The sequence below is a fragment of the Eulemur rufifrons genome, chromosome 3 (genome assembly GCF_041146395.1).
Source record: "Eulemur rufifrons isolate Redbay chromosome 3, OSU_ERuf_1, whole genome shotgun sequence".
NCBI classification, from domain to species: Eukaryota; Metazoa; Chordata; class Mammalia; order Primates; family Lemuridae; genus Eulemur; species Eulemur rufifrons.
In genome coordinates this window covers 82781871-82926049 of record NC_090985.1, presented here as the reverse complement: position 1 = coordinate 82926049, position 144179 = coordinate 82781871, and the positions used below count along the sequence as shown (strand labels likewise).

The 144179-nt window shown below is 38.1% G+C and overlaps 1 protein-coding gene across 1 annotated transcript; it reads right to left on the bottom strand.

The window, feature by feature from the left end:
- Positions 1–40622: 40622 nt before the first annotated feature.
- TRPA1 (transient receptor potential cation channel subfamily A member 1) lies at positions 40623–102462 on the bottom strand. Its single transcript, XM_069465613.1, has 30 exons — positions 102352–102462; positions 97996–98155; positions 96158–96333; positions 92471–92578; positions 90474–90582; positions 90140–90285; positions 89022–89158; positions 86108–86156; positions 84429–84528; positions 83319–83419; positions 82201–82370; positions 81950–82114; positions 80258–80372; positions 79166–79332; positions 77696–77789; positions 74377–74436; positions 73737–73835; positions 69962–70032; positions 68889–69051; positions 68017–68106; positions 66210–66379; positions 64507–64636; positions 63895–64077; positions 60623–60691; positions 56671–56784; positions 54908–55005; positions 53990–54200; positions 50376–50511; positions 43211–43305; positions 40623–41003 (listed from the first exon to the last, which is right to left on the bottom strand). The coding sequence occupies exons 1-30, from the start codon at positions 102460–102462 to the stop codon at positions 40623–40625; spliced, it is 3978 nt and encodes a 1325-aa protein (XP_069321714.1).
- Positions 102463–144179: the final 41717 nt, after the last annotated feature.

Here is a 144179-nt window from a genome sequence, read left to right as displayed (position 1 = left end):
TTACAGATGTGATGGTTTGGGCATTTGCCCATAGAGACTGCAGCGTTGGCTAATTTATTGCTAAGTTGTATAGGTGCTCTGCAGAGGGATAACTAGAAACTGAAGGCCATTAACAAGGAGTTATAGGCTGACAAAAAGGTCCTTCTCTCCTGCACAGGAGGAGCAGAGGTAGCTGGGCAGTAGACTGATGATCCAATAAAGTCAAGGAGCCCCAGACATGTTTGAATGCTCAGCCAAGGCAGGTCTGCCATATAAAGGTCAGAGCCCTGGTTAAGAAAATGTGGGACCCTGAAACATGGGTTGGAAACAGGACATCTATTTATTTTATAGTGTATCGTATCATATCAACGAAGTCTTGCTATGTTGCTTCATCCTTCCGCCTCAGCTTCCTGAGTAGCTAGGACTACAGACACATGCCATCACACCCAGCTGGGGGACAGGACCTCTATATGATTGAATCTGAGGACTTGGCTCTGCAGAACCCCTGAACCCCTAGAGCTTGTGACAGTGGCCCGCCCTCCCCCAGGACAAGCGAGCACTCCCAATGCTGGAAGACACCGCAGAAGCCACTCTTCAGAGGCAACAGGTGCCCCTCAGGAGCTGCCCCACCTGTTCTTCTGGCTGCCAAGTGATAACCAGGCAGTTACTGAGTTCACAGTATTTTCTATCTGGTAGGAAAGACAGAATATAGCGGTAACACAGGAAGCTGCTAGAAGACAAAGGAGATGAATTTAATCAAGCCTTGATTAAAGGAGGGACAGACAATAGACTACTCAGAAAAGGTCAGGCATAGAGTGGGGGTGTGAACCTCGGTGGAAGAGGAAGATTCACATGGGAGAGAAGGGGAGGGAGATGGGGAATTCTACCTAGAACGCACGGTGTGTGCAGGGGCACAGAAGCCCTGGGAAACACAGCATTTGGGGGAGCTGAAAGCAGTTCGGTCTATCTGAAGCATAGGAGATATGGAGGAATATTGAGAGATGACATGGAGGTTGTGGCAAGTGTCTTGCACTTTATAATAGAAGGTTTAGCTTTTATGAGGAAGAGTATGAGTAAGCCCAGGAAGAATTCAGCTGTGAAGGAAGGGTGAATTATGTGATTATATTTGTATTTATCAATGATTACTCACAGAGTCATAAAATTATATATGCACTAAGGCAGTTATCCTTCTTTTATTTTAGTTGACAACAGAAATGAAGTTGTTAATTTTGGATACAAATACAACATAAACTTTCGTTTTGTGATTAGATGGAATTAGAACTATAAGTAGACCTGGGTTTGCCTCCTTAAAATGTTTGTGGAGATTGTTTAGATGGTTTAGAAGATCAGTCAGTTGAATTCATTAGATTTCCATTATGAATCCTGGTCTTTAGGCAGACTTTTTCTTTTTCTTTCTTTTTCTTTTTAGTAAGAATGCCAACCTTTATCATCTGTTTTGTGGAGGCTCAGAAGCCAAAGGGAAATAAAAAGATTTGAAAATTGTCATAAAATTTAAGGTTGTGGAAGGAGGACAGCTATGTAATACAGGTACAAGATTTTTAAGGGCTTAACCGACTGAGGGTTGCCCTTGGATACATACATCTCTTCCGGGAGACTTGACATTATGAGGATCCAGGCTGATGGAAGACAATGCCACTTACGTCATCTCTGTGTGATTTCTTTTTCCTTACAAAGTGGAATCTCTAAATGTTGTTTTGTTTTTCTTAGTGAGATAACAAATAGTTGGAAAGTTGGTTCCATTAAGTACCTGCATAAAAAAATTGGAATTTATTTTAAATATCATTACAACCATTATTGGATGTTTCAAACTTGGAGATCCAAAGCGATACAACAAGAGAAAAAGATTTTGTCTAGCAAACATGGATTTGGGTTTATTTGTGGTATAGAGGGATGGATCAAATCCCTTCCTTGCCCCTAGGATTTAAGTGTGGGGTTCAATATTATTTTTATATCTGTATTTTTATTTGTTGACAGGACATTAAAAACGGACTTGATAAGAGCTGAAAATGCCATTTTGTGATTGGGCAGGTTTTGCTTGATCAATGAAAAGCAGTTTTGTCGTGGTTCCAAATGCATTCCCTATGAATGCTACTAGCATGTCCAATTCCAGATGCTTCATAAAAGTCATGAGTATAATGAATTAGACAGAAATATGAATCCTTCATCTGGTGTATTTTGACCCCAGCTGGTAATATGACTGTGATCCGAGGCAAGAATTTCCAAAAGTACTGAACACAATTGGAATAGCAGCAACAGATATTAGTTTCAGCTATCATGATATCAGATTTTCCTTCTCTTGCAGCCTGGTGCAACATGAAGAATCCAAGCAGTCCTGTGAGATACTTCTCAAGTCTGAAGCTTTTATGTCCGGATCCCCAGAATCTAAATCCCTACTTGCACAACAGAAAGAGAACCTGGAAAATATGTTGGGAAATGAGAGTCGGGATAACAAACCTAAAGTTCGTTAGGAATTTGGCCAACATGGCTCACAATGTAGTGAGCTGACAATAAAGCCGGACCAGCCCCCGGGGTCACAGAGGAAGAGTTAAAAGACGCCCAGCAGCTGTTCCCCTTTCTCCTGAGGCCAGAAGAGGAAATGGGTTTACATTGGAGCAGGGGGGATTTAGACTGGTATATGAAAGGATTTCTGCCTCAAGGTAATGCGTTCTCACGAGCAGCGCAATCACGTCGCCTGCTTCTGCCATTTAAAATCACACAATCTAGTGTCTTCTGACGGCAGGTTGCAGAACAGTGGTCCCTGGAGTCGCATAGGCACAAAGGATGGCTCTTTTTAATATTTCAAAAGCCTAATAACATGGATTAAACATTCAAACACTGTAATTCTGTTCATTGGATAGACTACTAAGAATACCTTTTTGAAAACCCTTTGACTGAAATTATATCAGCCCAGTCTCCTCTCACGTTGGGCAGATAGATGTTCTCACGTTAATAAATATTTTCTGTGAGTATGCATGGGGAATTAGTTGTGACTTAATTTTTATCAGTTGTTGGCTGGTTAAAATTCTGCCAAAACTTGGGTCCAGTGAGAGAGAAATAAAAAATTAAAAAGAAATTCTTTGTGGTCAAAAGACAGGATGGTTTCTTTAGAAGGGGAGAGAGTATGTAATAAACTAAACTTAGCGTTGGATACCTCCGGGTTAGAGGTCTAACTCTTTATATTCTATCCTCGGGCACATTTCCTAGCCTCCCTGAGCCTTTACTTTGCTCATTAAAAAATAATATTCAACGTGTAGACTGTGTATATCACAGGAGAAAATATAAGCAAAACTAGACTTCAAGGTCTCTGGTTCTGAGGAAGATGGAAGCAAAGAAATACATTTTCCAGGAAGGAAATCAACGAATACATGGGGTCATGCAATTAAAAAGGAGAAATTTTGTCAAGTGAGCTTTAAAATGACAGAGTCATGTCACCATTGCATCTCAAATGTATATGCTTATCTGTTTGTTTGTCTTCACTACATAAATGGAAAGGACCCATTGCAAAAAATATAACCAATAAGAATGAAGAACTTTTACTAGGGATACTGATTTTTTTATTTACTTTTTGCTGTCTCTGTCTTCTTGGTTATTGGAAATTTTATTAATGCAGTTTTAACACAGTTGGTTGTATATCCAGCTCATTTATTATTTATAGGATCTATATGTCATTATTCAGTCATTGATTTCTCAAGGCTTAAACATTCTTTAACCTATTAGAAAAGAAATGTGATGTAGTTCTTAGGCGCTGCTTTCCGTGTTTTCTGTTTTCTTTCAGCATTTTGCTAAGGCCTCACTCTTACACAGGAGGTAGCCAGGAACCCAATTCTGCATTGGACTGAATCCTGTGATTGCCCTCGGGTTGGATGTGCTGTCCTGCCTCCCTTACTCAAGGATAGGTAATAGTTCGCTTTGTCCACTCTGAAGGTTATCCAGGTGTTTTTTAGGCAAGTCTGAATTAGAGCAGAGCCCCAGCTCCTACTTGAAAGGGCCCACGGGAGCCGCCTTTGTATGGCAACATTTTGGAGGCAGAGAACAATTCATTGTAGACACCTTTGTGGCTCTTCTGTGGATAGTGTCAGCCTGATTTCCTAAGAGTATCTCACTTGGAACTACTCCTCCTGCTTTCCCTCTGGCAGTTCACCACCAAAGCTATCAGCCACATATTTAACCTCTTTTTGAGGTTTCTAAACAGGAATAATTCAGAAATAGACCCAGATGGTTTAAGTGAGACACATGGATCTGATGAATTTCAGTCCATGGCAAGATTGATTTATATTCTTTTTTTGTAAGTAACAAGAAAACATCTCTAATTTTTTGAAGTTACAGTAAGGAAATCTCTAATCTGGAAGGTTGAATGCCTTTATTTTTATTATTTATTAAAGCAAATCAGAAAATTGAGTGGCTGCATAGAGTGATAAATTTTGGCTAGGATAATCTTTTGAGGCAAAATTATCTCAAAGGTAAGAGCATTTCTTTTAAAAGAAAGAGTTGTGCAGAAATTTATGAAATACATTATGTTCTTGTATTAGACAAGAATTCCAGAGAGGCGGACAAGCTCATCCTCAGAAGTTTATACTTGAAAGATAAACTGGAGCTGTGTGTTTCCCCTAGAGGCTGGCTCAGCCATTAGAAGGCCAACCGTGGACTCAAAGGCCAAGACTGTCAGCCTATCCAAAGTTCATCTTCCTAGCTGGCCCTGCCTCGAAATGCAATTAGTAGGAAGTTTGTAGGAATCTTTTCGGTGTAGAGTTACAGAGACTGTGAGGTCCACTTGGCTTGGAGGATGGAAGCAAGAAGATCCTCTCCTATTCATTTCTAGAAAGAGCAAAGATCAGTTGCTTGGATCACACTGTATTTAACATTTAAATGTACATGGAACTTCTAAATGCCCTAAATGCCCCATCCTACCACATTCAGAAAATGCCTCCCAAGATGTCACACTGCCATGGCACAAACGCCATCCCAGCTTCCTCACCCCTGATCTGGAAAGCCTCTGTCATAGTTTTTTGCACTCTGTTTTTTCTCACTTCTGATGGGGATTAAAGTCTGTACTCACAGCTCTCTCCAATGGTTTAAGGATATTTGATCCTTCAGTATTTATCCATTATTGGCTCTGTTTACCCAAGGGAAAATTAAGTGCAGGGCCTTAGAACAGTGAGCGCTTTAATACACGGATGCATATGCTGATCTCTGACAGATGTTGGTCTTTGGGAACAACAGAAAGGGGAGGTACGTCATTCACTTGGGAAGCTGCTTGTGCAAACTGACTGATCCTGCAGGTGCCCGGGCAGTGTGGCCATGAGCAGCCGGCAATGCTGAGAAAAATGTCTGGTTCAGGGACAACTCCCGAAATATTATGGTCTTTCACACGCACACCCAGCCAGCTGGCAGTGGTTTCTGAGCAGTGCCTTATAGGAAAAATAGTGGTTTTAAAAGGTTTTGATTTTAATTATGTATTACTGGGCTTTAAGGTTTAACTTTGTGTTTTCTATACAAAGAAAAATCTTAATTTGAACTTGTCACCAGGTAGTTTTATTTCTAAATCTATCCACGTATGGTCCTTTTCTCAGGCTAAGATGCATATTAGGCAAGGTGGCTTTTGTGCTTGTAGAGATTGTGTGTGTGTGTATGTGTGTTCATGCACACGTGTGTATGTGGTCTCATATATATTTGAGGAAGAAGAAAGCACTTCAGGCAGGTTTTGGTAAAGATTTTCTTTTTTTCTAATTTAACATTTAAAGTAGAAAATTTTGGAGCTCTAGGAGCCTCTTAGGAATGAGGCATCATTTTTGTGCAATTGCCCTGGTCGTATGTGTGAAGGGGGCAAATGTATCACTGCCCAAAGCACCTTGAGGGTGGGGCTGTGCCTTATTCACCTGGGTGTCCCCTGTGCCTCCAGTGGTACCTGTTGCACGTGGGTGCTTGTGTGCTCAATGCAGGCATACTCCTAAGCCAGACAGGCGTCCCAAGCTCCCTATGTCATGATCTCTGTGTATGTTATTCCAAAAAGGGAAGAAACCCTGCAAGGATAGTCAAGGCCATGGGACTTGGGAACTTTAGAAAAACTTGATTTTCATTGTGTGTAGAAACTCCTTGTTTTCTCAACCACTACCCATTATTGTGACATCATTGGCCTAAATCTCCCTACATTTTGTCTGATTCCGGCACACTCTTAGGACTCTGTGGATAGATGCCATTGCCTTCCTGAGACCTTGTCATTAATGAAGAGCTGCAGCCCTGGAGCCAGTCTGCTGAGGTTCAAATCCAGGCTCTGCCATTGCCAGGGCAACCTTGACGGCTTAGCCTCTCTCTAGATCAGTTGCTGGTGTGAGGCTTAAATGAGCCCATCTATGTAAGTGCTTAAATTAGAGCCTGGCATGCACTATGTGCCCAATACATATTACCATATTTTATTACTGAGTTCTCTGAAAATCTCTTTTCCTTCTATTCGTACCCAAGGAAGGAGATGAAATCCAGAGGGAATTGTTGAACTTTTCCTTTCTTCCAGTAATTTGGCACATGGTAATGTCACAGGTATCTGGGCTTTCTGAGACCTCAGGTCTCCCCCTCCCCCCACTCACACCCCAGCCTGGCTCCGACCCTCCACCTCAGCTCCACACTGCTGCTGTCCCAGCCTTGTCACTTGTCCTCCTCTCAGTCTGGGCTGTCCTCAACACCAAACAACATGCAGCTCAGACTCACCGTGGTGCCAATCACCCTTGCTACCCTCGGTGTTGTAACTTTAAGTAGCTGAAAAGCTTTAAGATTTTAGCCTAAAGGACTTGAATCAAGTCTCCCTTCTCTCACGGAGGTCAGGGATTCACTTTTCCAGAATACTGACTCAGTGGAAGGCACTGTTCACAGTGCCTGGGATGCAGCAGTGAACAAAGCAAAATCTCTGTGCTCATGAAGCCCGTGTTCTAGTGAGGGAGACAGACAATACGCAAACAGACATTTGGTTGAATGCCAGGTTTCCAGTGCACTCAGATTTTCTTAGGGGTTGCAATGTAGCCACCACAATAATCTCCATCTGAGGCATACTTTTCCCTCTGGGGCAAATCTGGGGCAATGTCCTCCATCTCTGACCATCAGGCTATGCAGGGACTCCAGTGCAAGTGAGCACAGGGCTGTCTCGGTTCTTTCCGAGCTTCATTAAGCCAGCAAGAGTCAGCACAGTGGTTTATGTTTTTCTTTCCAGGGAAATGTCTGCAGCGCGTGCAGCACATTAGGGTTGAATTGGGGCTGCCATAGGCCAACCCCTTCGCCCAGAGTGCTTCCCAGGCTGAGAGCCTCCCAACATCACTAGAAATCATTGGCCATAGGGAGGCAGGTTAAGTACCATGGTTATAGGTTCAGCTTTGGAGTCAGACAATTGCTTCAACTTTTAGGTTCCCTGTCACTTACCAGTAGAGTAATCATGGACAAGTTAGTGAACCTCTGTCTTGGTCTTCTAGGGTTGCTATAAGACTGGGTGGCTTAAACACTTATTTGCCACAGTTCTGGATGCTGGGAAGTCTGAGATCAGGGTGCCATCATGGTTGGGTTTTGGTGAGGGCTGTCTCTCTGGTTTGCAGATGGCAACCTTCTCACTATGTCCTCACATGAGGGGGAAAGCAGGCTCTAGTCTTTCTTATAAGGACACTAATCCCATCATGGTGACTCAGCCCTCATGGCCGCATCTAAACCTAATTACCTTCCAAATCTCCTCTCCCCACCCCGCCCGGCTCCAAATACCATCACATTGAGGGTTAAAGCTTCCACATAGGACTTTGGGAGTGGAGGACAGATGCCTGCAGCCCATAACGCTCTCTAAGCCTCGGTTTTCTCATCTTCATAATGCAGACATATGTATATTTAGGTCACACAGTTTTGTGAAGATTAGATAAGATTGTACACACAAAATTTGACATAGTACAAAATAAACCATAGCTAATGTTTAAAATCAAGCTCATTCTGGCCCCAGCAAGTCAGTAAGCCAATTTAGAGTGTTCATGAGAGCACAGCTAATGTTTGTCTTATCTGGGCTGCCACAGGTGGGGTGGGGGTTTTCTGGGAAGCAGTAATATTTTGTTAGGCTAGAGGCAGCCTCTTGGTTGCCTGGGGAAACCACAGATCTTAGACATCATCTGTGAACAAGGTGCAAGGTCAGTCTTTAGGGAGAAGGCACTGCTAGGAAGCAGGTGGGGGTTAAATTGGGTGGCTCAGAGCAGGTCTTCAGTGATGGGGAGGAGCAAGCACGAAAGGGAGATCAGACTGACACGAAAGCTGCCCAAGTTCACCCAAGGCCAACAGGGCCCCAGGTTTATGTTAGCAGATGAGTCCCAGTGTTCAGCACCAGGATGACTAAGGCACTTCCTGGCTTGGAGTCATTGGCGCCAGGGTTGGGGGTGGGGGTGGGATATGCTTACAGGTATAACAGGATTATAAATGTACTCACGTAGCGCTCAGCTGTGCAGTGACATGCTGCATATTTATTTTTCTCAGCTGATCCAATCTCCGTGGGCCCCACCTGCTGGATTGTGGGGTGATCAGGGACTTAGAATTACATTCTAAGCTCACTCTCTACCACGGTAATGGTTTCTTCTGAATGACTCAGTCTCTATCAGATAAATATTTAGCTTAGGGAGCTGTGTTAGTTTGTCTTCTGAATGTGAGAAAGGGCCTGGAGGAAGAACTTGTATTCCTCCTCACAGAATATTGCCATTCCTTCTCACGGATAATATGGAACAAAATATTTAATTGGGATGTCTCTACAAATATAGATTTTTCATGGCTTCATTGAAGGCTTCCTTTCTTCCTCTCTTTCCGCCCCCCCCCTCTGGTGCCCACATCCTCCTTCCCAGCGGGTCCCAGTGTTTGCATTTTTCATATAGGAGTATGGTCTGGTGCACGAATCCTCTGTACATGGTAGGCACTCCTCCAAGGAAGACATGCAAAAGAGGGGAACCTATGCAGATATATGTTACAGGGTAGAATTTTATGCCCCAAAATTCAAAAGTGAAGAGGATTTTTTTTTCCTGTGTACTTCAAATGTCACTACTAACTAGTCTTATAGACACAAAATAAGCTTTAGTTATCAGCCATGCTTATTTTTAAATATCGATAGACTGTACTGTGTGTCCTAAGCACTGTTATCCCAGTTGTTTAAAATACATAGTCACATATAATTACCAAGTTCTGCCTGTCTGTATTAGGTTTATTATAGCTGCTCAATAGTTACATAAATAAGCTAAATGTGGTTTGAATTATTGAATCCTTTTAAATTTTTAGGTGTAAATAATTTGGCTAATGTAAAAGTTTTAAAATACATATATAACAATTAAATATCATATACCTGAACTTTGAACACAGTAAAAGTGTCACCCATTCTACAGAAAAATAGACTGAGGTGCAGAGGTCTAATGGCCTAATATGTTACCATTGTCCAAGTCAAAATTAAACTACTATTTAATTTTTTTTTTTTAAGAAAGACTTATCCTGGGAGAGTTAAACATGGAAGAAAGCTTGCTTATTTAAGAACTATTGCCCAAGATTAGTGGCAGAGCACATAGAAAAAGAAGAGATAGGGCCTAGGTTTGAGATAATTAAGGAAAATTGATTGATGACTTAGAAGAATAGTCTGGAGAAGTATTTTTAGTTCAGCAGAGGTAGTCTGACTTCAGTGTACTCAGGGCATTGTTTACATGGGGCAGAGGGCTAAGGAGGAAAGTTAATCTTGAGGGTTTTCTGTTTGAGAGTCCAGATCACCCTCCATGAGCCCCACCAGGGTATATATTCCACTACCATGAAGCCTCCATCTGAATGTGTCTCCATTCAGTATGGCATTGCCTTTCAACTAAGAGCCAACTCAGCCTAACAGATTTGAAAAACCTACTAGTAAGTCCTTACTCATGCACAAGTTCCAATACAATAATTATAACTTCTCCCTGGCCTATTCCATCCAAGAAAGCATCTCAGAGTCCTGCTCTCCCCATTTCACTACTTTGCTTCTACTGTTAATGCAAACAAATGCCAAAGAAGCTGCCACTCTAGTATTTCTCTTCTGTTGTCAGAATCTTAAAAGTTGCGACTGTCCCCTCATGCCAGGGATCATTCTATCTATTTCTGATCCAAAAACCTGAGTCTCTACTTTGGATACAACATTGGAGCTGAAAATAATGCTAACATTTCAACCTAATTTCAGAATTTCTATGCCCCAGAAATAGTTAATTGTGGAAATACCTAGAACATACTAGAAATAAATGCATACTTGAAATACATGTGAGAAGGCATATTATTCTTTCCCTGGGACCTACAGATGTGGTCACACACCATTCTACAGAGAGGGGAGTCTTTCCTCTCGGTGAAAGGACTTGGCCCTGATAAGCCCATTCTACTGTGTAGAATCAATTAGCCTCGTCAGTAGCCTCATCAATTCCCTTCTCCCCGGTACCGTTACAGCAACTGGGCCAACAGTCTCCTTGTCTTCAGACGACAACACTTCTACCACCTAACCCCATCACCATCAAATTGTTCCTTTGAAAACATAAATACAGTCATGTCTCATATCTTAAACCCTTTCTGTAGAATACTGTTGCCTACAGAATGAAAAATGATGTTTTGATTTTTGAACATAGCATCAAGACCCTTCACTCTCTGGCTTCTACATATATCTCCAAAATTATTTCCTGTCACTCTCCCATGTCTCTTCCTGTCTCCCAGAATTCCTACCCTCTTATTCTGCTGTGGTCCATGGTTCGCCAGGGCTCATGCCTATGCTGTCCTGGAGCCCTTCCTCCAACCGATGCACCCGGGAAGTCTCACTCATCCTCCCTCCATCTACCTGGTTGCACCGTCACCTCTACACACAGTTCACTTCTTCCCTCCCTCTGTTTTCATACGAGTCTGTGTGCTGTTGAAACATTCAGCATTCCTTTGAACCTGTTAATTAATATGCCTAGCTCCTCATCAACCTTGGAAACTTAAGGACAGAGATTTTTTTCTCTCTCCCTCTCTCTGATTTTTGTGTGTTCTCAGGGGCAGGAGAGAAGGGGTGTTAATATTTGTCACATTAATGTTAATCATTAAAAGTGTTGCATCCCAAACTTCTTTAATCCCTACTTGATCCAAATCTACTGAAATTGTAAAATTCTTATGAAACAGGAATAATCTTAAAGGGATGGACCTGGATATCTGTCATTCAGCAAAGATCTCATTCTAAATACTCAAAGCCAAAAGATTTTTGGTTGGGGAAAGCATTTGGGTGGTCAGTTCAGAAGAACCCTGGACAAGATTCTTCTGCCAGGACCCTGGCAACAATGGGAAAAAACAAAAGTCCCAAATAATTATCCTATCGTATAACATATGTAATGTTATATATATTTGTAAGTGTGAATATAAAATATTTATTATCATGTTTGAGATCTATTTTTTTTTTTTTTTTGCTTGTTTGTGTTCCTCGACTCCTCAGATAGTGAACTTGATTTAGGAACTGATTTTGAACCATTAATTAGAATCAGTCAGGTGGATGGAGGGTAAATGCCCTGTAGGGGAGTAACTCACCAGGAAAGGAGACAGAAGAGAGGACAGCAAGTCCAGGGAAGGGCTGGGGGCTGCCCTTGTCTGCAGCCCAGGGGGTTGTGGGAGTTGACGAGGAAAGGCTGGCTGGGGCGGGGGAGGAGTCCAGGGCAGATCATGGAGGGTGGTACGAGCCTCACTAAATTCCAAAGACCATGGGAAGTCTCAGAAACATTTATCCAGGGGAGGGATGTTATCAAACTTTCAAAAAAGTAGGCTTGAAAATCATTCTAAAGGTAGCACAGATGCCGAAAAAAAAAAAAGGTAATCATTGACCCTTCCAGTGTCCTTGTTCTGTGCCTGGTATGGTTCTGGGCACATTCCAAATGTTAACTGCGTTTCATTTTCCCAGCAACCTAAGAGGTAAGTACCAGCATTTCTTCCTTTACTAAGCCATGCACACATTGAGTATCGATGCTGAAATCTGAACCAGCATAACCAGGCAGGAGAGTCCGTGCACCTAACCTTGCTCTAGGGCCTCCCCAGAGTCAGGAGGAACTGGAGACTGGAGGTGGACGGCTTAGTTAAAAAGCAAAAGCAACAGTATAGGAAAGAAATAATCTAGGGCAGTGGTAAGGCAAGTCGAATAAGAAATGTAAGAGATATTTAGGAGGTACAATTAACGAGGTTTGGTAACCCCTGGGAAATCAGGTAGAGGGTAATGTTCAGTATCTGCCTTGGGCGGGGGGAGGTGCTATTTGCAAGGATAAGGAATAGGAGAAGAATAGTGGGTTTTGAGTGGAGAGGGCACTTTCAGCATTGAGTGGGATTCAACATGCAAAGCTAGTAATAAAAAACAGTATGGCAAAGCTATGTATTCCGAGTTATGAATGCACAGACGAGGAAGTGATTCATTCTGCTTGAAGATGACTCAGATAAGTCACGTGGACTTAGAAGGATGTGTGCATTTTCCCCCGTTGCAAATGGAAAGAAGGGGTATTACAAGCATAGGGAACAAAACATGTGAGTGAAAGCATCATAGGAAAGCAGGGTGAGTCCCAGGGTGCAGCGAGGATCCAGGCAGGCTGCACAGGTGTAGCGGGAGTGAGAGGGGACGCAGCTGGAGGTGAGCAGGAGCAGGACCAGTGAGGGTCTTCGCAGGTTCAGAAGCCATTCATCTCTGCATGTGAGCAAAACTTATCCTCCTGGGTCCCGGGATCAGTCAGTACCTGCCTGTGGTTGTACCTTTGGAAGGTTATGCCCAAGGGGACATGTGAAAGCTACTGGCCAGCTTGAGGGCGTCACAAGGAATTGATGGCTAAAGCTGACAGGCCAGCCTGCCCCAGAGGGACTTCTCTTCCCAGCTGAAGATTCTTCTTTCCACTCTCACCCTAGAATATGCAACGATGGCAGCTGTCACCAGGATGGCATCTTGCACGGCAGTGTGCTCCCTGGCCAGGAAGATATGCCCTTCGAGAGATTGGTGAAACATGGTGGGCAGTGCTTCCAAGCCCCACTCCAGGTCTCTGCGTCTCTCACACAGGGGGCTGTTACTAAGGACAAATCTAGTTTACTGAGCAGCCTGTTATCCCCTGCAAGCCACCTTGTACGTTACATGGCACACTTTCCTCCCTTTGCTGGCTCATGCCCTAGGCCCTCAAGGCTCAGTTATGTTGTCTTTATGTTTTCAAATTTCATGGCAAATGCCCTACCAGCATCCCAGCATTTAGCACACTTGGTTTAATTATCTGTTTAATTCTTTGTCTCCTCCCCTGGCCTGTGATTTTCTGGCTCCCAACCCCCAACCCCTTATTTTTCTGTTACTATGCCCAGAACAGTGCCTGGCACACAGCAGGCACTCGCTGGGGGCTCTTGTTGAAAGTCATTGCATGATGTGTAAGAAAAAAGGAAGCTTAGTTACTTATTTACCACATACATTTCTTCTGGTGAGTTTATTAAGCAAACTTTTCTTCTTTTCTGCTTTTTCTCCCCATCGTCAGAACCCGCTCACTGCAGGGTTCGGAAATACAATCCCGCTGGAGCACCATGCTTGGCCACCTTCACAGGGGATCGGGACTGGACTCCTATTCCCATATTTCAAATGATAATTTTTCATGATTATGTGTGAAATACGCTTATCTGTGGAGGAATCGATCAGTTCTGACTATTCACGCAGTTCACATCTGCAGGAGGAAACTCTTTCACAAGTAAGACGCAGCGAAGTCCGGAATCTGTGAAATCATCTTAGCCCAAATGAGACTTTTGCATCTTTTGTTCATGGAGAGTGTGTGAAACAAGGCACACATGTTTCAATAGGAACTGTAGCCCCGCTGAGAAAAGGGATTTTTGAGTTATGTCTTTAAAAGTCATTCTTGCATATGGAAGGGTAAGACAGAGTGCAATCGCTTAACAGGTCTGAAGGGAAAACTCGGTTCTATTAAAGAGTGGAGTGCAACTGTCCAGCTTTAATGCAGCCTCAAATAGCAGTTGTATGCAGTTTGCTTCCAATCCTGGTGTTCTCAGTGAAAAAGAGAAACTGACCATGGGTTTACTCCAGGGCATTCATGCCTGATCTGCCACCTGTTATGAACAGAAACCTTGTAGGTTCTTTGCCCTCATGTAGAGACACAGGGGAAGACAATATTGACTAGTTAATCCTGGCAGTTAATTATTAGAAGATGCACATTTTGTTTGTTTTGAATGTCTAAGTCATCCCAGAAGGAGGGAAATGGTAGGGTTCCTGAAGGGGCTGGCATCTGAGATGGATTCTGAAGCACGAAGAGGAGTGAGCAGGCAAAGATTGTGGGGGTGGGTGCTCTAAGCTTAGGGTGCACATGTGCAAATGCAGGGCAACGAGACCAAGAAGTAGTATTCAGAAAAGTAGTTCTGAAACACTGAAATGCTGAAAGTAGCTCAACAGGACTAGAGTCGAGGATAAGGAGTTGAGGGCAAACCTGGAAAGGGGGGTGGCAGCCCAGTGAGGAGGGACCTTACAAAACATTCCAAAGACTGTGCAATTTATTTCAAAGCCAATGAGGAGCCAGTTGAAGATTTTAGGCAGGAAAGCCACATGGCTAGGGTTTTATTACATTGCAGGAAGATAAGTTTGCCAGTGGAACGGGCGATGCATCTAACGGAAGGCAAGTCTGTAGGCAGGGGGAAGACCCAGCAATTCCACATCCAGTCCAGTATGGATACCTGAGAAAACTTCCCCTGTGCCTAAGACACACATACACAGAGATTCATTTCAGCCTTCTTTGCAAGAGCGAAGAACTGGAAACAGTCTAAATACTCACTATTAAAGGACTGAATATCTAAAATGTGGCAGGGTCACAGAGTAAATGTGTCACCACAATTCAACGGCATAAATTTGATTTTTATATATCAGTGTAAATTGAACTTAAAATGATAATGTTGAATGAAAAAAGCAAGAAAAGTAAATTTTTTGGTATGGTGTCATCTGTAACTTTACAGAGCACATACAGAACCATATAACATATAACTACATATGTGTGTAAGTAAAAGTTAAAAATGAACTGGAAGGTGATACACCAATCTCATGCTAATGCCTGAGGAGAGGGCAGGGAGGAAATAGGGCTTAGCGGTGTGGTGAATAAAAGTCACTTTAGCTTTATCTGAAGTGTAATTTTTCTTTTTATGTTGTTAAAGGAGAATATAAGATTATATTACTTATGTAATTTTCCTAAAGGTATAATTATGGAAAAATTAATAACAAGATGTAATATTAATGGGTATTAATTCTGGGTTGCAGGTGAATGTGTTTGTTAGATCATGCTTTGTATTGTTTTATACTTGAAAAATAATTCCCCTCTCTCATAAGTAAAAAAGGGAGAATGTGTGTGTCTGCACGCACACATGTACGGTGGCCAGGTAGGTGTGAGCACTAGCAGAGTCTGGCAACTATAAAACCGGGTGATACGAAAGTTTAAGATAAATTCAACAGGGTTAGGACAAGGACCAAAGAGAACCGAATCAGTCTGTGATTTAGCAGGTCATTGGTGGCCTTGACGTGGATGATTTCAGCAGAGTGGCATGGGTGGAGGTCAGGTTGCGGTGGATTGAGAGAATGAGTGCAAGACGAAGAAGAGGGGACAAGTGTCATCTCTGTCCAGAAGTTTAGCTATAAAGGGGAAGAAATAGATGGATTAGTGTGGGGGCTGGGGGAGGTATAGGTTTAAGGAAGGTGGTTGTTTTTTTTTTAAAAATAGGGAAATGATATTGCTTCTCTGAAACAGGAAATATATAATCAAGAGGAGAGACCAAAGACACATCTGTGAGAGGAGATAACCGATGGGGTTAGAGCAGCAGAAGGCAGGAAAGAAGAGAATCCACTATGTGAAGGTGGGAGGCTCCCTGAGGAGTGAAAGGCAAGAGATGTTAGCAGAAACTCAGGGCTGCAGAGAGGGAGGTGTGGAATGAATTTGAGGAAGTTCAGGTCAGCAGCTTCAATTTTTTAATTAAAATGCAAACTGTATAATCCTACCTTTACTGAATATTCTCACTTGAATGGAAGAAATATAAAAATGTGTAGTTTCTTGTGCATAAATAACTGTAACTGTTTATCTTCTTGTCACTATAGGAAACGATCAAAAGTAGTAATATTCTTCTGGCAATGAGATCAATTTCGGTTTCAACACGTATAATAAATATTAGAAAGGAAAGCAAATTATCAAGTAACATAAATAGGGATATGCTTTTAAATGATAGCATCTGCCCTTATACCAGGAGGTTAGGTCTATTCTACACAGTACATTATGTAGGAAATTAAATCAAACATATTATGTTCTACCATGTGCTAATTACATGAAATACTTCAGAGAACTACATTGATGCAAGACCCTTAACCAATCTCTTTCCCTCCTTTTCCATTTCTGTCCCACTTAATTTATTTTCTATTTTACCTAATTAACTGGATTGATGGATTTTTTCAGTGATACCTTGTTAAATAATGCAAACACACTTGCAATTACTGTCTATTGACTTAATGGAGCGCCAAACATCAAGATTTCTTATAACTTGATTTTCATAGCAGCAGAGCATTCCAAAATTAGAGAAAAAAATATTAATGGCTTCTACTCCTGTAGTTCAGCTTCCAATCCATAGGATGAACTCTCATGTCTAATGAAAACCTGAAGGACATTAGAACCTTCTGAAAAGTTAAGGGACAAGCAACATTTTCCTCTTTCTCTAGCTGAGGCAATCATATATGACTTTTTGCCCATTGATGAATATGCTAAGAGCAGCAGTAAGCATTTATTTCTATTCATTTGATCGATAGTGGCTGGGCATATGTTTATTGAATAAATGCGTAGTTACATAGGAAGTGGTCACCTCCTCTGCCAACCAGGAGCTTCCAGTCAAATAGGAAAGACAAGACATCAGATACCCAATAAGACACACAGATTCCCTAGTGGTCAAGTATAGCACAACTTGTTTTATAGTCACGCACCGGTTATTTGTTTGCAAGATACAGCATTCTTGGAAAGCTATTAAATCAGCTTCCATGTGCAGAAAGCTACATGAATGCTGATTATAACATGTAGTTGAATGTCAGCACTGCTAAGGAATGGTTGAATGCCTAACAGTTTCAAAGAGTGTTCTTGAAAAGGGGGAAGGTGAATAGAACTTTGAGAGCAGCAAAATGCTCATTTATAGGATGTTTTAATAGTAGCCCAACATTGCTCAAAATAATTGAAGTTTGAGTGCAAAAAGGAAGAGTAAATCAGTCAAATTTTCAGTTAAGAAGTTGCTTTGTGAGGTTGGAACCTGTGACTCTTTATTTACATATAAAGAACTAAACATTTAATATAGTAATTAATTTCAGCCAAGACTCTTACTAAGTTGTGCGTTTTTTGCAAGTTGCACTGTTTTTAGTAGATGATCTGTTGATTCAGAGGAGCATAAGTTGATGTCAAATTACTCCTTTTTTTCTGAGTTTTCATACTATGTTACCAAAAAAGTCTAGGTAGATCTCATAGATAGATATTTAATTTTTTTCTGATTGCTTTGAAATATTTAATACAAACATATTTTATATTTTTTCCTGGAAACTAAAGTTATAATTTTTGTAAAAAACATGTAATTAGTTACAAGGATGGAGGTATATCTTGAATTTCCAATATACAAAAAGGAGGGAAAGAGAAACTGTTGCAAAGCCAAGACCCAGTGTGCACAAAAGCACCATCTAGTGACTAGAATGAGTAACTGCATGCACACAAGCCATAAGAATTTTTTTTTTTTTTTTTTTTAATTTTAGAATATTCTGGGGGTACAAATGTTTTGGTTACATAAATTGCTTTTGTACCATTTGAGTCAAAGTTATAAGTGTGCCCATCCCCCAGGTAGTGTATAAGAATTTAGACACATGAAGAATCCATGAAGTAGCAGGCAGGGGACCCGCTCCCATTTGCTTACTTTTCTCCCATCCTCAGTGTCACTATCCAATGGGAATGAAAAGTAACTTGTCAGTAATTAGTTTCAAGCCCTACTCTCATCTACTTTCAGTAAACCCTTAGGGTTTTATGTTTTCATGCAGTTTCCCCCTTTTCAGCATTGGCTATGGTTTCAAATGACCTAATAATTATATTAAGTTGTAAATGACTGTTAATTGACTTAATGTGTTCTCCTCCCAGGGCATATTTAAATTTTGAAAGACATAACTTTACTAATCAATACAGGGATTTCATGGATTAGAAGGATGGTAGCTATTAATATTTTTGATAAAGAACAGCTTCTTAATCCTTCAAAATAATTGGCCAACTATTTATAGTATTTCCCTTGATTGGATGATGTGATCATAACCACTTTGAAACATCAGCCAGGCATTGAAATTTCTGACTTTTAGTACATTTCTGTTCTTAGGAGGGCAGTACATGCAAACCAATAAACTACAAAGTTAGGTTGATATATGTTGACATCATGTGTTATTTTGTATGTAATACCAACCACAAATTTTTGTTGTTGCTTTATAACCAAAATACAGCTTACTAAAAGCTAAAAGATGGCTGATGCCTCTTCCGAAGAAAAAACAGATTCTTAAGAGTACATCAGACAAGTGTATTATAATTTTTTTCAGGCCTAGATTTTCAACCTGCTGTCCAGCCTGCCCATTCAGCATGTGCCTACCTGCTCCATGGCTCAGAGAAATATCTTTTCATCATCAGGGGCATCCTGACTACTGGTTAAGAAAATAGTGTTCACAAACTAAATGTCTAAGAGTAGTGGAGTGGTTAAATAAAATACAGCACATCTCTATGCTGGACTAACAGCAGAAACCAATTGTCTGAGAGTATTAAATGACATAGAAAAATGCTTCCAATATACTTTATGGGTTTTCTAAACCCCATAATTGTATTTCTAGTATGATCTTAAGTTTGAAAAAAAAAATTTTTATATCCCTAGAAAAAATATTGGAACAATATAGCGGTCATCTGTGGATGGTAGGATTAGGGGATAAGTTTTAATTTCCTATTTAACCTCATATGTCTCTTCCAAAATTTCAGCTACTATTTTTTTTCAGATTATATTCATGTCCCCAATTGTTCATCCATTTCTGTGTTCAAGCACTTCACCATGTGATTTTGTAGCTCTCTCAGTAAAGAGGTGGGACATTTTCCCTACACCTTATAGTTGGTTTTACCCTGGTGAGATGCTTTGGTCATTGGAATGTTAGTGGGAACATTCGCTAGCAAAGGCCTGGAAAGCACTTTTGTTGTGCTTGCCCTCTTGCACCTCTGCCGCCTCCATGAGAAGACTGGGCTAAACTAGCCTGCATGTCCCAGGAGGAGGATGGAACACACACAGGATGGAGCCAAGCCCCAGCCAGGCCCTGTCTACCTGCACATCTTTGTCTGCTACAGGTCCTTTTAGAATTTTTGAACTTGTTTGTTGCATACCATTATTACAGAAACAGCTATCCAATTCATTGTTATTACAAAGAAAAAGCTATACGTGTGATTCAAAGAAGTAGCATCCAGTATAATTGTGGAGTAGCAAGAGAGGCCCAAGGGTGAACCAGATGTCTCTTCATTGCAGAGCAAGTGAAATGTTGCTCATTCTCGGGGCTTCCTCCCCATTCTCTTTTCCAGATATCTTCTTAAACACTGAGTTCAAACACACTTTGAAATCCATGGTACAGATGTGCAGAGATTGCTAGGATCCTGGATCAACTCAGTTCACTTACGTGCTTTTCCTGGCATTTTATCTTTGCTTTTCCTGAGATTAGTTGTACGAGAGGAAATTTATCAATAATGTATTCCTTGTCACAGTTACTATATTATTTTTTGATTTTCGATGCTCTAATTTCTGCTGTCACCCTTCTTTCTCTCCCTGCCTTCCCTTCCTTTCCTCCCTCTGTGGTTTTCTTTATTATAACAGTGGAACAACACACAGGGCCAGCACTTGCAGAGGGTTCTTTGCAACGACCACTCCTCGGGAGTAACTTGATTTACTACAGGACTATTTCACTCCATTTTTTTCCCTGAAGGGTTAATCTTATGTGTCATCCTTTGGCTTATGGACACTCTGGTCAGTGCATGTACAGAAGATATTTGACTACACTGACCACCCAAGTTGAATGCAGCAAATCCAATCACCATTCTGTTTGCCTCATACCAGAGCAAGCGGAGTTTTAGTGGAGGGTGTGTTCTCAGAACTAAGTCAGTCTATCCAGAGTGGCCTTTGAGGACTACATCTCTCGGAGACCTAGGGTGTTAGTACTGGCCCTGGATCATCAGCGATGCTGAGGAACCAGCAGTGTACCCCTCCCTGAGCTGGCTGACGTGGGACACTTGGCCCGCAGAGAGGGCTGTGAGCCACTCAGGGCTGCACAGGAAGCTGTGACAAAGGACAGAAAAAGAGGCACCCTCTTCATGGGCCTTCAAGCCGGCTGATACTCTCTGGTCTCCTCTGTCTTCCTCCCACCCAAGTGCACAGGCACAGGGATAAGGAAGAAGGAGTCCCATCCCACCTCCACTCTAGGCCTCTCCAGTCTGTGCTGATTTGAGAACTAGAAAAGCCTGAAATGAATATGAGATTCAAGTTTAAAAACAAAAACAATGGGGGTATACTTTAAGAACTAAAGATAGTTTTAATAAATGGAAGTGACTTGAAAAGATGGACTCAGGCAAATATCATTAAGGAAAACTGACAGCCAGCCAGAATGGAGAGTTTGACAAGAAGAGTTGAAAGTAAATACTGAGAAACTAAAACTGTGTCATGTGCAGACTCCTAGCCAGTGGGGACTGCTCACTAAACCAGCTTCCTCCACGGACTACACAAGGGATTTGGGGTGAGGAGGAAGAAGAAGAAAATAGATGATGGATCTTTCTTTCCTTCAGCTGCTCCTGGAAGATGGCGCCCCTGCATTTCCCTGCCCTGGCAGCTCTTTCTGGCCCCTTCCTGCATGTAGGGGCTCTGCTGGTTTTGTGACCAGTTACTCTCAGACGAGAGAGACAGTTTCCAGTCAGGCACCGTTCAGTCTTGTAGGAAGAGGGGCCAGCTAGCCAATTCAATCTGGGGAGAGAGACTGACCACACACCATGTGTTCCTCATAAGGCCACCTTCCCTGTTCCAAGGCCTCCTCTTGTGCTGATATGGGGGTAGGGGAAGCGCTTTTCCCAGTTATCCTGAAATGGTGCTTTAGAAATCTTTAAACCTAGAATGGGAGACCCTAAGACCCTTGTGTCCTCATCTGCAGGCTGTAGTAGCTAATTCCAGGAAAACAAGAAGCATGTCCTCAGCACCTCACACTGGCCCGTTAGGAATATGGAAAGAGACCACCCGGGCGTGGGCACAGGTCCCAGGGCTCTTCCACACTGCCTGTCATCTGCCCAGCCAGCCACTTGGCGTGGCCTGCAGGCTTGGACTTGCTTTTATTCCCACTGCCATGGCCACTAATGATAAAGGTAGTTTAGAAAATACTACTAGAATGAATGTCTACTCCTCGAGCTGGGAGCTTTCGCAGCCACACCCTGCCTGCCCTGTGTTCACCTGCCAGAGAAGGGTCAAGTGGGAGGTGATTTACCAGACCTGGTTACAATGCTTTACAAGAATGAGATCTGCATATTCTGTTGACAACAGCAGGGCAGACGTTTCTTCAGTGTAAGATAAGATTGAGTCCCTAGTACATGGGCAAGAGGTCCCCGTCCTGGTGGCTTTTTGCTCCTGCTTCTGTTGTCCTAGGATTCCCTTTGATGAGGCCCTGCCTTTGCAGCTGTCTCTAGGCCGTGCCTCACTTTGCTCCAGGGGTTTACTTTCCTGGCTGGACCCCACTTCCGGTAACACTCAGAGAGGCCTTGGAACGGCTAGGTTGGAACATATGAGTTAGCCATGCTTGTAGGTCAAACAGTCAAATGTCGGGATATTTGTGTGCTTTAACTTAAAAAACTCAGTGTGCACTTATCAAACCCAAGGAGGGTGTAATGGGAGTTTTATGTTGTGTGAAGTTAACCAGCATACATTTTATCAGAACTGTGTGAGAAGATCCAATTATTTTAATAAACCTAATGAAAAATCTTTTTATTCCTTAAAATTTTCTCTTTGAATATGAATAAGTATCTCATGGGCCATCTTTATTTGGCACACTGGTTTTTTTTTGTTTTTTTTTTTTTTCTTGCTACAGTCAAGATCAGCAATGTCTGTTTAGCAGAATTAACTATGAACTGTAATTTATCACATTAAATTTGATTGCATGTCAAGTGGAAGCATCGACAAAAGAACTAATAATAAGCTTTCTTCACTAAATGCTAAAGCCAAAGAAACTGAAAGTATTCATGCACTTGTTCATTTGAGAAAACTTACAACCGTTCTTTATGAAAAGCTACTTTTGTTTACTTCAGGTGTTCTCAAGCCTGAGAAATTAATGTTCTAACTGAGAAAGAATAGAGTTTAGCCTTTCAGGGAGAAAAAGTTGTCCGGAGTAGGCTAGTTCTCTTTATATGTTACTTGGTCCTGTCCAATTCTAACTTGTAGCAGTTAGAAAGGCCCTCTCCTTGTTAAAGTCACACATTCTAAAATCCTGCAGCTGTTCACCTAAGATTGCCAGCAAGATAACAGCTATAAAACTCAAACCATAAGATGCAAATTTTTGCACACTTTCTCACTTCCAGCCTCCCCAAAATATTCCGCATCCTTCCCTGCTTTGTGGGATTTTATGACTGTTCACAGAGAAAAAGAGAAGATTTGTAAACCAATTGAGCTCACCATGTGTCGCGGTTTCTTCAGTGCCTACAGTTTGCCCAGGAGTGACTTAGTTTATAAATGCTGTGTTTGTTTCAAAGGACGGTAAACGCGCTACGGACCATCTTTGAAGTGAGTGGATACAGACCACCCTTTTGCTTTTGCCAGTGAACAAAAAGCACAGCCTTTCTAGTTCTAACGGTTTGCACTAATACAGTGTGAAAAACTAAATATAGAATACTTTTGTTAAAATCAGATTAGACTAATTCTATATGAAGTGCTTTAATGAAAAATGTTTAATGGTTGAAATACTATAACTCTGGAGTTAAAAGTGCAGGTGCAAGAATGATATTCTACACTCCCTAGAGAGCAAACTAGTACATACTGTGAAATATCAATTAAAGTTTATAGTTGCCTGGGTTAGCTAAACGTCTTTTTCATGGGAAATTTTCATTCTTATGAAATAATCATTTTGGGCTAAAATATGTGCTGAATTATGTGGGCATTCTGAGTTATTAAGAAATGGATTTATTTTACAAGCAAGCTGTAAGCATTCTTTGCTGTTTTTATGAGGTCATCGACATGACTTTTAAATGGGGCTCCAGGCCAACTCTGATTCTCACATCAGTTCATTAATTCACACAGCTGTCTCTGAAAACTACAAGAATAATATATACTGCAGACAGAGGGCCAGCGAGGGGGGTGGGTGTGATTGCAAGGCCGTATTTCAATCGGGAGATCCTGCTGACATCATAAACTATGAGAAGACAGCTTAAGCTGTTTGGGGAGCAGCGGCAGCCCCCCTGATGGAAATATGGCTGGTTTAATTGATTCTTTTTAGTTTCAGAATATACAGAGCGGGGACACCCAGTCGTTTTTATTCTGAGCAAAGGCAGAACATTAAAGGCAGGCACTGCAGGAATGCATTAGCAGGGAAACCCAAGCGGCGACTTAAGGTGCGGGGATGGATTTGATTGTGCTAATGATATATGGGCAGCCGCGCTGACACATGAAGGGCACGGGCAGAGTTTATCACGCAGGGATTTTATTTTATAGGCAATTGTGAACTCAGCGCCTCTACGAAGAGTTTTTCCAAACGAGATGTGACAAGGATGATATGATTGTAGCATGAGTGAGGGGTTGGAAGAACCAAATCCTTTCTCTACTTCCTGTTTGCAGCAAACATTGAACGTGGAGGACTAGATATGCCCGGTGATGAGACTTCTAACCGCTTTTCCCACTTGATCAGATAGGGGAGTTGCTAATATCAGCACTAAAATCTCATTCTGATGTGAGCCTACATTCAGGAAGTTTGGACAGCAAACCGAATTTGGATGCAACTTATTATGCACAACTGATGCTTATGAGAATGTCCTGATTTCTGATGCCTCCCTTGGCATTAATATGATATTTTTAAAGAGGATATCTGCAGTTTCATAGCCTTTCAATTTCAATTTTGTTTTGGTTGCCATGGGAAGGTGAACTAAACCTCTCTAATAATCTTAGTTTTATAACTAAATCCAGCCAAGTTTTTATGTCTTTGGATGGGGGAAAAAGTTTTATGAAATGTGACATTTTAAGTGTGCTCTTCAGTAACTCTCCATTAAAACACTGACACCTGTGTACATGTGGATATTGGAGATTCGGTTGCCCTTATCTCATTTGTATATACAAATGTCTTTTTGTACATGTGAATTGAAGCTTTGCATGAAAAACAGATGTGTCCTTAAAGACTGCTAATGTATAAGAAAGACTGAAAAAAAATTCAAATTTATGGAAGAGATTGGGGTTGAATCTCCTGTAGACTACCCCTAAGTATATGCTTTTACAGTCCTCTCCTATGCACAATTATCTTGTGGACAAATGCTTTGTGGGGCGTCTTCTCTTGGATTCTTGAAAATATATAAAAGCCTAGTGACATGTAGCTGAAATTGCCAAGCGTTGCCTGAGAGGCTTTCAACCTGGCTGAGCTGCCTCTGCACCCCGCCACCCGGGGAGCCCTGTCACACTCTCCACAAGCTCTTCCACAATGAGGCAGGCGATGGCTGGTGTGGGTCAATCAGGAGCGCTTGTCCCCAGGACAAGATGGAGGACTCCTCACGGAGAGAATTTGAAACCTTATGGAGAAGGCAGGTCCACCCTCTGGTAGTTATGTTTTGAGAAATCCAAGTTTAGTTCAATAAATTGCAATTTGTTATAGAAGACGTTTTGCGTTACATTTGTGTAAATAAAGAAAATGGCTTCAAGCGTGAAGTTCTGACTGGGGGGGATGGGGTGGGGGGAGGGGATGGGTGCACACCTACATGATGAGTGCGATGTGCACTGTCTAGGGAATGGACACGCTTGAAGCTCAGACTCGGGGGGATGGGGGGGCATGGGCAATATATATAACCTGAACTTTTGTACCCCCATAATGAGCTGAAATTAAAAAAAAAAGTAAAAACTGAGGAAATCTGAAGAAAAAAAAAAAGAAAATGAAAATGGGAGTAAAGCTTATTAACAGGTTTCCATGTGTCGAAAGAGAATGTTTCTCCGTTTTGCATGCTACATGACAGCTCACCCCAGTGAAGAGACCATTAGGCAAAACTGTACACTTTTATTTAAGGAGTAAACTCATAAATCTGATCAGGGAGCAGGAACGAAGAGAGAAAATTTAGTGCTGGTAAGAACTTTAAACATTTGCCAGCAACTAATATTCATAGAGTCGGTTGAAATCAGAAACTGATCAGTTTGGTTTTCTGAGGGATAAAACCTCTGGAGTTAATAGTTAACAGGTGTTATGAGACTGAATATTTGTGCCCCGCCCCCCCCATTCATACATTGAAGCTTCAACCCTCAATGTGATGGTATTTGGAAGTGGGGCCTTTCAGAGGTAATTAAGTTTAGATAAGTTTATGAGGGAGGGGTCCCCCATGATGGCATAGTGTCCTTATAAGAAGAGGGAAAAACACCGGAGTGCCCGCTAAATCACCTGCACACCTGCAATCATGCTGTCTCCCCCCACCCCCTTCTGCCATGTGAGGACACAGGACACATTAAGAGGGTGGCTGTGTGCAAGCCACTGCAAGCCAGGACAGGAACTTCACCAGGAACAGAATAGACCAGCATCTTCATCTTGAACTTCCCAACCTCCAGAAATGTAAGAAATAAATGTTGTTAAGCTGGCTAATCTATGATATTTTGTTGTAGCATTTTAAGCTAAGACAGTAGGTTTATTATGAATTTTATGGATTTGTTTCAGTGGCTCAGTGTTTTTTTTATAGTTACTGAATTTTCTTTTTTGTTAGAAAGGCTTGTTTATTTATGAATTACAAGATCCCAGACTATTAATTGTATAACTATAGCTGAATCATCTAGGTTATATATTTCCAAATTGACACCCAGGTCATGGTTTGTAGTATATAGTTAACTCCTTACCAGCAACTGGCAGCAGCAAAACTGGAATGCCAAGGTGACAATGAAGACATCAAAAGAATTCCTATAAAAATTTTTTAGGACTTGTAGATCTTTTACGTGCTCATCCAGTAAACAAATCTAATATTTTCCTTGGTGAATAAAAGATAAAGGCATTAAAAATATGTCCTGTCCTTGTGAGAATATGTGACAATGATTCAATAATGATTGAAGTCCTGCATTTTGCTATTTTTATAACAAATCTTGTAGGACTTGTAGGATTCTCAAAACTATGAAAAATACAACTTGAACAAAAATTTAAATATTAATTACAGATAAGCAGAATAACAAAGAACTCTGCCTGGAAGTATAGGCTGAAGACAAACTTTAAAACCCTGAATATCAAACCAAACTCTGTTTGTACTTGACTCAGATGGTAATGGTAAGTTGCTGGAAGGAATTGGACAATGAAATAATAAACCAAAGCTATTCTTCAAGACTGTCTTGCCAGAATCTGGAAGACAGTTGAAGGGAGCAATCACCAGCCAGGAGCACTAGATTGGTCAGGGAATAGAGGCTCTCAACTGACCCTTTTTTATTAAAAGGATTTGTTTTGTAAAATTTGGATTCAGTCAAAAGCTGTCACTCAAGGATCCAGAAGGCTCCATGTGGATCCAAGCTTGCAGGTTCTTCACCCCTGAATAGACTGTAAGAAGCTGAACTGGGGGTTGGTGCTAGGAAGTGAGAAGAGAAGGTAGATTGGAGAAATAGTCCATCTGTTGAGTCAGTCTCTCTGCCTACCGCCCTGCTCTGCCACTAGTCTCTTACCAGTGCAAACCTTGGCCCTACTAATGACAGCTTGACTCTCGCTTGTCCCTACTGACCCCTCAGGCCCTAGAGCATCCAGGCTATTTGGGACAAGAGAGCCCTTCAGACCATTCCCCAACTCACAACCTCACCCTCCTGGCCTTTCCTGAGGTCTGCTTCTGTGCCCAATAAGTATCTTTTCACTCTTTTGGAAAAGACCTTTGCTAAATTCCCTGACATGTATGAGCAAAAAAGTTGATCTCTTGATTTTCTTTTTCTTGGTTGTGTGAGCCTTCTGCATGATCTACCTTCAGAATCTCAACACATCCATAAATTAAACAGAATTTTGATGAGTAAAATCATTTTTTTTGCAAAAAAGATCCTGTGAACTAGCATAAAAGCTTCTAGAGATGTAGATGCTATTGGATTTACATGGGATTATGTCCCAATAAACCTATCGTAAATTGAAAATACTGTTATGTTGAAAATACATTTAATATACCTAACCTACCAAATACCATAGCTTAGCTTATGTGGTCAGAACACTTATATTAGCCTATAGTTGGGTAGAATCAGCTGGCAACACAGTATACTATAGAGTAGCAGTTGTTTACCCTCATGAACACATGGCTAACTGGGAGTTGCAGCTCATTGCACTGTCCAGAATCGCAAGAGTATCATAGCCCAGGGAAAGATCAAAATTAAAAATTAGATGTAGGTTTCTACTGAATGCATACCACTTTTGCACCATGGTAGAGTTGGAAAATCCTAAGTCAAACCATCATAAGTCAGGGAATGTCTATATGTCCTAGAGAAATTTTCACACATGTGAACACAAGGGACACAGGTGAAAATGTTCATTAAAGTATCATTATTTAGTAAAATATTGAGAACAACTTTAATGCTGATCAACATTGGACTTATTCATACAATGGAATACGTAGCAGCTAAATGATGAACAAACATTTATAAAGGGAGATGAATCTCTCAACTGTCAAGGGGAGGGGGGAAAATCACAGTTGGGATAACAATTTTGAACATATTAGTAATAAAGTATAAAAATACACAAGGGAAGGATCACAGACTACCACATCTAGCACAGACTAGTAGTATTTCTGGGTCAAGAGGAGAGACTAGTATGGACTGGCTAAGGATTTGGCCAAATGTTTGATGTTTGATTTCTCTAAAGAACATGAAGTCAATATAACTAATTGCTAATATTTGCTAATGAGGGATGGCAGCAAAACAGGGTCCAATATATTATTTTCTATATTTCTCTGAATGATTAAAAGGTGCTCAATACATGTTTGGTAAATAAATGACTGAGCCAGACTCCAACATTTGGCAGTAAAACATCAATCCTCTAACTTCAAAAATGTTTATTAGGTGCATTTCTTTGGGATTGGAGGTACTGTGTAGCAAGGTGATATTTGGGAAGTGTTTTGAGACTGCGATGGAGCAGAGGAGAGGACAGAAGGGACTGAAGAAGCCACACTTCACCTGTGTCATGGGGGCCCGGCCAGGCCTGGCCAATGCAATCGATACCAGGAAGCTTAAAATAGTAACTGAAAGAAAGAGGAGGAAGAAGGGGCAAGGGGATATTTCTGGACACTTGGATCACTTAAATGACTATTCTGTGGATAAATACAACTCTAAAAAATAACTGAAGTGAAATTCACGTAGCATAAAAGTAATCATTTTAAAATGAAAATTTTAGTGGCATTTAGTATATTCACAATCTTGCGTAACCAGGAGTGATGGTAATGTTTTTGAGCTAGACAAATACATATTTTGAATCCTTCCCTCCTACCACTATTTCAGACAGTATCTGCTATGGTTTGGAATACTTTGGATATTTGATTCTCCAAATCTCATGTTGAAAGTTGATCCCCAATGTCAGAGGTGGGGCCTAGTGGGAGGTGTTTGGGTCACGGGGGCCAATTCCTCATGAATGGTTTAATGTAGTCCTCTCGGTATCAGTAATGAGTGAGTTCTGGATGGATTAGTTTCCACGAGAATTCCCATGAGAGCTGGTTGTTTAAAAAGAGCCTGGTACCCGCCCCTCTCTCTCTTATCTCATCCCTCACCATGTGATCTCTGCACACTCCAGCTCCCCTTCCCCTTCTGCCATGAGTGGAAGCTCCCTGAAGCCCTCACCAGAAGCAGATGCTGGCACCATGCTTCTTGTACAGCCTGCAGAAGCAAGAGACAAAAAAAAAACCTCTTTCGTTTATAAATTGCCCAGCCTCAGGTATTACTTTATAGCAACACAGACAGACTAAGACGTTATTCCTTCAGCAGTTGAATACACTCCATGTCTATCCTCTCTCTCAATCTTGAAGCAAATGTAAAAGCCTAGGTGTGAGAAGTTTGTCCAAAAGGCTGAGAGGTCTGAATTCTACCTAATTCTAGTGTAATTGTGTGATGGGGAGAGAAGGATTAGAAATGCAGATCAGATGGGTGACATTAGATCCAGACTGAAACCCACATTTCTGCTTTGAAGCTTGGGACAAGAAATACATTTATCGTAGCTCTTCTGTGTTTGATTTAAGATGAGAGATGACACACAAGGATGATTCCTTTATTTCAGGGAGGAGCAATGAGCACATACCACATAAGTAGTATAGAATTGGGCCACATACCTGGCTACCTAGGGAAATGTGTGTGTGTCCGGGGGAGGTATGTGAGTATAAATCGGCAATTAGATATAGATTGGTGTGCTCTTTTCATAATGGTGGTAGATGTTGGTAAGTCTTGAGATGTGTAAATGTGTAGAGATAGGATTCTATCTTCTCCACACCCTCTAATTATTAAAACACTCAACACAGTGCAATGCAGAGAACGACATTGGCTAGGGAAAAGGTAAACATACAATATTACAGCCTAGCCATCTGTCAAAATAGCTGAAATGTGATTAGCATAATCGAAGAACATATTTCCCTACAAAATATTGAGACCATGTGACTATGGATCAGTATTCTATTATAGTTGATGAATTATATGTAATGAATGTAATAAGCGGTATAAGAGAACGTACATCGAATCTAAAATTCACAACTAGTAACCTGTGCTAATGTATTCTATTATTTTGCTTTTGTTTCTTTGTTTTCTTTAAGACAGGGTGTTGCTCCATTGCTTGGGCTAGAGTGCAGTGGTGTCATCATTGCTCACCACAACCTCAAACTCCTGGGCTCAAGAGATCCTCCTGCCTCAGTCTCCTGAGTAGCTGGGATTACAGGTGTGCATCACCATGACCAGTTAATTTTTCTATTTTTAGTAGAGATGGGGTCTCTCTCTTGCTTAAACTGATCTCAAACTCCTAAGCTCAAATGATCTTCCCATCTTGGCCTCCCAGAGTGCTAGGATTACAGGTATGAGCCAATGCACCCATTCTGGGTTTTTTTTGTTTTTTTTTGTTTTTTTTCTTTTTCTTTTTTTCCCCTCAGAATGTCCACTTCCATATTTTGCTTTTTAACTTTATTTTTAGATTACACTTCTTACCAAAGAAATTTATTTATTTATACTTTTAGAATTAACTGCAGATATGCATTCTGAGGCATGGAAATACCTCTCAAACCTCACAACTATCCTATTACCAAAGTACAGCTGTCCTCGCATTGTCCATAAATGTTTGGTCCAGTATAATTTCAGATGACAAAAGAGAATAGGTTTCCACCACCCCCTTAGACAACACTCATAGCAATGGAACTAATAGGCTGTTGGGAGATTTGTCCTGAAACTCAGTCTGTGGTTTCCTTTCAATAACATCATTGCCTGCTCATTTTAAGGCATGACTTAATAGATGCTATGAAATCAAATCACATCTTCTAGCTCCTGTAAGAATTCAGTGCTTCTGAGTATTAACTTTATTTTCTTAGTGACATCAGTTTGTTTTAACATTTCCGTCAGGAATTCTATTGCGAGAGGGGACATAAATTAGGCTTTACTTAGTTTATTATGAGTTTCTCATGGGCAGAATTTTGATGAAATAATCTTTGCAAATCCAAAAAAAAAAAAAAAAAATTCCTGCACACTATGGTAGCATAATTAAGATTTTCCTTCACTATCTCATCTGACACCCTTCTGGGAACAAAATGGATATTTTAGGCAGGAGAAAATCATAAAGGAAAGTAGGGATCCCCTGGGTGTAACTGGGCACAGATAAGAACTCCACGTGCTTTGGTGAAGCGTGGCTGCTGGGTGTACCAATTCTCAGTCTTCCAGCTTCCTTTACTTTTCTACCCCTTTTGACTCCCCCACCTGCATGGTCAGCTGCTCCAAGGAGCAATTTATAAAGTTGCAGCTCATATTGTGGTTGCAGTTCCAGAACTGACATGAAATTAAATCAGTCTTGAGTGCTGTAGGATACAAAAGCAACCTTCCTAGTTTACTGAGCCCTTCAAGACTCCTAATAAATCTTGGAAAGGTAGCATTCCACCAGTGACTGACCGGTTCTCCCCTTGCAAAAGGACCTTGAAATGGAAACAACGAAGTTTTCTTTGAGGCCATATTTCATACCATGGAGAAAAAGACATACGTGGAAGCCACATTCTTAAGCTCCCTTTTCCAACTCTGGGCCAAGCACTTCATGAAACAATGTTGAATGAGCCCTTAGCTTACTCCTCCACGTTGCAAAGTGCTGGGGCCACATTGCATCCATGAAATGTTGACCATACCCACAAAGGTTTTGGTTTTTTTTAATTGTTTTCAAGAGCAGAAGGCAAGCCTTTAAAAAGTCTATGAGCCTGTAAACATGCCTCTGCTACAAATGTGTAACTAACCCCTCAATTTCCAGGAGCACATGAAGCTTATGGGTGGAGGCTCATCACAGCGTGGCCGGGAAGGAATTGGAAGCAGATGCTGCCAGATGGTAACACTGAGCTGTACCCAATGGTGACTCACGTGTTCCAATATTTTAAAATTTAATCTTAAATCATTAATGAAATCCACCTAAAATCTCAGGGCACAGGGTCAGTTATTGGGTCTTCACTTGGTGCCACGTGCTGTGCAAAGTGTTTTATAGGTATTAGCACTTAATTTTCCCCAAACCTTTCATTTTTATGATCCCCTGTAACCGTTAGTTTATGTGCCCACTTGGCTAAGGCACATAAACATGGTATCCATTTTTTGGTCAAACACCAGTCTGGATGTCACTAGGAAGGTATGCTCTAGATGGGATTAACATTTAAGTCGTTAGAGTTTGAGAGAAGCAGGTTACACTCCATGATGTGGGTGGGCCTCATCCAATGAATTGAAGGCCGTAAGAGAAAAAGACTGAAGTCCCCAGAGGAAAAGAGAATTGTTTCTCCAAACTGCCTTTCGACTCCAGCTGCAACGTCAGCTCTTCCCTGGGTCTCCAGCCTGCAGGCCTCCCCTGCGGATTTCAGACTTTCCAGACGCCATGATAATTGCATGAGCCAATTCCTTAATATAAATTTCTCTCTCTCTTTCTCTCTCTCTTTCTCTCTCTCTCTCTATGTATTCATATATACACACATGTAGGAGTATATCTATATCTATCTATCTCCTCTTGCTTCTGTTTGCTCTAGAGAACCCCAACGAAATACATCCCCATTTTACAAATGCTGAAACAAGGACTCAGAGAGATAAAACAATTTTCCAAAGGCCACGCAGCTAGTCGCTATCAGGGCAGAGCATGGGCCGCTCTTTCTGGGCCATCCTTTTTCAAGCCAGAGTCCGTTTTCCTCCCAGCCTGTGGCCAATAACCATGTGAAAAGCATGTGAGAGCTGGTTGTGTTTAATCCTGTCATCAGTTTTATTGGAAAGCTTTTCACTGCAGCCCACGTGAGGGAAACCGATTTGCTCAGGATGAATGTGGCCACCAATGTGTTATTTCCCTTAATCTAAACAGAGCCTCAGGCACACTTCATTGATCATGCCTCTAAGCTGAAAGGTCCCCTTAATGCTGGCCAGCAAATATTATGTTTCTCAAGCAGCCTTGTGCTGTCAACCACATTTCCTGATCTACTCTGATTAGATATATAAACAGCTTCAGTAAAACAGAGCCCTCGCTTTGCTGTTGAAAATATGAGATAAGGCTTCCATAAAGATTCATCAACAGCAGAGGTGCTGTCTAAGTTATGTCTGAGCCCTCCAAGTTCATAGTTTCATTTTTTGGTGTTGTAAGAGTGGGCAAACAACCATGATTTATAATCGTTTCAATAGTGGCTGGTACAGCGACTAAGGGAGACCTCGGGGAGAAGAAAGAGTTAAAATAATGGAGCAGTTCACAAAGTGGTCTTGCATTAATGGCTCAGCACAGGAGTGACATTATTCAAGGTTACCTCGTCATTTTATATCTGCTAAGAAGTGTCACTCTGTCTCAGCCAGGGAAGAAGTGAGCTAATGCCTACAAGGTGCAAAAACTTATGAAGAAAGTCCAAGAACTCCCCTGAAATGCAAATGAACTGGTAAATTAGGGAAAGGAAGCAATTGAAACCCACTGTTTTATACCCTCAAACCATCATGCATGTTTCAGATCTCCCATGTACCGTAAACATGAGCAAGGCAGGAAAAGGTGAGATTTTATTATAAATACATGGGCTTCCTTGGTGTGTTTCAAAATCCTCTTGTAACGTTTTCCCCAAAGATTAAGTAGACCAGCAAAAGGATTTTTCCAGCTCCAATTTCTTTGAATGAGAATATAAACATTTTCCACATAATTTTTGGCATTTGCTTTCTAAAAGGAAAAAAAGGATTATCAATATCAGTTTTAAAGAAGAAAAAGTTAAGTGAGAGTAAAAGGATTATCCTAAATTGCTTGGTGGGAAAATGTAAAAAGTTCATGTATGGAAGTTTTAATATTAATATATATTAATATTTTAATGTGTTTTGATATTTCATATAATTTCTAAAAGACATTTTGCTCACTTAAAGAGCTGATTACTACCCACTTTAAAGATCATTTATAATTTTTCTAAATTAATCAATACAATTTCTATTCAATGCCAAAAATAATTGCTAACATTTACTGAGCATTTACTAGGTACCAAGCACTGCTTTAAGCACTTTACACAAATTGGCTGAGAAAATCCTGTCAGTAACCAAGGAGCTTGCCACTTTTTCCCTCTCTTAAACTAGCTTATGAAATTGTACATGAGAAATTTAAACTGTTCTTGAATTAAAATAATATTCTCTTAGGTCAGAACTTGGGCTGGAGTAAAAAAATAATAAAATAAAGTAGAATTCTCCCAGGTCAGTGCCTGGTTTGGGTTAACTAATGTCAAACATAAATATGTCTTTCACTTTTCCATAATAGTTTTATTTGCTTGTAATTATTATAACCAGTGATTTCCATGTCTGATTGTGCATCAGAATCAAGTGAGAAGCTTTCCAAAACTACAAGTTCCTGGGCTACAGCTCTGACTGCAGAATCTCTAAAGATAAGATCCAGGAATCTGCATGACCAAGAAGGAAGGAATCTGAATATCCTCCCATGGAAGAGGTAACTGCATCGTCTTAGTTCATTTGTGCTGCTATAACAAACTACCTGAGACTAAGTAATTTATAAAGAACAGGAATTTATTTATTATAGTTCTGGAGGCTGGGAAGTCCAAGATCAAGGTGCTAGTTGTAGTGTGTGGTGAGGGCTATTCTCTGCTTCCAAGATGGCACCTTGTTGCTGCGTCCTCGCTGTGGAAGGCAGAAGGGCAAGAGAGCGCTCCCTTCAACCTCCAACCTCCAACCTTTAATAAGGATGCTGATTCCATTCACAAATGGGGAGCCCTCATGACTTAATTACCTCCCAAAGGCTCCACCTCTTTGTACGTTGAAGTTTCTGTACGAATTATAGAGAGGACACCACCATTCAAACCATAGCAGAGCCTCATAAAGGTTAAAGAGCCTGAGGTTATGCTGATAGTAAGTGGAAGGGCCACCTGCAAACACAGGATGAGCTGCAGGGTTTTTTAAGTTGTACTTTAGTTGGTCTTATGCTGTTTGTGCTTCTGTGACAAGCAACTTATTTTCTTTGTACAAGGTACTCAAGTACGAAAAGCTAAAATGTTATTAGCTGCATTGAAAAATACATTCGGGGAACTTGGGCCACCTCACTGAGGTTTTCAGAGAAAAGCATACACATGGACTGTCTTTCATTTTTTTCTTTAGATCAAATATCCTTAGGTTTGATTTACACATGCAAATGGTTTCAAGTATTAGACTAACAGGAGAGAACCCCTCAGACTGATTTGGGTCTATGAGGGGGGCTGTACAGATGTCTGGGACCATCAGTGTTTGGGGTGGGCAAAGGGTTATAACTGTGAGCCTAGAATTGGAAGCTCAGGGTGCTGGTGCTGCCGTGGTCACTTCCTATCTGTTCAGCCCTGAGCAAATCCCAGGACCTCTTTGGGATCACTTCTGGCTTTGCCTCCCTAGGTATTGTTCTCTGAGGAGCGGAGGTTGACAGCTTCCCCCAAGGAAGCCTCAGAGCAGAAGTCAGGAAAAGCATTTGATGGCCTCATTTCTGAATAAAGACAAATTCTTCATTTGGGATAAAAAGTGAACCTGAAAAAATCCAGGCATGCACAGCCTTAGAGAAGTTTCTCACCTTTGATTCAAATTGATTTGCATGGCACATTATTGTCCCAAGCCACATATGTTGGAAAGGAACAGAGAGCACTTGGTTTTTCATCTGCAGAACAAACAACTTCACATTATTTTAAAAGTTCCCACAATGTAGTTTCCCACATTTTCTAAGGAAAGGAATTTTATATTATAAACATTACACTCAGAGCCTTTACTCTAAGTTATTTCCTTCATTTTTTCTTAATTCCCAAGTATACAATGCTGAGATCAACTGATCTAGCCATTTGTTGCTTAAAGCTCTGAAGTATTAGTCTGTAAATGCAGGGAGCATCTCACCATCCATAGTGTGCAGTCTGATACCGGGAAGTTTGCTGTGTCTTTCATTGCATGCTTTGGTTGCAATTTTTTATTTGTTCAAGGTAAAGGAGAGTCTTGCTACCACAGACTGGAATCAGACATAAGCCATTTGCACCCATGAGAGCTGAATCTAGGAGAGCCATGTCTGTTTGTTAAACAAACTTTGTTTACTCTAACCTCTACAGGGTTTAGCCTCGTCCACCCCCTTCATCATGTTTAAGCTCCATTGCTCAATTTACATATTTCTTCCAAAATCCATCCTATGATTGCAGCCACACACATTGTGTTTTCTTTCTGCTATAATGTGACACCTTTCCTTTATAGGTTCTGCTACCGTTACCGTACAACATTGCCAGATCCATTTTCTCCTGCCCCTCACTGTCTATTGATTACCCAGAAATATCTGAAATAAGCTTGAAGTTGACAATGACTACATTTATAAAATAAGGAAATAAGAAAAATTCTCTGCACCCCCAAGTTTATGAGATATGATTAATTTCACAAAGCCTAAGTTTAGTGAAATTGAAAGAAGTGTCAGTCTCCCCAGCTAAAGTCTGAGCAACTGGATGGATGAGGCAGAGTCCTGCAGCTCCTTCCTGCTCTCACCAACACCAGCACACGCAGGGGCCCCTGCGGTGCTGACTGACTACCTAAAAGTGGCCTTGTGCCCTACTTCTTAACTCCAGTGTCTTTCAGAATGCAACCGTGATTGGTGATTAAGCCCTTTGCCTTCAAAGCAAGTACCCAAGAAATGCTCATTTTTTAAAATTTCTGACTAATCTTTCTATTTTCAGATGTGACGCTGACTAATCTTCCTATTTTCAGATGTGATGTGGAATGGACTTTCAGAAATGCAAAGTAAGGAGGTAGTTTAAGAATTAGCAAAGGTCCCTTACTGAGAAATTGACCTGGCATGAAGGGATAGCAATGTGGGTAGCTAGAACACATTTTGAGAGTATCTTATAATCTTATAACTAGCCCTATGAATAAGGCCATGCATAGAAACAAGAGCTAAATAGGCCAGGTTGTCTAGAAATTCTAGAGAACACTAAGTGATGACTGTTCACATTTTCTGTTTCTGTTGGTTCACTTTTTCACTCTTGTAGGGTATTACAGACTTTGATTGAGTACCCTGCTTTGTTTAAATTATACTTCTAAGTCATAGGGGGCAGAGTAGGAAGCAAGTGACATCTGCACCAATGGTGGGCAAGGGTATGTGTCCTATGGGCCACATGTAGACCCTGCAAAAGTGAGCCACTCCCCATCTTGTAAAGAGCTCCCTCAAGAGGACTTCCAGCCAAGGATGAGGCAACCTAAGTTAAAAAAGGCTGGCTATATCATATTGATTATAAAGCTAGAAGGTAGCGAGGCAAAAGCGACCAACAAAGGAGACAGTCCACACCAGGGAACTGTGGTTGGAGGTCCTCAACAGGAAACTCTGAGGAACTCACAAAAGTATCCCCTGAGAGGGTCAGCTTTGGTGTCTGCCCTGCCCAAAGGGTACCAGTGTTCGCTGAGGGCTGCCCTGCTCCAAAATAAGACTTCTGCTCCTTCCTCTCCTATAGGAGCCAGAGACACCATACTGAGGATTGCTAGGGAAGGAGAAGAGGGGCAGGTTATGATTCATCCTCTCCACACTGTGGCGTCCTAAGCCAGCGGCAAGCCAAGCTAGGAGAGCTGAAGCATGTTAAATTAGGTGCAAACTAATTTTTAGTACCCAAAAGAAACTAGAAGAGAAAAAAGTTCACTAAGTGGTTTTTAGGGTTAGATTTAAGAAAGAATAAAATTGCTGTCTGTTTATAGTTTGCCAAGTGTTCAATACTATATCAGGCATACTCACAACTTTGAGATCTTCAGACTAAATGAACATTTTCATTTAAATTGCTATTATGAAATTGAATGGAAGTTCAATAGAAAAATAAAATGCCTTAAAGAAGAAAAATATTGGCTTTGGTCCAGAGATGGTCCAAAGATTGTCCCAGTTCCATCCTATCTTGGCTTTCTCGGCAATAAACATTTGCTTTCCTGGGCATTATATTCTTGCTTATTATGCTTCTTTTAATGTATCCCATGATGATGAGACACATTACTGCTCACTTGCCTCCCCACATGCATTGAGGGAGGAGCATGCACCACTACATCTGAGCTTTTTAAAGGATGCATTAACAGGTGGGATTATAACCATAGGAAGACAACCAAGGTGTGGAAAGGTCTAGATAGACTATTTCATTAAAATATATTGGGAGAAATGAACATGTATAGAGAGAGGAGGAAAAGAATAAAATAATAGAACCTATACTAATAAACTTTCAATTTATAAAATTAAAAGGAGAAAAATTTTGTCCTGACCTACATGAAGCCAGCTAAGGTAGTATTTATAGGAAGCAGGCATATTGTTAAAATATGGAGCATCTTTCCAAGACTTTGCATGTGAACATGACTGCATGGCCTTCTGTTGGGAATATATTAGAAGAGATTTTGAATTGGGTACAAGAAAACAAAAGTGGATGAAATTGTCACTATACTAGTTCATTCATTTATTGATAGTACTTGGGGTCCCAGTGGACACTGGATCTGGCCTGGAGCAGCCTTGGGGCTCTGTGTATTATTGTCCTCATTACCAGCCCCTTCTTTCTGGCTCTGAGAGAGGCTAGGCCTGGTTTGTCCTCAGACCAACTTCTACCCTAGGACTACACAGGGCAGGGTTGCTGAGCATAGATGAGGAATAAACTCTGTCTGCTCGGTGTGTCACTAAAAGATTTTGCCTTCCTCTGTGCTATCAGATACTGAACAAGAAGACTTATTTGAATTTATGTTTCTATTTTGGAAGTCTAGACTTTCAATCATGAACTTGAGCACCTGGTCCTCCTGTGCTTAAGCAAACACTCTTTCACATGACTAATGATATCAATGTGATCATTTACTGCACCCATGCTCTTGTTGAGATAATGACTTCAGGGCCTCTGGCTGGGCATGGGTCAGGGAAGTTCATCCGCTATGCCCACGTGCTGCTCCTTGTTAGAGACAATAAATATTTGTTGAATGAGTGAATCACTCAGCCAAGAAAGCTTAATTGTGTTTTATTTTCACTTCCGGGAAAATGACATTTTTTGTTATGCTTGTAATAAATAGTATTAGGATAAAGATACTTTTAACGTAATGTTTATCAGTTAGTTAGAAGGATTAATCTTGTGCTCATTAGCACATAACTATCACAGCAATCAATTGCATTTGCCTTCAGGTTCTGTAGAAATAAAATCAGTTGAAGCTTCATGCAGAGAAAAAAACCAAAGTAAACTTGCAACAGAACTGGCAGAGGCTGAACAGAGGAGAGCTTCATTAACCTCCAATGACTGCAGAAAACCGGAAGTTATTTACAACAGTGCCTGGCACATACTTAAGCAGTGCTCAGTAAATGTCAGGCGACGATGATAACAAGATAATTTTAAGTGGCATTCAGGTAAGACAAATGTCAGATCACACATGGATAAAGTTATTCCCTTTTTAATTTGGTTTCAATTATTCTGATGCTCTCAAGAGGAGTGTTGCTGTGTGGTACTAGTATATCTTGTACACCTATTGATGTTTAGTCTTTGAGCAGACCTCAAGCTCAGAGCTGGAATTTAATAGAATCATTTTGCTTTCATTGCATTTATATTTACGATCATTTTCTGTTTATTTCAAACTATATTGATTTTTATTAATGATGGTGTTTAAAGTTTCCTTTAAGATAACATTTATTAATGTGGACAAAGCAAGTCAATTTAAAGAGAATGTGTGGAAAAAATAGAGAAATGTGAAGTTATGGACAGGATAGGAAATATATACATCAGGCAAAACGCTGATGGTGGAAAGGTTATATCTGAAGTTTGGGAAAGGACTTGGGGGTATTTACTTGAACTGATCAAACCTCCATAGTCCAAATGTTTCTGCTCAAGAGAGATGCTATGCCACGTGTGGGTGCCCACCATCACTCCCTGGCCACCTGATTTGATTGGCAGTTGGTGGCCCAGGAAGTAACCTCTCCTGAGTAGGATTGCCAGTGGAGAGGAGGAAGCAACAGCCACCAGTGGCTACACTACTCTAACGCCGCATGCCTTTGCTCCCTTCCCTTCTCCTCCAACCCTGCTGTACCCCTTGGCAGTAAGGTGCCACAGGACACTTATCTCCAATCATATGCCCTGAATGGTTAACAACAGGGGCTCTGGGGAAAGGGCTGGTTTGTGACATTTGTTGGTTTCAGTGGTCTAAGTATAATCTATAACCTCCTTAGCTGATTTTAAGAATGGTCGTTTTCAGCAACAGGCTGGCAAAATTCCTGACGTTTTCACGATGGCCCTGGGAAGCCAGTGCCAGCCCAGCAGGCTCCAGATCCCACCCTATCTACACTGTAAGCACAGTATTTGATTATGGCACTGCTCCCTCCCTGTCCATTCTTTCTTCTAAACTTTAAGCTCCATGAGGGGAGAAACCACATCTGCCTTATTCACTGTGGTAACTAATGCAGTCCTGACACCAGCAGATACCCAGCAAATACTTACAGGCTATTGATTAAGTGGATGATCTGAGGTTAAAAGGAGTTGCTCCAACGGACTTTAAATCCTCCACATTTCTTAAGCCTAGAAAAGCTTTTTTGCTTGTTTTTAGTTTTTGGTATTTTTCTTATTTTGAGCAGCAAACCAGCGTCTCCACAATTTCAAAGAGCACATGTGTGTATTTTTGTCACCCCTAGACGAGATGGGGATGGGAGGAAGTAGGGCAGGGTTGGCCAACTCAAGTCCCCAGCTTCAAGTGTCCCTGCCTCCCTCAGCCCGCCCCACTCGCCACTAAGAACAAACTCCAAGCCACCAGCCCTCCTGCTTCGTGTCCCGCGAACTCTCAGCGCTGACAGCTTGTCTCCGAGAGTCTGGGGATTGTCTGGACTCAGGGGAGCGATCATTCCTGCGCCACCTCGGGTGGGGTGAGTCCTCGGGCTCTGGGAAGGAGGCTGGGCCAGGTGGCGCGGGGAGCCGGGGAGGTGGCACCGCAGGAGAGCGGGCGGGTGGGAGGGCGCCGTTAGCCTTGGCGCAGCCATTGGTGGTGACTGGCAGAGGTGCGAGCAGCTTCACAGATTCAGATTCAGAGTCCGGAACTCCCTCCCCCCCTTTAAGTTTAGGACTGGTGACACCCCTTTCCTCCTGAGGGCAGCGACCTTCAGACACCTCCACCTACCCTTTGGAGGAGGGCTGCTTCAGTGTCTCACAGGGAACGTTGTCCTTCGTCTCCCTTGCCTGATTGTCCTGCCGCCACCTGTGGTGTGCAGAGAGCCTGCAGGGGACCTCTGTCCCATCTCACTGGGCTTTAAAGCCACAGAAGGCGGCCATGGGAAGGGAAATGACCCTAGGCACGACGTTTTCCCCAGCCCCCGTGCCAGCCTAGAGAGGATCCGTTTCTTCCATTTAGCACCCTGGGTCTGGGAGCTTAAGAAGTAATGACACTATGCCCTGTAGTCTATTCCCAATGCTATCACAAGCTGGCTGTATGGCCTCAGGCAAATTGCTGTATCTCTCTGGACCCTAGTATCTTCATCTGAAAATGGACGGAATTGGACCATGTGACTATTCATGTCCCTTTTAGCTCTGACCTTGCAAGAGTCTAAAATTCTATTTCCTGAGGTTATAAAAATATAACACACTTTCTCCTGTCAGGAATATTATACAGTTTTAGAGAACACGATTAGCACACGGAAAACAATTGCAGCATGCTGGTTTCACAAATGGCAAAAAAACTAATAAAATGTACATTTGAAAGGTTCAGAATTAAGAGCTGTCCATATGCACCACATTTGAGTAGAAATTAATAACAACTAAATAAATAAAAGGAAAAATTATGGCCTCTGTCTTCAAAGAACCTACAAATATACAAACATATCAATGTGAAAGATCACAACACAAGGCAGCACCAAAAGGAAGAATAGAGAAATTGAGTGCAATGGAGAAAATTGAGATAAAACTATTTTTGCCCTTAGGGAAGTGAAAAAAAAAACAAACGTGTTTTATTTGGATTATAGCTAAAATAGTGAAAAGAGACAAGAACGGCTTAGTGATATTTTTCTCTCTCTCTAACAAAACTCAGGACAGCCCAAATATGCCATTATTAATGAAACCCAAGGCCTATTTCCAAATAATTATCATTCAGTGCCATCTAGTGTTAATCAGATGAATGGATTTTTTTTCCATGTTATTTTGCTTTTCTAAATTTCTTTTCCAGCTCTATGTATTCAGATTAAAGTGGGGCATACAAACTCTCTCCTGCACATCTAGTCTTGTGCTGTGGTGTCTGTGTCCTGAAAACCCATGTGTTTCCTGCCCGCCCAGGCACAAACTGTGGCTCAGTGTCTCAGCTCATTCTCCGTCCATCTTCCCTGGGCTGCCATCATTGGCACAGCCTTCTGTCCACCACCTTTTCCTTCAGACACTGTAATCTCATAGACCAGATACATCAGTTGCTGAGCAGAAAGTTTGTAACAGAACGAGAAAGTCCATAACTCACAAATAAATTGGAGAGATGACTAAGTACCTTTTCATTTTTGCAAGTGAGTTAAAATAACCTCTTAACTTTGCATTAGAGAAATACTTGTGTTCCCAAGGTTCTGAAATAGTTTCTAAAAATCAACTAAAAGTTGTTTATCTAAGCATCAAGTTGCTTTCCCGTTTGTCTTATAACTATAGTAAATACATTTCTGGGCATACAGAAATAGCCCTTGTTTCAAATGTCTCCAATTACTGAGTTGCTCGTATAAAACTTCCACAGTTTTATATGGAATTTATAGTTGTTTTAGTGAATTTGGTAAATAACAAAATCAACAAAATACTGTACTTATACAAACGTTCCTCTATTTTGTAGGGCTGTTTTGGCATCAGCCACTTGAGACTGGATTTTAATGCAACTTCTAGAATCTGAAATAAATCTCTCTTATAATGTCATCTATTAGTTTAAAAATCACTGGTGTCTGGGTCTTCTCATATCAGCTCAAGAGCTGGTTGTTAAATTTTCAGGAATTACTGAAGTATCCATGTGTTTTTCTCTCTCTCTTTTCTGTTCTTTTTGGAATTGATTCCTGAGGTTATCAGAGGAGGAAGAAAATTACTAACTAGTCCTTTTTTGGTTAAACATGGTGGTGGACATGGATCAGCAGCTATTGAATTCAACAAGTGAGCAGAGAGTCAGAGGAGAAAAGGAGAGAGGTCTGAGAGTGAAAGTGTGTATAATAGACTGTGGAAGCTATTAACTCACAGTAAGGCAACGTAGCCTTCTTTAATAAAACAGCCACACAAACTCCAGACATCCAAAGTTAATCTAGAAAAAGTTCTGCCAGTAGAAAAGGGGGGGATAATAGATCATGCAGTATCAAATCTGCAGTTAGAGTAATTACCGTTTTCTCTACCATGGTGGCCTCAGATGATCCCTGCTTCAAATATTCTGGCCTAAGTGTGAGCAAAATCCCTTGACTCAATAACTGGCTCACAGCTGAAATGTGTTAAAAAAAAAAAAAAAAGAAAGAAAACTAGAGGAAATTCTTGAGAAAAAAAGAAATAAACATACAGAGTGCCATAAACCTTAATAATAATTTGGCTTGTAAAAAAGTGCTTGCTTTCCAGGGACTTTCAAGTGTGATTCCATTCCCCTTGGATTTCCAGAAAGAAAAAGAAGACCTTTCCTGCATTAACTAGTTTCTCTCATACTTCTTTAGGGCTGGGCTTTCTATTCAGCACTCCACTTCTTGTAAGCCATTGTGGATAGTTATGTCTTTCGAAGACCAGATTGAGCCAAGTCCTCTCATCTGTTTAGCTGAGGCCCACCCTCCCAGGGAATGCTTCTGTTCTAAGACTCAAACCTTCCCTGTCAGGTGAAGTAAATGACATCAGAAAATGGCTTGCTCTCTACTTACAGGTAGTGTAATTTTGTAATTTTTCCTTATAAACTGCAGTAGAGATTGCTGGTTGGCTGCCAACATATATTGGCCCATTGCTCCAAATAATAGCAAGTTTAGCTGAGCACACACCTGCATGGAATTAAAACTGTATTTCCTCTAAAAGCAAAACGTGGCCATTTCTATTACACTAAGTTCAGGTAATGGCATATAAGCAAAACATGAAGTGCAGATTCCAGGAGCCTTCTTTAAGAGACAAATGGTTCAGCCCTTTTTCCTCTCCCTTCCTTTAATCCATAGCCTGGAACATGGAAGCCAATATTTTGAACCCTGAGGACAAGGGCCACACGTGTGGATGGCGGGGTGCTGAGCAAAGAATGCTGTGGAACAGAGTTGCTGCATTAGCTCTGCAGGACTCACCTCTAGACTTTGTTTATGTCAGAAAGAAATCAACATTTTATATGTTTCATTTTTTAAGGACTAGCTATTTTAATGTTGCTCTTACAGACAGATCTGTCTGTTATGGGTTGAATTGTACTCCTTTCCCCCAAAATTCATATGTTGTAGTACTAACCCACTGTAGCTCAGAATAGGGCCTTATTTGGAAATAGGGTCACTGCAGATGTATTTAGTTAAGATGTAGTCATTAGGTGGGCTCTAATCCGATGTGATTGTCACCCTTATAAAAGGGGGAATTGGGGCACAGAGGCACACACACGTGCACGCACGTGCACACACACACACACACACACACACACACAGAATACCACAGGAAGATGAAGGCACAGATCAGGGTGACGCTTCTACAAGCCAAGGAATGCCACAGGTTGCCAGAAAATCACCTGAAGCGAGGCAGAAGGCATGGAACAGATTCTCTCTCACAGCCCTGAGAAGCAACCAATCCTGCCAACACTTTAATTTTAGACTTCTAGCCTCCAGAACTGAGAGACAATACATTTCTGTGGTTTAAGCCACCCAGTTTGTGGTACTTTTTGATGGCAGCCGTAGCAAACTAATACACTATCCTAACCAATTAAAGGTGGGTTAGAATAACCTTATCTTAATCTAGGGCAATAGTCTCACCATTCTAACAGTTGGAAGTATGTACACACGCCCACATGCCCACCCGAACTTCTATCATAATCTCTCAGCCCAGTCACCGATTAGCAGTTTGGCCAAATCTCAGTTTATTAGGAATGTCCAAAGCAAGGGAATTTTGTTGTGTTGTCCTATGAAAGTATAGCTCTACCACACAGGAGTGTGTTAGCCAAACCCAAATATTTTAATTATTTTACTCTCCACATAGAGTATTTTCACCCCAGTGGAGCAACTACAAGTATCTCGTCCAAAGTGAATTCACCATCATTGACTGTTCTTGATCAATTACTGAATGAATAAATGAATGAATGAGGTGGATTTGGCTGACACTAGCCTTAGGAATTACATCAGAGCCTTTCACTAAGTACTGGGCCATAGTGTTTAAAGGTAGGGCTCTTGAGTCATGTGTCTCTGGGTTCCAGCTCCAGCTTTATCATTTACTAGTTGCATGATCTTGGAAGAGTTATATAACCCCTTTGTGCTTCAATTTCCTCATCTCTAAAATAGGAAATGTAATAGTTGTTTTCTTATAGGGTGGTTATGATTGATTTTATGTGAAATACTTAGCATGTTCCATGCCATGATGTGCTACAGTTGGTTCATCCTGGCTCACAAGGATTGATGGGGTACATTTTTTCTGATTCTGCCAATCTTCCCATCCCCACATCCAGTGATATCATACTGGGAGCTTGAAATTAATTGGCCATGGTGGAAGTATTGACACCACGGAAATTGGCAAACACTATACACAGGGACTGCCTATACACCAGCACACCATCGGTTAGTTGACACTAGTAAGTTATTAGTTGACGCTAATAAGTTCTGTATAAATGTTAACATTATTATTATTACCCAGTAATTATTCCTGTTCCCTGTGCTGTTGAGAAGGCATTCTGAGGATTAAGTAAATGATTTTGAATTAAAATAACACTGATGAGATTCCTTTAGCAATTTATTACCTTGGGAGAATCAGTGCATTTATTTGTGGTCTATAGACCTTAATTCTTAGTTCACTTGGATTGATTTTTGGGTCCATGAAAGCAGGAGCTTTTCTCATTGCTGTAGTCTCCCTGCCTGGCACAGGCCTAGGAGAGACTAGGCACTCATAAATATTTGTAAATTGAATGAATAAATAAATGAAAATTTCCTAAACACTTGCATTTCCAAAAGGCTTTCAAATCTATTGCATCTTTTCCTCAGAACTACGCTTTGACATTGGTAGGTCCTGTTTTATCTGCAAGGCATAGATGAGGGAACTGAAGTCTAAAGAGGTGCCTAATTAGTGATTTGGGGTTTTTTTGCATCATATTATGTCCATTAGACCAGCGTTTTCCAAAACATGTTCCAAAGATTGTGAATTCTGAAGGATGTTAATAGTTACTACGTGCTTGGGGGACCCTCAGAAAAATGATTGAAAAATAGTAAGGTAACAAAAAAAGAATTGGTTTATTTATTATCGGTTTGCTCAGAGCCTTATTAAACTATTGTGCACTGTGAACCCTGAGGGCAGTACGGATAAAGTAGGTAGGATTTCCCATATTTGATCGTAGATTTTTGTTTCTAATGAAGCAGCCAGCAGTATCGGTGCTTCTCAGATGTTAACTTGTATGTGAATCAATCACCAGGAGACCTTGTTAAATGCAAATTCTGATTCCTGGGTCTAAGGTAGGGTCTGAGATTCTGCATTTCCAATAAGCTCCCAGGGGATGCCCAGGCTGCTGTTTTCCACAGGCCACACCTTGAATAGCGAGGAGGAGCTGGAACACACTGGGGTCAAGAAAGAAATATTGGGCCTCCCAGTGAAAGAGCAAATGACATCACTGAAATAGCCCCCCAGCCCTCAGGACCAACTGTTTAAACAAATGTGTTGTTTAGAGGGTGACAGAGTAACCGAGCAGAGAGCTGGACTAAATTAAATAACTGCAGTATGGCAGCTCTCATTCAGCTGAAGTCTAGGTGATGAATTAGTTAGCAAAGGGGCCAGGGATGGCTCAACAGCCCCTCAGTTGGCATATGGGCTAAGTAGCTTCATTTTTATCATTAAAACCCAGGTGAGAGGAGAAGAAAGCTAGGCACAACATTGGCACAAGTTTAGCTCTTTTCTCTCTCTCTCTACTCACAAACTCAAGCTCCATGGGTTATGAATTTTTAAAAACTCTTTAATTATTGAAAATGGGATGTTAATGTTGGAAATTGGATATTAAAAATATGGACTGAGATAAAAAGAAGTTTACCTGGGCCAGGTGAGGAGGTAATGCTGCAAAATGTAATCAGCTATTTTAAGGCTTCTTAAACCCTCCTATCTCATAAAGACCCATTTTCCTGGCCTAATCTGGGCCCTGCTCTAGCCTGGAAACCTAATTTTGGCGCCTGTGTTATTCCAGCAGTGGCTATTCTCTGCTGGTACCTTGGCCTAGGAGATTCTTCTCTCCTGGTTCCTTAGCAACAGGGTTTTAATAAACTTTGTGCGTCACACAATTCCTAAGTGTGGAGCTGGGATTAAGCTAATGGAGGTGTGATAAGGCTCTCCCATAGTATTCCTGCCAGTGATCACCTGTACCAGTTATAGCTTGACATATTTTGATAACTTACCAAAAACAAAAAGGTTAATAACTCATGACTTCATTGCAGATCAACCTTTATCAGTGTAAAGCAATAATTTTGCCTAATTTTATACTTTTCGCTTGTGTTCTTTGGGTTAAATTCATTTTGTCACTCCTGATGTTTACATTTTTATATTTATTTGCCCATCGTTCTATAATACTAGTTTAGATTATTCTATAACAATGACATTTATTAACTCAAATGTAGAGTATTTTGTCTTTTATTGAAATTTAGATTTGTTGTTAGAATTAATTGATTTTATTTTATTTGTGTAGTCTTGTTTGTGTTTTTGAATTTTGGAAGGGTGTTCATGTTTTCCTTTATTTAATTTGTTTAGCTTTTCTTATATTGCCTGTTTTGTTTCTTTTCATCTTTTTGTATATGTGTATTGATGGGTATTTATTCTATCCAAATTATGTTCTCGGTAACCTAAAAATTTTTCAAAGAAATTATTCCCCCTACAATTTCTTTAGTTTTAAATGTCAGTGATGAAACAGCATCTTTAACTTTGATTTTAATAGAATTGATTTTCGCTAAGAAAAATGAATAATTTAGTGTGTTTGCCATCCCTTGTTCACCTCCTACAACTATGAAAGCAAACAGTTTGACTTTTTAAATAGTTGTCAGTGATCCATACTGAAGGTATAATCCATAGTCACAAAGTGACTGGCTTGGTCTTTGAAATGTAAGCAGTGATAATTCATGAATGGCTTACTCATTTTCCCATAAACATCTGCCCGTGTAGCCTATGTCATCACACATTCATGCCACTGCCTCCCTGATCTCTTGTAACGTTTGTTGATTAGGAGATATTCATAGGTGTCTCTTATTCCAAAGTTTGGGTTTGGGTTTGGGCATGGCCAGTTAAAAATAAATTATAAAATACCATAAAACAACAATCTGCTGCCCAATGAGACCTTAGGAAACATTCTTCTTTTCACGTTTCAGCCCTGTGTTTTATTGCTCTAGTCTTGCTTATCCAGAGGAGTTGTCGTTCGTGTCAAATGGTGTCCCTCATGATGAAAAATGAAACAAAACGTGTTGTTTTTTTTTTTTTTTCCCATTACCCTATGTCCTGAAATAGCCAAAATATATACACATTGCACCAGAAGAACAGGGGGTTTGCCTTCTTGTAACTTGTCTTAAAAGCACAGTGCAGACAGGCTAAATCCAGCTGGGAATTCTGTGGGTCACAGGCGTTAGCGGCACAGAATTGAAACCTTTGTCTAGAGCTGACTCCGCAGAAGATTTACATGTAAAGTTAAGCGTGAAGGCATGTTTTTGTTTGTGTTGTCTTAAATCTTCTCCTTTGAAGGTTATGTATGATAGTTACTTAGTGACTAAGTGATTATTTTTTTAATGAGTGATACATTTGCTGTTTAATTTGAAAGCATCTGATACTTCTTGTCTTAATCAAAATTTTAAAATAATGCACGTAAAACTCTGTATATTAGCACATCTCAAGTGTATAGTCCCAGTTTGCTATTTACCCATCTGACTCGTGTAACTAACATTACAAGGTATACTCTGTCATTTAAAATGTACTATTTAGACCAGATTTTTACGTTTCAAATGTTACCTTCAGTAGTAACTCTCAGTACACTCACTTGTAAGTAGTTTCTGGAATGTCATTTTTCAGAACTTAAAAATGTATGTATAAATCCTGGCAGGCTTAAATTTTGCAGCTAATTACTGTTTTCTGATACTTTATGTGTGTATACATATAATATTTTTTCTATTATAATGTTTTCTCAAAATATTTATTTAAAAGCGAATAGTAACAATAAATAAAAACATCAAAAAATTGTACTTATTTTTGCAATTGCCGTTCTAAATAGTTTAATCAAAACACCCCATCCTGATTTTTTTTCCCACTTATCCTTTCCAAGCAAGCAAGGACTTGAGTCTTTGGAAACACTTCATCCAAGTAGCAAAGCTGTGCGCACCCTGAAAGGCCCACCCTACATTTTGGCTCTTTTAGTGCCCTTTTCAAGTTAAACAACCTTAATGATAAAAAAATAAATAAATAAATAACAGAATGACTACTTTAAGCAATGTGGCACTTTTGGCTCTGTATTCAAACTGGCTTCTGGTAACTGAGTTTTCATCCTAGAACTTAAAGCAGCAATCTAGCTCTTCAGAGACAATCTCCTTGCTGAATCTTCACTTGCAAAGAACATCAGTGAAGTTCTCATGGTATTATTGTTAATAACAAAGAAATCACCACATTTTGATGATTTTCATTATAAATTCTAAGACTTAGTATCAAACATAGCTCAAAATGTTTTAATGGAATTTAGCTTTAGCTCCCATTGTAATTTCTTCATAGTTTAAAAATTATACATTGAAATCACTTCAAAAACATAAAACTTTGAAAAATTGGAATGCCACAGAGGCAATATATTTCATATTATGAAATTAACATGTTGCACATTTCAAAGGTTTGATAATGTTCTGTGGACTGTCATTCATCAGTTGATGGAAACTTTCAAGATCTATAATCTTCTGGCCGGTCATTTACTGACAGTATCCTTTACCAGCTTGGTTTGAAGCCATTTCAAGGCATGATGTAGTAGCATAGCAATTATAGGATGGTAAAATATACTGTCAGATCTCGCACACCGAGTGTTAAGGCTACAGTGATTTGGGAGAGAAGGAGTCCATTCTCTACCAACTAAGAAGGAATGGCAGAGCTGACCACTAGACTGTGATGCTATAACTGCTGGGTTTAGAGGCAGAACTGGGTTCTGTTCTTTAAGTATAGAGATAATTGGGTTTAATACATTTTCAATCTTATTTAAATTTGGATGAAAAAATAAATATTTCTTAGCACATATATAACTGGGAAAGTTTTAAAGGTGGTACAGGATGGTGGTGAGTGCCCACATTTTTACAATTCAGTATTACAGCTCCCCAAGAGTTTCCTGGTTTCTGTACCACACTCAGCATTTGAGAGGCAACCAACCACGTGGGTCATCAAGCTGCCGGGTGATCGGCTGCCACTGCTGCAGTGAAAGGGACTCTGAGTCCTTGATGAAGACTACAGTTTGGCTTACTGGTTTCATTTCTTCACAGAACCTGTGATTTTTGGTGATTTGAGTCTAAGGCAAAAATAAACATTAGAAAGTGCTAAAATATTTATTTTAATCAAAAGTTTCACTAACTGTGAGGTTTTTATTGTAGCATGCACACTTCAGGATTTGTTTGACTAATGGGATCCAAAAGTACCTGGAGCTTCAGCCTATATCAGGCTGCCAATTAATTCTTGTTTAAGGAAATTCCATGAGTAACTGGTCTGATATAAAAATTCCAGTGCTTTATGCTCCCTTAATCTCAGGTAAATCATCTTTCTTAAACACATTGCAATAGCATTTATTGAGCTAGGTACTCTGCAATGCATGAAATTGTCCAATCCTACTAACACAGTAAGGAATATATTGGGCTTTTTTTTTTTTTTTTTTGAGATGGAGTCTCACTCTGTCATCCAGGCTGCAGTGTGGTGGCACAATCACAGCTCATTGCAGCTTTGAACTCCTGGGCTCAAGCAATCCTCCCGCCTTGGCCTGCCAAAGTGCTTAGGGTTATAGGCATGAGCCACCATGCCTGGCCAGAAATATATTGTATTATCATCATTTTAGAGATGAGGAAACATATTCAGAGTCACTCAACCAATAGGAATTAGTCAGTATTAAGGCACAAGTTGTCTTCTTGCAAAGTACAAACCCTTTCTTTTGCTCATGCCATATTTTTAACCCTAAAAATCGTAAAAACAACAACCACCCAGATTGAAGCAGTGGGAACAAAAAGACAGAAAAGTGATGTTTCAGTGACTTTTCTTGCATTATCTTTCAGGCCTATGATATTATTTTCACTGATTTTTATTATTTGTGTGTATGTATAGTTGAACATCTGTTATGTTTAAGGCACTGTGCCAGCAGCTACACAGGATGAAAAAGATAAAACAGGGTGTAATTCTGTGTATCACTTGAGACCAATGGTGATAGTGAACCGTGAACCTCAAGGAGTGTACCCCTAGTTGGGGGAGGGGCGTGGCAAGTCACAGTGACCATAGAGGCAGCAATACCAGAGGAGAAACACAATGTGTGCGAGTTCAGGGTAGGCAGGAGGCATAATCAGTTGGTAGGATTAGGAGAGGACTTCAAAGTGGTGGTACCATTGAAACTGAGCATTAAGAGTTGAAAAGAGGACATTCTGGGTGGAAGAGAGTATAGCTGGAGATAGGTAGATGGGAAATCATGAAGTGTTTGGATAAAATAGAAGTATTCGGGTTTGGTCAAAGTGCAGAATACTGGAGGGTAAGGCTAATTTAGATTGAGTAGACAGGTTAAGAAGATTAGGTTGATTATGAAGAAAAAGAAAACCTTTAAAGCTTTTCATTATAATATGGATGTGAAGGCTTAGAGCTCTAGTTTAGGAAGATGAGCTCAACATATGAATAGTATGTTCTTTCAAGTCTAGGAGTCTGAGAGAATACTGGAACCATTAATGAAAAATGGGAAATCAGGAGTAGTTGCTTTGCCCCCCTCCACCAAATTCAGATTTATATCTATTTAATTTGAAGAAATATGGGAATGCTGGACTGGACTTTGGAAGAAAGGGCAGAGAGTTTATATCAGTTTGTCAGCTGCATATGTTAAATGCCATTATGAAGATGATGAGGCTGAAAATGGAAGGGCCAAGCACAGACCTTAGGAATGTCCACAAGGAGCTGGCTGGCAGGAAAGAGAGGCCAGGCAGAGAAGAGGGAAGAAGCAGTCAGGAAAACAGTGGCAAAGCAGGAGGATGCAGTGTGTGCAGTAAGAGGAGAGGACTGCAGAAAGTAAATGTTGACTTATCCAACCGTAAGCTTCTTGAGAGCTCACCAGTTGCTGAGTTGATTGTAAGACGATGCATTTATTTCAATATTCTGCACAGCAGATGTGGTTCAGTGTTTCATACACTCTTGGGGCTCAGTAAACGTTGACTAGAAATCTACACAAAGTTTGAGAAGTGTGAGGACAAAAAATAACCATTTTTTTGAAGATCAGGAGATTCTTGGTTGTTGCTCCCGTATCATGAATTTCCAGCCTTTCTGTTTTAAGGAAGATAAAGATCTCCTTTGTATTAAGGAATATACGACATTGTCTTTAGATCATGTGCTATGTTGGACCACAGATGTAAAAATGTCTGCGTTTGTGATATTACATATTACCACTCAGCACTCTGCTAGTGTGTACGAATGCATGTTTGAGAAAGTGTATGATAGCAGGAAGGCAGCAGCCACCAAGCTGTCCATCTCCACCCAAGTACTAACCAGGCCTGACCCTGCTTAGCTCCCAAGATCAGACGAGATTGGGTGCATTCAGGGTGGTATGGCTATAGACTATCTCTAGAATAGATAAATCCAGTGTGGTGGGTGCACATAATGAAATAACAAGCAGCTGTCACAGGCATTAGATGCACATATGGTAACAAAACTGTCTTGTAAACATAAATAAGAAACAGAAATAAGAAGTATAATAGAAATAAGTTAAAAAAAAATAGAAATAAGAGCCATAGCATACTAAAATCTATGTAACTAAAAACACACTCAAAACAACACTGTTCACCATAACACAAGGACACACACACACAGCCAAAGGCACATTCCTTAGAGCGATGTCTCCCTGGGGCAGTGAGGGAATAAACGTGGGAATCAGGAGGAAGGGGGAAATAAAGCAAGAGCAGGACCTTGGAAAGGTCAATGATGAGGTGTGTGATTAATTCATACTTTGCCCTAGACATCAAAAAAACAAAGGAAATATGTGATGGAGGCATTTTTGCAAATCTCAAAAAGTTAAATGCAACAAAAGGGCTCACACAATAATGACTGAGGAATAGTATATAGGTGTTACATTTATTATGATAATTGGCAAACAAAAAATACAGAAATAACATACATTATCTATAGTAAAATTCATGCATATCATAAGGTGTATTAATTTGGTCTTTAACTATATGGTTTATAGTGACACCACGTGTGTTGAAAGCAGCAAGAAGGATAGTGCTGTTGATCATTGCAGGGACAGAAGAGTATACAGGGTGCCACCCACAGGTTCTTCCAACACAAAGAAGCTTTCCAACTGGTAGAACTCAACCTAATACTTAGACTATCATCTAAGGTATTACTAATACTTGAGACAATTTTTCTAAGGTATAACAGATTATATAATTATTAAGTAGGAATTCAGTACTGACATTTGCATTCTAGCTTAATAGTTGTGTTTACTACTCCTTATCATTAAAAATGTGTATTCCAGCAAACTAGTTTTCTACCCATTCAAATAATGAGGTTACCGCTCATTAAAGTCCAACTTGAATATATCTGCAAGGATAGTCCCAATACATAGTGATTGGCAGAAAATATGAAAAGAGAGAAAAAAAGGGTTTAAACTTTTATATAGAATTCAGGAACCACAATTTCACATGTAGTGAAATCAATCAGATATCTATTTCTTTCTCATTCTTTTTGAATTGGAAATTAGAACCAGCAGATCATGGAAACCCCCCATTGGAAGCCCCATGAAAGCTGTTGGTAACTGATGCTCCGGGCTGGTGTGTTTTTGCCTTGACTGCTCTCAACACACAATTCCATTTGCTATTCCTTTGTTCCAGCTGCTCTTTCTTAAACTTGTCTTGAAAAGAACAATGGTTATCTTCATCCTCTGCCTCAGAGATGATCTCCATTTTCTGAATGATGAGTTTAATTAGCTCATGCTGTTTTTCCAGAAGAACGGTGAGATCCTTCAGCCTAAAAAAACAGACACATTTTGTGAATATCCGTTCAATTCCTCTTTTAGCCCTTCTGCGTGCAGGTAGGTATAGGTGCTAGAAGTGTTTGTTCTACATCAGATTATTTGTGCTCATATTATAGCCTTATGGTGGTCATAACCCTTCCAAGGAATACTTATTTTTGAAGTTTAAGTGATTTTCCAAAGTTACACTGTTAAAGGCTAGGTTTATTTTTCTCCCCATTTACAAACAAGAGACTACTATACAGAAAGGTTAAGCAGCTTGCCCAGGGTCACAGAGTTAGTAAGTACCTAGTCAAACAGGGGTTTAAACTCAAGTAAACTAACCCTAAAGCCCACAGGCTTAACCACTGTCAACGACATAGTTACTCCAGTGATCCTCTAAAGCTTTCAGAGCTTTGCTGTGTGAATTCAGATGGCTCATGAAGAATGCAGTTTACAATACTGCCCACAAGGGAAAGGAAACCAGCATTTAAATTTTCCTTCACTTATTTTTGGAAGGCAAACTGATTGCTGAGTAGTGACAAATAAGTTTTTGGATCTGAAAAATGTCTCATGACTCTCAAGACACTAGCTACATCAGTCAATAAAACATGGCTTAATATATAAAATAAATAAACACCAATATACAATATCACTTCATACCATGTATTATTATTTAAGAGTTTTAAATTTTTCAAATACAGATGAAACGAAAAATACACACCGGTATTTCTGTTTCAGTATTTCCATTTCCAAAGATGTATCAGTATTTGGTGTTTCTTGTCTCTTTTCTTGGTTGCAAAACAAATAACAAAATAAATTCTGTGGGATAAAACAAAATAATTACTCGAATCAAATTCAATTCAGAAGTTATTTCTTAAGCCCGTGCCAAAATTCAACCAGGCTCACTAGCACAAATATTCATAAGGCACAACTGTGGCCCTCAAAGAACCCACAGTTTTCTATGAGAAACATAACATGTAAAGAACTATAAAATTAAGTCATATATTAAAATACAGCATTAACATTAAACATTAAAAATGTACAAGTACGTTAAAAATGTACGAGAAACATTAAAATGTACAAGTAAAATAGAAAGAGTAAAATGGGGTATGGCATTGCTTAGGAAGGGCCTTAACTGAATCATTTAATAAATTATCATGAAAAATGCCCATCATGGGAGGTGGTATTCCATACAAAATTTGTTGTTAATTCTCTCAAGCTGCTCTGCACCATTATTCAACACAACTGAACCATACAACAAAATTTCACAGGGGGAATTTCTGAATTGTTATTTTAATAAATTTTGTTTTAATTTAGTATGTTTAAAACCATAGGTGGGCTGGGGAGAGTCCAAGGGGAGAGGCGAAATGACCAAGAATGAGGTGATTCTAGGAGTCCAGGCAAGAGATGAGGCTACTTGCACAGGCCACCCAGTCAAATGGACTGAACGTGGGGCTTGACTGACTTGAGGGGACAGGGAAAGGGAGGGGACATGCCAAGGGTGCCTCCTGGGTGTCTGGCTTGCATAGGCAAATGAATGGTGCTGACGTAGGTTGCAACAAGGAACTTTGGTGAAGGACTGGGACTTCTTCACTACTTTCTAGTAGGGGGTGTGAACAGAGGGTGGGCATGGGAGCAGTGAAGACTGATTTCAAACATGCTGGATTTGAGGCACCTGCAAGACATACAAGTGGAGATGTCAAGTAGGCAGCTGGGTATAGGGGCCTGGAACTCAAGGCTGAGCTCTAGGATAGAGAAATCAACTGCCGAGCACTCCATGTTCAGGTAGTAACAGCAACCACGCATATGCGTGAAATCAGACACAGAGATAATGTGATGCTTAGGTCAATTTTTTCATTTTATGACTATATAAGGGAAAATTAACCTGCAAAGAACTCATGGAAAATAATCATAGACATGGCGGAAGCCTGGGCATGGTTAGGATTACCACCAGTACTTCTGACTCTTCCTGTGGTTCCTTTTCCACTATAATGCAATGGCCTTGGTTAGGCTTTGATTGCTTTGTATATTTCTACACACCCTGTATGTGTGTGTGTATGTGTGTTCTTTACTGTGTGTTCTATATATACCCTTAGACATACAGATACACACATATATATGCCTATATCTACTCATCAATGTAAGTGACGTGTGACTAAGGGAAACAAATGAAGCACCTGAACTGTACAAAAAGATACGGAAAGGGTATGGCTGGTCTGCCCGGCCATTTGCTCTCACAGGGCCATGGCTCACATTTAACACAGATGCTACGGATGAGCCCCCTGGAAGAGGACGCCAATGCCTCCCTCTTCCTGCCTGTCACTTACTCATGTCCTTTAAACACGCACACACACAAACACACACACAACTATTTCTTTCCCACAGGCAGAGCACACTCAAAGTCTGTCAAAGGGCCCCCTTAGGGAAAACAAAGAATGAAGTCAAGCGGTAGCACCTTACTGATGGTATGTTATGTGTACTTACAAATAACCTCCCAGTAGATCTGGGTTTGTTGGGATAGACAATGGTGGATTTCTGATCCACTTTGCGTAGGAACCAGAGTGGCAGCTTCTTCTCTAAGCTGGTATGAAGTTCCACCTAAAGTGCATTTTGGATTTATTGATAGAATCATTAATTAGTATTTGGAATTCTTGTACTGCGGAGAAGCAATCATTAGTTCAGCAAAATGAGAACTGATTCCTATGTCCTGACTTCTGCACAGCAGGTGGGCTGGCCAGGTTTCCTTAGCCCCTAGCTCACAGTCACTGGCCCCTGTCCCTCATCTCACCCACTGAGAAGACAAGGGTGGCGATAGGCAGGGCAAGAGGTTTAAGGAAGGAATTCAGTTTAAGCCAGCAGGTGTTTATTGTTCAGGGACTGTGAGTAACACTGGAGATACAAGGAGGAAAAAGACAGTCATACTCTTGGGGTATTACAATACTACAAAATGTGCACAACTGGGAAATGTGAATGGTATGAATATGTACATATAATTTATATATGTACATATATGAATGTATATGCACATATACCTAGAGTAGGAGACAGGAAGAAGTATGTAACTGGAGAAAGACAAAGGTAAGCAGTAAAAGCACTAGAACTAGCATCCCTAAGAGGATTTTAGACATTTTTCATGCTATGCTGTCAGGTGCAATTTGGTTTATCCATGACCTATGTTGAATATAATTTCTATTTTTTTTGGAATATAATATTTTATCTCATTTAATGTTTTTACCTTGAGTTTACATTTAATTTTTCATATTTCCTACCTTTTTGTTTGTGTTTGCCAAATTTGTCTGGGATTCTTTTGTGTGTGTCTGTTGTTTAGATATGTTTATTATAATTACCATATTGTGAGATTTGCTTTCTAATATAAGACCATATGCTTTTCCATACATGAGTGTTTGCATGATTTATAGTCACAAATGGTGAGAAGGTAAGAACTTTCCTGACCACACTGCTTAAAATTGTAACCCCCATCACCCCACCCCACAATGACACTCTCCGTGTCTGGCTTCCTTGCTATTTTTATAGCACTTACAACTACTTAACATACTGTATATTAGTTCCAGTTTCAAGAAAAGCTATGTTTTCTTGTATTTTGTTAACAATATCAGTTATTCTCCTTGACTTTCTATAATAATTTTCAAGATTCCTTTTTCCCCTTGGGTCTTAAGGGTAATATTCCTTCCCCCCTTGCTATATACATATATACATATATATATATATATATATATACACACATACATATATATATATATATACACACACACATATATATATTTGAAGTCACATGTTATTCTCACTTATTCAAACTTGATTGGAAAGATTTACTCAAGCCCAGTGTTTGCCAACAGATAACGTACATGGCCTATCTTGACCTGTTCACGGTCTACAGAGGAGCTGCCAGATTGCCTCTCTCAAATATGGTCCTGGCAGAGGCTGACAAGCAAAACTCCAAGTCCAGTGTGGGTTCAGTGGGATCCATTGAGCATGGCTCTACAGGCCTAAGGTAGCATCTTTACCTCCTCCAACTGGTGGGGTTTCCATGTTGAAGGGCAAGATGCACTCTGTGAATTTCTTTTCCTAATTTGCAGTGAGGCTATAAATGTTTATGGGGTGTCTACAGCTGCCAGCACTGTGCTGGAAAGTGGCTACGCCAATGTACCCCGAACAGCTCTCAGCCCCTCCAAATACTCACAACTCCTGCCCCGAGGAACTGAAAGTTCCTGTACTGAACACATCTCCTAGCAGTGTGCTATCCCAGGGACCCCTCTGTCTCCACATATGCGCAAGACCACTCTGTGGGAGGACTAAACGACCCTGTAAATGACCCTGTAAAATAAGTGACTCATCCCTTTTTGCTCCCAGTTCTGTTGTGGGGTCAGACACAGGTTTCAGAATGGAGGCAGAGAGTTGCTTAAGAAACAACTTGGGGGAAATAGGGGAATAGTGTCCTGGTTTTCTAGTCTATGCTGTTCTTGATCCAAAACAGGGAACAGGTCACATGGGGGTACTAGGCTTTGTGCTGTTTGGTTTCAGGGAGTGAAGTAAATACAATATAGGATCATAGGATCGTGCTTTTCAGCTCAACCACCCTGACATTGTAGGTGTGTGGGCTTCCCCAAGACATTTTATCTGGTGCTGCTGCTTATATTATTAATTTATTTTCCCTGGTATTTTAAAGAGTTTTCAGGAGAGTTATGAGGGACTACTGACATCCCTGCCGAGAGGTTTATACAGCGCTCTCCTTATCATCTGCCTGGAGTCCTAAACTCCACCCCTGTCATAGTAATAACCTGTCATTCGAGCTTCCTTCCTCCAGTCTTTCCCCACTAAACCAAGATAATAGCAGATTATCTTAAATAACATTTTCATTTTATGAGAGCAGATAATAACGCTCCACTCACTAACAAAGTAACCTGAAGCACTTCATCGTTTGCTCCCTTTCTTTCAAAGCTATGGTCTTTCTTTGCTGTTTTTCAATAAAACCCTCCATCATCTGGGGTAACCTTATCGACCTCTAACACGAACCATCCTTCCAGGCAAGGGGGCCTCAGGACAGCACCTTAGCCACTTCCCCTAGTTGGGCTTTGTCCCTTTCCTCCTGCTGGGGTCCCTATTCCTGGACAGTCTCGGGCCCTTTTAAATCCCAGCCATCTTTCAACACTGATTTATCTCACATCTTCCATGTAGCATTCCCTTAATTATTTTTGCATTTTTTTCTGTATTTGATAACAATTTAATTAATATGGTTTTGTTCCCTAAATGTTCCAAGCTCTCTGTATAATATACAACTAAGTCACAGATCACCGAGTTTAGGAATAGTTCTAAGTTGATTTTTTTAATGAGCAAAAGCAGAGAGGTTTTTGAAAGCAAAGTACACTATTACAGAAAAGGGAAGTGTGGACTGATCCAGAAAGCAAAGTCTCTAAGTTGATTTTGATACTTCATCCTCTGAGTGTTTAGCTGGGGTGCTAAGTAGGCATATTTTACTCAGTAAAGTCAGGAACCACATCCATTTATTTCCTCTGGGTTCTCATGCCAAGTTGTACTGCACTTTGCACATACCATGTACTGCAACATTGTCTTTGAACAAATAAATGCTAATGTGTAGATGAATGTTTAACAGGAAAGAAAGAATTGTGACTTGAGACCAAAAAAAAAAGTGAAGAGGAGACAAGAATGAAGAGAAAGTTATATCTTTGCATGGATTTTTCTTTCTATTGAACAGACTGAAATTTCTGGATACATATATTCAACTGGTCATGAGATATTCTTGAAGCATCAAATATTCCCAATCGAATTTGAAATTTAAAGATAATGCAGTTAAGAGCAAAGAACTTTGTGTTGTATGACAGGAAACTACCTCACAAGATTCAATAGCCAAGCACCTATCCAGAAACCTTTGACTCCAGCAAATTTTATATCAAATTGTCTAGAAAAATGAGAGATGATGTCCCAAGAGAACAAAACCTCATGGATGTAGTTAAAACTTCCATATCAAACATGCCATGGGACCCTGTAATTCCCTACCCAAAATATCAGGAGCTCCTTTGAACAGCTGGGCTATGACAAGACAGAACACCTCATACCAGGGAGGTTCTTGGTCCAGCTACCTGGTTAGCCACATGTTGACATAAAAAAAGAGCCTCAGGCATTTTCTCAATTTCTCTACTGAGATTGTTCTAGGACATTTTCTTCATCATGTTTGATCACAGAAGCATACCAGAGAACATGCAAACAGGATGCTGCTCCTCAGGATTGAGAAAATATCCATATTAAATAACCGTGTTCTCAGAAAATCAGCCATTCTTACGTACAAATAATTATAATGGCATTAATTTTAGTAAGTTTTCAACTTAACAATATTTTCTACTTACAATGGATTTATCAGGGCACAACCCGTCATAAGTTGAAGAGCATCTGTACTTACCTGCATAGCGATTCTCTTCAATGATGCATGTTTCTGGACCTCAGCGATGTCACCAACTGCCAAACCAATCTGAAGTAGGGCACAAAATTTAATCACTGCACCTAAAAATCCACTTAAGGTCTGTCTTAGTCCATCTAAGCTGCTATAACAAAATAACTTACACTAGGTAATTTATAAACAGCATAAATCTATTGTGCATGGTTCTGGAGGCTGGGAAGTCCAAAATCAAGGCACCAGCAGATTTGGAATCTGATAAGGGCACTCATAGATGGTGCCTTCTACGTGTTCTCACAAAGCAGAAGGTCAAAAGGGGGCTAAGAGCACCCTTATACTTGCTTTTATAAAGGTGCTACTCCCACACATGAGGGCTCTGCCTTCATGGCCTCATCACTTCCCAAAGGCCCTGCCTTCTAATACCATCTCTTTGGAAGTGAGGTTTCGATATATACATTTTGGAAGAGCCATAAACATCCAAACCATAGCAAGGTCTCTCTGGCTAAAGTGGGAGAGTGGGCATACGATCTACTCACTAGTAGTGGCTACACAATACTTTGCTAATGTACCTTACAGAAAACTGCAAAGCCTGTATACCTTTGCAACAGTGATGGCCACATTGGTGGGTCCAGTAATCTTAAGTGTTACCATGAAAACTTAAGACACACAAATTAATCTGAAATTCATTTTAAGATAAATATATGTTATTTTCAGAGAAGACGGGGTGATCTGATGTCAAATGCTATTGGGTTTAGCCACACAACATGGTTGGAAACTCCAAGAGTTTAGCAACTAAGGTAGAGACAAGAGTGATTTGACGACATGGAAAAGTTAAAACATTAAACTGAGGATTGAGAGATTTTATATCTTACATATGTTCAGCAGAAAAAGGTACACTTTAGCGGTGAGAGAGGCTCTGGTGAGAAACCCATCTAGATACCCATGGCTAGGAAGAATCAGGTGAGGGGAAACTATTAGTTCAGTTCTACTCAATCTAATGAAATTAGCTCATTTCACTCACCCTTTCGTTTATCTTTGAGGCACTTTTAGTCCCTGCCTATGCTGAGCTAGCATCCTGCTTGCTGCATCAGAGAGGAAAATCCACTGCCTGTTCTCAAGGCACTCAAAGATGAATAAACTCTATGAGACAAGGGCTCTCTCTGTCAAGATTACCCACTGTATGCTCAGTGCTTAGCACAGAGCAGGACACATAATAGGCATACAAAATAGTCATTGAATGATTGAACAGTGGGAGAGTGTATCCTAGGGCTTATAAACTAGCACTAGAACCATATAGAGTCAGCAAATAGATTTTACTGGGCAGGATAATGTTGTTTGGTTTCTAATTTGCGAGCCCTTACTTAGATGGGTGTTCTATCCAATTTACAGCAGTTCCCATCCCAACTAGTCATCTCACACTTGCTGCTTCACACATTTAAGATATTTCCTGGGCTCTGAAGACACCTGGGCTTGTGAGCCACAGAACAGATCAATTAACTCTTAATGGTATATAACATTTATTGAATGCTTATCACGTGCCAAGCACTGTAATTAGCTCATTTAATCTTCATAATAACCTAGGAAGTAGGTTTCATTATTATCTTTCTCTGATTTGCATCCTCAAAACTATGACAAAACAAGAAAAGGGAACCCAATTTAGACTAAGGTTATAGGGGTGGGGATTGGTGAAGGAAGTCTGCCGAGAAGAGATGATGCTTGAGCTGAGTTTTGAAAGCTTAGAAAGCGTTAACCCAACATGGAGTTAACCCATGGTGGGAGGTTTTTCCAGGCAAAAGAAACAGACTGTGCAGAGTCCAGGAGGCATGAAGGAAAGCGCGGCACACTCAGGGAATGTGCATTTCTGGATGGATCCTGGGAACAGTGGGGAGGTGGATGAGATCCAGATTGCAGGGACCCTTGCCTGGGGTGCTGATGGATTGAACCCTTTTAAGAGTCATAGATAAAAACTTTAAAAGAGCCACTTATGGACACAGCTTTTTATTATCAGAACATCACTGTGGCGACAATTTGTAGGAAGAATTGTACAGAGAAGTGAGACAAGACAAAGATATCCTTCAGGCTACTGCAGCAATGTAGAGGAGGCATGAGGTGAAGCCAACTGGAAATAGATGTAAGAGGCAAACAATTATCGAAAGAACTAAGGAAAAAAGGGGGAGGGTGGAGTTGAGAATATGTGCCAACGATGTAAATAGGAGAGGGTACTGAGAGGCAGTAGCAGATTTCGAAGCAAAGATAATGTCAGTCTGAGCTCTGTTGGGTTTGGTTTTGCTCCAGGACATGCAGGTAGGGATGACTGGTGGGTTCTGTGCATGTGGATCCTCAGCATGGTGCCAACTGGTAGTGCTGCTAAGCCACACTCTCCTCTGGATAATTATCTTCCAAAACATAAGCAATTAGGAGAGAAGAATGTGGGCTCTATGTTCTCCTCTATTATTCCTAGTGCCATCCTTTGTTTTTTTAGGTCACCAAAATAAAACTCTGGAGCTATATCAGATAAGTGGATAAAAACACCTAGGAGTCTGTATTATTTTTTTCTTTCCAGAAATGTTGCCTAGCACAGATTCTGGTGCATGGTCAGACTCAGAGAAAGTGTGTTAAATGCGTGCATGTGTGCTTAAATGGATAAGGGAAAAACAGGCACCATAAAGTCAATAAGGGCTCCCCATAGACCTGGAGTGGGAAGCACTTCTGCCTGCATTGGCCAACATGCTCACGGCTCCAGCAGATTCTCCAGAGCCTTTCTTGGGGAAAGGCACTCTTGTGTCTGCTGAGGGTGTCTAGCCTTTGGGTTAGAAGTGGCATCTGAATGCCACAGACACCCTTTGCATGAGAGACTCTTCCTCACTTGGATCTCTGGGTCAACAATACATTTGAGCATAGAGACAATCTACCTTCCATAAAGGTCTCTTCCTAACCCCTACCCCCCCTCCCTAATCCTAGTTCTTCATAGCATTTATCACCCCCATGACCGAGTATTGGTCTGTTTTGTTCACCACTGTTTCCCAGAACCTGCAACAGTGCCTGGCACATAGTAGACTTTTGGTAAGTATTTGCCAAGCGAATGCATCGTTGCATCTCCTGAGCCTCTTGATGTGCCTGGTATTCCCCAGACAGCAAGTGAATGTTGAATCAATGGATTTTGTAGTAACCCCTTTCCCATCCCACCATGGAGGGATATTAAGGAGGTTAAGAATAATTATCATTATCGAATGTGCCAAATGATCAACAAACAGGAACTACAGAGAAAAATTACTTACAAGTAAATTCATGAGGACAATTGGGACAAGTATCGTGAAGGTGATAAGTTGCACAAAGGACAGAAATGGATATGTCAATTCATTTCTCAAATACGGTTCTAGGAAGGCATCTTGGTAATTGATGTCTCCCAGCATCATGCTGAAGGTCTGCATCATGGCTAGCCACGGAGAGCTGAAGGTGTCCTGAGGACAGATGGGAAGGTAACAGTGAAATGCGAAATGTATATAATGAATAAATGTTTCCTGAAGAGCAAAATGATAAAAATTATATTAAGAATACTTTTTAAAAGTCATAGGCATGGAGCTACTGAAATGCAGTGATAAGAAATATTAATAAACTGTGGCAAAGTCATAGAAAGCTCTTTTCTACACAAATAACAAATCATGGTGCATTCCACATAAACTTTTTGACAATGGAAAAAGTCATTTAGTAAGATTATAGTTTTTTTCTGCAATAAAAATCATTTGAAAGATACGTCAGATTAAAAAAACTAAAGTATTCAAATACTGTGTTATATAATTATTAATTTTCTAGGCCATTGAGATTTAAGTATAAATATGTATTTCCAATATTCACAGTGACGAAATCAGTTCCTGATGCAAGTGCCTTACCTGTATACCCAGGAGGACATAAAAGCTGAGTCCAAAAGCCACAAAAAGGAAGATAAATACAACTGTAGATCTCAACAAAGTTTTCAAAATTACTTCCAACATAACAATGAAAATTCCACAATTTTCAAATCTAGGAAAATAAAAATAAATTTAAAGTAATTACTCATTTTTGTAGTCAAAGTGTATTTCATTCAGTGACAATAATTATCATGCATTAAGTCAGGTACTAGATTTCACAGATGAGATCACTAAGGCCAATTATTTTAAAAAAGAAGACATGAGAATTCATGAAGAATCAAGTCTTATTTTCAAGCTCTTTATCACATTACTTTTCCCCCCTCTTCTTGTTAATGTCTATTTTTAATCATTTTATCACTTGACCACTGAGCATTACTTCAACCAAAGTAGGAACGAAAAATCATAGCTTCGCAATATCAAAGAAGATGCTACCAAATGCTTAACACAGATATTAGTGAAATGAATTGTGTGATGCATCAAGAAGAGATCGATTAAATGAGCTCATGTTCCTGAAGGCAACTATTGCAGGGCACATAACACATAATTTATACTCACTCATCCTCAATCCCTTCCTTTGACTTCCTTTTCTCCCCCCAGCACCCTACATTGTGAAATGTTTGGATAGACAACGAGTGTGTCACCTGGCCACTAACTTGTACTTTTCCTTTGGCAAAGACAACTTGTTAAAAGAAGGAATCGTAAGGTTCTACAGCTGAAAGAGACTTCAGCTAAGTACACAGAGATGTCCAGTAACTCGCCAGGGTCACTGATAATGAACCTGTCTTGAATCCTCTTGACTTCTGGGTCACTGCCTTTCCCACATACCAGGTCCTCTCTCTGAGAGGCCAGGCTCACCTCTGTGTCACTGTGCTTATGACACAGCAATGCAGATGGTACAGTGGGAAAAGCATGATCCCTGGAGCCAGAAAGACTTTGTCTACCTATGTCTTGAGTGACAAGCTAAAATCTTGGGAAAGTTACTTAACTCAGCGCTTCAGCTTCCTTGTGAATAATAACATTTGCCTCCTGTTACTGTAAAGATTACGTGAAATAACATTTAACTCAACATTAGCAATTGTCGGAGGTAGAGGAACTCAGCCTCTTTCCCCTCTCTAGAATTAGATTCTTTGGGCTTATTTTTTTCTTTTATGCCACTTTTATTCCACATACTACCTATGAGCTCATTTTGAGTATTTTAACACAAAGTAGATGCTTACAAAATAGTACCAGGTAAAAGAAGAATAGCCAACACTTTAATTCCTACTTACTTCCTAGATTTAATCTAGGTTTATTTAGACCAGTTGTTCTTGACCTGGGCTCATTTGGCACCCAGAAGACATTTGGCAATGTCTGGATACATTTTTGGTTGTTACAACTGGGGTGGTATGTATGCTACTGGTACCTAGTGGGCAAAAGCCAGGAAGGCTGTTAAACATTTTACAATACACAAGACAGTCCCCCCACACAATCAAAAAAATTATCTGGCCCCAAATTTCAATAGTACCAAAGTTGGGAAACCCTGGTCTACACTCTGAACTCAAGAACCACCCCACACCTTTCTTTGATAGGATATAACAAATATCTTCACAGTTTAAAACATTTGGAAAAGGAAGGCACTTATGATAGTTTTTCTCTTGGTATTAAAAATGATTAAAGGATATAGAAATCATTCAAGCTGGTTTTACCTTTGAAGATACAACAAGAAGTTCATCCAGTAGAAGAATACAGCAATTGCTCCACATTGCCACTGCATTAAAGCTGGTATGTTAGCAAACAAGGGCAGCACAAAAATGATGCTTGCTGTGTAGATAATCCATTCAACGAGATTATTAGTATCCCGAAAGTAATTACATTTCTGGGATTGAAAAGAATGAAAAATGACCACATATAAGAGACTTGGCATCTTATGGATGGTTATATGTATATATAACCAGTAACAAAATTTTTCTGAAGTTACAGCCAACAGGAGAGAAGTTTAGGACCAAGGAGTCACTTCCTGCCATCTTGCATTGACTTCAGAGCCCCTGGGGTACAGATCAGTGTTGGAGATGGCCCAGAGTCATCTGTTAACCTGGTGCTACGAAGGTCTGATGCCTAAGGAAATCCTACAAGTTGCTGGGCTTTTCCTGTAGAGTCCACTCCATCTTAAGGAAACTTCTGGGGACTGCAAGTTGGTTTGGTAATTCCTGGGACCTTTCTGTCTGTATAAGGACATGCACGTGGAGCTCTCAGGATACATGAACTAAAGCTGCTTCTAAGGAAGTTTGAGACCTGTTCTGAGACTTAATTAGGAAATGAGAACAACACATCATAATGGTGTTCTTAAAAATTTCATGTTTTAGACATTAAATTTCTCATAGAGTAGACCACTTAAATATCAAGAAGAAAATGTGGAGATCAAATCTGACACAGAATTCATACAACTTTATAGCTCAACTTAAACTATAGTCTGTAATTTTTATTTTGAGAAAATGAAAATAATGACAAGAGAGATTCAGTAATACGTCCTAAATCATTTGAGGTAAAATGGAACAACATAGGCTAACTCTCAGAATTGGGACAATTCATTAATACTTACAGTATATATATGAAAGTACTTGCAAAATATTAAATAAATGCAAAGCATTATTATCACCAAGTTATTTAATGCAAATATCCATGTGCTTAGATGACGTAATAAAGAAAATTTTCATAGAAACTGAAATGTTGCGTAAGAGGTATATGACGTATAACATTTATAAAAATATACAAAAACATAAATAATAAAAGACTTCAAACCTTTGCACTGAGGAAGGATCTATGTCATTTATCAACCAAAGCAAGGACCTACAGATAATTTATATAATTCTTGGGTCTGATCTGAACTTGGTTCACACCTTTAAAAAATAGAATATAAAGTAAAAAATATTCTATAACAAGTTCCCAAATTTTATTATAACTTGGAATTTTAGTTAATAAAGAAAAGCATTCCTGTTAGAAAAGGAATTCAAAGAAAGACCCATTGAAAATGGAGTTGGGCCAGATAAGTTCTTTATAAACATTTACATTTAAAATTATCAAATTCAAAATCTATTATGTTAGCAAAATATTAAAAATGATGCAAGAGAAAACACAGAATAGTCATTCATAGTGATCATATGTTGCCAGACAGATCCACATGGACCAGTACAAGTGGAATATCTCTTTTATGGACATATCAGACAGTAACCTTACCTAAAATCATGTTATTTCTACATTTTGAAAAGTTTACCGTTGGTATTTCCAATCTATACAGTAGCCAAGCTATGTGATTTTATTGTGACATAATATTATTTCCAATTCAAAGTATTTCAAAAAAAGCTTATCAGTTAAATTTATGTTAAAATATAAAATTTTAACATAAATAATTTATTAAGAATATAAAATAAAATGTCAAATAACACTTAATTAGTTAATTCATGTTAAAATATTTGCAACTTATATTACAACTATACTACAAAATATACTACATACCTGTTGGAAAATTTGGGCCACTTCTTTGAAGTACCCAAATATACTTGATAAAAACACTAAAATCATACAAACTTTTATTGGATATGAATTCTAAAACAAAAAAAGGATAAGACAAGTAATTATTAGGGATATAAAATAAAACACTTTAACTTCTTCGTAATTTCCACTGCTAAATATTTATTTTGTTGTGCTTCATTTTTATGTACCGTCTATATTTGAATTAAACAGAAAATTATTGTGCTGTTAATACTCATCTCATTTAGTAGAGATGACACATACTCATTTCATAATGTCCTTATTAAGAGAGGTTCAAAAATTGATGTAGGTCTACAGATTCTAAAGGAATATGATTCTGTAGACCTATATAAAATTTTTAAATTGTGGTAAAATACACATAACATAAAATTTGCCATTTTAAAAGTTTTACCTTTTACGTGTACATTTACACTTTAAAATGTTTAATTCAATAACATTAAATACAATGTTCTGCATCCATCACCACTATCTAGTTCTCCAACTTTGTCATCATTCCAAATGGAAACCCCATGCCCACTCCCTGCAGTCCTTGGCAACTACAAATATGCTTCCCTGTAAACCTATTTTACAGTTTTACACTTCGGCCTTCAAGCTAGCATCTCATAAATGTCAATTCCTTTTAAATTTGTTTATACACTCATTTATTAACCTATTTATTTTTACTCCCTCTCATTTCACAAAGTTTTTAAGGAGAAACTGGTACCATATATAAATTCTATAAGGTATTTATAATAATCAAAGTCCTGATATTTCAGATTTATTATTGACTTAGGATTCTGAAGAATATATGTTTTTAAAATATTCCCTTATTTTGAAAAGTTGAAGTTTGAAAATACCGTGGTGTCTAATATTTCTAAATGATCGCTAGTTTCATTGATGATTCCAGTTGAGTTGAAAGCCATTCCTGGCTTTATATGCATAACAAGAAGAGTCATGGGTATGAGACCAAGACAGTAAGATCCTAGGTTCATCATATGGGCTCTAAATCCATAAGCCAACCTACAAAAAAAATAAATAAATAAAAATAAGCAAACCATAATTGAGTCATTTCAAACAAAAACTGGCCTTGGATAGCTAGTTCCTCACTGTCTCCACCAGCAAGCTGCAACACAAACCCCCGTGTGTGTGGCATGCCCCGCCACACACTGGGACTGGGGTGTGGGGTGGAAAGCCCTTTGTCCTGGAAGATGGGGTTTGGCCAGAAGGGGGCCACACCCTTGCCCCTCATGCAAGGCATGTTTGTGGAGGACCTGGTGCTCAACCATTCGTAGACAACCTGCTTCTGGGTTGGGGTTCTGTACATAGCAGAGAAACTACCTTGCTGCTATCTATTGAAAGCCTTCAACTCAATGGTTTGTAAAACTAAAGAATTTTTTTTAAAAGACAAGAAAAAAGGAAAAAACAAAATTATAAATAAAAAATATTTGCTTAAGATGCCTATGGAAAAAGTAGTTATAACGTCTTTCAGGAATCCATTTGGTAAATTCACTGAACTTTAGGACCAAGAGAACTTTCTAATTCACCTTTTTCATTTTCAAAGAAGGAATCTCAACTTCTGAGCAAATCATGGCTTATCAATTAATGGAAGAACAGAGAATTTAAGCCCATATGACTAGACTCAAAGGTAAGTGTTCTTCCCTAAAACATATCTCTTCCTTCACTGACAATAAGTTGTAGGGTCCAGGATGTTTCTTCAAGTTTTATGTAATGATTCCCTCTCACTCCCCAAATATTTCATTTAATGTCAAAGATAAACAATGTCAGCATTTTCAATACCAAAACTTGCCTTCAATATTTATTTTTTCCAAAGTACAAAACATTAAAATACAATTAGAACATAATTGTTTAGAAGACTTTTAATAGATTTAATAGGAACAACATTAAAAAGGAAATACTACTCAGTACATACCATTTCATAAGTAAGTATTCTTTACACACAGGATGATTGAGAAGCTCTATGCGGTTATATTGTACCATTGCCTAAAAAATAAGGGAAGAGTGATAAAATTACAATCATATTAAACTACCGGATATAAACTAAGCTTTCTATTTTCTGGTTTTATAACTTAATTTCGATACTATAAAAGTAATACTTGCTTATTTTAGAATATTTGAAAAAATTTAAAAAATGATATCAAGATTAAAAAAAATCACACAAGTTAGAGAGAACCATTATACAAGGCAATTATTTGACTTAGTAGTTAAACTAATCTGTAGATTGTAAGTTTTCATCAGAGTTATTAGGAACTACTACTATCTATTTAAAAATTAATTTTTAATTATTCAAGAAATACATAAATAGAGGGACTGATGTCAGCCCCAGACCCTCCTTCTACCAGCAAAGGCACCAAATGATTATAACAACAAACCAGTTTGCTTTGTGAGCAATCCAGAACCCAGTTAAAAGGTTCTTGTACCCCAGATGAGCATGTAGCCAAAAAGTACCAAATCAAAGACAGCTGGAAAATTCATGACATTTACTCATCACAGCCCCTCCCTCTGGCATAGCACAATGCACTGGGAGAAAACTCCCAACTCTTGGCTTCTCCTTGGGGAGAGAAAGAGAAGAGTGGAACATACACATCCAACATTCTGACTTTTGGAGGACTGCCCAAGGGAATGCTTTCTACCTTGCCTGAACCTAAGTTCTGACGGGAACAGGCACTAGGAGATGGCCACTGAGAACAAAGTAGGTCACAGGGGCTTAGTCTAGTACCAGAGAAGCTTCAGTGTCGCAGACAGACACTAGGCAGTGCTCCAGTATCATGGCTTGCTATAGCATCAGAGAGGCTACAATACTGCCAACATACACCAGGGGGAGGTCCTGAGTGGAAATAGGCAAATCTCTTCAACTAGGAAATTACATTCACATGCCCCGACAATATGAATCCTAGAAAAGGCTTGAGAGTTTTCCAGAATCTAGCTAGGCTGATTGGTGAAAGTCTTACTTATATAAAGTAAGACTGTAAACACTGGGAGAGGTGACTGTTTTGTTTTTTTTTAAAAAGCCAAGTTCCAACAAATGATAACAAGTCATACAAAGAAACACAGAAACATAACCCAATCAAAGGAACGAATTAAATCTCAAAAATCAAACCCTAAAGAAACAGAGATATGTGAATTATTAGAGAATTAATAGAAAACAACCACCATAAGGATGCTCAATTAACTAAAAAAGAGCAGATAGAAAACTAAACAAAATCAGGAAAACTATGCATGAATAAAATTAAAATAGCAACAAAGAGATAAAAACTATAAAGAAGCAGCAAACAGAAATTCTGAAATTCTGGAGCTAAAGAATGCAATAACTGAGTTGAAAATTTTCACTAGAGGAGTTCAACAGCAACCTTGACCAGGCAGAAAAAAGAATGAGTGTACTCAAAGACAGGATGTTTGAAATCACTGAGTCAGAAAAGCAAAAAGAAAAAAGAATGAAGAAAACTGAGGAAAATCTATGGGATTTAAGGGACATGATCAAGTAGAACAACATATGCATTATGGAGTTCCCAAAGGAGGAAAAAGAGGGAAAGGGTTAGAGAGCCTATTTGACAACATAATGTCTGAAAATTTCCCAAATCTGACAAGAGAAATGGACATAAATATTCAAGAAGCTCAAATAACTTCAATTATCAGAAATCCAAAGAGACCTACCCTGAAATACATTATGATCAAACTATCATAAGCCACAAATAAAGAGAGAATCTTGAAATCAGCAAGAGAAAAAGCAACTCATTACCTATAAGGAAGTTTCAATAATATTATCAGTAAATATCTCAGCAGAAACCTGACAGGCTAAAAGGGAGTGAGATGATATATTCAAAAGGCTGAAACAAAATAAACTACTAACTAAGAATACTATAACTAGTAAAACTGTCCTTCAAAAATAAAGGCTCTGCAGGGCTAAAATGGTTTGCATAGAAAAAATGTGAATCTGTTGCCATCACCAGTGCTGAGTGCATAAAATCCACATGAGTCTGTATCTTTCACACTCCAGGTGCCCAGTAAGCCTGTAGATTTCACTTTATGTGGCAGTTGGCACCATGATCTGTACAAAACGCTTCAATGTAGGGAAATAAACTCATTTAAGGTAAATGAAAATTCCTCATTGGCCTAGATCAGGGTTGTCCAATAGAACTTTCCACTGTGATAGAAATGTCTTGTTATCTGTGCTGTCCAATATGAGAACCACACACCACAGAGCTACTGAGCACTTGAAATGTCACAAGTGCAAATGAATGAATAAATTCTTAACTTTATTTAATTTTAACCAATTTTGATTTAGGTAGTCACATATCAGAGACAAAAATGGCGGAGTAAAGGTGACCTCCTGGATTCCTGCTCCCAGGGAAAGAGGCGTAGATCTCGGTCACATGAGTGGATCACTCCCCCGCAAGAACAGCGGTGTGAATTGGCAGAGAATCAGCGTGGGACACACAAAACAGGGGAAAAAAAGGTGAATGGGAGATGGGATCCCGAAATCTGGAGATTGCGAGACAAACAATAGAGAACAGAGCGTGGGACGGCTGCACCCACATGGCCAGCCAGTGAAGTGGGATCAGACCCACAGAAGAACATCCTGCTTCCCCACTGACCTCCACACCCACTCAGACAGGGACCTGCCTGAAGTCGGTGCAAAGTTGCAGCAGGAGACGTGGGGCTCTGTGGAAAGGGGACAATAGTGGGAAGCATCTTGAACTTCCTGGAGCTCTGTGCCAGGACTGCACTGGGTGGGGGAGGGACTGGTCTGAGCTACCACTGGAGGTAGTTAGGAGACAGGTAATTTGCCTCTGGCACTTAGTGGGTCCAGATCAATGGAGGTGAACACTAAGTAGGTAGTCACATGTGACTAGTGGCTATCATATTGACAGCACTGATATAGACCAAAATTTGCAGATCTAATCCTCAAACATGTTTTATTTTGCATGCACACAATTTTATTTTGTTGTCGATATTTACACAAGCATGGGCTGCTATTGTCACATGGCAACAATTTGTTGAAACTAGTGGCCACTCTCCTTATAACCAGGAGCCTATGTTACTCATCTGTTACCTGTTTTTTCTGCAGTTATTTGAGTATGAGACCCTTTATTTGACTGAAGTAGATCATATGCATGACCTTCATTGCTTCGTTGGTTTCAAAAGCACTCTTTGAAATAAGAGATGGTTTGGAGCAAGTCTTAGGAAATTCAGGTCCATGCTATATGTTCAGAGCCTTCTTTAGATTTGGTTCATCCCTCTGGATGGAGCCAAGAGCTTTTGAATGGTCAGACTTTACCTTGGAGCCCAGCAGCTGATTGAACTTGGAAGCTGTGGCTGTAAAATGTCACTCCCTGCATTTTCCTGTGGTTTACACTGGAGGAAACTCTTGGATATATAGGTGGGTAGGGGTGTAGAGCAAGTACTGAGTGTGTCGTCCATGGTCTATTTGATTCTGGATTGGGGCAGGTCTTACGTGACCGTTAGAACTGAAGTGTAGAACTTGAAATCATAGCAATTGTAAAAAAAAAAAAAAAATGCTTACTTTACTAAAAATAAAGGGTTGGGGCACATGGCATACACGGACATGGAACTATAAAACTGGAATTCTCTCCAGGCGCCTTCCATTTCTACCAAATGTGAGCCTGTACCAAAACATTTTAGAACCCAGGTGGAAAGTGCCTGGAAGATGAGAACACTGGACTTACATTTAGGGCCGTAAGAGGCTCATATATAACATCCTGTGTAGGTCTTACTTTTTTGGTGAATGCTAAAGGACATTGAAGATATCTGAAATTATATTCAATCTGTAGAAGACATAAATTTTAAAAGAAATTAGTTACTTTAGTATAGACTCCAAAAGTAGTTACTGACAAATCAAATATATAAGCCTACAATTCTGCTGAAAATTAAGTGATTTGAAAAAAGCTGAATCATTTCAAGTGGAGAAAAGGAAATTAAATTATTGTATATTAATTACAAAAATAATTATGTGGGAGGGCTGTTCTGCAATTGATTTATAACTCATAGGCATGGAAAAAGAGGAATTCTCAAAGGATCATTTAGATATTTTAGACCTTCATTCTTCTGGCAAGACTACCCCAGAAAATATAAAGACTAGAAACAACACTAGGTAATGCCATTAGACACAATTAAAACATCAGGGGAAAACTGAGGATGTAAGGGAAAATTTTTCTTACAATTAGATAATATTATAATATGACAGATGAAACCAATATTTACAAACCATTGACAACAGAGTGTAGAACTAAAGGAACAATACTTTTAATAGTCCTTGGAGAATTATAATAAAATAAATTTCAAATTATTATGATAAAATAAACTTACATGGTAGTCTAAACAGGACTTGTCCTCTGTGGAATGCAACATGCAGAAATCTAAAAGAAACTCCAAGAGAGAAAAAAAACAGCTAAGACATCTGGGCAGGGCAGCACACTATATATGAGAGAGGATTTTATTCCATTGCTAAGATAACACATAAGGTATTTTCCTTCCATTTCTTTGCTTCTTATACCTCAAGGACAAATTATAATCTATGTCATTCAGGAACAAGGTTTAACATACAAAGTGTTACAAATACTTCTGCATGCCTCAGAAATACCAGCTGATTCATAAAAGTACCATGTGCTTGAGAATGGAATTGCATGTACTAAAATTTGAGTAAGACATATTCCACTAGTTTTGTGTATGATTTGATGTCTTTCTGGGCTTCTAGGTAATATATAGATTTTCTAGTCAGAAAATCCAAAATCTGAAATACTCCAAAATCCAAAATTTTTTGAGCACCAACGTGATGCCATAAGTGGAAAATTCTACACGTAAGTACTTAACACAAACTTTGTTGCATGCACAAAATTATTAAAAATATTGTAGAAAATTACCTTTAGGCTATATGTGTAAGGTATATATGAAACATAAATGTATTTCATATTTAGACTCTGATCCCATCCCCAAGATATCTCATTATATAGATGCAAATATTCCAAAATCCAAAAGAATCCAAACACTTCTGGTCCCAAACATTTCGGATAAGGAATACTCAATCTGTATTAAGGGTTCCTGTGCTCAGTATCTTACAGTGAAAATGTATCATCCCTAATTAAGATCTTTCATCCCAACACTGGGGTTTTTCTGTGCTTTAGGTCCCATCTTCTGTGCTGCTCCAGTCTGGAGGCCTGTGTTTGCTTCTGTTCCTCGTTCACCGACCAACACAGAGAGAGTATGTGTTCAGAGGGGATTCAGAAAGGATAGTGGGGGATAGATGTTGTAACAAGAAATGAAGACCCTCTAGAGGTTTAACTCAGGGAAAGAACACTTATGGGGTCATTAGAGCTACCCCTACAGTGTGTAGACATATATATGTTTTTGTGGAGTCCTTGTGTACATAAACAATGAGATACATCCCAAATTTGGTAGCCTAAATCTGTGATCCTGAGAAAGAAATGCTCCCTAGCCAGGCTGCCTTCTTGGAACCAGAGTGGAACACAAGGCCCCAGGTGGCCTCATCAGCGTATCCAGGAGTTCCTGGGACATCTGGTCAATCCCACCTGCAGAACTGGAGGGTAGACGGTTAGACTGTTCCCTGAATGGAAGAAATGGGGACCTGACCTATCTTGGGTGCCAGAAGGACTCAGAAAATTTCAAGAAAAGTCTTTGTTGGTGACCAGATGGCAGTACTGGGGGACATAACAGACATAATGAAAAATAAAGCCAAGACCAGTCAGTAGTGCTGTGCAAGGCAGGACCAGATGAAGTCTGGTTGTTATGGTTTTAATAATCATGCAAAAGAAAGGATGGGCTGCCTTGGGTGGGGTTGGGGTTGTAAAAGCAACTTTTCAGAAATGTTGTATAAGCATCAACTATGTGATGTGAGGCTAAACTAAGACCTTTAGGTTCCCTTATTTTATTGAAAAAAATAACATAAAAATGATATGTCATTATAGAAAACTAACTAGAAAATAAAGTAGCAAAAAGAAGGAAAAAAAGCCAATCATGATCCCGTAACAGATCATTCTTAAGATTTTGGTATAATTTCTTTAACTCTTTATTATTTTTTCCATATGTGAATATTTCTAACATATATATTTTTACAATTATAAATAATGCTGCAGGAAACACTCTATATAAATCTGTCTATCTCTGATTATTCATTAGAACAGATTCCAACAGCTGTAATTACCAAGTGAGAAAGTCTGAGGTGCAGGCTCTCAACCCTGAATATTTATGTGCCCTTCGATGATATTTAGGCACCTAAAAAGTTAATCTGTATGCCATTTGTGCACTAGACTGGAACATTAGCCATCATAAAGAAAAAATGCACATAAAATATTTAACACATAGTACTTATTAAAAAATTAAAAACAATGAGTGCTAGTAGCAGTAGTACTGGTAGCCACATGAGCAGTATAAAAATAGAACAAGGTATGTTATGTGCCAACCATTATCCTGAGTACTTTATATATTTTACCTCTATTTTTTGTAATCACTTTTCAAGATCAGTATCAGCATCATTTTCTTAAAGATAAAGAAAATAGAAAATGAAGCTCAGAGAGGTAGAATAACTCACCTAAAGTAGCACAGCAAAAGGCAGAGCCAGGATTAAATCCCAGGACCTCCAGGCTCCAAATCTAGTCCTCTATCTTCTGTGTCACTATGTCTTACTGCTCCAGTGTTTGAATATATTTCTCCCCTTGAATGACATTTGAAGTCATTCTGCTTTTCTTGATCATTCTATGTCTGTCCCAATCCTCAAATCCCAACTTTTTCAGGAGGTCTTTTACTTGCATCCTTTAACACTCAGGTGCTCAACCGTCTGTGCATGTTTGTCTTGTGGTGGGCATCCAGTCACATGCTGGGTATTTCATGCAGCACAGGCAGTCACACATTCAAGGGCCCACAGAGGCCATGCAAGTAATATTAATGAATGAACCATGCCAGACATAAGAGCTTTCTCCCATTGTTAGCGAAACATATGCTCTCCTTGGGTTGGCTTTTATATTCACAGTTGGCATAGAGCCATATATCAAGAAATACCTGTCTACTATAAGGAAAGCAATTGCACAAGAATGACAACACGTGACAACTAATACTAGACATTGGAGCCAAGTACACAAAAGGGAGAGGTGGGGTGTGTCCAGTGGGAGAGTGCTTGTCCCATCCATGGAAAGCAGCTGCTGCTTGGCCCAGCAACTCCTGCCTTATGAGAAGGCCGGCCCAGCTACCAGATCTCATTTTTAAGGGAAGCCAGATACCTGGATCCTTAAGGAAAGCACCCTGGTTTTAAATGTTATTGTCTAATGCAAATTTGAAACAACAATAACATGCATTCCAAACAAAAACATATCTAGGGGCTTTATCCAGCCAGCAAACACCAGTTTGTAGTTTTTCCTCTAGACGTGGATTGTTTGGATTAAAAAAATCTGTTTACCACATTTTTTCAGATTACATATATTAACTGATAAGATTCTTTAATCCAAGTAGGTCCCCATTAAATACTTGTTGACTAACTTCCCATATAGCCTATGGAAAACTGGAAACTTTATTTGAAGATGGAATTACCATTAGGTTGTGATTACAACAATAAATTCTCACATCATATTATATGCTAAGCATATACCCAGAAAGAGTTTTATTTTAGAGAACTTACTTTCATGCATTCAGGAAGGTATTCTATCATTTCTGTGATCGGACATTTATTGACTGAAGAATAATGACTAAAAACTTTAAGACATTCATCCCATCTACAAAAAAATATAAAAGACAAACACAATTCTTAATCCATATGTTCTGCAAAACAGTTGAAACTCAAGATTATATCTTTAGGAGAAACTTAAATTTAAGTTGATTCGTGAAATGCAATGCTTACCCATTGGTTCCAATGGAACCAATATGTGAACCAAGATCAATCTATTAATAGGATCCTTGTCCATTAATAGAAATTAGGAATGTGGATAAATTCCAGGATGGCTATGATCACTATTCTGCCTCTCTAAATGCCTCCCAAAGAAGCCAGGCCTATATCTTCTTTTTCTCCTCAAGCCATGAAATGGTAAGTCCTTTCAGAGCTGATCATGTCAGGAGAGAGATCCATATTTACATACATACTTCAGCAACCTAGTATTGTGTCCATATTTAACAGTTAATTCATGTATACATCACATACTGAGTTAAACTACTAACTAACACACATGAAGTGTGTTGATAAGCATACCCTCCGGCAGAACATTACAGAGTTTGCCCCTTTCTTCATCACCATCTATTAATAATTAGATGGGTTAAGAAGGTACTTACCATACTAAGGAGGAACAAAGTCTACAGCAGGAAGTAAAGAAGAACCCATTTATCTCCAAGATCCTAGCAAATTTTCCGTTAACCCTATCAGTCACATCCATCTAGAATATCCACATTACCATCAGAAGACCTCTGGTTACACACTTTCATTAACTGGTGTTTCAAAGGAATGGTCAGCAGATTTTCGAGACTGCCCATCCTCAAAAACACAGGCTTGATCTGCCTCGAATTTGAGATCATTCACCTCTGTGTCCACTACTGGGCCACACTGAGCCCTTGTCCATATCTATCTGATTATACAGAACAGTTTATGTACGAGAAGTGAGACAAACTATCCCCCATTATTAAAGCTCCTTGGAGTATGGTTTAAAAACCCACAACCATAAAAGATCACGTGTTACAGAGATCTCCATTAGATGGCACTGATAACAACATGGATTTACTTTGGAGAATATTTTTGCCAACATCCAGTTTGAGGGTTGCTGTTGGCAAGAGAGTGTTGGGCAAGTTCAGGCAGGGCAAGGCAGAGTTTGCTTGACAATGACATGATGCCAGGCAGTCCATCTGCCTGAACCCCTTGAGTCTCACAAGAGTGCTGCTAAGGCCGGTCTTAGCAGCAACTCCCCATATGAAGATCAGAGAGGTTAAGCAATGTGCCTGTTGTCACCCAAAAAGTTCATTTAAAAATTTATGTAGACAACTGACATTTTAAAATGCTGTTTAGTGCCTGAAACTTACTCCTTTTCTCTTTCTTGTTTCCTCTCTGGCTGTGGATCATCCCTGATGCCAGAGGACACTAAATGACAGTGGACAGAAAGACGGGTACCTTTTGCTCCTGATGGCTGTAAGAACCACCTCCTTCCTCTTATTGTGAAGTGCAAGGTGCAAAAATGAGGCCTCCTGCTTGTTCAGGACTATGTCAGCATCGCGGCTCAGAAGGAGCCCAACGGCTTTGGCCTGGCCTTCCCTGGCAGCAAAGTGAAGCGCGGTGTTCTTTGAGAGAAAGCAGACACAGAAATGTGGAGACAATGGGTAACCAGCCATGGGCCATTTCACTGCCTTGTCTCACTGTTGAAGGGCTTAAAAGAAATTATCAACAACACTAACTATTCAATACCAAAACACATAAAATTTAAAACTGGGGTTCAGAATCAAGCTTTAAAATAATAAGTTTATAGTTGAAACATGGCGTGTGCTGGCAGGGGAGGTGGGTCTGTGCATGTGTGTGTGAATTCCAGGGGGTTGTTTTGCATTGCATTTGCAAGGGATGATTCCACAAGACAAAGAACAAGCTTTCAGGCTGAGGATGGTGGAGTGAACAAAGAAGAAAGTACTCCTGGGAGATTTATCGCCTAGTAGAGCAGTGGTTTACAGATTCGGGAGCTTGCAAAATTTTTTAAAAATCAGAAAATATTATAAGATTGCCAATTTTTAAGTTTTGCCACATAAAGACATTTATTTTTTAAAGCAAAAACAATTTTCTCTCTCCATCATTTCATGAACGAATGTCCATTTTAATACTCTCCAAAAAAGGAAGAAGGACATAATAGCTAATAAAGGTTGGTCTTTCAAATCAACACACTTCCAAATAATATTAATAAAAACTCACTCCTGCCCTCTTCATTTCTCCAGGTTCAACAGGGAATTAAAACTTTATCATCGAACAGCAATGGCCTGTGGACCAGCCTCCGTGAGATTGGGGGTGTCCTCAACATCCACCCGCCCCCTTGGTATTCTCCTATTTCTGTTCCCCTTTTACTCATTTCTCACTCCAAGAGTCTGCCTGTTAAAAACCCAACAAAAAGCTGCAAATAGAGCAAGGAAGAGAAGAGGGTAGCTAAGAAGAAGGCTTTCCTGACACGTTGGAAGTTTCTACCATGTCCCCACTCGCAGTAAGTATAAGGACTCCGGTACATACCCCTTCTTCATCTAGCCGATCTGTGCACTTCAAATTAGTATCAAGAATGACCTTCATGGTCTGGGTGTATCCGCCCATGGCTGCGTGGTGCAAAGCAGTCCAGCCATTGTGGTCACTGGAAAAGAGTTAAGAAAAGATGTGTGAATACACAGTACAGACGAAATGTGGGAAGGATGCCACTTGGCTCATCCTAGGTAAGACTGATGACAAAAAAAAAAAAAAGCATAATTGAGATGTGGCAACTAAATATTTATTACATATTTATTATAAACGAGCTAATTTCAAACTCAACAGTCTCAAATGATCTATCCATAATGTGGGTCACACATACTTTTTATTTAGTGGATTAAAATATAAAAGTATATTTATATACATGCTCGTATGTTGCATGTGTTTACATTACCAAACACTTGGGGATGGGAGAAAGTAGACTTACCATATTTTTTCTAAAGCTATAATACACTTATACACACCATTTTAAATCTTGTCTCATTTTTTCATTGAAAATTGAAAAAGCTGTTGCCATGGTGGTATTTGTCTTTAAGGGTCAATAGATTTTGCTAATAATAATAACATCTTAGCTTAGTGTCACTTATTCTTCTATGAGTTCAGGTGTGAAAAAACTTTCCTCTCGTGTTCTCAAAGATGCCTCTTCAATCCCTTTGGAAAATGCTTACTATTTCTCACAGAAATTCAAGATGTAGATACACTGAAGCCTTGTCATATTAGCAATGCTTTTCTGCTTGAGACATAGAAAAAAATCCTGACACAATTTGTGAGCAGCTGTTTGAGGGTGTAAGAGCCACCTCGCTGTTCCAGTTATGATGTAGTTGAGTAACACCTGTGTGGCCTGGGTCCACTTAGGCCCCCTTTGCGGGTCTGCTGCTTGGTGTCCCCTGTAAGAGGGAAGGAGCTGAGGACGTACGCATTCTGCAACCCCATCGCTGATTTGTGGCGTCAGTGCAGATCAGTACAGAAACGTGTTTTTGAGCATGAGCCTAATGAGCTCCTTGCTGCCGCCTCCGTGAAATTAGAAGACAGATGAGCGCACCTCTATAAAACGTTTCCAGGTTTTTCCCGTTCACAACAATGTAGTTTAATTATGCCACGTGTTTTATTAGGCTTACATATTTTAACTTGGTTTTCTTTGTTGCATTAGAGTTCTTCTAATTATAATAAAGTTCAGGAACCTTTAATGTCTCCTGTTGTCACTTAAAGGGAGCTTTTTATGTCCATGATCCATCAGATTGAATAAAAAGTAGGGTCTTTGAACTCGTACGGTTTTGTGTGTGTGTATGTGTGTGTGTGTGTGTGTGTGTGTCTACATGTACACACACAGCGCCACGGTTTGCATTTACCTAGGAAGATGGCGGCATGATGGAGTAGAATATGAGGAGCTGTATTTCAAAGATTCTGAGAAACAGTCTGTACGAAGCCACTTATTCTGTGACCTTGAACAAGACTCTTCAACTCTATAAACTTCAATGTCTGCATTTGTCAATTGGGAATAATATTGACTTACATTTCAATATTTGAGAAGTTATATATGTTTTAAGTATTAAATAAGATGGATAAAACTACTTAGTGAGATATACAGTTATAATAGATACCAAAATTTAAGATATAATGGGAAAACAGCCTGAAATGGCTAATTAAACCGAATGTATAAACATATCAATCATATATCCTCACCTGAGAAATAAGGCACCTTTTTTCAGAAGAAGTTGAACTACTTTATCATGTCCGTTTTTTGCTGCCAGGTGGAGAGGAGTCATTCCATGAAGATCACCTTCATTCAAAAGCCTTGTATCACTGATATCTTGTAGGAGCCTCTGACAGGTATTGATACGCCCATAACTTGGAAAAAATTAGGTTTCATATTTTCAAAGCAAATATTAAACACAAAGAAGACATGCTCATATGTTGCACAGGCTGCCCCTTACCTGGCTGCAAAATGCAGGGGTGATTTCTTATCTTTGCTTTTGGAATGAATGGACACATTAAAGTCAAGTAGATTATTTACAGAGACAGGGACCCCCTCTCTACATGCATAATGTAGAGGAGTACACCCATCATTGTCTTCATCCATTACCAGCTCTTTAATAGGCTGCATCTGTGGGAAAAATTAATATTCTACATATAATTCTGCTATTATGCTAATATGATGTTTTTTAAACTATTCCATAGGATAGTATTTTCCAGCAAGGGTCAATACGTATTCTCCTTGGGAGTAAAATGTAAATAACCTAAAGGGTACTACTAGAGTAAAATAAATGTGGATGGAGTTGAATGCTCTGTCTCCCTGTAATACACCTTACCATATTAAAGCCTCTGAGACATCCTGCAAGTAGGAAAATGTACCTAATCCAGCATTTTCCAAACATTGGACCACAGCCCCTCCTTCTGCACCTCCTCTCATTACCCCCACCAGTAACACCTAAGAGTTTAATGCTAGTATGTTTTATGTTTAATGCTAATATGGGTGAGATGTTAAAATTAGGTTTACCTTATCTTTTCTATGTATATTAAATAAAAAATGAATGACACATAAGTAGCTTAATCCAATCAACATTTTGTTGTTTTGTTTAAAATATTCAAATACATATATTCTTGATTATTAAAGACAGTGACAATATTAAAATCTATTTACTATGACAATATGGTGTATTTCACATGCACGTGATAGTAACTCAATAAGTATTAGCTGGTGAATATAAATATGGAAATAATGCTTTTGACCTGTCGACAAATCAAATACGCTGAGTAATTTTTCTTAATTGATGAAGGAGTATTGCTAATTGACTCACATACTTGGCTTTTTCACTGACGTGCAAATCATAACGATCAAAGTGAAGGAAATCAAACTATGAAGGATGTATCCTTATTAGAGGTGGTAGTTATCATCACCATCACCGTGTTGCAACTAAATATTCAATTATGTCTTTATTTTAAAATTCCAGAATCAGCTTTCACAATAAGAAATATTATTATATAATAAAAATATCAGTTTATTCTTTGTTGAACTCAACTCAGTTTATGAAAGTCCACAGATGTATATTACCTGCAGAAACTCAGGTCGCAAATTTTTTAATCCATGAGGTTGCTGTACAGTCAAATGCAAAAAATTACGCCCATAATGATCTTTTATATCTACACGGGCACCTAAAAAAAGCACAATAGAAATATAAATTCTAATCATTTATTTAAAGCATGGTCTATGGTGCATTTTCATCTTAATAAAAATTTTTTAATGAAAACATTGACAATCTTTAATTTTCAGGAAATTTTATTGAGATGAGAAAACTAAACATCTTTTAAAATGGGTTTATCTTACTCTGTGTGTGTGTAAGTAGGGTAGAGAATATGTGATGCATGACATTAATATATGAGGCCTGGCCGGGCGCGGTGGCTCACGCCTGTAATCCTAGCACTCTGGGAGGCCGAGGCGGGTGGATCGCTCAAGGTCAGGAGTTCGAGACCAGCCTGAGCGAGACCCCGTCTCTACTAAAAATAGAAAGACATTATATGGTCAACTAAAAATCTATATAGAAAAAATTAGCCGGGCATGGTGGCACATGCCTGTAGTCCCAGCTACTCGGGAGGCTGAGGCAGTAGGATCGCTTAAGCCGAGGAGTCTGAGGTTGCTGTGAGCTAAGCTGACGCCACGGCACTCACTCTAGCCCGGGCAACAAAGTGAGACTCTGTCTCAACAAAAAAAAAAAAAAAAAAAAAATATATATGAGGCCTTACCCTTTAAAGCATAAAATATGAATATGGAGAGATTCAAGATTAAGAAAGGAGGGTACAAGAGAAGGAAACCTTGCTTTTTTGTTATAATATCATAGCACCAGCTAGTATCTAGGATGGGGACAGTTACAGCACCTACACCACGCAGGACTGATTCATTGAGAGAAAGTTGACAAGATGTTCAGCAAAATGACTGGGGTATAACAAACACTTTATAAATGTTAACTGTTATTGTTCTGAAATTGTCTTTTAAAATATTGCTCCCTTACTGGACTGAAAATTATCCTAGACACAGAGAGTGTTCTGTTTATCTTTGTATTCATAGCACCTGGCCTAGTACCTGGCTCACAATAGATGGTTAATAAATGTTTATCTAACCAAATTGAGTAGTAATCCCAAAGGCATGGCTTGATCCCCTTGGTACCTTTAGAGAGTAGCAAATTTACAATATTCCAAGATGCAGAAGCAGTTGCTAATATAAGTGGAGAGCGTCCTTCAGAATCGATACTATTAATATCTGCTCCCTAAAATAAAGTAAAACAAGTCATTCAAGAGAGAGCTTACAAACAGATAAATCAGCTTACATTGCAATCTCTAAATAATGTTATTTCATTGAGATAGAGTGTCTATATCATGGCTACCACTAACACGTAAAATTAATTATAGAATTACTTGAAACATCCCTATAATTTATATGTTGTAACATCAGAAATCAAGGCATTCTTTTATTTCAACAATGAGATTATTCTTATGTTAGGCTTTTTACTGACATCTGGCTATAGTTGTATTATATATAATATTACCTAAACCATAAAAATAATATCCTTTGACCTAGAACAATAGTTTAGTCTCACTGTAAAAAATGAATTTTAAATGTCCATAATTTTAAGTCTTTCAAATTTATTGCATATGGGATTTAACAAACATTCACCAGAAACCATTCACTTTTTAAAAAAATTGGCTTCATCTGAAATAGAGAAACTGAAACAACTGAACTGAAATCATTCAAATCCCAAAGTAAAATTTTAGCATAACATTTATGTGAGAAAATTTGAATTTAAAAATCACATTATATGTATATATATTTTAAAAATGAATAAGTCAATATTAATGATTATGTGCTATAGTTATAATATTTGATATGGGAAGAAATCAGAGGCTTTTTAAAATTTCCAGGAAAGAATTCTATACTTTGGACAGAGTAAGAAAAATAGCTTCAACTCTGTGGATATTTCCCTATTCTTTTGGGACCTGTTGAATATAAACAATGATGGTAGCAGCATCCCCTTTGCACACTGTGTGGTGGTCAGTGAGTTTCTGCCACAGTTCTCTTGGCAGGTGAAGACATGGCTGCCTTTGCAGGAAACCATGCATGGTATGAACTATGGTATACAATGAGTCTCTCCAGACTTCTTCTATATAAGTATCTCAATTTCAGTAGCTGCTATGGACAACATACACATGTTTAATAATGCAAATGGAACTATTAAATATATTCTTTGCTGATATGGTAGGGTTTAATAAATCCACCATACATTCATCTGTATAAAGAGCTTATTAAAATCTAATTCAAAAGCTGGCTGATTCCATTTCTTAAGTGAAAAAGACCCTTGTTTTCACTTGTAATAAACCTTGGACAATATTTTTCAATTCCTCAGTTTTTCATTGTTTGAAAGGTGGCACTGAGGCAGTTGGGGTGGAAGCTCCGCCCACATGCTGCCCATCCTGCCTCCACCTCAAAGCCACCAGGGCTGAAGAAGGCTGGCGGAGTCGCCCAGGCCCACAGTCCCATAGCACCTACTCACAGGACATCGGAAGAGCTTGCCTTGCAAGGCACCCAGACTCCCCACACTAAAAGCACTTAGATGGGTATCCAAACTACACTTTGGCATTTCTAACTTCACAGTAATAAAGTTTGGCTGTTACATATTCACACACAATACATTCTATTTGCAAATGTGTCAATCATCCTTTTATAAGCTTCTTTTGCTGATAAGCAAGAAATTAAAATTTGCTTTATGTTTAAAACTCCATGGCATGTAATTACATGGTTTTTCAACTATAAATAATAATAAAAAATAAGCCAGTAAATGGAATAGTTACCGCTGAAATTAAGTAGTCTGCTAGTTCATGGTGATCGAATAATGAGGCTCTACAAAAAGAGAATTATAAACATTATAATTAAAGTACTATGGATGTAAATATAAAACCATAAAATAAAGCTACAAACTCATAAAGTGAATTTAACTCTTCATTGAATAACATGATGACATGTTCGTGAATTGTTAATAGCAACCTTTCAAAATTTATAATTGAATCTGATTAGAGTGATATATTCAAAACAATAGTAATCTGGAGAACATTATTTAAGTGAAATAAGCCAGGCACAGAAAGACAAATATCACATGTTCTTAATAATATGTGGGAGTTAGAAAGAAAAATTGATCTCATGGAGATAGGGAGTAGAATGATGGTTACCAGAGGCTGGGAAGGGTAGAGGGGAGAGGGGGATAAAGAGGGATGGTTAATGGGTGCAGAAATATAGTTAGATAAACAGAATAAGAACTAGTGTTCAGTAGCACAACAGGGCAACTATAGTTAACAATAATTTATTGTATATTTCAAAATAATTAAAAGAGTGGAATTGGAATGTTCCTAACACAAAGAAATAATAAATGCTTGTGGTGATGGATACCCAAATTACCATGATTTGATCATTACACATTGTATGTTTGTATCAAAATATCACACGTACCCCATAATATGTATAACTATTATGTATTTATAATTAAAAATAAAGAATGTTTTAAAAAACCAAATACATCACAAAATTTTCTTCCTCATCTTTTAGTAAACCTATTTCCTCCTGTATAATCATAATGAAGATGTTCTGAAGTGAACAGTAACATCTGTCCCAAGATATAAAAGACAAAAGAAATGGGCGGTATCACCGAGATCACGGGCAATAACAACAGCTGCACGCAAGGTGTGCCTCAAATTCACCTGCAGGGTTCAAAAAGCTCCCTCTTGGTGGGCTCCTCTCTGGCAAAAGTTTACAAAGCAGCATTAGCTTTCCTGAGTTTTTATGAAGCCAAAAATCATTATGGAGAGAATTAAAGTCATTTTGGTGTCATTTCACAGTCGTAAGGATAATGTTAATTAATGAAACAAATAAAAGTTTCAAATGAAAACACCAGCATAATAAATGTTAATACTAATGATTTAAAACTTTATGTTTCTTCCTGAAAATCTCATTTCTTTAAGATTATCTCAGCTATTCTTGGCCCTTTGTATATAAATTTCAGAATCAGTTTGCTGATTCTCACCAAAAATCCACAAGAGGTTGCATTATATTTAAGATATATTAATTATACTTCATAATTTCAGGGAATAAATTATAACATTAAAGCCCCATTTTCCTAAAATAATTTCTTATTAAGCATATTTATATACTAAGGCTATGTTCTAAAGATACATTCTAACTATAACCCAATCATTGGGTTTCCAAATTGGCTAAACATTGGAATCAAAGATTTCTTAAAAATTCCTGAGACTTATCCTAGAGACGCTGATATAATCTATTGTATTCATTGGCAATGGGATTCTAACATGCAGCAGTTTGAGAATCGCTGGTCTAGAGGTGAGTCTATTGAGTTTTTGTTTTATTTTGACTGCTCCTTATCTAATTTTTTTAGGGTTTCTAACTGGATCTTTTTCATATCACCAATCCTGGTCCTGGCTTCATACATGCCAATATATTTCTTATGATCTTCTGCTATCTTCATATATTTATTTTTACATAACAGATTATTCCTTTTTTTTTTTTTTTTTTTTTCTTGAGACAGGGTCTCTCTCTGTCGCCCTGGTTGAGTGCAGTGGTGTCGTAGTTCACTGCAACCTCAAACTTCTGGGCTCAAGCAATCCTCCTGTCTCAGCCTCCTGAGTAGCTGGGACTACAAGTGTATGCCATGAATGCCTGGCTAATTTTTCTATTTTTAGTAGAGACAGGGTCTCGCTATTGCTCAGGCTGGTCTTCAACTCTTGACCTCAAGCGATCCTCCCGTCTCAGCCTCCCAGAGTGCTAGGATCACATGCATGAGCCATTGTGCCTGGCCTTCCTTTAAGTTTTTGAAGGTCTCAAATATCTTTATTTTAAAATTCTTATCAAATTGCCCTATTATTTCTATTTCCTTCGAAATAAATTAGCCTTTTGTTGACTTTGTTGTTTTTTATTAGTTTTCCTTTATGCTACCAAATTTTAGTTTATCAACTCATCCTAAGTGGGAAATCCTTTCTATTCATGCATATCCTATTGCAGCAGGTAGTTTTGCTTCCAGCCTGCTCACAGCTGCGTGTGTGTGTGTGTGTGTGTGTGTGTGTAAGAGATACAAAGAGACTCATCTCAGCCACTTCTTTCCCTCACATGCTGCCTGTTTCCTATCCCAGCAAGTAGTAAGTCTACAGTTTCAGACACTTTCCCTGATATGTATTTCTGTAAAACACCACAGAAATTTTTCTTGTTTTGGTGACTTGGTTATACTTTCCTAAAACTATGCGTTTTGAAAGCATTTATCTATAATTGTGGGGTTAGCAGAAGGAATTACAGTGGGAAAGGTAGAATATCCATATATATCTACTCTATTATTGTCACTAAAGATAGGAATAAGATACATATGAGGAATTGGAACAGATTAGAAAAGACTTGGAAAGTCTTGTATGTTGACTTCCTTAGCATACAGAAAATTAATCTTGACCCTGTATCCACTGGACTGAGAACTGATCTAGAATATGCCACTGAAGATTTCATTCTGTGAAATCTAATTATTTATAACATGCTACTCTAATTCCCAAGGGACACAAGAGATTCCAGTTGAACCACAGGGTCTTTGTTATCTCTGCTCTTTTCTTTTGAACTACAGAATCTTTGCTAGCACGAGTGCTGACTTTTTCTCTCAATGTATAATGTAACACGAGAAGACTAAAAATCTGTATACAGAATGATAGGTAGGAAACTTGCCTGTGAAGCAAGGTCTCCTGATTTCCGTCAACTGCATTAACGATATCGGTGCTACCAGAATAGGACGATATCATCAGTTTAACAATCTCAGTGGCTCCCTGGGTGGCAGCAAAATGAAGGGCCATACACCTCCCGTTCTGTAAAGAATTTTGATACCAGAATCAATGTTTCAATCCCAATCTAAGAATATAACTTATATGCAGCTGTGAGTTTTGTCTTCCTAGGTTAATAAAACCAAGGAATATCTGTCACATTTCAAGTGATCAATAGTGATCAGTCTCATCTATTGAAAAGCATCAGTATAAATATCACAGATAGAAATTGGGCATCCCTGGAATCTGACAGCTCTTGGCATATACTTCCACCATCCTCATCAGGATGCCATTCTGCCTCCTGGGAATATGAGAACCACGTCTCATTCATTGCTGTAGGAAACCAGTGTATAAGGTGACTTCAGACCCCATGCCAACAGTGGCAGCTCTTCTTTTCTATACTGAAGGCACTTAGGAGCAGTGTCCAGAAGCCACACAGAATTGATAACCAATCCCCTCTCCCTCCAGAAAGCACAGGCCTTTGATGGGGAGCCTTTGATGTTTCCGCCCAAAACTCAGGGAAAAGGGCAGGAGCTCTATACTTTTGGTCAGAAAGGCCTCGCATGAGGTCACATCTCAAGCACAGTCAACACTTTCACATGATATCCTTAGAAATTAGTTAAGTGGCCCTTAGTTTAAAAGATGGCAACTCTTCAGAATAGAACTACAACCAAAGACATTCATGATTGGGCCTTAATGCTCCTGGCTGACAATAGTAACATATTGTCATCCTCTGAGGGTTGACTTTAACTCATTTAATGGCAGTTAAACTGTATGTGTCATCTTTATTGCATCTATATTTGTGTTTGCAATTGTTTTTGGTAATTTTCAATATTCCTTACATAAACTGAAATTTGGGGGTTGAAATTTTCTCTTATTCTGCTTCTATATGAATAGAAGGAAATAATACCTATTTCTTATATGTCCTTTCAATCTAAATTAACTGTAGAAGAGCTATAAAGCATTTTAGAAAATAATTTATGACAATTTTAAAATACAGGTGTCCTGCAGAATACGCGCAATGACCTCCATCAGGTCTACGTGTGCACCATTGTCCAGGCACATTTTGATCATTTCCAGGTCGCCACTCTGAACGGCCATGTGGAGCGGGCTGGCTTTCCCATTATTCACGAAGTTAATGTGAGACTCTCGGTTGTATCCATGTTCTTCACCTGCAGAAGAAAACAACAGTCAAGACAACAAGCATTTAAAATAAATAATAAGGAAGATTTTTAAAAGAAAGGACATTTAGACTTACATAAAAGCCCATGTGTACATATTATTAAATACTTTTCAAATGAATAGCATCCACCAGAGTAGGCTTCTTTATAGCACGTGATGTGGGAAAGCCTCTACTCACCAAACTTCAGTATTATTTCCATGCATTTTTTGGCACCTGAAAATGCAGCCTGGTGAACAGGGAAGCATCCCCATTTATTTGGTTTACATGACCTAGCTCCTTTGTTAAACTGGAGGAAAAGAAATAAGAAAAAACAAAGTCCAATGATATATGTTAAATCTCAAACCACGAGGGTGAACAAGAATTTATGTGCCTCTCCCAGATCATTTCATTATCGTGTGCCCATGTAAAAATATATACAAAGCTTTATATGATATGACATATAGGTAAGAAGATAATTTTGTACTGGGTTAAGATTATGAAATAGAGACATTTTATATCTTCCAAAGTAGACATAAAAATATCAATCTAGATAACCTAGCAAACTAATGTCATTACAATTTTTAATGGGATTAATGAGATTTTTAAAAACATTATCATGACTTCTACATCCACTCTCAATTCCTTCTGCAAATAAAGTGATATTTCCCAGATACTTTTCCCTTTATTTATGTAAAATTAATAAACAAATATGCCAGCACATTAGTCACACTATGAAAGCAGGTCTTTTCACTACTGAAGGCTCTTTACTAAAAAGATGCTAAAAGAACTGAATGTTGTATTACCTTTTTCTCTGAGCCTATCATTTTTAACTACCATTTTCTATACATCACTGGACTTCAGTTTTGTTTTAAATACCTTTAATTATTACAAAAGTGAAGACCTGAAAAAGCAGAAAAGTGCAAAGAAGCAAATTCCACCTGGCTTCTAGAGGCAGCATCAGTTTATTTTATATATATTAAAGAAATACATATACAAATATATAATATATATAAATATATACATAATATATCTAAGATATATATATATATAAAGTTGTGTATCCAGAAATGGGAGATATTCTTCATAAAATCATATGACTAAAGATATTGTTAAGAAAAAGCTTTTTCGAACAATGTGATCACACAGTTTACACATAAATATTATATGTTCAAAGAAATAAGATTTTTAAAAATGCATATTGTTTTTGAAAGTGTTTTCAACCTTATTTCTTATTTGTTCCAATTTTCTTTTGGTTAATTTAAGGTTCTTTTTTCTAAATTCTTGGTTTGAGTGTTAGTTAATGGTTATTTTTATTCTCTTTATTATTTATTCTCTTTTAGGCCCAATCGTGACAACTTACAGAGTATGTACTTGTCCCTAAGTACATCTAGTAAATATGTTAAACCATATTTGTACAGTGTATTTCAATAGCAGGCAAATATTTCTTTCATTTTCCTGCTCTCTGGGACAGTGAAGAGGAAAATTCAAGTGGTAAAAATATAGAACCTGGCCTGGATGACAGGCAAGGGATTAAAGACTATTTGAAAGAAAGCTGTTTATTGGAATTCTCATAGCACTCTCGGTAGGAGCCCTGCCAGGAACAGGAGTCAGTCACTGAGACAGGCATCGGCAGCATTTTACTGGACCACCCCAGGAAGCCCCACCAGGGAGAGAAGGCTGGTTCTGCTCTCAGGAACATGACGTGTGTAAGGACTTTAGTCATTAAATCACACAGAGTTCTAGTTTGAGAAGCCATGGCAGCAGATCTTCTGGTCTTGGGAACGGGAGTGGCTGTGTTTCTTTCGGTTTTTATCCATGGGCCCCATAAGTCTGCGATTGACTGTATTCAGCTTTCCCTTGACTATCAGAAAGAAGCTTGGAGTCTAATGTATGACTCATCTTTACTAAAATACAGGCCATTATACTTTGTATTCTGACCTGACCACCAGCCTTATCTTAATTTTTCCTGCCTATATTTTCTTTTCACTCCCATTTTCTCACACTGTCATTGTTTTACTGTCAGTCTTCTGTAAGCAACCTCAGATCCACTGAAGGAGTATGTACATATACAAAAACATAAACTGGCCTACTTTATATTTTGCTAAGGACAGAAACAAAAGAACTGTAGTAAATAACAATAATACATGTTGTATTCATGAAAAGACAAAGAATGCAAAAATGATTAATATACAAACCAAAATTTGCAGTGCTTCACTGTTATCTTTGGTGCATGCCATTAGCACAGCTGTGTTTCCATTTTCTCCTTCCAAATTAACATTAGTACCACTATGCTCAGTCAGGACCTAAAATGGGAGAATAATTGTCAAAAAGCTAAATTGCAGATTTGCAAGTAAGGTACTTGTCTTCCACCAGATTATAAGTTTGTAGATGCCAGGGACCATGTCTATTTGCCTTTTTTCATCCCTCTCTGACACAATCTAACATAAAAGCTTGCACACAGTGGTCACTAAATAAATTTCTCAAATAGATGAAATAATGATGATTTCAATATCACATCAATTAAGGCACTATTGAGTTGTGGAATTAGAAACAGAATAAGAATTATAGATACTAGTTAACATAGCTTCACTTAATACTTCTCACTCGTATTAAGTGAAGCTATGTTAACTAATATTTTCAAGAAAATAAATCTATGGAACCATTTAGCATGTGTGCATGGGGGAGGAGGAAGGGAGGGAGGGGAGAAGGGAGAGAATGGTTTCTTTTTCCCCTCTACTCATTTTTCTTCTATCTAGATTACAAGCATTCTGGGAAATGTCAATAAAAACTCTATTCTCTTCAGTAAAAGAAATATAGTCTTGTGTAACAGTTTGATATAGCTTAACTCAACTGATTCAAACTTAGTCTGGAACAGAAACTTCTTCTACAATATAAGAAATCAGCATGCTGATATAATGGTCAAGTAATTTTTCTGATGGAATTTCATTGAAGACCTGTCATTTCCTCACCAATTCACTACCTGCTACTTATTGCCCAAGAGTCTATACAACTTTAACCAGTCTTCATTTTTTATTAAATATAATCAAAATTATCTCATATAAATATCTTATCGAGAAACCTTCGAATTGATCTATTAGAGGCCTTTCCTCTTACAGCAAGACTATGATAAAACTATGACATGTGCTTATAAAGTAAGTTATTTTTAAAAATTTATTAAATAAGCTGTTTCTTAAAAGCCTTAACTATACAACCTAATATCAGAGCCACTTGTTAACAGTATGAACCCCAATATGTTAGCAAATGATTCAGGCTTATTAATTAGCTCTGCTCATAAAAGGAAATTAAACCGAGATTTCAGCACGTAAGAACACACAGGGAAATTATTGATGGATGCAGGGAAATGAGAACACAAGGTTCCTTCTGTGGACTTCAGGCACCTTTACATTCTGTCCTTACAAAGTCTAGGTTCATGTGTAAAATACCTACCAAAGCCTACAAGAAGCGATTTTTCTTTCTTTGCCCTCTTAGAATCATAGATCATAGATCTGTAACATATATTAGGCTGTTATTATTGTACTATCAAAAGCACAATCTTTCAAAAAGTTGTGTTACATTATATGTGGCAGGGGTCCCAGAGAGATCAACTAAACTGTGCACCTACGTCAAACTCAGTCAAGGTTTGGCGGTGAGCTCACCAGAGGTCCCTTTAATGAGAATCTAGAAAGCCCCATGGAAGGGTCAAAGGATTGGATACTTTGAAGTTAAACCCCAAGGACTAAGGCCTGCAGGCCACCAAAAGACAGGGCTCCCCGAATCTCCAGGCCAGTGTGGCCCAGGAAATACTATGCATATCATTGGTCGTCTGCGCAGGAACTTGAGGTATTGCATGGAGGAAAATTTTTTATTTACAACCATATAGGCAGCGGGGGAAGGTTTGGGGGAAGGCTGGCGGAGCAGTGGATGGAGCAGCCTTCTAACCCGGCGAGGGCTGGGCAGGTGCAGGCCTGACCCTTGGGTGTCACTGGGAAAGGCAGGCAGGGAGGACTGATATTGGCAAGCATGAAGGGAAACACTCTAAAACTCCTCCTCCTTCTTCTACTCTCATCATCTCTGGTGAACCTAAGTGGTCTGAAAATACTTTTAGACATAGTTATGGCTGGTAAGACCTGGTAAGAAAGAGACAATTTTTTTGGTAACAGTTATTATATAACTCTTATAACCCTATTTTTCTTCTTGTTATGGTTTCACCAGAAGCAAAATTTCTTTCATATCGGCCTTCTAGTTTACAAACCAGTTATGAGCTTATGGTTTAATTTTCTTTTCTATTTCTATGTGATATCTCCCTTTCTGTTTTTGTTAGTCTGAAGATTTCTTCCTTCTAATTAATGAGAGTCTTCCAACTGTTACCTGCCTTTGAATTCCCAAATCACACTTTCAGAGCCCATATTAATTAAGTTAATGGGCATTTGTTTCTGAAAGGAGCCCTCAGAGGAAGTACCAAGAGGTCCATGAGGAAATATGTGACATCTCCGGGGCAGTCCCTGCAGTCACTAGTGGCCCAACCCAGATGATATGAAAGGAGCACTTGGCCCATGAATAATGCAGATATTAAAAAGAAAAACCAGCCTGTTCCCAGAGGCCTTTCTATAACCTCCTCGAGGGCTTCCTTGACTCACTGTCATAGGTACTGATATTTCAGCTCTCCCTTTCTCCTTCAGCCAGAACTCCCATTTACCCATTCATTCATTCATTCATTCAACAGCCGTCATTTACCAGCAGTGCTGAGGACTGGAGGTGTTTAGATTAGTAAGACACAGCCCCTCCTTCAAGGACAGCCAGCCACAGGTGAGAAAAGCACATGAATATCTGATTCCAATACCACGTGCTAAGAACTGCGATAGAGCCGATAGAGTCCTACACAAGGAACAGTCAGAGAGCTGAAAGGGGCTCCCCCTCACACCCTCTGTGCCAGGCTTAAAGAAGCCAAGGTCTCAGAGGGCTGAGAGAAAGGTTTTTGGGCTAAAGCGAACTTGAGACTCATGGATCTCCTTGGTGATTTACAGACAATTAGGTTTTGTTGTGGCTTACCACAATAGCAAATCATTATTTGCAATACTGTTTTACAGGAAAACTTATAAATTCCAAATGGCCCGTCTTAGAAATGAACTTCTGGAACATGATCCATTTGTAAATTGCATTGTTCTTTAGGTAAGCACGCTTGTTTTCTAGTGTGTCTGTGAGACTCTGAGATGGAGTTTAAAAGCCATGGTCTAAATCTTACCCTTTAGGTATTTATTTACCAGGCTTTCTTTTTTTTGACCAAACTTACTCTCAAACCTTGAAAAAAAACAATAAGAAATTTCCCAATAGTATCATTATGTCTTACGCTAACTAATCCCTCTGACAAAAACAACAAATTATTATTATGTTTTCTGTTTTCACTGAGGCATTCATTACCTTCTTCCTTTCAGTCATTAAATCAGTCAGGTAAAAATGATAAAGCCTGAACTTGGAAACATAAAGATGAGAACAAAACTCCTATATCTTTGCTTTCACCGGTAATGCAACATTAAGCAAGTTGTTCCATTCTGTCTGGGCCTCAGTGTACTCAGCTATGAAATGGAAATACTAACATTAATAGTCTTCCTTCATAGTGGGTTTTTTAAAATGAGGATTTCATAAATTAAACCATACAAAACTATTAGAAAAATGCTTGGTAAACAAGAACTACTCAATAAAAATAGGACTGTCATCAACATCATCATCGTCAGTTGGGGAGAAGTAAAGCAAACATTGTAATCATTACATCTGGTTTACCCTGGCAGCTTAGGGCGGCCATTCTGGCCCAGTACAGAGGGCCAGATCTGGGAGCCAGTCCCTGCTCCGACGGTCAGGGCCCCGCGAGCCAGTGGCACCCTCACCTTGACCACCTCGTTGTGCATGGCCTGCACAGCCACGTGGAGGGGCGCCATCATGGTGAAGTTTCGAAGGTTTGGGTTTGCTCCTTTGCTGAGAAGAAACTTAACGCTTTCAATCTGGTTTTTTTCTGCAGCCCAGTGCAGAGGGGTATTCCCGTAATCATCCATTACATTCAGCACTAGAAAAAGACACCAAAATATAGATTAAATTTTGTTGGGGCTGTATCCAATACCTCCTGAGTGCCTACTCGCTTCAAAACTCAGTGCTAAGTGCGACTGTAATCAGCTGCATCTTCTTTACGAAAAGTAAAGACACAGCTTCGGTTCTCATGCGACATGAGCCGTCTAAAGGGCACCTGTCAAGAACAAACAGAAGCATGGCACTGACTTTGCCAACTGAGTTAAATTTCTATCAGGAGCCTTCATAAGAAATAGCACCTATTATTGTTGCATGTTTTTATGCGTATATGAATTTTGGGATTGTGATAAAATACCAAGATCATGTAGAAGCAAGAACTATGTGCCAGGCACTCTACGAGGTTCCACATGACCATTATTTCATTCAAGCCTCCAACAGCCCACAGGCTACCACCATGAACAATTTTCAGAAAGATGAAGATGCCGAGGCCTAGGGAGGCTAACAGTCTTGCCCACATCACACGGCAAGTAAGGAGGTGTGAAAGTTACCTGACCTCTTTGAACTTCAGCTGTCTCATATTCAAATTTAGTATGGTAAATAAACTTAAAAAAAAACGTACATACATCCATCTACACACATGCACATACATGCACACGCACACACACACATCCCTTGCAATGTTCTTGGGAGAATAATACTAAATCATATCTTTAAAGATCTTAGCAGAATGCCTGGCCAATAGCAATGGTTCAAAAAATGTTAACAGGAAAAAGAAACACCGCTAATAAACCACAAGACTAGAATTCAAGCTAGAACCCTTGACGGCACACATGGTTTGCACATATTTCTGTGACACAATTTGTAGCACTATTTACCCTGTGAGCTCAGCATAAGAATAACAAGTCTTTTCATCCTGCAGTGTCATATGGCTATTCTAAAATAGATACAGCTGTCCTCTTTACCAACCATTTAAATTAGCAGCAGTATGCCCTTATGTCTGGGGTGTGAGAAAAAGTATTTGCTCATAAATATGATTTGGGGATCACCTATGATACTTGGAACCAGGCAGGCATGTTTTCTGTTTCTTTCCTTTTTAAAAGTTTCTCTCTCTACTATCTCCTTTCACTCATCCAAGTGCCTCATTCTCAACGACACACATACACACCACGTCCCCAAGAGTCACATACCCTCACGCACCTCTCTTGACCACCCTGTCTGATCAAGACAAGTCACTCCATTCTTCATTCTATTTGGCACCAAACTTAATTAGACAGGAACCTATACTTACAAACTGCCATTCGCTAATTAAATAACTCGAGTTTGGCTTTTATCTTCACCACTTTTCAGAAATCATCTTTACAAAGGTCAGTGGGGCCTTCGAATGTAAGGACTTTATTCTGATCTCCTTCCTACTTGGTCTCCTTGTGGGAACTGCTCCTTCTAACTTACCTGTGCCAGCAACACCTCCCTTGGCTTTTGCATCATCAACCTCTTATCCATCATTCTCTTCATTCTTTTTCTGGCATTTCCTCTGCCACCTGCCTCTCAATGTTGGTACTCTACCCTTAGCTACCAGTTAGTAATTTTAAGGCCTTTTATAATTGGCACTAATCTACCCTTCAGAATCACTTCATACCACTCTTTCCAATGAATCTAATGGGACGATAGATTTATGGAACACTCATCGTAGTGTATTTTTTACCTTCACAAGAGGAATCATTGATGATCATGTTCATCAGCTCAACTTGACCTTCAGCTGCAGCATGATGCAAAGAGGAGGCATTTGTATCATATTTGCCATTTAATCTCTTTTGTTTCTGGATAAAGTTTTGTAATCTACATGCACTTCCTTCAAAAACCACCTAGAGGTACATAAAAAAGTGTTACACCAAACAAGCATATGCAAAGCTTATAAATAGAAAGTTAATCCTTTTATAGCTTTAAAAAGTTTATTATCCAAGACTATTTACCATGCTTATAATAAGGTAAATATTTTTCTTGAAAACACAAAATGCTTACAGACATAAATAAGGTATAAGCAAATGCCTAAACATTGTTCAACACATTAAATCAATGTTTTTATTTTCTGATCACAAGCTTGTCTATGCTGTAGAAATAAAGGCCTTCTTCCTTCCCTTGTTCCCAATCCACCTAGCTTCCTGAAGCCCTCTTAAAGTGCCCCTCCTCTGGCAGGCCCTCCTGATAGCTCTCGCAGGCCATCTTCAGCCCAGCCCCCCTCTCTCATTTCCCTCAAGTTCACAGTGGAGTTTTCCAGATGCCGCCAGATGTGTGGTGACCTCACAGCACTAATAGTTACTGGAATGCATGCTGTGTCTTGTGCTTTAAAATATCCCTCCACTATCATTTCCAATAGGACAAATATTGGTAGCTATAACTGACATAGGAAAGCATTCTTCAGGATCCTTGATCATATTTAAGTTTAAAAGGGTTCTGAGACAAAAAGTTTGAGAAAAAGTCTCCAGTTCTTTCTTAATCTCTCATTTTACACACTGTTGCTAAATGTGTACTACCGATTGTATACTTATCTTTCCATGATACTTTCACACGTGCAAATAATTTTTCCAGAGAGGGTAGAAAGGAAAGAAGGATAGGAGGGAAGGAGGAAGAAAATAAGAAAAGAAGAGAGAAAGGGAGACAGGAAGGAGAAACCAGAGCTCTCACAGAGCAGCAGGTCAGGCCACATGGACTATTATACATACCAGAATTTCCCCAGATTATTTGATGAATTTTAATGCCCTAGCAGCTTAAAAAATCAATGTTGAAAATAAGAAAAATTAAAGAACCTCATTCCAGCCCTATGGCAACATATACACTAAAATTATTTCTCAATGTTCCTTTCAGTTTTGCAAATATGTGTTCAAATGATACATTTGCCTGAAATTTTTCCAAAGCTATTTCTTAGCAAATATTTCATCACATGGACCAAAAGCAAAACATACTATAAGGACAGTAGCTTTTCATGGAAACCACTGTGAAATTACCATTTTCTGAAAATGTAAAAGTCTTCCCCAAATAGTAATAAATGGCCTAGATACTTTCTTTAATTCTACATTTGGCCATGACTGGTCACTTTTGCCATATGATAATATATATGTGTTGAAACTCTAAGTTGTCATTTTAAAGATAACCAGAGCATTTCTCACTACTGTAAAGAAAATCAATTAAAATAAAGTGTTAAAGTACTTAATGTGTTTTAATATAGTTAATAAATAATTTAGCATATCAGGATTCAATAAGTCAGGTTGAAATAAAACTGAATCTCTCAAAATTTTGAACTTTGGTTTTTGTTTCTGGTATCACAGAATAGTACCCCAAAATCACTCTTCTATGATAGTCTTTTAAATATAGATGTGTCACTTTTTAACTAAAAAACTGAATTCTACATATGCTATATATACGATAGCTCTAGTGACTACAGAATATGACATTTAGCATCCAATTATTTCCAAATTTATACATACTTAGTATTAAATTAAAAATGGGCTTCCTGAAGAAATAAGCTCTTTCTCAATGTCTCTCCCTATCAAAGAAAGTATTTACCTAAATCCATTCAGAAACATTTTAGCAGTTGAATTTGTTATGTTCTTCAGGTGGTAATAAAGGGGTTACACTGCCCATTCCCCAGTGCCAGAAAGAGCACAGGGTCTGTTCAGTATGTGCTACCAACACAAACCCATTCCATACTGTTTAGAGGAAGTACTAGGTTCAGAAACTCACAAGGTACTACTGAATTCACAATGACCAAACAGCATCTAAATACTTTATATGAGAATATCAGTTGTGCTAAACAGTGTCAATTTAGTACCTGACATGTTGTCGGGCTTTGAGTGACAGTCCTAAAAGTAAGCCAAGGATGCCATTTAGACAAATTATTATACAGTGTAGTTTCCTGTTGTCACAGGGTCACTTCATACTCTTTTTGATTTTGAACTGTATGGTTAGATTCAGAACATAATAGACTAGATCACTTTTAGAGAAGCTAATTCTAACTAAGCCCTTTAAAACAGAGATGTCAAATACATTTGCTTTAGGTTGATTTAATGAAATACATATAAGCAGTAATGGGGCAAAAAAGAAGGAAATTAAGGTGAAAGATTATAACAAATGAAAGGTCAAATGCCAACATATGAAATATATGTCGTATCTTTTATATTGTGAAGCCACAAAGAAATCGCTAGAGTTCAAAAGCCTTCACATATGTTGCTTTGTAATAAGTCTAACCATGGGGATTTTTATGAAATGATCCCGAATTACTGCAGTTAATAAAATAAAATATATAAATCCCTCAATCTACAAGCCCTAATGTAGCTTCTAAAAGCCTTAAGTAACATAAGTGGCTCTACTTAGGCAATAAAACTAAATAAACACAATTAAAGAAAAACATGAAGAAAAATAAGTTTCAGACTTTGAGCTACAGAAATCCCTCAGCAAATGTCTCTAGAAAAACCAAACCACCTGGGTGATTTTTGAAATTTTAAAATTTCTTCCTGTCCAATATAAATTGTAAGACTATCCTAGTGGTTGAAATCCACTTCTGACTCAGTTCTTTGGAGAAGCCAAACGGCATCAGTTAACATGCTAATATGAAGGAGAAAAAAAATGTCTGTGATCAACCTGAATATGCAGACTCGCCTTGGGACACCTGGCTTGTTGGTGTGTGTGATTTACCACACGTGCCTGACTCACAGATATGACTGGCAACAGTGACAATTTGTGCAACCTGTTTAGACAGCGATTTGGCAATTTCTACTAAAATTAAAGCTGCACATACCTCTCAACACTGCCAGGACTTTAACATACAGACACACCCACAAAGGTATTAATGGATGGGCAGACAAGCCACATCTATCCTCACAGACACAATCATGTGTGTAATAGCAAAACAAAACGGAAACAAAAACAGCCTGAGTGTCCATCAGTGCTGGACTGGCTCAAAAAATCATGACACATTCATACAATGGAATACTACGAAGCTGCTAAAAAAAAGCTAGGTATAGCTCCAAGTGCTAATTTGAACAGTATTCTAAAATATATTTTGTGTGTAAATCAAAGTGGAAATCTCTGCGACTTCACACTTCCATAAATAAGTTTTTAAAAGATATATGAACATATGTGTATTTGTAGAAGTACTTTTTTCCTGGAAAATACATACTGCTAACATGGTTCCACTGTGGAAAGAGATTTGTCATGGGGATTTGGAGAAAATTTTTAATGACATCTCAACGTTTCAAAAGAGACCCTTCCTCCTGCTGGCAATCTGAGGAAATCAGTGGTGGGTTTTGAGAACCCAGCAGCCTCTATGTCTCAGACTAGGCCATCAGGCCCTGTGCTGCCTTAGGTCACACTGGAGAACTGCATAAGGAATAGAAGCCCCCAGCCAGCCCTTAGCATCCCCAGGAGACCACTCTCCCAGCCTCAAAGGGTCTCATCCAACAGTGCTTCCTGACGCCCCCACTCCCTGGAGGAGGAATTCACTAGTCCTGCCTGCGTTTTACCAGGGCATTCTCCGTAACGCTTCAATTCGCAGGCGTTGGTTTCTCCGTGTCAGTTCTTGTCAGACAAGAACGTTTCTCTACCAAGCACCTCTTGCCTGAATAGCTATCGGGGACTACCCGACACGCTGTGTGGCTACAAATGAAATCTACAAAAAGGTCCCTGTGAAACGGCACACACTCCCAATCGTCCTGATTTTAGGCAATTGCCTAATTGTACCGAATGCCAAAGGTACTTTTTGAGTAGGTCTCCCCGGACTGCAGTTGCCCATTCAGGAGCAAGAACAGGTTGAACAAACAAGCAAGCAAACAAAAAGGACAAAGCGGGCACGGTGTGGGCGTGTTATTAGCGTGCCCCGCAGGCTCCCCACGTCGCGAGAAGGTTTACTCTTGGAAAGTGCACACACCCCTAAGCAAACACCCCGCTGGCCTCTCCCAGCTTCCTACTTCGCGTCCTGGCATCCAGGGCTGTCCGCAAGGGGACCTCGAGCCGGACCCCCGCCCAGACTTCGCAGCGGGTTTCGACCACCCATCGCCCAGGGTACCTTAAGCGACTCCTTGCAGTCGTCCATGTCGTCCCGCACGCCCTGGTAGACACAGTCTTGGGGCTCCTTCTTCTCGCCAGGGCGCAAAATCTTCCTCAGGCTGCGCTTCATTGACCCCACCCCTGGCGCCACCTGGTGCAGCTGCTCCCCACGTGCGCCGGCACCTGCGGCGAGAGAGCGCGGTGAGTGGCACGGGCGGCGGCGGCCTGAGCGCTGGAGCCCGGGCTCTCCCGAACCTCGCACTTCCCGGGCTGCGGAAAAACTAGCTCTGTGGGACGCCCAGGAGAACTTCTGGAAGGAGTTCCCTGCCTTGGGCTACTTGTAGCGCAGGAAGGAGGCGGGGCACAGGAAGGAGGCAGAAACACAAACGTGTCCGCCAGCGGACTCGCCCCTTTAGGGGAACAGCGTGACTTGTGACTTGCCTGTCTCCGCTGTCCCGCAGCAGCAGCCCCAGCGCACTCGCCGAGTCAAGGGTGTCAGGTCGGGGTGGATGCAGCGAATTTGTTATAATAAAAATACCAAGAGGTGTGTGTGTATGTGTGTGTGTGTGTGTGTGTGTGTGTATAAAGAGAAAGGAAGAAGGAATGTGAGAATAACTGGGCACATTAGGAAGATTTTTAATTTTCAGGATTTTTTTCTCCAACCTTTAAAGTCCATGGACCTGTCTTCCCATGTCCACCTCCTTTTGGGAGCCTCTTGGATTTGGAAATAATGTTTTTAGCAAAACTTCTCTTTCCAGACATTTGGGAGAATGCTTAAGTCCTAGCACTGGCTTGAGGGACTCGATTAAGTTCCTGTGACTCTCAGGGCCCATTTCCTGTGGCAAATCATATTGATCTGCCTCGTGCTTTGGTGTTTAAGAATGGTTAATTAAAATGACAGTCAAGTTAAACATAAGCCGGTAGTGACTGATGTAAACTTGTTTGCCCTCAGCTTTGTTTGAGAGACTTCATGGGCCCCTGCTGCGTTTGTTAATTGACAGCATAGGTATTAATTGTGTAGAGTAAATGGTGTTTCCTTTGATTTGAAGAGGCTACTTCTACATTTATGTACAGCCAGGGGAGCTTCTGAAACTGTTGCCAGGATATCTAAGCTGCAAGGCCAGAAAGCAAGAAAACCTCTTTCCAAGGCTGATTATACTTTGCACAGGACAGAACATAGCTTTGACAGTCTTTTTGCTTTGACAAGTTGTGTTTCTTGAAGCCCTGGATTGTCATAGTCACCTGGCTATTTCCAGTGCCTAACCCAAGCCCCGCATGGATCCACGGCCTGGCATAGAGCTGATGCTCAGTAATGGTTTGTGAACTTCCTGACCTAGGGGCTCCAGTGGCCTGAACTTAGGCGTAGGTAGAGTGGTCATGATGATATTGAGGAACCATGAAAGATCCCCTACAATCTTCCAATGCATGTGGCAGATTGCCATCAATTCTACCCCTGGAGTGGAATTCCTTGGAAGGATAATGTCGAATGTGTCACATCATGAATCTGTGAGTGTGGCTTGCTGAAAGCTTGGTGAAGGATACAGATGTTCAGCTTCACCCCTGCACACTTTTCCCACCAGCATCTATGTTCAGAGAGTGCAGAACAGGGATCAGCTGCATACCTTGCTACGATTTAGCTGAAGTAGGTAATGCAGTTGGAAAAACCAGTAAAGAATCAAAGCGATGAGGAAAGAGAATGACTTTCACTGAGCCACTGCTATCTACCTGGCATTTTACATACACCAGGTTCATGTTTTAGAATGGAAATGCCTCATAGGAATATTAAGACTTTTTTTTGTTATTATGAATTTCTTTGATCAATTGCTTTTCTCCCAACACTCAGCTGAAAATGGTCACTAAGACAAAAAGGGAATAAAAGGGGTCATTTTGGAAACTGAGGCAGAGGGCGTGTCATGGTTGCAAGCGCCAGATGGCCCTGTTGGCCCTGGGAGAGGGACGTGGGGGCCAGGGAACTCCAGCCCAAAGCACGTATTCTTTTTAACTTGCCTTCTCCAGCTTTAACACTGAAAAATATAGATGGTTGGCATTATAGATCTGAATATTTTTTCCTGCTTTCTGCTTGTAAAAGCAGAGGGATTAAATATTAATTAATTTTTTTATATTTTGCTGGACTTGTCCATTTTAGGCACTTTTCAGGCAGTGTTATCCTAAGACCTCTCAGGAATTCCCATGACTGCTTCTTACTAATTGTTAAATTATTTCCTAGCCATCAAAAATGATCTCTTTCATAAAGCTGCCCTTTTAAATTACTGCAAATCCTGGTCTTAAAATGCATAATGTAGTTAGGAACAGGATGGTATCCAGCCATTTACGACTAGGATCTTATTACTTTTGAAGTTTAATTATTGATGAATAGTAATAAAATGCAGTGTTTTTATACCAATTATAATTTCAACATAAGGATAATTATTAAATTATTAAAGAAAATAAGCCTTCATAGAAATTTCCTGAAGGTAATTTTTATTATTAAATTATGTTTTGATATTACGTAGGACCTTATTCAAGAAAATTAAAAGTAATAATAACAAGTGATTTTATTTGAATTTTTAGGGAAAACATAGTTATATGCACATATAAGTTCAATAACTTTTTACAAAAATCTAAATTACCAAAAATTATCTTTATTTTGTTCCCTAAATTTAAAACAAAGTTTTTATTTACACATTAATTACAAAAAATTTTCAAGCCATCAATCCAAATGTATTATTAATACCAGTCACTGAAGGGAACACTGCTTGGTTACCTTAAGTGCCTTAACTCAATAATATAATGAAAAGGGGCCTAATAAAGATACTAAGGAATAGAAAATAGCATCTTTTTCAAAAACATATAAAGTTCACCCATATTAAGTATGCAGTTTGATGATTTTTAGTAAATTTATGCAATTATGCCATTATCTGCATAATCTTATTTTAGAATACTTCCATCCATCCAAACACTTAGCTTCTGCTAAAATGCAGTCATTCCACTTTCCCACTCATAGCCCTACGCAACCTTTGATCTGTCTCTATAGCAGAGTTTCTGTCTCTATACTTTAGCCTTTTCTAGAAAGTTCGGATACAGGGAGTAATACAGTATGTACTCTTTTACATCTGGCTTCTTTTGCCGAGCATAATGCACTTGAGATTTCACCCACATTGTAGGGTGTCATCAGTACACTACATACTACTTAATGCTCAGCAGTATTCCGTTGTATGGATATACCTTATTTTCTTTATGCATTTGCCAGTTGATAGATATTTGGATTATTTCCAATTTTGGTCTACTATAAATAATGCTGCTATTGTAAGAAATGCTGAACATTTTCAAATAAACCTTTTTGTGGACATATATTTTGCATTTCTCTTGTTTAGAAATTTCTTGATAAAATTTTTATTAAATTCTTTTGCCTCTTTTTAAATTAGATTGTCTTTTTACTATTGAGTTGTAAGAGTTCTTTATTCTAAATACAAGTCTTTTATCAGGTAAATAATTTGAAAATATTTTTTCAGAGTCTGTGGCTTCTCTTTCTTTTTTAATAGTGTCTTCTGAAAAGCAAACCTTTTAATTTTGATAAAAGTCCAATTTCTTAATTTTTTCTGGACTGTGCTTTGGATGTCATATGTAGAAATTTTTGCCTCTGCCAAGATTAAAAAGTTTCTTTTCAGTGTTTTCTTCTAGAAGTTTTAGCTCTTATTAATACATAGATCAATTTTGAGTTAATTTTTGAGTAGGGTGTGAGGTAGAGGTCAAAGTTCATTTTTATAGCACGTGAATACACAACTGTTACCAATTGTTGAAAAAACTATACTTTCCTCATAGAATTGCCTTGGAACTATTGACAAAAATCAATTCACTATAAATATAAGGGTTTGTTTCTAGACTATTCTAGTCCATTGATCAAAATTTCTGTGTTTAAGCCAATGCCACATACCCTTGATTTTGTGGCTTCACAGTAAATTTTGAAATCAAACAAGCCGATGGTTAATTTCTGGTGTCAGCTTTGACTGGATTGGGGATTGCCTAGGTGGCAGGTGAAGGATTGTTTCTGGGTATGTCTGTGAGAGTGTTCCTAGAGGAGACTGGCATGTGAGCCAGTGGATTGAGCAGGGACCTCCCACCCTCAATACAGGCAGGCAAGAGCCAATGGGCTGGGGGCTAAGCTGGAAAAAGGGACAGAGGAAGACGGATTCTCCCTCTGTTTTCTCTCTCACTTCTGGAGTGGGATGCTTTTTTTCTCCTCCTGCCTTTGGATGTAAGACTCTAGGTTCTTCAGTTTTTGGACTCTGGGACCTGCACCAACAGCCTTCTGGTGGGTGGGGTAGGTGTGTCTTGAGGCTGACTGGGGGCTGCATTGCTGTCTTCCCTGGTACTGAAACTTGGGTCTTAGACTGAGTCATGCTGCCGGCCTTGAGTCATGCTACCAGCCTCTCTGTTTCTCCAGCTTGCAGTTGACCTAGTGTGGAACTTCACCTTTGTGATTCTGTGAGCCAATTCCCCCTAGTAAATCCCCTGCCATATATGCTACTGGTTCTGTCTCCCTGGAGAACCCTAACTGATACACATGGGGTAAGTCCTCCAAATTTGTTCTTCTTTTTCCATATTGTTTTGTTTATGCTAGGTCCTTTGCACTTCTGTGTACATTTTGGTGTGTTTGTCAATTTCAATGAAAAAGACTGCTAGTATTTTTATAAGAATTTCATTGAGTCTGTAGATCAATTTGGTGAGAAGGGCCATTTTAAAAATATTGAGTTTTCTGATCTATAATTGTGGTAATTTTCTCCATTTATATAGATCTATCTTGATTCTCTCAGCAGCATTTTGTAGTTTTCCATGTACAGATCACGCAGATTTTTCATTAAATATATTCCTAAGTATTTTATTAGTTTTAAGCTTTTTGAATGGAATGGCTTTTTTTATTTCAAAATATTAAGGGGGTACAAATGTTTTTGGTACATGGATAGTTTTTATAATGCTTAAATCAGGACTATTAGTGTGCCCATTACCTGAATGGTGTTCATTGTACCTGTCAGGTAGGTTTTTACCCCTCCCCTCCTCCCCCATACCCCCTACTGGATTTCCAATGTCTTTTACTTCTTTCTGTGCCCACGTGTGCCCATCGATTAGTTCCAAATTTGGAATGGCTTTCTTAATTTCACTTTCAGATGGTCTATTGTTAATATCTGTTGTTAATATATGCAAAGACAATTGAATTTTTATATTGATCTTGCTTCCTACACCATTACTAATCTTGCTCATTAATTCTAGTAGCTTTTTTTGATTCCTTCGAAATGTGTGTGTGTGTGTATATATATATATATATATATGATTGTTTCTTATGTTAATAAAGACAATTTGCTTCGTCCTTTCACAAATGTATGTCTTTAACTTTTTTTCCATTTCAAGGCACTGGTTAAAACCTCTAGGACATTGTTGAATAGAAGTGGAGATAGTGGACATTCTGCCTTTCTCCCAATTTTAGAGAGAAAGCATTCTCTTTCAGCATTAAATATGGGGTTAATGGTAGGATTTTTACAGATGCCTATTACCAGGTTGAGGAATGTATCTTTTATTCTCACTTTGTTGAGAGTTTTTATCATGAGTGGGTGTTGAACTTTGATGCTTTCTTTACAACCATTGAGGTGATCATGTGTTTTTTCTCACTTATTCTATTATTTTATATTAATTTATTTTTTAATATCAAGTCAACCCTTTTTATGTTACTGGATTCATTTTGCTAATATTTTGTCAAAGATTTTTATATTTAGGTATATGAAGAATGTTGGTTGGTAGTTGCCTTTTTTATGGTTCATTTGTATAGCTTTGTGTAAGAGTGGCCTCACCGAATAAATTGAGCAATGCTGCCTTCTATTTTCTGAAGTAGTTCATATAGTGTTGGTATTATTTCTTTTTAAAATGTTTGGTATTTAATAGAATTCACCAGTGCAGCCCTTTGGGCCTGGGCTTTTTGTTTTCTTTCTGGGAAGATATTTTATTACTACTTCAATTTTCTTATCTTTTATAAAACTGTTTTGACTTAATATTTTTGCTTGAGTAAATTTTGATAATATGTGTCTTTTGAGAAATTTGTCCAGTTCATCTAAGTTGTCTATGTATTTGTAGGTATAAAGTTGTGCATTCAATTCCCTTACAATCAACTTAATTTTTGTAGGGTCTGTAATAATGTCTCCCTCTTTCATTCCTGTTTTTTTGTAATTTGTGTCATCTCTCTTTTCTAGATAATGGTTTATCCATTTTGTTCATTTTTTCAAAGAACCAACTTTGGATTTTATTGATTTTTCTCTATTGTTTTTGTACTTTTGGTTTCATTTATTTTTCAATGTTTTTTTCTCTGTGATTTTTCTTTCTTTGTAATTACTTGGAGGGTTTGGTTTACTCTTCTTTCTCTACGTCCTTAAGGTAGAACATCGGTTACTTGGAACTTTCTTCCTTCTAATGTAATCATTTAAGGATACAAAATACTTGCTAAGCATTACATCAGCTGCATCCCATAAATTTTGATTTGTTGTGTTTTCATTTGTGGTTTCTTCTTTTACTCACAAATTACGTTTTTAAGTGTGTTGCTTAATTTCCAAGTATGTGAGATTTCCCCAAATTTCTTTCCGTTGTTGATTTCCAATTCAATCTGATTATGGTCAGAGAACATACTTTGTATGATTTCAATCTATGTAAATTTAAATGTGCACTTATTTAAATGTCTTTTATGGCTAGCATATGCTCTATCTTAGAGATTGTTCTATATTCACTTGAAAAGAATGTATATTCTGCTGCTGACTGGTAATTTCTGAATATGTTATTAGGTCCAGTTGGTTAATAGTATTGTTCATGTTTTCTATATTCTTAGTGACTTTCTGTCTATTATGCTATCACTTACTGAAGGAGGAGTATTAAAGCCTTCAATTATAATTGTTAAATTGTCTATTTCTTCTCTCAGTTCTGTAAGGATTTGCTTCATTTTGGGAAGAGAGGTTCTCTGTTCTTAGATGCATTTATATTTATAATCATTGTCTTTCCATTATATTTTCCTTTTTTATCATTATAAAATTTTCTTTTTTGTCTTTATTAATATTTGTCTTAAAGTCTACATTGTCTGATATAACCACTCTAGATCTCTTATATTTACTGTTTGCATGGCAGATCTTTCTCCATCCTTTTACTTTTAATGTATGTATTTGTGTCTTTAAGGTGTTTCTTATAAATAGTGTATAGTTGGATCTTGCTCTTTGACCTAGATTAACAGTCTCTCCCTTTTGATTACAATGTTTACTCTTGTTACTGACATGTGATGTAGTTGTTTATATGGTACTGCTATTTTGGTAATTGTTTACTGTGTCATGTCTTTCTCTGTCACTCTGTTTCTTCTTTACGGCCTTCACTTGTAGTCAACATTTCTTTTAGCATACCATTTTAATTCATTGGTAGATTTTTTTTAGATGTTTTAAAGTTACTTTCATAGTATAGTGATTACAATGTTTGCCTTTGACTTATCACAATCTACTTTAGGTTAATACTTATTTAATTCCAGTAAACTATGGAAGCTTTGCTCCAATGTACCACCATTTCCTCTCCCCTTTTTATATTATTATTGATATATGTAATACATTTATATATACATTACACCTATGTTATATGCTCCAAAATATTGCGTTATAATTATCGCATTGAACAATTTCACATTTTTAAAGCAATTAAGAGAAGACAGAGAATACACATACACACGTATAAACTTTTATATTTGCCTATGTATTTGCCATATCTAGTGGTCTCCATTTCTTATAGATTTGAGTAACTCTCTGGTGTCATTTCCTTTCAATCTTAAAGACTTCTTTTAGAGTTTCTTGTGAAGCATGTCTGCTTGAAAAAAATATACAAGGAATACTTTTTTGCTGGATGTGCAAGTTTTGTTTGACAGTTGTTTTTTTCAGCACAGTGAATGTTATTACACTGCATTCTTGCCTCCATTGTATTTGATGAAAAGTCACAAATTATCCTATTGTTGTTCATTACAATAAGATAAGTAGTTTTTCTTTTTATGCTTTTGAGTCTTTCAGCAACATAAGGTGTCTGGGTGTTGATTTCTTTGTGTTTATCCTACTTAGTATTTATTGAGCTTCTTGAATTTGTAGATTAATAGATTAATACTTTTTTATCAAATTTGGAAAGTTTTCAGCCATGGTTTCTTCAAATAATTTTTTCTTTTCCTTTCACTCTCTCCTTTCATTTTGGGACTTCCCATTATACAAATATTGATAAGCTTAACATTGTCCCACAAGTCTCTAAGTCTCTGTTCAATTTTTTTCAATCTTTTTTCTCTCTGCTTTAGATAATTTTTATTGATCTATCTACAAGTTCACTGATTCTTCTTCCATCTCAAAACTGCTATTGAAACTACTAGTAAATTTTTCATTTATATTATTGTTTTTTCAATTCTAGAATGCCCATTTGGTTCTTTGTTTATAGTTTCTATTTCTCTATTAAGATTCCCTTGTTGTCTTATCACAGTCAATGTGTTTTCCTTTAATTCTTTGAATATTTTTTCTTTGACTTTTAACAAATTTATATCAGCTGATTTGACATATTTAACAGCTAAATTTAATGTCTGTGTCCAAACAGATTTAGTTTCTATTTGTTGCTTTTTTCTCTTCCTGAGTATGGGTTATACTTTCTTATAACTTTTTGTTTAAATCTAGATATTTTAGATTATATATTGTAGCAACTCTGGATTCTGATTCATTTTTTTAAGAGTTTTTTTTTGTTTTTTGTTTTTCTGGTAACTTTTTTGAGCATAAACTATAGAATTTGTTTCCAATGTGGTTTGTGGCTGCTGCTGTTTCTTCTCAGAGAAGGCTTTTTAATTTCAATTTTTATCTTTATCCTGGATTCCTAGGTTCATTACCCACTTCAATGTGTATTGCTTAAATAAAATCATTGCTTTTCATTGTTCAAAGAGTGTCCACAACTGGCTATTTGTTAACAACTGAATACATAATCATAGTCACAAAGATGAAAACTGGCAGATTTCTATAGATGAATGAATGTGTTTTTAATTCTTACAGTAATTTTCAATTTTATTTCATTCTCAAATTTTACTAGGCTATAAGCATGTTTAAGTAATAATCTCTTGAAGTTTTGGAAAAACTCGCCTATGAAAATATTAAAACATAAAGTATTTTAGGGCTCAATATTTGACTGTATTTTCTGTTTTTGTTTTTTTAATAATTTTTTATATTTTCCTTTTTAGACTGGTCAAGTGCAGTAGTGAGAAGGGAGAAAGAGTGGAACAAGGAGTTCAATCTGTAACTGACTGTGAATAATCAAGTGATATAACTCACTACCTTTGGACCAGCCATATTTTGTTTTTGTATAATAATATCTGTTCAGATTTTCTGTCTTCTTGAGTCAAATTCAACACTTTGTAGTTTCCTTGGAAATAATCCATTCCACACAAGCTCATTAAAAAATGTATTGGGATTCATAGTATTCTCATAAATTTCTAAATCTTCTCTATAGCTGTGGTTTCCCTTCTGCTATTGCTAATGTTTACTTGTGATTCATAAGTTTCTTAAATTATTTTTCAGACATTTGCCTATTTCACTGTTTTTTTAAAGTATCAACTTTTGATTTTAGTAATCAGTTTTTCTAATTTTTATTGTTTCTTATTAAATCTTTTCTGCTTTATTCTTGCTATTTAACTTGTATTTATTTTATATGAAATTATTTGGGATTTCCTTTGGAAGATTTTTAAAAATTGTCTTAGTTCATTAATTTGTCTTTTTTATATTGTTATACTAATATGTGCACTTAAAGTGTTAAAATTTTCTTTTAGATCATTTCAGTGGTATCACAGAATGTTGAAAAATAGGGCCTTTTAAATTTATTTCTTGCTAATTCTAACATTTGGATTCTAATTTCCTTTTCAATGTAAACATTATTGAAAAAAGTGTTTTAAATTTTAAATTTCTGGGAATTTTTGAAATTAACTTTTTCTTGTTAGTTTGTAATTTTATTGATAGTGCTCAGTTAATATTTATGTTATCTGTGTTTTCTAAAAATTTGTTGGGATTCTATGGTCTAATATATAACTAAGCTCAATTGAAGGTAGTATCTTTAATATAAAGTTTTATATAAATTCATTAGATAAATTTTATTGATTGTTCTTCAAGTCTGGTACCTCATTATTTTTTTTTTACTTGATATGCAAACTTCTATGTTAAGAGATTTCACTATGATTGTGGAATTGAAAATTTAGTCATGTATATCATCAGTTTTTTTACTTATGTATTTCTAGTCTGTTTTTAGATACATAAATGTTCATAACAATGGTGGCAAATTTATACCTTGATCAATTATAATTTTATCAATGTGAAATATATTTGTCCTCTTTAATGCTTTTTCTACTTGAATTTCATTTTTACTGGATATTAATACTGCCATAGCACCTTTCTCTTTGTTACTATTTTCCTCATATATTTTTTTATCTCCTTATTTTTAAATTTATCTGCACTTTTTTTTCCTTTAGATGTGTCTCATGCAAGCAGCTTAGAGTTGGTTTTGTTTTGTTTTTAATGTAGTCTGAAAGACTCTTCTTTTTAATGGAGAAGTTTAATTCATTTATATTTAATGAGCTCACTAATACATTTGCATTTGTTCTTTTTATGTAGCTTTTGAAATATTACCTGTTTTCTTCTTTTTTTTTTATTTCAGCTCATTATGGGGGTACAAAAGTTCAGGTTATATATATTGCCCATGCCCCCCCATCCCCCCAAGTCTGAGCTTCAAGCGTGTCCATTCCCCAGACAGTGCACATCGCACTCATCACGTAGGTGTGCACCCATCCCCCCCAGTCAGAACTTCAAGTGTGTCCATTCCCCAGACAGTGCGCATCACACTCATCAAGTAGGTATACACCCATACCTTCCCCCCAGCCCCCACCTCTGTCCGATACCCAATTGGTGTTATTTCCAAATGTGCACTTAGGTGATGATCAGGAAAACCAGTTTGCTGGTGAGTACATGTGGTGCTTATTTTTCCATTCTTGGGATCCTTCACTTAATAATGGGTTCCAACTCTCTCCAGGAGAACTAAAGAGATGCCATATCACCGTTATTTCTTATAGCTGAGTATTATTCCATGGTATACTTATACCACATTTTGCTAATCCACTCATGAATTGATGGGCATTTGGGTTGTTTCCACATCTTTGTGATTGTGAATTGTGCTGCTATAAACTTTCGGGTGCAGGTGTCTTTTTTATAGAATGACTTTTGTTCTTCTGGGTAGATGCCCAATAATGGGATTACTGGATCGAATGGTAGGTCTACTTGAATCTGCTTAAGGTATCTCCATATTGTTTTCCACAGGGGTTGCACTAGTTTACAGTCCCACTAGCAGTGTATAAGTGTTTCTGTCTCTCCGCATCCACGCCAACATGTATTGTTTTGGGACTTTTTGATAAAGGCCATTCTCACTGGAGTTAAGTGATATCTCATTGTGGTTTTGATTTGCATTTCCCTGATGATTACAGATGTTGAACATTTTTTCATATGTTTGTTAGCCATTCCTGTATCTTCTTTTGAAAAATTTCTATTCATATCCTTTGCCCACTTTTTGATAGGGTTGTTTGATTTTTTCTTACCGATTTTCCTGAGTTCTAAATAGATTCTTGTTATCAGTCCTTTATCTGATGTGTAGTATGCGAAAATTTTTCCCCATTCTGTAGGTTGTCTGTTTACTCTCATGACTGTTTCTTTGGCTGTGTAGAAGCTTTTTAATTTAATCAGGTCCCATTTATTTATTTTTGTTGTTGCTGTGATTGCCTTAGGGGTCTTCTTCATAAATTCTTTGCCTAGGCCAATGTCTGTAAGAGTCTTTCCTACATTTTCTTCTAGAATTCTAATAGTTTCCCACCTAAGGTTTAAGTCTGTTATCCACCGTGATTTCATTTTTGTGAGAGGTGAAAGCTGTGGGTCCTGTTTTAGTCTTCTGCATGTGGCTTTCCAGTTTTCCCAGCACTGGGAATAAGGAATGTTTTCTCCAGAGTATGTTTTTTTCTGCTTTGTCAAAGATTAGATGGCTACATGAGAATGGTTTTATATTTGGATTTTCTGTTCTGTTCCACTGGTCTGTGTCCCTGCACTTGTGCCAATACCAAGCAGTTTTAATAATCACAGCCTTGTAGTATAGTTTGAAGTCTGTCAAATTAATACCTCCCATTTTGTTTTTGTTGCTTAAAATTGCTTTTGCTAAACGGGGTCTTCTCTGGTTCCATATAAAGCGTAAAATTATTTTTTCTATATCTGTGAAAAATGATGTTGGTAATTTAATAGGGATTGCATTGAATCTGTAGATCACTTTGGGCAGTACAGACATTTTAACAATGTTGATTCTTCCAATCCACGAGCATGGTATGGTTTTCCACCTATTTACATGTTCTGCGATTTCCTTCCTCAGTGTTTCGTAGTTCTCCCTATAGAGGTCCTTTACCTCCTTAGTTAAATATATTCCTAGGTATTTTATTTTCTTTGTTGCTATTTTGAAGGGTACTGAGTCCTTAATTTTTTTCTCCGTTTGACTGTTATTGGCATATATGAATGCTTCTGATTTGTGTGTATTGATTTTGTATCCTGAGACTTTACTGAATTCATTGATCAATTCCAAGAGTGTCTTGGTTGAATCCTTGGGGTTTTCTAGATATAACATCATATCATCAGCAAAGAGTGAGAGTTTGATCTCTTCTTTCCCTATTTGGACTCCCTTGATTCTGCTCTCTTGCCTGATAGCTCTCGCAAGGACTTCCAATACTATGTTGAAAAGTAATGGGGACAGTGGGAAGCCTTGTCTGGTTCCAGTTCGAAGTGGGAGTGCTTTCAGTCTTTCCCCATTCAGTATGATGTTGGCTGTGGGTTTGTCATATATGGCTCGTATCATTTTTAGATAGGCCCCGTCTATGCCTATTTTTTTAAGTATTCTTATCATAAAAGGGTATTGAATTTTGTCAAATGCTTCTTCTTCCTGATGAAGTTTACCTTGAGCATTTTTCTAACTTCTACTGATCTGGGGACTTACCATGCTATTTTTTTCTTGTGATTTTCCTTAATTTTAACAATCACATTTCAGCTTAAGATTTTTGTCAACCTCAAAAGTTAATGATTGTCTATATCTTCCCCATGTACAATACAATAAGCTTAACAGGCCTGCATTTCTTTCTTCCCTGACTATCTCTCCCACCCATATTAATATATCCTGCATTTTAGTTTCAAATTAAAAAAATTAAACTTTATAAAAATACTTAGATAATTCTAGATTTTACTTTTGTTACATAATATTTTATATTGCTATTTATCATAATCTTTATCATTCCCTGTCTTGTATTCATATTAATTTTCTGTATTCCATACATAAGTAATTCTTCCAGAGAAGGTATGTTGGTACTAAAATTTCTAAGCCCTTTCATATCCTTAGCTACAATGAAAGTGTCCTTACATTGGCCTTCTACTGAATGGTAGTTTAAACAGATATAAAACTCTTTCAAAGTCACTCTCTCTCTCATAAATTTGAGGACTTTGATATTACTTTTCATCATCCATTTTTGCAGATAAAATGTTATATCAATCCATTTCTCATTCATTTCCTTGTAAGTTATTTCATTTTCTCTCTAGAATCTCTCAGGATTTTTATCTTTATTTTTAGTGTTCTGAAATTTCACCATTATGCAACTCAATAAGGGATTTTCTGTTGTTTACCTTGTTCTGTACTCTGTGGTTACTTTCAAACTAGTGATTATCTTTCTTTGACTCGGGGAAATTTCATTCCTTGTGTTAGTATCCTAATTTATTTCTGTATATGTTAGGCATCTTTTCATGGCAACTGATAGAAAAACACAACCAAATCTGGCTTCACCCAAAGTGGAATCCACTGGTCACAGTACTAAAAAGGCCTATGGTACTGCTAGCTTCATCTGGGGACTCATTGTCATTAAAGCTGTTTTCTTTCTCTTTATCTGTTTTTTCATTGGGAGAAAGAAGTTTCTCCACTTCTTTGAAGGCTCACCTATATAGCCATAGCAGCATCTTCCAAGTTTATATCCACTGGTATGATCACTGAATTTTCTACCAGCTTTTTAAAATTTCATAATGTATCATTGGCTCTGAGTCACGAATTCAATCTCTCAGCTAGTCACCTGGCCAGGAAAACAATCAGATTATCTAGACCTGAGATAACCTGCCTCCTGTTGAGCCCAGGCAGGGAACCAACTTTACTCAAATTGAATTTGGGTAAACAATTAATAAAAATAGATCGAGAAAGGGGGAGGATAGTTTCCATCATGCTGAGAGAAATTGGAGTATACCATTGGCAAAACAGGAGGAATTGATATGAGTGTCTATTTCTAGCTGGATGTATAGATGTTTACATACATTCTTTCCATTTGCTCTGATTTCTCTGGCTACATATTACAATTCCTTAACCCATTTTCCTTGCATCTTAAGCTTACTATCATATTTTTTACTCCTTTGTCCTTTTATACTGTGTTAGGAGAAAATTCTTTGGGTTGATCTTCCAGTTCACTGTTTGTACTCCAGGTATGTTCATTTATCAAGTTTATTTTTTAATTGTATGAAGAAATTTTTATTTCAAAGTCTCTGAATCTTTGTAAATGTAATATATTCTTACATTTTATTTTATTGTAAAGAGCTGATCTGCTTATCCTGTTAATCTCATTTTCTCATTATAATAGTGTTCATTTCTTTCAAATGTTGAATAATCCCTGCCTGCTCATTTTTGTGTTTCAGTATCTCTATTCACTTGTGTCTTCTATTCGTTAAGGTCGGCCTGGTGAGAAAGGCTCAATGTGTGCTGCTGAGGGGGCTGTGCTATGTGCCTGGGCTCCCCTTCTGGGTACGGCAGCACCTTGTCCTCCTGGGGCACTGCTCTGCCTCAGGGTCCACTTGCCCACACTGAGCCTTAGCCACGAGCAAACACCATTGCTGCCTGCTGCTTGGCACAGACCAGGGAGGGGAGCAGAGCAGACTAGCCTCTCACTGTTGCTCCCCCATGAATAACTTCTCTGATGAATGCTTGAGGCCACCTTGTATCCTTGTGGCCACTGACTTTGTGTTCAGGGCTCTCCCACCATTCTTCCCATCACAGTATCCTTTGCCTGTGTTTAACTTATGTTTTTCTTCATTTTCATCACTTTGTATATCTGATCCTGCCTACCTTCTATCTTTCCAGAATGCTAGCATTTCTAGTCTGTTGGTGGCACTCTTTTTTCCCCTCCTGTTTTGGATTTACTTTTTCTTCTGAAATACTTTTTTTTTTTTTTTTTTTTTTTGGTCATTTTATATCAGATGGAAAGGAAGGTAGATAGGTATGTTTAGAGAACTATCTTAATGCAATTGTTTTCTCTTAGTTTTATGGAATTAAAAATTTCTACCCTGTTTCTGCCAAATTATATGGAAAGGAGAAAATTTTTCTATAGCCTCTCTTGAAATATTTGAACGACATTAGAAAGGACTGGGTTAGAAAGGAAGAAACCGATTGTCATTGAGATTCCACTACTTACCAAGCTATGTCTTCAGTTTGGTGACAACTGAGCTTCAGATAGAAAATTCTGCTTAATAAGGATAAATGGTGTGATAAATTACACACACACACACACACAAGTTCTACTGTGACACATATGAAATGGCTTTTATTCTACCAGGGAATCAGAGAAACTTAGTGTGCTTTGCTACAGAGAGACCTGAAGCATATCTTACCTTGCCCTTTCTCCTTCCCAGAAGACCAACTGATGCACACAGATTGTCCTGAGCAACACCATTTCCAGGGCCCCTGGCAACCGTGGTCTAGAGTGCTTATTGGAACCATTAATAAAAATGCATATCTGATAAGATTGTTTAAAATGTGAGATATTAAAAAAGCTAATTAAGTTGTCCCCCAGAGAAGGGAAACCTAGCTAAGAGTCATTTGTGTCAGAGCAAGTAGTATTTCAAATTCCAAGAATAAAATAAGATAGATAAATGTATTTTATTTGTATTAAATTCTAGTAAATGTGCACATATTTTATTACTTAATCAGATGATGGAATTAATCTTTATATTGTGAATTTTTATTTCTAACTATTTAACCTGAAGCAACAGTCAAACTTTTAAAATGTGCTTCCGTGATATCTGCCCGTGAATGAGAGATATGGCAGAGTTCTTATGGTACCAGTATTGCTTTATAGGATTAGGAAGTATAATGTAAGCCACTTATTGAGTATAAAAATCCTCTATTGTACAACTTTGCCAGCTATGCACTTAATTTATACCCAGATCATTTTATGTTGGCACAGTAAAACTATAAAAGAAAGCTTTTTTCTCATTAAGCATCTCTGCTATTTACATTAATAATTTTATTATATATGAAACTTTCAGAATGTAGAGCTACTTTAAATTATTATGTAGAAATATTTTATTAAATTTATCTTAAGTAGCTAACACAATAACATTTGTAATTCGAATTCTGTCTTCAGTATATACAGACATTCTTGTTCGACTGTTTCAAAGATATATTAATTTATCCCAGTCTATGAAGAGAAAACCTTTTTAGGATTCCAAGCCATAAGCCTCTCAGTGAATTCTGGACAACCATAGTTCAAACAATTCAAATAGAATTAGGTGTATAATAAAGTTTTTATCTCATCCAATTTATGATGGGTACTCTATCAAATTGAAACTAAATAATATCAAGTATAAAATGAGAAGCTACATTCTTTACAATTGAAACCCAAATTGATATATATATATAAAAAATATAACAATTATACTTATTTGATATATCAGAAACTTTGACTCATTTAACATCTAAAATATATGCATTATCCTGTAAAAATAGGAAAATTACAAGATATTGAAAAAAAATTGTTTACCTTTGTTCATGGAAGTTGACATCCTGTTTCTGATGTTACACAGGCTTAAATAACCAAGTGGACAACTGTTCCTTTTCTCGCACAGTCAATAGGTTGCACCCAGTTTTATAGTCCCATATAATTATACAAAGGGTGGTTCACTCTAAGAGTCAATATTATGCCTTTTTATTAGACTACCTTATATAAATGGTGAGTGAGCATCATGTGTTCATAATTTGAGATTTGAAATTTGATTACTGCCTGCTCAAAACCAATCACCTAATTTATTTACTGCATGTAATTTTGCCTCACCTACCACGGCTCCTTTATAATGCAATACCACAAAGCAAAGTCCAGTAGTCCCCCTGATCCACAGGAGATAAGTTCCAAGACCCCCAGTGGATGCCTGAAACCATATATGGTACTAAACCGTATATATACTATGTTTTTTTTCTGTACATACCTACCTATGATAAAGTTTATTTTATAAATTAGGCATAGTAAGAGATTAACAACTGTCACTAATAATAAAATAGAAAAATTATAACAATATATTGTAATAAAAGTTATGTAAATGTGGTCTCTCTCCCTTTCTCTATCTCTCTCTGTCTGTCTCTCTCTCAAAATACCTTATTGTACTGTACTCACTTATTTTTGGAACATAGTTGGTGGCTGGTAACTGAAACCATGGAAAGTGAAATCTGGGGCAAAAAGGGACTCGTGCAGTTAACGGTGGTAGCCATAGGAGAATTATCAAGCTTTTGTGGAAAAACTAATTATTATCCTCCTATTGAATAGGAGACAAATTATTTAGAAAAGTGAATAAAGAATTGCAACATTGTCATTTACTTATTAAAATCTGTTGTGTACTGGTAAATTGGGGACAAAACTGAACTATCCAAGAGAAAAGTATCCAAAATAAAATATGACAATACCTCATACCATAAACACATATCTGTGTCTACCAGAAAAATGAGTTAAGGAAAAATACAGATTTAAAGATAGTAATTAACAAATTATCCTGTGAAAACTGTAATGTTTTATTAAATCAAACTAACTTTAGATGTCAAATGTGACAATTTGATTGTAAATGCCCCATCTGATATGTTCTCCATTTTCTGTCCCTAAAGCATTTCATTCCCTCATTCAATTATTAATTCAGAAACATTTATTGAGTAGTAACTACATGTGAGGTGGTATATTCAGATCATCCAAGGAGCTGCCAGCTTATCAAGAAAGAAAGAGAAGTAGATGTTTTCAATAGTGTGTGCAGAGTGTATTATATAAGCTAACTGCAGTAGAAAGAGTGATCTCAGTTATGCAAAGTCCAAAACAAGTATTCTCAGTCAGCCAGAAACTTTTCTTTCAGTGGTGTTTCAGAGACCAAGCAGCCTTCCATAAAGCGGCTCCACCATCTTCAACTCATGGTTTCCCATGTTGCCATGTTAATTTGTGTCAAGCCACAGAAGGGAAAGAGCTCAAAGCAGCTCTAGTGACATTGTTTTGGACCAGGTCTATTGTGGCCATGTGGCTACAATAATTGCAAGGGAGTCTGGAAAATATAGTTCTTAGGGGGAGGAGAGACCACGTTGATCACTGTCCCCCTGCTCAGGTGCTGTGGGACCACAGCTATAGGTGGGAGATTGGTCAGGGAAGGCTATTTAAAGGAAGCAAAGTCTATGCTGGATTGTATTTAGTGGGTAACAACTAACCAGGAGAAAATTGGGGTGGGGAAGGAAGATCCATTCCAGCAAGATCATTGTAGGCAGAAGGAAGAGTCTGTGTGCAAATCATAAACGTGAGATAGGTTGATGGAATTAAGGAATTGCAGCATGAGTTCTCCTGAAAGAGTGGAAGAAAAGGAGAATGTGAAGGACCATGGATGTTTTGTAATGCAGTTGTCCACCTTGTTGGGTTTATAACATCATGCTTCATTGAGACCACTTGATTAGCATTGCAGGAGATGAAATACAGACCCTGAGTGGGATCAGTAAAATCAGTAAGGATGGCACAGCCATCATAAGGTTGGGAAGGATGAAGACTTGAACTGTGGCAGTGGAAATAAAGAGGGAAGAAGGATTTATTAGACCTCTGGGACATAGACACTACCAAACTTGGAGGACAATTTGAGGGTGGGATGAATGAAAATAGACTCTAGAAGGACTTCAAGGGTTCTGACTTCCTGGGGAGAAGAGAGGAAGAAAAAAGTCAGGTGTGTTCAATGGAGGGAGGAAAAAAAAGACTCTGTCATTCAGAAAACCATAAGATGTGAGAGTTTTAAAATTATAGAAAAATATAACTTTGTAAAATCTGCAAAAAGGACCAAAATGTAGCTTTTTAATGTGGAAACTCGAATTTCACTGGTGACTTGCTAAGAGCAGTTAAGAAATGAAATCTAGGCCGGGCGTGGTGGCTCACGCCTGTAATCCTAGCACTCTGGGAGGCCGAGGTGGGCGGATCGTTTGAGCTCAGGAGTTCGAGACCAGCCTGAGCAAGAGCGAGACCCCATCTCTACTAAAAATAGAAAGAAATTATATGGACAGCTAAAAATATATATAGAAAAAATTAGCCGGGCATGGTGGTGCATGCCTGTAGTCCCAGCTACTCGGGAGGCTGAGACAGGAGGATCCCTTGAGCTCAGGAGTTTGAGGTTGCTGTGAGCTAGGCTGACGCCACGGCACTCACTCTAGCCTGGGCAACAGAGTGAGACTCTGTCTCAAAAAAAAAAAAAAAAAAAAAAAAGAAATGAAATCTATTGATTAATAGTAAGATTTCAACAACATTGGAAATAGTAAAACATCACAATCATGCCAGAAATGTGTTGTGTTAAGTAATAGGACAGTTTACCCTAGTGTTTAAGTGATTCAGTTATAGAGGGGAAGGGACTTTACTGTTCATCACAATGACATTGAGCAAAGTTTAAAATGAATATATTTATGCTCTGAACATACAAAAAAGATCTCCAGTACAGAATTATTGGAGCTCCAACTCTGATATTTCTCCATGTGGAACACTTTTATCTCTGCCTAAATTTGTTGGGAAATTTGATGATGATAATGTATATGATTATTATGTCTAAAACATTATGCTGCGTGTTGCAATTTGCAATGTTTTTAAAATTTCAATATCAAAATGGTAGAAAATCATGGTATTAATATAAGTGAGAGTAATGACTTGTGGAATTTATGACAGTAAAATTTCAAAGTATGCAGCATCAGCAAGGATATTTTAAAACCCTCTTACTGAACAATAATATAACTCAGCTATTATTCAGTGGTCAAGCTAAACATTTTAACAGCAGATATTTCATGTGCAGTAGAAAATCTCTGAAAGATAAAACAGCTTATAATATATTAGCAAAACTGGAATTTGTAGACTAGAAAATTGTGGTTTTATTAAGAAAGTAACCTCTCAAAAAATAAAATGCAATATTGCATTACCTGGAAAAAAATCTCAAGAAACTAAAAATGATACAGAGATAAACTCTTGTATATTTAGTTATGCAATCATTGATCCCCTTAAAAACTAAAATGGTGTATCTTTTTCACTTCATATTCTACGAGAAGTTCTAAAGCTTAAGTGGAGAATTATCTGCATCTATATTAATATCATAATATGATGCATTACTACAAAGGAAAAAAAGGAGCATTTTGTCTCTTATGTTTGGTTATTTTTAGTTTTGTTTTTCTGACTCATCAGGGATAAAATAATTACAATACTTCCATGTTAGAAAGTAAGACAAACTATATAGACCAATATGGAGAACACTACAAAAGTTGGTCTATTTCCTCAGTAGGAAATCAGCAAACCCATGCCCAAATTACCTAGCTATCCACAGAAGACCACACCAATGCTCTACTAAACTAGACTTGTTCAGGCCAAGAGAACCAAGGTCATGCAATGACATAAAATTTGAAATAAGAAGACCAAAGTTTGAGTCTCAACCTGCAACCTGGAAGTTTTATAATCTTAGATTGGTCATTTAATTTATCTGAATTTCTGATCCCATATGCACAAAATGGAAATAATAAAACCAGCCTCATTAGGATTATGTTAGATACAAATCAGACAACATATGAGAAAATGCTTATTGTACTATAAAGCGCCATGTAGCATAATCATCTAGGTTTTACGAGCAGCATTACAAAATGCTTATTTATTATGCTGATGATCCTTTTTCAGTAATACAAGAAAGCATTAGGAGCACAGTACAAGACAGACCATTTATGAAACTTTCAGGTGGAGAAACATTAACTCTTGCACTCTTATAAAACCAAATTTGCTTTATTGTGGTTCTTGGGAATAAGACAAACCTTTAGGGAAATGACTACAGAGTAATCTTTTTAATTGAGTTGATGTAATGAAAGGGAAAATAATGCCTTATGCTTCCTCAGAAATCTATTTTGAAGTCACCAAGATACCTACAATAATTAGTGGACGTTGTTCACATTTATTGAATGCTCACCATGAGCCTGATTTTATACTTACTATTTCATTTAAGTGCTTTATGTTTATTATCTCATTGAATTCTCACAACTTAGGAAGTTGCTCCTTTATTTTCCCAATTTTACAGATGAGGAAACTAAGTCATAGAGTGGTAAAATGACTTGCCCAAAGGATCATTAGAAGTAGAGATTCCATAAACATCTTTGGTTGTCAATTCTAATGTTAATAATCTCCAGGTATCAACAGGTTGCCTCACCTACTCCCTTCATTGCTCTACTCACATGATTGTTCTTTTTACCTGTAAACATTGAGCCTGGATAGTCTGATTGATCCTGTGCTCACATACGTCCACACAAATTGCCTGCCCCAAAGAAAATCCTCCCAGACATAATTTGCTTCTTAGATTCAATTTGCTTCTTAGAAAAGTAATTCTGTTGGTCTGAGGACCAGGTTGGAAGACACAAAAGCAGTTAGGAGGGTCTAACAGGCTGGTGATGATGAGGGCCCAACTGGGGATGGTAAGTAGGAATGGTGAGAATTGGTGGCTACAAAAGATTTATAGGAGGCAGAAACAGTGGGAATTATAAGAGATTCAATATACATAGGTGAAAGAGGATTTCTGCCTTCTAAGATTACTCTGTTTCTGGGTAGTGGGTGGTGTCTCATCTGAGTATCAAGAGAGGTCTGAGCTCAAGGTATAGTTGAGGCTTTTAGAGTAAATGAAGTCAACAAAAATGAATCAGTACAGCAAAGATTGCAAGCCAGACAAGTACCAGAAATGAGTGGGGATGGGTAGGGAAGGAAAAAATACCGTGCAAGCAATATAAATGAAAGTGGGAAAACTGATAAGCCTGTCCAAAACCTGTCATTTACCTAGGTACCTTCAGTGAACAGTGGTACACAAAACATATTGAAGGCACTTCCACCCTCCATAAGCCCAGACACAGCAGCTAAATAGGAATAGTGGGGTGAACCAGTGAACCCCAGGAATCTGGGCATTCAAAAGGGACATCCCATGGGAGAGTGCCACAAGAGACCGGAGTGCCACCTTTCTTACACCTAGACACTTCCTCCTCTGCACCTCCTCTAACCACAGCATTACAGAAAGTAATTATCTCTTGGTATGGCTGGTAGCCATGGCCCCTCCCCTCCCATTGCAACCACGAGAATACTGGGAATCGAGAAACTCACAAATGGCTGCTTATTTACAGCAGGTGCGCTTTCCCAGCCAAGCCCACCACTGAGAGTGGGGCCACCACAATTTTCAAGTTTCCTGCCCACCAGTGATTCACAGGATCATGTGCTGGCACCTTAGACAACCAGGATGGATCCAGTGCTCCAGACATGAGAGCAGTGCAGGGAGACACAGGGGAGAAGTCTTGGTTCCAGACTTGAGCGGTGAGGAAGCCCTCACAGACATATCAAACAGGAGAGTGTGGAGGGGCGCTGAGGAGCGGGGACCAGAGCTTACCATGGGCACAAAGGAGCATCTCAGCAGCTGGTTCTTCCATGCAAACTTTAATCAATGACAGAGGAAAAACCACATAGTTAAGCATAGTGCCTTCCAACTCAAGGAAATAGGGAGCAGCAAATATGTAGTTGCAAGTACCAGCCACTATCTCGGAGATTAAGCTGGGGGACCTAACTCACTACACACTGTTGGGAAGAGGTGAAGACAGCAGGTCAGAGGTAACCAAATAGATTCATCAAATCTGCTAGAACACCCCATATGCAACTCAGGACCAGCATTCCTCTCTCTGGCATGGTCGGAGATCAATCTTTGGAGACCCAAAGACAGGCCGATAAGCCAGGCCTAGCACCCCCAAGTCTCAATCAAGAGGCCACATGAGAAGGAATCAGTGAAAGAACTCTGGAAACATGAGAAATCAGATGAAAGGGCATCCACAAAAGAAAACAATAACTTCTTATCAATGGATACCAACCAAAACAAAAAGAGTGGAATCACAGATAAAGAATGTTAAATATGGAATTTAAGGAAGCTCAATGAAATACAAGAGAAAATAGAAACCAACACAGAGAAACCACAAAAACAATGCAGGAAATGAATAAAAAATTTACTAAAGAAATTGAATTATTTAAAAAAATCAAACAGAACTTCTGGAAATGAAAAAATTCATTCAAGGAAATGTAAAACATTGTGGAAAGCCTTAAGAATAGGCTAGATCAGGCAGAAGAAACAATCTCAGAGCTTGAAGACAACACCTTTGAGTTAAAAAAGTCAGTCAAAGAGAAAGAACAGAGAAACAAGAGGAACATATAAACCCTACAAGAAACATAAGATTATGTAAAGAGTCCTAATGTAAGAGTCATAGACATCCATGAGAGCTAAGAAGAAAATACACAAGGGTTGGAAAACCTATGTGAGGGAATAATTGAGAAAAATTTTCCGAGCCTTGCTAGAAATCTAGATATACAGGTGCAAGAAGCTCAAAAGACTCCTGGGAGAGTCATTGTAAAGAAGCAATCATCACAACACATAGTCCTCAGACTGGCCAAAGTAAACACAAGAGAGGCACTCCTATGAGCTGTAAGGCAAAAGCATCAAGTAATGTACAAATGAAAACCCATCAGACTAACTGCAGACTTCTAAACTGAGACCTTACAAGCCAGAAAGGATTGGGACCTCATTCTCAGTCTTCTCAAACAGAATAATGGCCAGCCTAAAATTTTGTGTCTTGCAAAACTAAGTTTCTTAAATGAGGGAGAACTAAAGACCTTCTTAGAGAAGCAGACGCTAAGGGAATTTGTCAAGACAAGACCTACCCTGCAAGAAGTACTGATAACTGCAGCATTATATACAGAGCAGCACAATAGACAATGATTAGTGTAAAATCACCCAAAATCTAAAGGTCAAAGCTCCGACACCACAATGGCTCCAGAGGTAAAACAAAGCAACAAAGTTCTACGCAACAGGATGAACAGAAATCCACCCCACTTATCAATTCTTTCAATAACTATGAATGTCTTGAACTCCCCACTGAAGAGACATAGACTGGCTGAATGGATAAAAAAAAAAAAAATACAAGCCAACTATCTGCTGTCTCCAGGAAAGACATCTAACCCATAAGGACTCATTCAGACTCAAGGTGAAGAGATGGAAAACAATATTCCATGCAAATGGGACCCAAAAGAAAGCTGTTATGGCCATTCTCATAAATGATAACATCCATTCTCATAAATGATGACATAGACTTCAAATCAACAAAAGTAAAGAAAGTCAAAAAAATGATTATTATGTGATGGTGAAGGGAATAATTCAACAAGAAGACATAACAATCCTAAACATTTATGCACCTAACACAGGTGCATCCAGATTCATAAAGCAAACCCTACTTGATCTAAACAAAATGATAAACAGCAGCACAATAATAGCCAGGGACTTAAACATCCCAATGACAGAATGGGACAGATCTTCCAAGCAGAAAATAAACAAAGAAACAATGGCCTTAAATGGGACTCTAGAACAAATGGGCCTAAGAGACATTTACAGAACATTCTACCTCAAAACTGCTGAATATACATTCTTCTCATCAGCTCATGGGACATTCTCTCTGATTGACCACAGCCTAGGCTGCAAAGCATGTCTCTCACAAATTAAAATGAAATAGAAATTACACATGTATCTTCTCAGACTACCAAAGCCAGAAAAGGACACAACAACAACAACAAAAAAGAAAACTACAGACTAATATCCTTTATGAATATAGATGTAAAAATTATGAGTAAAATCCTAGCAGACTGATTTCAGCTGCATATCAAAAAACTAATCCACCACAATCAAATGGGCTTCATCCCAGAGATGAAAGGATGGTTCAACATACACAAATCTATAAATGTGATTCACCCCATAAATAGAAGCAATAACAAAGATCATATGATCCTCTCAATAGACACAGAAAAAGCATTTGACAAAATTCAGCACCTTTTATAAGAACTCTTAACAAAATAGGCATAGATGGAACATATCTCAATATTATAAAAGTGATACACAACAAACCCACAGCCAACATAATAGTGAATGGGGAAAAATTGAAAGCATTCCCATTTAGAACTGGAACCAGGCAAGGTTGCCGTCTGTCACCATTTCTATTCAACATAGTGCTGGAAGTCCTAGCCAGAGCAATTGGGCAAGAGAAGGAAATCAAGGGTATCTACATGGAGAAAAAGGAGGTCAAACTATCAATCTTTACTGCAGATATGATCTTATATCTATAAAACCCCAAAGATTCTGCCAAGAGACTCCTGGAAATGATAAATAAATTCTGCAAAGTCTCAGGTTACAAAATCAATGTACACAAATCAGTAGCATTCTTATATGCCAACAACAGTCAAGCTGAGAATCAAATAAAAAACTCAACGCCTTTCACAATAGCAACAAAGAAAATGAAATACCTAGGAACATATTTAATCAAGGAGGTAAAAGCCCTCTATGAAACACTGAGGAAGGAAATTGCAGAGGATGTAAACAAATGGAAAAACATATCATGCTCCTGGATTGGCAGAATCAACATTGTTAAAACAGCTATACTACCTAAAGTGATTTACAGATTCAATGCAATCTCCCTAAAATACCAACATCATTTTTCTCAGATCTAGAAAAAATAATTCTACAGTTCATATGGAACCAGAGGACACACTGTATTCCAAAAGCAACCTTAAGCAAAAAGAACAAATTGAGAGGCATAAATTCATCAGACTTCAAGCAATACTACAAGGCTATAGTAATTAAAACAGCATGATACTGGCATGAGAACAGAGACATAGACCAATGGAACAGAACTGAGAACCCAGATATAAAACCATCCTCATATAGCCATCTAATCTTTGACAAAGCAGACAACAACATATACTGGGGAAAATAATCCTTATTCAATAAATGGTGCTAGGAAAATTGGATATCCACATGTAGAAGACTGAAACAGGATCTGCACCTCTCACCTCTCACAAAAATCAACTTACAGTGGATGATAGACTTAAATATAAGTCATGAAACTATAAGAATTCTAGAAGAAAATGTTGGAAAAACTCTTATGGACATTGGCCTAGGCAAAGAATTTATGAAGGAGATCCCAAAGGCAATTGCAGCAACAACAAAAATAAATAAATGGGACCTGAATTAAAAAGCTTCTGCGCAGCCAAGGAAACTATCACAAGAGCAAACAGACAACCTACAGAATGGGACAAAATATTCACATGCCCACATCTGATAAAGGGCTGAAAATTAGAATCTATTTAGAACTCAAGAAAATCATCAAGAAAAAATCAAACAATCCCATTAAAAAGTGGGCAAAGGACATGAACAGAAACTTTTCAAAAAAAGATAGACTAATGGCCAATAAACACATGAGAAAATGGTCAACATCTCTAATCATCAGGGAAATGGTAATCAAAATGACAATGAGATATCACCTAGCTCCAGTGAGCATGGTTTTTACCAAAAAGTCCCCAGACAAAAGATGCTGGCATGGATGCATACAGAAAAAACATTTATACACTGTTGGTGAGACTGCAAACTAGTACAACCTCTATGGAAAGTAGTATGGAGATACCTCAAAGAGCTATTAATAAAAGTAGACCTACTATTTGATCCAGCAATCCCACTACTAGGTATTTACCCAAAGGAAAAAAGACATTTTACAAAAAAGACATTTGCACTCAAATGTTTATAGCAGCACAATTCACAATTGGAAAGATGTGGAATCAACCCAAGTGTCCATCAATACATGAGTGGATTAATAAAACGTGGTATATGTATACCAGGGAGCACTACTCAGACATAAAAAAATGGTGATCTTGAATCTTTTGTAACAACCTGATGGAACTGAAGGCCATTCTTCTTAGTGAAGTATTGCAAGAATGGAAAAACAAACACCACATGTACTCAGTACTAAATTGGAACTAACTGATCAACACTTATGTGCACATGTGGTAGTAAAATTCAAGGGAAATCAAGTAGGTGGGAAGTGGAAGGAGGGGATGGATAAATGCACACCTAATGGGTACAATGCAAGCTATCTAGGTGATGGACACACTTATAACTTTGACTCAAACTGTACAAAAGGAATTCATGTAACCAAAACATTTGCACCCCTGTAGTATTCTGAAATTTAAAAAAAAATTTCTATGAGAAATTTTTTTTAAAAAAGAAGAGTCAAGAACGATGTCCTCAGGTATATCACCTGGACCACCCTACATGGTCCAGTGCATTGCCTTTTTGAATTATGTCATTTTGAGTTATGAGTAAGAACATGGTATAAAGTTTTAACTCAGGCTAAGAAGTAACCAAAAGAACCATCCAAGGATCTTCACAATTAGCAGCTAAAATGCTCTATTTATCTTTTCTTATCATCTTCCTGTTGCTTTCAAGTGCTGTCTTCCTTCCTCTTTATACTGTCCCCTATATTTTCAGATTTGTGTCTTTTCTCTTGGATGAACTTTTTTTTAATGAGGATTCCAGTCCCTTTCAGGGCAATAATCTGATCCAACTCCGTCCTTCCATTCAAACAATAAAACTCTGCTCTTCTTATAGACCACACTCTCACAAGATGCTGCCAGCCACAGGTACAAAAGTACAAAGGATTCACTGCACACCTCAGACTTCAGCATGCACTATCTAAACAGAAATTTTTTTCTACACAGATATTAATCTTCCATGATGATCAGCAGATCAGGTGTTTTCTTGCCAAACATTGCATGATCTTTTGTAAATTTGCCTAGTCACTGCTTTACAGCCTTGTTGTCTAGTTACAAGGGTGTCTAACCATATGAAATATTTAAAACCTCAGGAAAGCTAGCTTACCAAATGAAATAAATATTTGAGGAAAAGATAAACTCAGATGCGTTTGTTCCAGAATAATAACCATGATATAATCTCTGTCTTAATTTGTTGACATTGTCCTTCCTTTAGAGGACTTTTGTGCTGTCTTTTGGGGTTATTTGATACATTTTCACTGTATTGTTTTATTTTGACTTCACAAAAGTAACTTGGTGATCCGGTGTATAAAGATTAGCTATCATCAGAAGTGCACGTCCTTTTAATTATTTTTTCTTAGTGGTGACGAGCTTACTTTCATGTATTAACATTTTTTTTCCTACTCACTCTTGGTAGTGTTATTGTAAAATTGAAAATATTTACCCAAATATTATGCTGATTTCAACTTATTCATTTAGGTAGAACAACTTTACATTCCAATATGTGACCTTACTTATAAGCCTTCCATTAAAAATATATGGTGATTTTTTATTTCTGTGCACTGAAAGTATTAAGAAGCAAATTGTTCTGTTTTTCATGCTCTTCATGTTGATTTCTGTTGATCTACATCTGACATATAACACATGTTGGAGAATGCAATGTTGGAAAACCCATGTGAGTACTTATGTTCAACATGGTGCATGGAAGACAGCCATAGAGTAACCCATGACAGGTGTTGTTCCTTGCTTACCTGATGTCATTAGCTCTCATTTTTTAAAATAATTCTGAGTGTTGTTTGATAAGCCCCAGGAGATAAGCTATAAATGGCCTAAACTAATTATGGTAATTCCATCCCACTATGATCGATCTGGGTGCGAACACCTAGAAATTAAGCCTTTGGCTAGGAGCATGGCTAAAACAAGAAGTACAATGAGGAAATAATTTTTCTCTTTGATTAAAGGAGAGAACCGTATGATGAATGCCCTTTTCTTCCTGCCTGCCTCCTTTCTTCAGCTTGGATACTGTGATATGAAAGTTTAATGCCTGGATCTGTGGCACCTGTTTTGTGACATGAAGTGAATTGCAGGAGAATGCAAGCTAACATGCTAAGAAGAGTGTCATAGAAGAATGGACAGATTCTGTGTGATGCTATCGCTGAGCTACTGAAATAACCCTGGAACTGTTTTTCTCTGTACTTTGTGTTAATAAAATAAAAGCTGTCCTTTCTTTACAGTAAAAAACATTCTTTATAATACATAGTGTCTCTTAATTTCTCATGAAATTGCCATTGATGACACATGGAAGTTACTAAAATAGTAACTTTAAAAAAAAAAGCTTTTATCATTATCCATTTCCCTCTTTTGAAAATTTGCTTGATGTCTTGGGGAGGGGGGCACTGGAAGAAGAGGAAGCCAATCAAAATTAAGCAGAGACTTTCCCCTCAAATTTTGACTTCATTTTTCACTGGAGGTAGGAGGACTCATTATCTATATTTTCAAGAAGAAATTCAACTGACAGGAGTTTTTTTCTGTGCTGCTTATCTGTTGCTAAGGCCAATTACAATGAGGAAAGAATCCTCATTGATAGCTTTGCCCACGTACTCCTCTCCTCTTGTCACCATAAAAGTTTATTAATTAAAAAATTATCTGGGAATGCTCCACAGTGTTGCTAGGGCTTAGGCCAACTTCTCCAATGATGACTCAAAGCTTCTAACATCAAGACACATTGAGTAAATACAGGTCATGGTAATATAAATTCCATTTGCTGTCATATCATTGGTTTAAACATCCTGTGCTCAAGGAGCATTGTAAATCCTTTATATAAATATACAAACCACAGCAATAAACATAGCCAGTGTATTGTAACATGTCACTTGAATCCACAAACCTACGATTTGCTACAGACAACTAAATTTCCATTTTTCTGCCACTTGAATTATCATACGTGCCTTCTCATAGTTGTAAAATTCAAATATTGATTTTAAAAAGCCATTTCATCAAGTATATTTGCTCATATGCATCATTCTAAAAGGCAGAATATATAGTGAAAAGCATTTAACAAAACTAGAAAACTCTATCATAGAGGTCCGTAGGATAGAAGCATTTTAAACATAGAATTGAAACGTGTGTGTGTGTGTGTGTGTGTGTGTGTAAAATTCAGGGAACATTGTCATTTATTCATTAAATCATTATTAATTAAGTATATATATGTATATAAAGCTCGTAAAGTTGAACTAACAGATCAACAAAAAGTTTGAAAAGCAATGTGGGAATGATATCCTTTTCAAGTAGAATGAACTTCTGGATTCACAGAAAGTGTCTCCACTTCTATTGTCTCTGAAACACACACTCCTTTACATAACACAAGCTCTCCAATACTCAGGTCAGTTACACCCCTATTTTTGGTTTTGTTTGACAGATTTCATTACTAGACCTAACATTTTTACCAAGACTGTCTATAATCATTTGCATTCTTACACTTTTCTTCCTCTTCTTTGCAAAATGTCTAGGACTGTGACCCTGTAGACACTTTCTTAGACGTATTTGTCAACTGATGTTAGGATGGTGAGTGGTAAGGACCCAATGGCTCCAAAATCCTGAGACCATTCTAAGTCTATTTAGGAAGATGGAATGAGGAGGGTGGGGAACAGAAGAGTTAGGTAAAATCTCTTTCTCTAGCATTAAAAAAGTATATACATACCCTGGAAACTTGAATGCTACCCCTACTATATTTTTTATAATATTAAGGAATTATTGCCACTTTTTTTAATGTAATAGTGTTAGTGTGGCTCTATTTTAAAAAGAATCCTTGTAATTTAGAGACACAGACTAAAATATTTACAGATGAAATGATAAGATGACTGGAATTTATTTCAAAACAATATAGGAAATGGGAAGTGGGAGTTTGCTTGATACAAGATTAGTCATGAATTGCATATTGTTGCTGAGCATGGTTACGTAGTCCCGTGCTGATTCACTATGCTATTCTGTCTGCTTTTTAAACAACTGTATATTCATATGTTAAAAACACACATTAAAAAGTACATATACCTTCAGGGAATCTGCATTAATTTTCAAAAATTGAACACACTTGTGTAACTGCCACCCAGATGAAGAAACAGAACATTACCAAAACTTCAGAAGACCCCACTGGTGCCGCTTTTACAAACACTCCCACTTTCCCAAGGGTGGTCACTATCTTGACTTCTAACATTACACATTTGCCGATTTATGTAATTTATATAAATGAAAGCATAGAGTATACAGTCTTTTGTGGCTATATTTTTTTGTTTGATATCAGGATGAGATATTTTGGAATTGTTTCATGTAGTTGCAAGTCATTCATTATCATTGCATCACATATTCTAATGTGTGAATATACCACCATTTACTTATCCATTCTATTGATTGACATTTGGAATTTTCAGGGTTTTCGATGTTACAAATAGTGTCACTATAAAAATTCTATTTCTTATCTTTTGTTGAGCATACATTCAATGTTTTTTTATTGAGTTTATAAAACTCACCCAGGAATGAATTATTGAGTCACAGGGTATGTATATGTTCAGTTGTAGTAGATGCCACTGACCTATTTTCTAAAGGGTTTATATCAATTTATATTCATATCTGCATTATTTAAGTGTTCTACTTTCTTTATATCTTTGCCGACAGTTGGTGTTTTCTATCTTTTTCATTATTTTTTTTACTTCTGGTAGGGTGTTATGGTATTACATTGTAGTTTTATTTTGTGATACCCTGACAATAATAAACTTGAGTATCTTTTCATAGGTTTACCAGCTATTTGGACTATCCTCTTGTATAATGTACATACTCAAATATTTTATCAATATTTTGTATCTGGGGTATGTCTATGTTTTTCTTAGTGATTGGCAAGAATTCTTCATATGTTCTGAATAAAATAGTTATTTTTCAGGTATATATCAGAGAATCTCTTCTTCCACTCTGTGGGCTACCTTAGTGATTCATTTTGATATATAGAAGTTCTTGATTTTAACATAGTCCCCTTTACCAATGTTTTCCTTTATCTTTAATGCTCTTTGTGTATTGTTTTTAAAAGTCTTTGCCTCCTCTAAGTCACAAAGATGACTTCTTACATTTTCATTCTAAAAGCCTTAATTTTTCATATCTCATATAGATCTAGAATCTATTTGCAATGATTTTTATATATGATATGAGATAGGGAGTCAAAGTCCATTTGTCCTTCATATGAACATCTAATTAATCTAGCACCATTGTTAAAAAGCTATTTTTGTCTAGTATATTGCTCAGCTTTGTCATAAAGCAGATATCTAAATAACTGTAGGCTTATTTCTGGATTCTCTATTCAATCCTCCTGTTCAGTTTGCCTATTTTTTGCACTTCTGTTAACACTGTGTTAATACAATTGGTAGAATTTTAATGTCCTTGTATGCTAATTCCTATATCTAGATCATTCGTGAGTCAACTCTCCATCTAGTAATTGTTGATTGCATGTGAGGCATTTGGTATAAAAAAGACATAAAGTCTCTAGTTCAGAGACGTTCTCGTATGTCCTTTCTTAGGAAGATATGGGGAGAGAATGAACATCTCAATTCCATCAGTGATTGTGCCAAGTCGGGGCTGGTAATCAACAATCAAAGTGTTTATTTTTTATTTCATTTAAGTCATGGACTCCCTTGATAATCTCATAAAAACTATACACGATTTCCCTAAGAAAAATTATACATAATTTTATACATATGAAATCACATTATTTTAGGTAGTTCCCAGACTCCTTAAAATCTATTGGATCCATGGGACAATAACTTCTCAAACTGTATAACAATGGGAATAAAGTAACTAAGATCTATCATGAGAAATTGCCTCAGGATCTTTGATTCCTATAATGCATGTTGTATTAAATTATATCCTAGGGATGTTGGACTGTCTTTTTCTCTCCAGGGATAATTCCATTTCTACAGAAATCAGAAGCAGAAGAAATCCCATTCATGTGAATATTGGTATATAAAATGTATATTTACAGTAATTTTCTTAAAATTCCTATTATTAAAAGTGCTTGATTTTACTTAATTATTAACCTTTTTCTAAGAAAAATAACGATAAGAATGCTTGTAACACTTCTAGGAAATAAGGAAATACAGTTTCAAGTCATATTCATTTCAATGTACCTGTAAAATTTTCAAATGAAAGAAATCTCACCCCTTTCAAAGTATCTGTAATGCTACCATTTTAACTTTGCTAAAGAATTTTTGGTACACATATTTTTGCCTTTCCCCCGTAATATAATACAATGTATTAGGAGAAAACAGTTGTCAAATACATTGACTCACGTATTATGACTCAGCTTTAAAAAACACCATTGCACACAACACATACATCAGGACATCTGCCACACCTTGGGCACTTTCAGCACAGCTAAGGTTTGCCCTATGTGTGCCCTCTGCAATTACAGCTCATTGGGCTACAGAAGAGAATTTAAGAGTAATGAAATCATATGCTGAAAAGGAAAAAAATTACAAAAAAGTAAATTTAAAAAATACCAAAAGCGTGAAATATTGAGCTGGGTATGCTGAAAGCAAAAATATATTTAGAGTAAATTGTGAAATAAAATCTGGGAGGCTATATCAGTGGGTGAAGGATTTGATTTAGCCATGTGATGCTATTGCAAAACAAATATAAAAGAATACCGAAACCATGAAAAGCAAAGACTGCTCTAAAGTTTTCAAGCTTTTTTTTTTGCAAGGGGTTGGGGCAACACCAATCATTCTTGAAAGGTTCATTCAGAACCCCAATATACGTAATGGGCAAACACAGAACTACTCTGGTTGAAGCAAGGGTGGAGGGTCCAAAGCCCTTTTCTAAACATCTTCCAACATACTGCAGTAGCCCCTCCAGAGTAGCACTGGGAAACTTATAACTTTACAAAGAACACTTTGAATACCATTGAGGTGGAGAAAAGAAACAGGGAAAAGTATGCTGCTAGTCAGTGCCAAGAGGGTATTAGAGGATGGAGCTGCTGCTAATAGAAGCAAGACCCAGTGAGAGAACCTTCTGGGTGGTTCAGGAGATTGCTGGAGAGTCTGTTCTCTCAAGAGACTCAGGCCTGCACTACCTTTCTAGTTCCTATTCCACTTCCAGTCCAAGCATGTCCTAAAACAAACTTAAATTTGCTTGTATTTATCTGAGTGCTTTTAGTGATGAGTCATTTTCTATGTTTTACAAAACAGGAACATTTCATTTTTATTTTCTTGATCACTGAATCAAATGTTTGCGGTAAAATGTTTCACCCTTGTATATGTTACTCTATAACTCTTAAAAAATAATGAAAAATTAAATTAAAGGTAACAGATAATATATTATAAAGAATATATCATTATTATTATCTGTTAATTTATTTAACCAATATCTTTTGGGCCAATTCTGTGCCAGGCCCTTTGCTACATGCTAAGTATACAGTGGTATGCAATTAAGACATTGCCTCTGCCATGATTATTTTCATTATTAAAGAAAGAGAGGACAAGGGGAGAGAGGAGAAATCATTTGACACTGGTCCATGTTCTTTATAATATCTGAGAACATTAGTTTTTAAGTTCATCTTTATTATCATAGTAGTGTAAAGAACATCATTATATGAGATGGGATTGCTCAGAGGTGACAAGTCTCTGAGTCTAAATACCTGGGTATAAGCTGCAGCTGCCACTTCCTAGTTGTGGACCTTGGGCAAGTTACCTAATCATTCTGTTCACTTCATCTGAAAAATGGATATAATTATAGGACCTGTCTCATTGGGTTACAGTGATGATTAAATGATTTGACAATCTATGAAGTACTTAGAATAATAGTCAATAAATTAGTTAAGCTCTATGAAATCCTGCTCTGCCAGCATTGTTATAATAGCATCCCTGTAGCAGACATGACAACATCCCACAATCTTTTTTGTCAGCATGGGGAAAACAGAAATCCTTGTACTGAATAGTTGGACACAGGAACATTTAAAGATCAATTATTAAGAGTTATGCCTGAGAATGTGTTGCAGCCCAATGGGTCCCTTGCCCACTGCCCAGGAGGAAGACAATATACTGAGACAGAAGAAGTTGCAGCAGAGAAAGGGTTTAATTTCTCAAGGCACCAAGTGAGGAGATGGGAGAATCTTCTCAAATCCATCTCCCCAAGAATGTGGGGGCTAAGGTTTTTAAAGGTAGTTTGGCAAACAAAGGGCTAGGGAATTGGATCTGCTGATTGGGTGGGGATGAACTCCTAAGGTTGGAAAGCAGAAATTGTCTTCTTGGCTGAGACAGTTCCTGGGTAGAGGGTCATGGGACCTGTTAGGACAGTTTCCATGTCAGTTGTTGCCCCTGAAAGCAGAGTCTGGAAGGTATCTCAAAAACCAGTCTTAGGTTTTACAATGGCAATGTTATCTGTAGAAGCAATTGGGGAAGTCACAAATCTTACACCTGAGTGATCTGTTAAGAAAGCAAATCAGCAACTTCTTCCTGAATTCTTACAGATTCCAAAATCACCATACCTCTCTCCATAAACCATCCATTTGATAATCATTCTATGACATCTGTAGACATCACCTTTACCCTTTTTATCCATGTTACCCAAATCAATTCAGCTTGTGTTTGTTCTGAGACTTCCAAAGTTTCTTACAGATTAGCAGTGAGTGGTATGGTATTCTCTCCTGTGATTTTCCACATTGGGATAAAATTATTTTGCAAAAGGAGACATAAACTCACTTTAAAAATTCTACAAACCTACTGACAACTTCTTGACCTACTATCAGCCTTTACTTCCCTTTTTCCCCTTTCCAGTTAAAAAGATGATTGTCCTAGCCAGAGAAACTAAAATCTAAAAAGCATTTGAGTAACTCTTCTCTTTGTTGAAGAAAAAGTAACTAAATGTTTATGGTATTTCACATCAACCAATGGAACAGAATAGAGAACCCAGAAATAAAACCGTATAGCTATGACCAATTGATTTTTGATAAAGCAGACAAAAACATACACTGGGGAAAGGATGCCCTATTCAGTAAGTGGTCCTGGGAAAATTGGATAGCCACATGCAGAAGAATGAAACTGGATCCCTATCTCTCATCATATACATAAAATAACTCAAGATGGATTAAAGGCTTAAATGTAAGACCTGAAACCATAAAAATTATAGAAGAAAAAATAAAAAAAACTCTTCTGGACATTGGCCTGTGCAAAGAATTATTGCTAAGACCCCAAAAGCAAATATAGCAACAATAAAAATAAATAAATGGAACTTAATTAAACTAAAAAGATTCTGTACAGCAAAAGAAATAATCAACAAAGTACATAGATAACCTATGCGGTGGGAGAAAATATTTGCAAACTATACATCCAACAAAGGGCTAATATTCAGAATCTACAAAGATTTCAAACAAATCAGCAAGAAACAATCAAATAACCCTACCAAAATGGGCAAAAGACATGAGCAGATTTTTTTCAAAAGAAAATAGACAAATGGCCAAGAAACATATGAAAAAATGCTCAACATCACTAATTGTCAGGGAAATTCAAATTAAAACCACAATGAGACACCACCTTATCTCTGTCAGAATGGCCATTATTAAAAAATCAAAAAAAAAAAAAAAAGATGTTGGTGCAGATGTAGTGAAAAAGGGACTGTTTATACACTTTTAGTGGGATGTAAACTAGTACAACCTCGATGGAAAACAGTATGGAAAGTCCTCAAAGAATTAAAAGTAGACCCACTACTGAGTATTTACCCAAAGGAGAAGTCATTACATAGAAAAAACATCTGCACCTGAATGTTTATCACAGCACAATGCACAATTGCAAAGATCAACCTAAGTGCCCATCAACTGATGAGTAGATAAAGAAAATGTGGTGTGTGTGTACACACACACACACACACACACACACACCATGGAGTACTACTCAGCCATAAAAAGGAATGAATTAATATTTTTTGCAACAACTTGGATGGAACTGGAGACCACTATCCTAAGTGAAGTATCTCAGGAATGGAAAAACAAATACCACATGTTCTCACTTATAAGTGGGAGCTAAATGAGGGATACACATAGTAATAATGTGGTGTAATGGACAATGAAAATTAAGAACCGGAAGGGTAGGAGGGGAGTGAGAGATAAAAATCTACCTATATGGTACAATGTACACTATCCTGGTGACAGGTGAAAGCCCTGACTTCAGCATGGTACAATCCATCCATGCAACAAAAAACTCTTGTACCCTGTTCACAGTATTCATTTACTATATTTATAATTCATAAGCAGTTATGACTGGATTTCTCAGTATTTTAAGTTTTGATACTTTAATATAGAATGTCTTCTAACTCTCTTATTCTTCAGTATTATGTTGGCTATTCTAGTCATTTTGTCTTTCCATGTAAACTTTAAAATCAGTTTGTCAATATCTACAAAGTAGCTTGCTGGGATTTTGATTGCATTGAATCTATAAATCAAGTTGGTTTGTTTGACACTTAATAATATTGCCTTCCAAAACATGAATATGGAATATATCTCCATTGATTTAGTTCTTTTGTCAGAGTATTATACTTTTCCACATATATCTAGTACATATATTATTATATTTATATCTAACTATTTAATTTTTAGTGCTTTTTTCTTTTTTTTTTTTTTTTTTTTTTGAGACAGAGTCTCACTCTGTTGCCCAGGCTAGAGTGAGTGCCGTGGCGTCAGCCTAGCTCACAGCAACCTCAAACTCCTGAACTCAAGCGATCCTCCTGTCTCAGCCTCCCGAGTAGCTGGGACTACAGGCATGCGCCACCATGCCCGGCTAATTTTTTCTATATAGATTTTTAGCTGTCCATATAATTTCTTTCTATTTTTAGTAGAGATGGGGTCTCGCTCTTGCTCAGGCTGGTCTCGAACTCCTGAGCTCAAACGATCCGCCCACCTCGGCCTCCCAGAGTGCTAGGATTACAGGCGTGAGCCACCGCGCCCGGCCAATTTTTGGTGCTATTTTAAATGGTATTTATTTTAAATCTTGAATTCCAGTTGTACATTCCTGGTATTTAGGAAAGCAATTGATTTTAGCATATTAACCCTGTATCCTGTAACCCATTATATAATTGCTTATTAGTTCCGGGCATTTTTCTTGTTGTTGATTCCTCAGAATTTTCTGCATAAACAATCATGTTACCTGTGAACAGTATTAATTCTCCCTTAATAATCTCTATACCTTTTATTCATTTTCCTGTCTTACTACACTAGCTAGGATTCCAGTAGGATGTTGAATACGAGTGATAATGGGAAAGTAAATCGTTGCCATGTTCATGATCTTAGGGAAATGCAATTCAGTTTCTCACCATTAAGTGTGATGTTACCTGTCATTTTTTTTTGTAGTTCTTTATTAATTTGAGGAAGTTTCTCTCTATTCCTAGTTTTTCGAGGTTGTTCCATAAATGGGTATTGAATTTTGTCAAATGCTTTTTCTTCATCACTTGTTATGATCACATAATTTTTATTCTTTAGTCTGTTGTGGTGGTGAATTACACTGATTAACTTTTAAATAGTAAACCAGTCTTGAATACCTGTAATAAACCCACTTGATCATGTATAATTGGTGTTGCATAATTCTTTTTATGAGTTGTTGGATTTGATTTCCTAATATTTTGTTAAGGATTTTTGCATCTATATTTATGTGAGACATTGATCTGTAGTTTTCCTTTCCTATAAGGTTTTTATCTGGTTTTGGTACTGCATTAAAGTAACCCTAACCTAAAAGAATGAGTTCAGAAGTGTTCCCCCCTCTATTTTCTAGAGCAAATTGTAGGGACTTATCATTTCTGTCTTAAATGTTTGGTAGAATTTCCCAGGTAAACCCTATGAACCTCTGGTACTTTTTCTTTTGAATATTATTAATTATTTATTAAAATTCTTTAAGATATAGGCTCTTTTAGTTTATCTAGTTCTTCTTTTGTGAGTTTTGGTTGTTTTGATCATTCAAGGAATTCGTTTATTTCCTCTAAGTTATCAAATTTCTGGGAATAGAGTTGTTCATGGTTTTCTGTACCTTTTTAATATACTTAGGATCAGATTATTTCATTTCTGATATTAATAATTTGTGTTATTTCTCTTTTGATTCTTGATTAGCCTGGCTAGAGGTTTATCAATTTTATTGATCTTTTTAATGAATCAGATTTTAGTTTCCTTCATTTTATCCATTGTCTTTCTGTTTTCAATTTCATTGATTTCCCCTCTAATTTTTATTATTTTTTTTCTTCTGCTAGCTTTAGTCTTACATTGATCTTCTTTTTCTAGTTTCCTAAGGTGGAAGTTTATATTACTAATTTTTGGTCCTTTTCTAATATATTCATTTAATGCTATAAATTTCTCTATAAGCACTATGTTTTTAGTATCTCACAAATTTGTTAAGTTGTATTTTTATTTCTATTTAGTTCAAAATATAATATTTTTAAATTTCTTTTGAGAATTCTTCTTTGAACCATGTGTTATTTAGAAATATGTTGCTTATTCTACAAATACTTGAAAATTTTCCAGATATTTTTCTGTTATTGATTTATAATTTTATTTTGGTCAGATAACATATTTTATCTGCTTTTTAAAAAATTGTTAAGTTGTGTTTTATGGCTGAGAATATGGTCTATCTTGGTGAATATACCATGTAAGCTTAAGAAGAATATATATTCTGATAGTATTTGATGGAGAATTCTAAAAATATCAGTTAGACCAAGTTGATTGATTATGCTGTTTAGTTCAATTATATCCTTACTGATTTCCTGCCTGCATGATATATTAATTTCTGAAAGATGGGTTTTGAAGTATCCAGTACTTCAAATGTATTTGTAATGTATTTGTCTATTTCTCTTTTCCATCTTATCATTTTTGTTGCTCTGTTGTTAGAAGCATACATGTTAAGGATTGTTATGTCTTCTTGGAGTATTGACCCCTTTATCATTATGTAATGCTGTCTTTATTCTTGGTAATTTTCCTTGTTCTGAATTCTGCTTTGTCTAAAGTTAATATAGCTACTCCTGCTTTCTTTTGATTAGTGTAGCATGGTACAGCATTCCCCATCCCTTTACTTTAAACCTACCTAAGACTTCCTATTTAAAATAAATTTCTTACGGACAACTTATAGTTGGATTTTATTTTGTTTTTTAACCCACTCTGACAATCACTATCTTAATTGGTATGTTTAGATCACTCTCATTTAAAGTGATTATTGATATATTTGGATTGATATCTACTATGTTTGTAACTGTTTTCTGTTTATTACACTTGTTCTTTGTTGCATTTTTTTTCTTCCTATTTGTATTAGTTTACAAATAGGAAGACAAAAAATACAAATTGCCACAAACTGGGTGGCTTAAAAGAACACAAATTTATTCTTTCACAAATCAGGAGGCCATAAATCCAAAATAAAGGATCCATATTATTGTTTCCTTCTAGAGGCCCTGAGGGAGAAACTATTCCATTCTCTCTGCTAGCTTCTGGTAGTTTCCAGTAATCCTTGGCATTCCTTGGTTTGTAGATATATCACTCCAATTTCTGTCTTCATTTTCACATTGCCTTCTTCTGTGTCCTTTTCTCTTCTTAAAGACACCAGTCCTTGGATTGAAGGCCTACTCTAAATGCAGCATGATTTCATCTCAAGATTCTTAACTGATTACATCTGCAAAGACACAATTTCCAAATTAGGTCACATTCTGAGGTTCTGGGTAGACATGAATTTTGGGGGCACACTACCAAAACTATTACATTTCACTCTCTGGCCCCCCAAATTCATATCCATTGCGCATGGAAATTCATTCACCCCATTCTAACATCGTGAAAAAGTTTTAATCCATTACATCATCAACTCTAAATTGAAAATATCATCAACTCTAAATTGAAAATATCATCAACTCAAAAGTTTTAAATCTCATCATCTAAATCATGTACTTAGGAGGCTAGGTATGGTCCATCCTAGAGCTAAATTGCTCTTCATCTGTGGACCAGTGGAGCCAGAAAAACAATTATCTGCTTCCAAAGTGAGACATTCTGTTTATGATGACTTATGTATTTTCTAAGCGTAAGAATCTTTTTTTTACCATGATCCTGAATTCTTTCTGAGCCCTCACCAGAGTAGCCTTTAACGTCTATGGTGGAGGGCTGTGTCCTATAGAGAGAGAGAGGAAAAGAAAGAAGATCAGGTAAGAAGGGCCTCAGACCACAGGGCAGCTCTGAGAAAGTCATGTACAGGCCAGTGTGGAGCCAGTGTACAGCCCAGGGTAAAGACTGACCTTTACAGTTGTCCCTCACTGGGGAGAAAGAACCCAGCACTAGCACCCTGGTATGCTAAGTACAACCAGGGGCAGCCAGGGAGAGTACAGTCTTGGTATGAATACTGCCAACAATCCCAAAGGTGTGGCAATTGGAAGGGAGGTCTGAAGGGCACACTCTCGTGCCTGCCACAGGGTGCCCTTTTCTTGACAAAAATTTGCCAGTGGGGATAGAGGGAACTAAGAAGCTTAAAGGAGCTTCCGGCAGAATTCTGGGACTAAGGGGCTAAAAAGGGAAGTTGGGGGCCTGCCAAGTGTCCATTACAAAGAATGAAGGCTTTTGGAAGGAAGTTGGAGGGTCGCACCCTAGGAGTAATGGCTCAGCTTCTACTCAGCTCAGTCCCTGATGGGATTTAGGAGATCTAAGATTCCATGGGCCCCAGCATAGATGCTGGCTAAAAGCAGATGTAAAGTCCTTATAGGAAGAAAGTAAAATCACCCAGAGCCTCCAGATATTTATA

Coding starts and splice junctions, on each gene's coding strand:
- TRPA1 (XM_069465613.1), bottom strand. CDS start 102,462: ATGAAGCGCAGCCTGAGGAAGATTTTGCGCCCTGGCGAGAAGAAGGAG. Junction 98,156..102,351: donor ACTGCAAGGAGTCGCTTAAG/GTACCCTGGGCG, acceptor ATGTACCTCTAG/GTGGTTTTTGAAGGAAGTGC. Junction 56,785..60,622: donor TGAAGAGAATCGCTATGCAG/GTAAGTACAGAT, acceptor AATGCACTTTAG/GTGGAACTTCATACCAGCTT.